General features: G+C 44.8%; 2 protein-coding genes across 2 annotated transcripts in view; one reads left to right on the forward strand and one right to left on the reverse strand.

Moving 5' to 3' along the window:
* Nucleotides 1-5,300: 5,300 nt before the first annotated feature.
* On the reverse strand, nucleotides 5,301-57,654 carry LOC146174621 (arylsulfatase B-like). The gene is made up of 9 exons (XM_084585418.1): nucleotides 57,583-57,654; nucleotides 52,620-52,779; nucleotides 48,709-48,821; nucleotides 45,549-45,659; nucleotides 31,601-31,727; nucleotides 29,516-29,800; nucleotides 21,684-21,870; nucleotides 10,660-10,930; nucleotides 5,301-5,486 (listed from the first exon to the last, which is right to left on the reverse strand). The coding sequence occupies exons 1-9, from the start codon at nucleotides 57,652-57,654 to the stop codon at nucleotides 5,301-5,303; spliced, it is 1,512 nt and encodes a 503-aa protein (XP_084441544.1).
* Nucleotides 57,655-92,067: 34,413 nt separating this feature from the next.
* Nucleotides 92,068-144,179, forward strand: part of LOC146174622 (putative aminopeptidase PLBD2) — a 58,742-nt gene continuing 6,630 nt past the window's right edge. Inside the window, exons 1-10 of the mRNA XM_084585032.1 lie at nucleotides 92,068-92,143; nucleotides 92,724-92,947; nucleotides 94,001-94,247; nucleotides 99,850-99,956; nucleotides 111,481-111,692; nucleotides 113,807-113,898; nucleotides 119,332-119,492; nucleotides 126,819-126,914; nucleotides 129,997-130,068; nucleotides 132,701-132,853. Of these exons, the coding sequence (XP_084441158.1) occupies nucleotides 92,757-92,947; nucleotides 94,001-94,247; nucleotides 99,850-99,956; nucleotides 111,481-111,692; nucleotides 113,807-113,898; nucleotides 119,332-119,492; nucleotides 126,819-126,914; nucleotides 129,997-130,068; nucleotides 132,701-132,853 (1,331 nt within the window). The 5' untranslated portion in view covers nucleotides 92,068-92,143; nucleotides 92,724-92,756. The remainder of the gene's footprint in view (nucleotides 92,144-92,723; nucleotides 92,948-94,000; nucleotides 94,248-99,849; nucleotides 99,957-111,480; nucleotides 111,693-113,806; nucleotides 113,899-119,331; nucleotides 119,493-126,818; nucleotides 126,915-129,996; nucleotides 130,069-132,700; nucleotides 132,854-144,179) is intronic.

The following is a 144,179-nucleotide window of genomic DNA, read 5'->3' on the forward strand; positions in this document are numbered from 1 at the left end:
GTTCGCACTGTAGGCACGAAATATCTAGGAATGTTCCGTAGTGGAATAGGTTTAACATTAGGCAACCTAAATTCGGTGTTCCAGAAATATCTAAGTACAGTGATTTGTTTGAAAACAGTGTCAAAGGATGGCAGACCTGAAGAAAGGAATACACTTTGCAGTTTATGGGGTGTTGAATAGATTACACTCTTAGCCATATTCTTGAGAATACGGTTTATCCTATTTTTCCATGTTTCAGAACAGTTAAAGAAACAGCACATGCCATATCTCAGCAAAGAATATCCCAAGGACTGTGCAATTAAACGTCTTATGGCAAACGGCAGGTAGGCCCTTAGAGCATAGAGCAAGCATGCGACGCCTCTAAGCTTCCTACTGAGGTGCGCCATATGTGTGTTCCAGGATAAATCGCTGTCCATGTAAATGCCAAGATATTTCACGGTCGGAACACATGTAATGGGGCAGCAAGAACATGCAGTGCACCTGGAGCTGTGCAAAACAACCGCTGCGTTTTTAGGGATTGGTTTGTGTGCATTGTGAAAGCACACTAGTTGAGTTTTTTGGGGATTTATTTCAATCAAGTTACACTGAAACCAATCAAATAGCTTGGTGGCATCCTCTTGAAGTTGTCGGAGTGCGCACGAAAAATCTGCATTAGCTGAGATGAGGAGGGTGTCATCAGCATATTGATAAATCTGTGATGAAGTTATAACACTGGGAAGGTCATTAACATAAAGATTAAATAAGAGAGGTGATATGATGGATCCCTGAGGAACACCACTTTGTAAGTCTATAATACTGCTTTGCACAGGTCCAAGTTGCACCATTTGGGATCGCTGAGACAAATAATTTCTTAGTAACATTTGAAAAGGACCACGAAACCCATAGCAATACAACTTCTCACATAGAATGTCGTGGTGTACAGAATTAAACGCCTTCTTAACATCAAGAAAAAGACCAAATGCCACTTCATTTCTATCAAAATTAGAATGAATAGAATCCGACATGTTTTCTAATAATGTTTGGGTACCAGAACCAGCAACAAATCCGTATTGATGCGGGCTGAGCAAATTATGCCTCAGCAAAAATGCTGACATAGTAGATGAGATATGTTTTTCTAAGATTTGTGATAAACATGACACGATAGAAATTGGGCGATAGTTCGAAATATAATTCCTTTTGCCACCCTTGTAAAGTGGAATAACACGTGCTTGTTTGAGAGAGTGTGGTAGGCAGCCACTTTCAATGATACTATTTAGCATAAAGAGAAGGACACACTTTAAGCTTTGAAAGTTTCTGGAAAGGTCGCTGATAAATATCCCATCAATTCCAGCCGATTTGTTGTGCTGTAGGCTGGAAATTATACCGAAAAGCTCTGGCTCTGTTATGGGTGGAAGAAATGCCGAGTCAGCCACAGAAGAAGGAAGTAACGGCGGACGTGATGCGGCAAGCGTAATGCGCTGTTTCTTAGAAAAAAAGTTATTAAAATCATTTGACAAAGATGATGTCAAGTGACCAAAACTAAGCTCTATTGCGTCCTTGACAGGCCTACGCTGACGCCCACGTAGTTCGTTCACGATAGCCCACGTTTTGGCCACGTCATGGTGGCAACTGTGAAACTGGCTAGCGTAGTAGCGTCTTTTAGCGGACCGAAGAAGAGCGGTTACTTTGTTCCTAGCAACCCGAAATTCAATTCTTAAGGTTGTATTTTTCGGTGAAGCGCGGCATTTCGACCAAAGGGCTTCTTTCTCTTTGATGGCTGCGAGAATGTCAGGTGTAAGCCAGTAACATTTATTATTTCGTTTTTTGGTAATTATACTTCTTTTGCAGGATTCCTTTAAATTTTTAAAAACCAAAATGAAGTTATCATACGCCGTATCTTTGTTATTTCCTGATAGAAATGAGTTCCAGTCGACGATTACCGCATAACTGGCGTACTCGTTTGCCGAATGAGTGTTTCAAGATAATCATAGAGCATTTACCAGTACCGTATGTGTGCGATATTTCATCAGTGATTAATGCGCCATGGTCATTTCAGTCGTATTTTTGATTATACACGTATGGAATGGTCTACTCTCGCAAAGCCTAAGACGTAAGGTACGCTAGCTCTACGTATGTCAAATAGGTATATGAAAGAAATAGAGCCTTAAAGTATAGCGGCTGACGCATTGCGTCGTAAATTCCCGCCGGGCGGCGGCCGTGTGCACCTTGAACCACACGTGGAGCGTCAGGGCCAGCGTCTTGGATTGCATCGCGCAGCGTGTAACCCGACAACCCCACCTGCAGAGCGCATCCACTCGGGCAAGTCGGCGCCGCTGTTGCTGGCGCCGTGCCTCCATGTTTTTCTTCCTTTGTTTGTGATGTTTTCAATGCACCTAGCAAGCAGCGAACAGAGCGTTCATATTTCGGCGCGAGTGAGTGCCATCAGTGGACTGGAACAAAAGTGCGCGGTGTGTCGTCAACAAGGGCGGACGCTTGAGAAAAATCAAATGTGCGAACGAGTGCGATGAAGAAAAGTGAAACTGTAACCCATTTATTTGTTTCAGCATGACCTTAATATTATTCATACTGAGATTGTACCTTTAGTGTTTTCTCTCCATTTTTTTTTCTGATACTTCCCTTCTTAGAGCGACCACGAAGCAGGAAGCGTCGATACGATTTGCCATATGTGGGAACGTCCATGCATGTGCGGACCGACGTTTAATTTACCGCTCAATAACCCAGCTTTAATTTAGATCACCATTGTTAAATCGTTTAAGCGAAAGTATGTGCTGCGATGCTTCGTATTCGTATAGCTTAAATGGACTAGTGTATTTTTAAAGTTTATTTCGATGGAAGCGCGCTCGCCATAGTCGATCTGAGTCACGTGCTTATCGCTCATTTTTTGCATCGCACTGCATGCGTGTCCTGCGGTAATCGTCTGTTTGAAGCCACTGTTGTTAAACCTAATACACTCGGGGGCAAAGAAATTTGCTACAACTTTTGGAATTCTCTTCACCCAGAGCAGCAGGAATCGCCACGGGAGCAGCTATGAAAGAACCTAGACCATTTCCGAAGAGAATACAAAAAATAGCAACCATTGCCTACGCACGATATATGACATGTCGTTTTGATTCTTTCTAATCTACCGGTCGGCGTGGAGCTATTTATCGCCGCCGCCGCCCTGACGGACCAGCAAACGGGGGTGAACTTATTGATATTTGACGCCGTTGACCGATTGTCGGTCTCATCCAAATTCGTCACAGTATACATGTGGATCGATTACAGTGCCAGCTTAAGTCAATGAAGATCTAGTGTAAAAGAACATGGTGTAATCCCGAGCAACATCAACAACAGCTAGGTGGGATGAAAGCAAACGCGACTGAAACCAGCACCGCGGAACTTCACAAGACTATTTAGACACAAGATTTCCGAAGTATTTAAAATTGCAAAGGTAACTTGAAAACATCGATTATAACAGCACAGTTAACGACTCCAGGTATTAAACGAGCCTGCCAACCGCAAAAGCACGCTAATGCGGTTTCCCACGGAATATTTCCACCACATGCTAATTTGCATCTAGTAGTGACCAGTAGGTGAAATGCACAAGAAAATGTTGACTGAAGTGTGTGCTAATGCATTTGGCGGGACATGGTAACAGAACTGACAGTATTGTCCAGCATATGCCATATATTAGCCAACGTCAGTGGAGTAATGGCTAACGCTGTTCGATATAGCCATCCTTATGAAAGGGCAATGCCAATACTGTTGATATGTAAGGTATGCCAGTGTATATCTGACATTGGCGGGCCATTGTAACGGAGCTCACATTATTGTCCAGCATATGTCGAATATTGGCCAACATCAGTGGACTGATGGCTAATGCTGTCCGTTATAGCCATCCTTATCTCATGGCAGCTCCAACACCGGTGATACGCCGGATATCCAGGCCCATCATTGCCATCCTCGTATAATGGTACCACCGATATTGTCAGGGCATCGGATATGACGGGCCAATGTTGTTATCAATATAAATAGGTACGAACAATATTGGTTACCAATGGAATCCTCAGGGCCAGTGTTGGACGTGTTATAGAATGGCACAACCAATACCAGCCATAAGATGGCAGCGCTGGGCCTACATAGGGCTGATCTCTGCCAACTCACTGACAATATTGGCCCGGGCTCTTGTGCTGCCTGGGTAGCCACTATTTATCTTTCCATCTATTTCCCTTTCCACCTGTGCTGGAATCAACAGAGGAGACTTTAAGCCCTGGTTGTGTCTAGCAGGTAGTCCTTGGCCCTCGTACCGATTTTGCTGTAAAGAAGCTCTGTATATAACGTATAAAGACGCCTTGTGTTCATCTCATCGGTGCTGACTTGGTTTCATCCCTACCGTCGAGGGAGCAGGCAGCTCTAGTTCACGAAACGGGTGACGTGAGCTACGGGCCATACCCTCTAATACCGCAAGGAGAGGAAGTGATAATTGGTCTATAGAGCGTAAATTAGTTATCATTTGTGAAAATCCTGGAATTTTTTCGATCAGCACGACATGCTTGTACAGTTGTATAGTGGGACAAATTTAGATTATTCACGTCTCAGATTAAAGGGGCTTCCTACGACGGAATACATTGCAGGCGGAGCTCCTTTGGGAGAAATGGGGAGCGCCAGAAAAGAAACCGTGCTGGATTTCACTCTACCAGGAGAGGCATATAGTGAGGGGAAAATTACTTTCACGTGTGCTATTTGCTTCCATCTATTATACCCTCCTAGAGATAGAAGCCCATGATAAAAGTTTTAGTTCATGTTGGAACGACTTCCAGTTTTGTTACTACATTAACATCCTAATGTTTCCGGGAATGAAATTTTTCTATAAATTTTTTTGTAGTGGACTGCCGCCCTGCCGTGGTTAGGGCGCTTGACTGTTGTGCCCGAGGAAGCGGAATCGAATCCCGGCCGTGGCGGGCGTATTTATATGGAGGTGAAAAGCAAGGCTGCCGAGTGCTGTGCGATGTCGATGTACGGTAAATAATTTCAGGTGGTCGAAATTTCCGGAGTCCTACACTACGGCGTCTATCATAGCCTGAGCGCTCTGGGGTGTTAAACTCTGCAAACCAAACCAAAGTGGAAAGGCCATAACGTGGAAAGCGGGTACAGTTATATATTTTTCTCAGCTGAAGCTCATGTGAACAACAGGTTTCTGAGTGGGCTTATTCCATATAATATTTTCTCGTTCTTTTATTCACGAGACACGATACAGTACTCTTCGCGATTAAGCAGTCCGCTCGAATCCCAGATTTAGCGGATCGTCCGGCCGCCGTCCATTAGCGGGTGGGCAGCTGCCCGGAATTACGCTGTCCTTGCATGGCGTGGCCGATCTCTCCTTCCATGAAGGGAACCCACACGTTGCAGTGCAGCGTCGGGTTGGCGGCCGCCGACGGCGGTTTGTTCAGAGGTGGCCTGCCGCTGCCCTGAAGCTCCTGCAGCCTGTAGAAAAGCCGGGCCAGCACCTGCCAAGAGTGCACACGAAGAGCGGGGTGGTCAGGAGGCTGAGGATGTCACTCACAACGGGACTGTGAGGATACTATAACCAAATATTTTGGACAAACTCAGCGAAAGAGTTTTCGAACAAATTGTTTTCACGCATTGTATAACTGCTCCATAAAATCAATATATTCTAATCCTCTCTAGGCGGTCTTTTAGTTTTTCTACTTATTTCTAACAAAACACCCCAACAGTTTTCTACGGATATATTAACTACATATTGCCGCTGATATAAAATTATTGCAAGCAAATTTTTTGCTACGCGTCGTTAGCTCAGACCGTTGCCATCACCATGTGCATAAGAGTGTTTTGCAATATCAGAGGGATTGTCTCCCGATTAAAAGGTATCTTTGTTGTGTACCAAGGACAAGTAAGGTACAGTGACGGACGGAGGACACGTCCACAACGCTGCTAGAGAAGGAATGAGGAAAGGAAAGAAAAAAATCAGGAAGATATATTTTTGTGGAGGTGTTCGAATAAAAGTCGAGGAATATTGCAAATCGCCTACTTTAGTTTTGTGTGATGATATTGGTATGCAAAAAAAGTATGTATTTTCTATCCCCCTGTCTTCACGACAGCCAAATCTAAAGACAAGCTGAGAAAGCCCACAGTGATAAGTCCTGAAATTAAATTTCAAGATGTCGTATTTGGCCGTACCCCACAGCGAAAATTGAGGGTGAGAAACTACATGGAAATCGCAGTCGCAAAGATCCTTGTCACAAGAAGAGGAAATTCGCATGCTGCATATACATTTTGTGTATTATAAATCAGTAAAGTCCTTTCCAATGCTTTGAGACAGCTGATCGCAGAGGCAGCTTTGGGGAATGGGTTGTGTGCAGGTTAGACTGTGACGATTATACGTATGAAAATAGTTATAGGTTGCGGGAATTTCCTTATATCAGTCACAAACTTACTAATATATTTTGTTTCGTTGGTTTATGGGGTTTTACATCCCAAAGAGACACAGGCTATGAGAGACGCCACGTAGTGGAGGCCTCAGGAAATTTCGAACACTTGGGGTTCATAACGTGCACTGACATCGCACAGCGCACGGACGTCTTGCTTTTCGCTTCCATCGAAATTGGGTCGCCGCGGCCGGGATATTCGATCTCGAATCTTTGGGAACAGTAGTTGAGTGCCCTAGCTACTGCACCACCGTGGCGGGGCTAACTTCCTAATAAAATCCGCCCACCTAATTCAGTGATCAATTTCTCTTCAAATGTTTTCGTTACCTTGGAACCCTTCGGTTACGTTACAAGCCGTGTCCACGCAATTTCAGCTTGGTTTTGACCGGTATGTCATTATACGTTTTGTTCTCTTCCTGTATCTTAACGTTACGCATATCGGATGGCTCTTCATAGCTCGCAGGCTTGTTCTAAGTCTGACTCTGGTTTCGTTACTCTCCATGTTTCCGCTCCATAGGTGAATACCGGGAGGGACAGATTTTATGCGCGTTTCTCTTTAGGGATATTTGTAAATAAAATCCTGCTCTTTTAGCAGCACATGACAACACCTGCCGCCTCAACTATGACAATACCGTGCACCCACCTTCAGGCCGTTTGTCATTAAATCTTTCGCTTTTCGTAAAAACGCTCATGTACTGGAATAATAGACTTTTCTGATGCTGCCGTCATCATACGAATAACGACAATTCCAAGCGTTTTGTTCAAGAAATCATCAGCAATTAATTCGGACTCCCCATGCAAGCAACCTTAACAGGGGCGCTTGAGAAATTGAAAAATAAAATAAAGTTAAATAAAATGAAGATCTAACGGCGATGGCTAAATGCACTCTACCACCTCATCCTATAGGTGCTGCTTTTAAAGCCCAGTGTCGCCCCGCTAATACCAATTTACTGAGAGGTTTCCGATTCCCACCGGTCTGGCGCGAGACTCTTCTAATGTGAAACTCTTTGAAACTTTCGCAAATGTTACCCTTGATCGAATCAGAGGCCAACACTTGGGTCGGAAGCACTGGTCACACTTCGCAGCCTCAATCAAGACTGCATGCACATGAATCTTTCTCTCCATTTTTCGAACGAGGTAGCGGCGGCCAGGATCTGGAGTCTGTACCGGCCGTAAGAACACGTATTCCGTCATACCTTCTAGCAAATCGATGCCTTTTTATTTCAGATAAAAGAAACAGAAGTTGTTCTTGTCCCGGGGACCTGAAATCATTTTTTTTTGAACTACGATAAATTTTTGTTAAACCATTCCAAGCAAAGTCACGGATATAACTTCTCTTGTGCGGATGCTGAGGACCCCTGATGCCTTTCAGTGAAAGTGGTGCGTAATGGGACAGCAAAAAGAAGCTCGAATAAAAGGATGTATATCCTATACTTGTTTCATCTGATTAGTTGCCGGACCCGTTCATAACACTTTTATGCACTCGGCACTCTCCGCAAACCGACGGCTGCCGGACGACGACACAATTATGAGAACCGGGTAACTGTGCCGATTTAATAGGCTGTAGAAGTGCAGTATAAATTCACCGACAGGCATTTACCTGCGCCGGAGGGGGGAGGGGGACAACATGATTTGGCGTGCAGACAGCATCGTTGAGGACCAAGTGTGAGGAGTCGCTTTGTTTAGTAAGCATTGGTTTCAATAGCTGCATGCCGGTGATATTTGTGGCATATATATACGTTCTGAAGCTGCACATGGACAGTGAGGGATACCGCAGTGGAAGTTGCAGACTAATTTCGATGAAGTGAGGCTCATTCAACGTCCGCTCACATCGCACAACGCATATGCGCCTTTTGTTTTTTAGTTTAGTCTCCACCGAAACGTGTCCGATGCTGCTGGCATCTGATTGCACGTAATTATTGGACTCAGATGCTGAACATTATTGGTATATAGCCACTGCAGTGATTGTCCTCAATATCAGGTAAGGTAGCATTATAAAACAAAATTGTAGCCAATCACTAGAAGGGCGCTGAAATGACAATGACAACTATGCCCCTACACGTGGTTTTAACAGATACTTTTTGAGAAGGCTTTGATGTATGTATACAGCCGCCACGCATATTCTACCGATGGTACAATGGGTACAAGACGTCCTGAGGCCCGGGCTTATCGATGATGATTTGCGGGGAAATGGGTCTTTAATTCGACTTTGTGGGGACGAAACTTAACTTGTGTCATGGCGCTATTTGATCGAATATGCCTTTGCACCGCGCAGAGCTATCGCCATCATCAACAGCATCTGCTTGTGCTTAGGTTTCTATTAAACGTGCTGATTTTAACGTGATAGCGTTAAAGGCTGAACGTCTGGCGTCGTTTTTGTGAACAAAAAAGCACGAGCATGGAGCTGGCAGGTGGCGTGGGCCGGGCACTAACTGGACGTAGGCTTGCTTGACGTTACGTTTGCCAAGAGCTGTCAACTTGAGTCTCTTCTTTCATATGGGAAGGGGATATCAGAATCAGCCTACCAGAACCGATTGCATTCTCGTTACCCCTGCGACAAGCAGGCACGCCCATAAGGCTTGGTTAAAGCGTGACTTCATATGTGAGCGGGTAGCTTACGTTCTCGCGTCATACCCTTAAAGGATGAGCTTAAGTGTCTCCATAATTTTTATTATGGTGTAAGATATATACAAGTGTAATAGGAGTCCTTGAACAGGGCGCTACGTCGTCAACAGTCAATGGAACGTTCTGCGATCGGTCGTTGCACTTCTGTAAGCGCACGCCCGAGCGTCGGAGAGAGAGCTTCGTTGTCGTTTTCTTTCCTGACCGTCACGCGCGTTGAACATGGTTGCCGTTCTCTTCAGAGCATCAGGCGCTGAACATATCAGAGCCGATTACCTGTTTTACACAAGCATGATTAAAATTGTTAGTGGCGGGTCTGCCGTGCGCGACAGTGGAAGCCGCTTGTGTGAAAGTCGGAGCGCCATAAATTCTCGCTGTCTGCCGCGTTGTCCGCGAATTTACTGGTCGTCCTATTTTAAAGGTCTGAAACTTAGTTTTGAAGCTATGTACGCACCAACCAGAGAATACATTAAACGATGCAATTTTTATGACGCTATTTCCTAGTATGTGAAAAACAACGGATACTGTTAACGTGATAAACTTAATTACCCTCAAAAGGGTGGCTTTTTGGGCTTGTTGGTGCGTGAACATAGCGAGACTGTAGCGCAAAGCAGACAGGACACACGAGAAGAACTCGTGTTGTTCGTTCTTCTCGTGTGTCCTGTCTGCTTTGCGCTACAGTCTCGCTTAAATACCCTCTTCTCCATAAAATGAAGCGTTGGCGTTATGAGACAAATATCAGGGACATAGCTCTAGAAGGTGATAGCAGGTGCATGGCTGACATGGGTAGCCACTAATTGGTCGTAAGAGATTAGCAACTATGCGAGCAGCAAAGTTCGTGTACAGGGTCAGTCACACTTAGCGGGAACACGACTACACATGACCATGCACCTGCGGAGCGTCATTTCTTTTACACCGGTCCCGAATAAATGTACAGTCACGCACAAGAATTACCTCGATGCGATGCGTCATGCCGTATGCCACTCTGCATCAGCGATTTGAGCGCAATGACGGTCCGCATGCGTGCAGCCATGCGGATTCATGTTCCCGCTAAGTGTAATTGACCCTGTACGCGAACAAGGATCCACAGGAGAGTTGGAAAATGGGAGTCATTAATGCTGCTGCGTCATACCCTCAAAAGCGGAGATTAAATGTCAACTTACACTTCCCCCAAGTTTTTTTCAATGCTACTGTTCTTAAACGAAAGGGATATTTTGATAAACTTGACGCATAAGATTTAGTTCTCTGTGGCAATATAGGTGCCTATCAATGGCTTATCAATTCCATTATCACGCATCGCTATTAGGCAACAAAGTGGACACTTCTATATTGCCACTATACATTCACAGCTCAAGAACATCGCCTCTGCACACATCACACATTTTGCTGCGTTGGAAGTAATTATTGAGACGGAGTAAAGGTTGCGCAGGCCTGGTAACAAAGTCGTTTAGTAGGTAGCCGACTTGCTCTCTCAGTCATGTGCGCTTCAGTGGTGGTACGCCGATCGAGGTACCCTAGACCACGCTCCGCCGTGTGATGCAAAGTATTCAGAGACAACCTACAACCTTGCTTTCATGTTGTGGCCCCTGTCCGCAAGTTGCGTCTCTCTCACCTTTTTCTGCAGGATGGCAATGTTCCTGCGCTCACAAGGGTCGGTCTGCAGGTCGAAGAGGCACGGTTTGCGTCGGGGTTGGCAGCTTTCGGCTTGCGGAGGCCGAGAACCGCACTCGACCGTCACTAGGGCGTCATCGGGGCTTCGCGAGGAGCCGCGGCCCATCGACCACAGCGCCTTGAAGACGACGCTGTTCTTGATGGCTTGTGACACCGATTGGTTGCGTTCGGCTGAGCCACCCAGTTTACCAGAGGAATCGCGCGTCTCGTACCTGCATCCGCCCGAGTAGGCAAAGCAGGTTAACAAATTTCGATTAAGTGGTTAGCCGCTGTTCCTTTAGCAGCGTGGGGGAAATTAAATGGAGAGAAGTCACTTGGGTCACAAAGACCGCCACCCTTCTGAAGTAGGCAGGAACCTTATATTTTTTTTTATTTGACATAAGACATCGATGGTAGCCAGCAGCATTGAATAATGTATCTGACAAAGTATTTCGGGGTCGTTAAATTGAGAGGATGTCCCAAAATATTGCAGAAGTTATTACCGGGGGCACGAATGAAATTGCTATCTCACAACAGCTTCTGAGAAGGATGACGGTGCAGGTATAGTACGTAGTGGAGCTGCGTGGTACAAATTCTAGTAGGAGCAGTTTGTTTAGTCAGGAAATACTTAGGAGCACACCCTCAACTACGCTACAAATATGCCCGGTAGAAATGTTTTTGGAAAGTAAATTTATGGAGAGGTGTGTATATGTCCATGTACCTACATGTACAGGGTGATCTTCTGTGTATAACACGGTCACTGCTTTCAAAGCAGCATTGCGTCGGATGCAGGCCCTTATCGAAGCAAAGCGATATATGCACAGTGGGACGAGGAGGTGATGCTTCGCATGACCTACCGCCTAGATTCATGGAATGGCCGGGTCGGACGCAATGATGCCCTGAAAGCAGTGGCCGTGTTATAGCTAGAAGTGGATCAGCCGTACCTCAGAAATGAAACATAGTAGGCGATTGAACAAAGTTTTTTTCTGGTTCGCTCCCCCATCGGATGCGCATGCACAGGGCTTAGGTGCATGTGGGAGATCAGTATGACCAGTGTGACACATTTCATGTTCGCCTCATAAGCAGCCTGGACAAAGGAGCGCAGTTTGTCCACAGGCCTGTGATTCGTTTTACGTTTGCAACACGTATGTGTTTGTAACGATACCAGAATATTCAGCAGGAACATTCAAACAGCTTATGGAAAAGACTATCTCATTGCCGAAACGAATCATATATAGGGAGCTTGCATGAAGCGATGCATGCCGGGTAATCCGCCATGATGTTGTCGCTGGCAGCAGACGGCGGGCAGCGCAGCCAGGGTGAATTGAGCAAGTGTCTTGTATTTTCGAAGGTCCACCGAGCAAATATGCGGCTTTTCGTGCGCTGCTCTTAAGTGCGTGCAATTGTTAGCAGATTCCTGAGGAACGTATGCGTCTACTCTGTGCCAGAAAAATCAGGCGCGCTATGAAGAAAGGCAATTGCAGTGCGACGCGGACCTGTTCAAGCTATACGACAACGACTGACTGCACTCTGCGTGTGTTGGCCCGTGCGAGCCATTCGCGTCGGCGTCGCTAGAGGAATCACTTGCCTTCTCGCCCTCATGCAGACGTATTGTTGAAATCATGAAGAACCCGAAGTCGGCCTGTCCGATCAAGCCAGCATCTTATGGGCGTACTACGCGACTATGTAGACGAGCCTGTGTGGCAGTGCCATGCTGCGTCGTCTGCTGTCAACGACAACATCATGGCGGATTACCCAGCATGCATCTCTTCATGCAAGCTCCCTACAAGATTTAGTTTCCGTTTGCTTATGCTTGTTGCCGTGCAAAATACAAGGAACCGAGTTCTCCATGAACTATTCTGACGGACGGAATTCTCAGCTATATGCCACCGCAAAGCGTCTAGATCAATTGAGTACCTGTATCAAGGTCGACTCAAGCCTATGCTACAGGGAGCGCGTAGATTAACACATGGTTCTGACAACTTTCTTCCTTTCAATTTCGGCTTGCGGAATCGAGAAACCTCATACGCACCAGGTACGTCACATGTAGGACGAGTTTAGTGGGCACTGCTTAGCATGCGCAATCTTCGAAGTAAATGCATCGAAACACAGGCGCGCTTTGCGTACCTTACCGAAACCATAAGCCTTGGATATCGGCCGTTAAACATTAAATATAAACATACATACTAACTGCAGTTAGTAGACTGAGAGTGGCAATTAATCTCTCAATTGGCATCCGTCTATTTACCGGGCCTATGTTCAAAAACAGGTTCATCACGGTTTACGTTTTTTTATTAACGCGAATGCCCCATTTTGAGCACAATGAATTGTTTTAGAAGTGCGAATGAACAAGGATGACGGCTTGTCATGTCAGCTTTATGCACAAGGTGCCCGAATGTCTCTGGCAGTGTACCGTATGTGCGCGCTAGCTGACGCGACCCAGTGCTTTGTAGAGTGGTATAGTCTAGTCGATTTAAAGCGATGACAGTTATAACGAACATTCGTTCATGTTAGCAAGGGTGGTGCTTCCATCAGAATATGCATTACGGGATTGGAACGACTGGCGTATCAGACGCAATGAACTACCGTGGTCGCATAACTCGACCAAAGAAAATGTGAAGGTGCAGTACCTAGCCGCTGCAAAATGATCCCTTAGTAGAGCTATTCTTACTGGCTTAGCGCATGGATAAGAAAAAGCTGGTGTAGCTTTTGGTTGTAGTCACACGGCCTTGCATTATGCCCCAGAAATATGCTCGGGTGCGAACAAATTATTTGAATTGTACTAGCTCATGTATTCAAGGCAGGCGACAATAAATTAATTTAGTGCAACTTAACTTCCACCTAACTGAGCCATTCAATTCCGTTCAATGAACGCATGGCCATCGTAACAGGTGTCAGTGAAATAATTTCAACATATGGTTAAACACAGCTACACACTCCAGAGCTGCATGGCAACGTCAGCTCTATTAAGGCTCTCAACATGAAAATGTGCACTGCCAGCGAGGGTGGAGGGAAATGAACGTATTCTATCCTTCGTGACCCCAATTCAACTAAAGAACGTGGTAACAAACAATAATGAAATTAGTTGTGGTTTAGTTATAGTTAACCCATGTGAATTGCGAAGGCAACAGCGGAATATTTTTTTGCCTGCTACATTATTCCCCTATCACGCCCTATCAGTGTAGGTGCTACATTATTGGGGACACGTAAGCTCATCCTTTAAGGGTATGACGCGAGAGCGTAATCTACCAGCGCACATAAAAAGTCACGCTTCAACCAAGCCGTGTGGACGTACCTGCGTGTCGTAGGGGTAATGAAAATGCAAACGATCCTGGCAGGCTGATACTGATACCACCATCTGATATGAAAGGAGTGACCCGAGTTGGCAGCTCCTGCCCGTGGCATAGGGGTAACGTGAATTACAATGTCATGGCATGCTGAGGAGACCGTAGCTATACCTCCTCACGACATAGCTGCGGGCACCCAAGGTTTTGAAAGCCAAACGCAGTGTAGCTTCGCTACAAAAGCCGTAATTGGAACTGCAGATACCGCCTGGCAAGCCTTTGCAGAAGAAGCGTGGTCTGGGAAAGAGAGGAAACGTTGGAAAAAGCAAACACTACCTACACAGTTGGCGAACAAACAACGGCAACGATTCGAGAAACTTCAATTCTAGCCCGGCGGCATGCCTTTTTGGTCTAACACCAGTTACCTAGTCGTTTCTCCACCATTGGCGATGCTGGTGCGGGCAAGGAAGGAAGATTTCTTTGATAAATCAAGAGGCAGTGCCCTACATTTTGAAGCTAGATCAGGGTGCCTTAGAACACGCAGCTACAAAAAGAAATTTAAAACATGAAGATGACACATGTGCAGTATGTGGTAAAACCACAGAAACAATTAACCATATTATATTCGAATGTAATGGTATCCATCCGGAAGTCGATGCAGGCGCAGTCACTCTTCCTGAAGCTCTGGGGTTTAGAGGTGCCAGTGGCCGGGTGAATGAACCTGCGGTGCAAGCTTGCAAAAAATGATTGGAAGACTGGTGGCTTAAAAGCAGAAAAGTAACATAATGTTAGTAATGTAGAAACAAAAATTCAATAAATAAAATGATGTTACAGTTAACCAATCCAAAACAACCATTAGGATATAGAAAAAAAAAACGAGCATTGATTGAAACTCCCTACCGCCCCGTTTCAAAGGGGACGCTCCTATATTCCATCCATCCAGGAGCATGCGAACAGCGGACTGTAAAGTGCGTTCTGTGCGCACACATGACGCGTTAGCTTCATCATGCGTCGTTACACCTTCGCCGAGAAGTGCAAACAGGGAACAAAGGTATCACTTCTGGGGCGCGAGTGGCACGCACTGGGTGCAGATCCAGATTGCCGGGCTGCTTCGTTGTGTGCCGCTTACTTTAGTGACACTTTTGCGATGCGCATGACCTATACAAGTGATTTTCGTCTATCTCTTACAAAAATGAGCATTGCAAAATGTTGACAGACTGTGGAAAACTTGTGGAGCCAACCGCTTCCACACAGGTTGTTGACTGCGGTAAACAAGTGTAAACGAAAGGGATATTTACCTTTAGTCAACAGCGTATACTTGTTGACTAACATTTGTGTAAAGTTTGTAAACCATGTTTTGCCCTAAGTAAATACATATAGTTGTTGACTAACATGTGTGTAAATTTTGTTCACTGTCGGTTGACTGGCTGAAGCATATTGTCACGTAGTGGTGACAAAGCCGTTGACACTGAAAGAAGACACAGGCTTGATGGTACTGAAATTGACTATTTACTGGGCTGACTTGCGCCCGCAAAAGAATTAAGCAACTCGGCGGCGGCGATAGCAACAACCGTGCTCATCGATCGTCGAACAAAGAATGCCCGTCACACTCGTCAATGCTCAATTTAAAGGCTGCTGAGAACATTCTAGATAATGTCGCAAACTGCTACTAGCACAACCTGGATTGTAGAAACATACGAAAGTGATCGGAATCTTCGATACAGATCTCGGCGCATCGTTCGCGACAAAGAAAATGATAACGCGTCGTATCGCGACAACGAACATGAACAAACACGGGATACAAAACTTATACGCGATCCAGAATCAGAGTGATAAGGCCACATGCCGGCGGCTGTTAAAAAACAACAAATACAGTTTTGAAAGTTTCGCGGCAATATATGGATGATGAAAAAAATTGACCTCCTGAGAAGACAGCTCTATATACTCATGATGATGATGATGTGTCTATCCCTTTGCATCGGGGGGGGGGGGGGGGGGCACACGATGTGCACCCTAGCCGTTTACATGTCATAAATCATAGCATACACACAAACACAGCAACACAGAGACCACTGTGAGTTGAGCCAGAGTAGAGTAGCTGCGTGTTCTAAGGCACCCTGATCTAGCTTCAAAAAGTAGGGCACTGCCTCTTGAGTTATCAAAGAAAGCTTCCTTCCTGATCTGCATTTTCCACTTTCGGTATAATTCCACACTCTGTTTCTTCTCCATCGAATTTATCCAATTTTTACCTTCTGTGTTTTTCATCTATTGCTTAATGCTCTTTATTTCTCCGTCCTTGTGACTAGCATACTTACTAGTTAGTTTCCTAGTTCATTTCCTCTATTGTGAGTCAACGCTTTTTACGTACACGTATTTAAATACTTTAGCTGCCTATCTGTTACTGTCCAATTTCCTCAGGCGTTCCTCATATAATATTTTACTCTGAGCTTCCCGTACTTCGAAAGATGCCCAGCCCATATCTCCCTGTACCGCCTCATTTGTGGTTTTGCCGTGGCCACCTAGTGCTAATCGTCCAACGGCTCTCTGATTTATTTCTAATGTCGACTGTACCTCTGATTTTAGGCACAAAACCGCATTTCCGAAAGTTAGTCCGGGCACCATAATTCCTTTCCAAATACCCCTCAAAACCTCATACCTGTTGTATCCCCTATGGATGGATGGATGGAATATAGGAGCGTCCCCTTTGAAACGGGGTGGTAGCAGTAGCTATCATGCTCATTTTTCTCCCTATATCTTAATTATTGATTTAGAATGGTTAAGTAAACCACCATTTTATTTATTAAATTTTGTTCCGACATTATTAACATTATGTCACTTCTCTGCTTTTAAGCCACCAATCTTCCAGTCGTTTTTTGCTAGTTTACACCGCCGGTTTATTCACCCAGCCACTGTTATCTCTAGTGCCCAGAGCTTCAGGAATAGTGATTGCGCCTGCACCAACTTCCGGATGGATACCATTACATTCGAGTATAATATGGTCAATGGATGGATGGATGGGATGGATGGAATATAGGAGCGTCCCCTTTGAAACGGGGTGGTAGCAGTAGCTATCATGCTCGTTTTTCTCCATATATCTTAATTATTGATTTAGAATGGTTAACTAAACCATCATTCTATTTATTAAATTTTGCTCCTACATTACTAACATTATGTCACTTCTCTGCTTTTAAGCCACCAATCTTCCAGTCGTAATTTGCTAGTTCCACCGCCGGTTTATTCACCCGGCCACTGTTATCTCTAAACCCCAGAGCTTCAGGAACAGTGATTGCGCCTGCATCAACTTCCGGATGGATACCTTTGCATTCGAGTATAATATGGTCAATTGTTTCACTGGAGTTTCCGCATACAGCACATGCGTCATCTCCATTGTTAAACTTCTTTTTGTAGCTGCGTGTTCTAAGGCACCCTGATCTAGCTTCAAAAAGTAGGGCACTGCCTCTTGAGTTATCAAAGAAATCTTCCTTCCTGATCTGCATTTTCCACTTTCGGTATAATTCCACACTCTGTTTTTTTTTTTCCATCGAATTTATCCAATTTTTACCTTCTGTGTTTTTCACCTGTTGCTTAATGCTCTTTATTTATCCGTCCTTGTTACTAGCATACTTACTAGTTAGTTTCCTAGTTCTTTTCCTTCATTGTGAGTCAACGCTTTTTAGGTACAGGTATTTAAATACCTTAGCTGCCCATCTGTTACTGTCCAATTTCCTCGGGCGTTCCTCATATAATATTTTACTCTGAGCTTCCCGTACTTCGAAAGATGCCCAACCCATATCTCCCTGTACCGCCTCATTTGTAGTTTCGCCTTGGGCACCTAGTGCTAATCGTCCAACGGATCTCTGATTTGTTTCTAATGTCGACTTTACCTCTGATTTTAGGCACAAAACCGCATTTCCGAAAGTAAGTCCGGGCACCATAAGTCCTTTCCAAATACCCCTCAATACCTCATATCTATTGTATCCCCACAATGCCTTATGCTTCATTATTCCGGCATTCCTTCGCCCTTTGGCCTTAAGTGATTGCTCATGCTTTCCAATGTATGCCAATCCTTCGTTTACCCATACCCCCAAATATTTATATTCTGCTACTCTAGGTATTTCAAGGCCTTGAATTTTAAGACCCTGATCAGTTGAGCCGTTGAAAATCATCAGACCCGACTTAACTGCGCTGAAACTGAAGCCTAGAGCGTCCCCTTCGTCTCCGCAATACTTAACTAGAGTTTGCAATTCTTCCAGACTCTGAGCTAGCAGCAGAATATCGTCTGCATACATCAAACCGGGGAGGCGCTGCTCTACCGCCTTTCCACCTAATCTGTATGACAGATTAAAACCTAGGTTACTGTCTTGTATCCTCCGTTCCAGGTTTATCATATAAAGCATGAACAGCACCGGTGATAGAGGACAGCTTTGTCTTAATCCTTTGCATACTTTGACATCCTCCGTACTTCTTATCCCTTCCCACGTAATTTCTACTTTGTTATCCCGGTATATTTCCTGTACGAACTCTATTATCTCATAACCGATACCTTCTTCTTTTAATATGTTCCACTGGAGTTCCCTGCTTACGTCGTCGTACACCCCGTTTATGTCCAGGAAGGCCAAATACAAAGGTCTATTTTCCACTCTAGATATTTCGATGCATTGGGTAAGCCCGAACAGGCAATCATCTAAGCGCCAACCATTTCTAAAACCGTTTCCCTTTATAAATCAAATTCATTTTATTCTGCCGCCAGCTGTCCGGAATTTGCTTATTCGCTATGAGTGTTTCCAAAGCATTTAACAACGTTTCCTTACTTTTTGGACCGAGTTCATTAATCAGCTTGATCGGAATTCCATCTATTCCTGTAGATGGGGTTTTAGGAATATTTTTTTCTGCCTTTTTCCAGTTTAGATTGGTCAGTTCTAATGTGCTTTGTATTCTGCTACCTTGTGTTGCTTCCTGATTTGCGGAGATTACCCTATCGTCACTCTTAAATGACTGGACTATAACTGGTGTAATGTAGTTCACTGCGTTATCTCCCTTTAAAAAATTTGCCGCGTTATCTTGAATCCGATCCTGCTTTCTTTGATTCTTCCCTAGCCAGCTTATATGGTGCCAGAATTTTCTTGCTCCGCCTCTAGAGGCATCGTGTATATCAGCCATCCAGCGATCGGTGGACTGTCTTACTTTACTTTGGACGAGGGCCTGCACTTGAAGTTTCTTGAATGAGCCAACTTGCACTGTCACCAAAGCAAAACATTTGTAAGTTTTCAGTGTTGGTCAATACGCAATAATATTTTAATCAAAACTATGATTTATTAGAAACGAAGAGTAAAAAGCAACCGCATGTCGCCAATGAGTCCAGAACCTACGGCCTCCGAGTTTCCCTCCCGACGCTCTGCCATCTGAACTACGGCGATGGCTGTTTTTTTTTTTATACGTTCTGATATATTTATGCTGCGTGTAGCTTATCTGCTGAGAGTTCACAACTGCCATCGTTAACCATAGCGATGGACGTGCAACATCCTGTCCATGTATTAATGTGAGCTGTGCAATAATCTTAGCTTTGCTATTGTATCAAAGCTGCTAGATTCGAGAACTGTTTTGAAGAAATGGAGTCGATCCAAGATATGTCGAATTATTGCTTATATTGAACTGTCACAATATCCCCTTTAATGTCACATGCAGAACTACAGGAGTGGTGTTCGCGTTTATCGAGCTCCCGTTCACCAGGCACATCCGATATATCGAAATGCGTGCCTTACCTCTGCAAGATGTGCTTCTCCCAATGGCGTCGCATGACCATTTGTCGCGTGCGGAGCCGCGTTACCTGTCAAGCTTTGGGTACTTGCTGGCAACACTTACGCTGTAACACAACGTTACGAGGTAAACTCCAAGTTCGCTTGAAAGTGGACTTCTGCCTGGAGTACTTGTTTTTAACGCGACACAACTGTCATGCGAAGAAGCCAGCACTCTGTGCTCTAGCTGTCGCGTAGTGAAGCCAGCCTTGCTGACCAAACGCTTGCGGCGGCTTTCGTGGGGCCTGATACGCTGCTGAAGGCGCGCTGAAGGAGAACAAGAAATAAATTGCACCGGATTGCACTTAAGTTGTTATTGCGTTTATACGGCACCAGTACCAGAATGAACCTCTTATCGTGAGTGGCGGCGTCTCCCAAATCATCGTCCATAGAATCTTTGCTGTGAACCCCAACTCCAACGGCACTTGTGCCACGCGGCGCTTGACGCGAGGTTTAGAGTGCGCGCTCGCGATCACGGAGTGCACGTGATGCAGCGCCCGGTGCGCCACTTCTTATGATGACTGGCGCGAGGTGACGAACGGCATGCGGGTGCGCACACCTGTGCTTTGCTGGTAGCAGCGCCCGCGGCGAGCGGCGGACTATACTAGTATGCCAGGGAGCAGCCCTTTGCCGCAGGAACATTGCTGCTAGAGCAAGTACACCATTTCCAAACTTCTGGGTCACAGAGGAGCTCATCAGCTGGCACTTTTCGTATATGCAATTATCTATATATCGAACTGTTTGGAGATACCCTTTGAATTCGATATATTGTCACGTAGTGGTGACGAGGTCGACGACACAAATGAAGGGGTCGATGACTGCACTAAAGAAACTCTTTATTTGGGCTGACTGGCGCCCGCAAAAGAACTAAGCAACTCGGCTGCGGCGATAGAAACAAACGTGCTCGTCGATCGTCGAACAAAGAATGCTCGTCACACTCGGCAACGCTCAATTTAAAGGCTGCACAGAACAATCTAGATAACGTCGCAAACAGCTACCAGCACGGGCTGGAACATTGTGGAAAGACACCCGAGTGGCCGGAACCTTCGAGACAGATCTCGGTGAGTCTTGCGCTACAACAAAACTGATAAAGGTGTGACTCACGACATCGAGCAGTAACAAACAAAGATTACGGAACTGATACGCGGTCCGGAATCAGAGTGATAAGCCTGTATGCCGGCGGCTGTTAAAAAACAACAAATACTGTTTTGAAGGTTTCGCGGCAATATTCGGAATGGACTCTATGTATAGTAACTCTGAATTGGTAGGGGTATGGTATATATCGTACGGTGCATAGAGTTCAGCGCTTTGAATTTACACTTTCTTACGTGTATTCTTGCATTGCAAAGCACATGGTCACTTTCGCATCGAATCTCAATGTAAAAGCTGCCGCCACAGTCAGGATGCGTTGGATGTGTATAGAATAATAGAGACACAAATAATAGAAGACTGCTGAATACGAGAGTAGCAAAGTGAACGGACGCGAACGAGGACCAGCAAGGCGAGCTGGCCGTCAAAAGAGGAGCCTAAGTGCCTCCCCCTCCCCACCATTTTATTTAAGGTTACACAATTACTACACCAACCTTTGCCTAGCAGAAAAAAAAAAACGCATTACTGTCGATAATATTTGTTTAGCGACCTTCTTACCTCTTTCTTAAATCTCGTCGCGTCAAGACCGCGAAATAAACCACGATCCCCAGTTTTAAGTGAACAAAGCTTTGCTGCTTGGCCTTCTGTTTTAGTAAGTGCTACCAGTCGTTAGAACCATGCGATAGATCATTGGAAGCCATTTCAGCTTTTCCTTGGTGTCATTGTAAGTTCACACATGCCCTAGAATCTGACCTGCGCTCGCGTAAGCTCTACAGGGGCTGCCACCGAGTGGCGTCAGCTGACCCCGGTGCCCTTACCAGCCGTCGCGTTCGTCCCTTAATGATCCACCGAGAACCAGCTTGTGCCATCCGACGCGTATGGCAGCCAGCTTGCGCTGGTAGTTGATGTTGTAGAGGAGCTCGGTGCGCGGTGAAGGCCGGTCGTCGACCAGCACAGTCCACAGGTCCTTGCCATCGATGGCTCCGAGGTCGGTGATGTCCCCGCCTGGCAGAAAACCGCACATCCCTTTCTATCAGTAGTTGAGCAATACTGCTTGCTTGTTTAACGCATTAGCGTTAAAGCGCACTTTTGAGGCAAATTTCGACGTCGTGACAAGTGAAACTTCCTGTTTGGTCAGCGCAGTGATGACGTCACCAGTCGCGATGAAACAAAACCACCATTGCGAAGTACCCTTTAAGAAAGAAAACGCTATTGCCCAAAGGAAAGGGAGATGTAGTGGGAATCCAACCACTGCCATTTCGTTTACCAGCCGGGCACGCTGAGAAGCTATATAGTTCAGTATGATAGTTTAGATGCCCTATACATTTATGACTCATAGCATAGAGGGGACCAAACTACACTACAACCTACTACACTACTACAACCAAACTACACTACAACAATATTTAGTTAGAATTAGGAAATTAATTAGCACTACAAATGCGCACTAAGTAGGTGTAGTGCTTTCATTTACTGCTTCGCATTACTGATTAGCACTAAGCAGTATTAGTTCATCATCATCATCCTCAGCCTGACGATACCCACTGCAGGGCGAAGGCCTCTCCCATATTCCTCCAATTAACCCGGTCCTGTGCTAGCTGCATCCACTTGACCACTGCGAACTTCTTAACCTCATCCGCCCACCTAACTTTCTGCCGCCCCCTGCTACGCTTTCCTTCCCTTGGAATCCAGTTTGTTACCCTAGGCGACCATCGGTTATCCTCTCTTCGCACTACATGTCCTGCCAATGTCCATTTCGTTTTCTTGATTTCCACTAGAATGTCAGTAACTTGAGTTATTTCTCTGACGCACTCTGCACGCTTTCTATCCCTTAATGTTACGCCTACCATTTTTCGTTCCATAGCCCTCTGGGTTGTCTTTAACTTAAGTAGAACTCTTATGGTTAGCCTCCACGTTTCAGCCCCATAGGTGAGTGCAGGTAAGATACAATTAACTGCTGTATACCTTCCTCTTGAGCGATACCGGTAAGCTGCTAGTCATAATCTGCGAGTGCTTGCCAAATTCGCTCCATCCCAATCTTATTCTTCTTGTTATTTCCTTTTCATGGTCCGGGATCTGCAGTTACTACCTGTCCTAAGTAGATATATTCGCCTACTACTTCCAGTACTTCGCTACCTAATGCAAACTGCTGTTCCTTCCCTAGGCTATTGAACACTACCTTAGTCTTCTGCATATTGATTTTCAAGCCTACCTTTCTACTTTTCTTGTCTAGGTCGTCAATCATTTAACAAAACGCATTGCTGGTTTAGTTGGTGAACCATGTTTTCGTAAAATGGTATTCAGCGCTACACAAAGACACGGACACAGCGCCTGCCCTGTGTTATTTTCCAGTGTCAGTGACTTTGTGTAGCGCTGAATATCTTTCTACGAAAACATCGCCAATCATTCTTTGCAATTCATCCCCTGAGATACTTAGCAAGACAATGGTATCAGCAAATCGCAGATTACTCAGGTATTCTCTATCTACTCTTATCCCTAACTGCTCCCTTTCCAAGTCTTTGAATACTTCTTCTAAGCAAGCTGTGAATAAAATTGGGGAGTTCGTGTCTTCTTGCCTAACGCCTTCCTTTATAGGAATTTTGTTAATTTCTTTATGCAGATCCTCCAGCACTTTCACGTACGGCTCGTCTACACCCTGATTTCGCAATGCCTGCATGACAGCCGAGGTTTCTACTGAGTCAAATGCTTTTCCGTATTACTTAACATTAATAATTAGCACTTTTAATTAAGACGATAAGTAAGCAACAGCGCATGATGTACATACGTCGACGCTATCTCATTTGCTTGGAAGTATACTGAAGTGTTCCCTGGTTTTAAAATGTTCTACTGGCATATTCTGATCTCCGGACCGGAGTGCGAGGCTAAGACTTGGAGAGAACCAGCTACCGCGTGGAGAAGGATAACAAACGTATGGCGAAAACACAAATTATAACTTAACGACATTGGGCAGAAGGCATCGCGAAGATTCATGGAGAACTTCGGATAGTATTACCTTAAGTGTAAGGCTAAGAAAATTTTTAATACAGTTGATGAATTTGAAAATGACTCATTTACAAAGGTGGTGAGAAGTCGGGCCCGGGCAGTGGCTATAGCGACAAAGATGAAGTAACCTAGCTAAAGCTGTCTTCAACTAGGAACCGGACAGAGCATCAGACTGAATAGTCTTCCCGAAAAATAAACTAAAAAACGCCGCTTTCATGTAGCGTCCAAATCTCCCCAAATTAGCTAAAAAGGAAGGTGTGCTGACAGTACTTTTCGCGGGGCTAGTGGGTGAAGCATGTATATTTTTTGAAAGTAATGCAGCGCTACTTTTCGAACATGCACGCACAAAGATAGGATGAGCGCTATAACTTCACCTATGTTTACTGAAGGGCACACGCGTTGCATTTATTTAGCCCTAAGATGGTGAGCGCATGCGCACTGCAGACATGGCTAACACAAAAACGTCTTTGTAGACTGAACAGAACAGATTACACTTTACTGGCTATTGCCTGCCTATCTGTGTTCAGGGAGATAGAAGTGTCGCTTCTCTCTGTGATAAAAAAAGATATATGACAATTCGAGAGCGCCCATTTCAACCGACGTATACTTTGTCACGTATACTTCGTGCTCTACGAGATCCAGAAAAGTATATATCTGTCGAACTGGGCGCTGCGCCAAAGGACGTGAGGGTCAACACGTAAGCTTTTAAAGGAACGCGTAGTTAAAGGAACGTATAGGACGTGTTCGATAATCTGCCCGCTCACTGCCGCTTTTGGGTTCAAGAAAACGAAAGAAAGAAAAAAAAAAAGCTCTGTGAGCCACGGCTCGAATAAATGAAAACTGTAAGTAGAAGTAAATACAGATTAGGGAACCGTTAGAAGTGATTTTTATTTTATGAAAGACTGAGGCGACATGTGGGTCAGCACCATTTCAATGTCCCTGCGAACAAATGAATACAGATTGCTAAAAAATAGGAGGTAAATTGTAGCTGTCTTCCTTAGACCACGATAATTTGTTTCTACCATGTCTGGAGAGCACATGCGCTTCCCACCTTCGTGCTAAATAAATACGTAAGGTGTGCCCTTCACTAAACATAGTTAGAGTCAGCACCCGTCCTCGCTGTCTTCCTGTATGAGTGTCTGAAAATAAAGCGCTGTTTTACTTTTGGCTCAAAGTTGAGTGCGTTACGACATTACTGTTTCCATCAGGCCTGTTCTATTGTCAATAAGTGAAAAAAGGGAAGCGTATTTAAATATTGTCATCATTAGCTCATTGTTCAACAAAGAAACATGTTGCCTTCGCGAGAAGATGAAGAATGAAATGGGGGCACCAGAAACGATGGACACAAAATGAATGCGATTCTTCAACCGAACCCTTACATTAAGCGCACTATGCGATGGGAACTCGCTCCGATAAAAGATAGCAGATCGCGTGAAAGGCAAAAAAAAAATATAAGAGATAAACTGCAAAAGGTAAATATAGAAAAAGATAACTACGCCAGTGGACATTTTAATGCTCTCCTCAAGAAAAAGAGCTGCAATGTCTAAAATGATCTATGATCCTGTTCGTAAGTAGACTGCCGATACATTTTCCTTTGTCTTATTCTGATAGTGTTAACGGCAGAATCACATACTACACGCTTGAAAACTTTAGCCACCATAGTGTAAAAGAAACCAGTATGTGATTTCGAAAAGACTCATACTTTAACCTTGACATGTCCAGCCAGTTTGAACTTATTTAGCATTACGCCTGAACAACCGAACTTTCATCAAGCCCTCGATTGGAATGCACAGCTTCCCAGAGCCACAGCGTTGACCGTACGTAGTGTGCGACTGCGCACATGGGCTTTATTTGGTTTGATTTTCAAAAAGAGTGGGATAGAGATATGAACCTCGTACTAGGCGGTAACAGACTGTTGACCTCCCTTAGAGTGAAAAGTGAGAACGGTCCCTCGTTATCGGGGCGTTCGTTTAACCCAGCGCTGCGCGTTTCCATATCACCGCTGCGGCGATCCGTCGCTTATGCTAATATTTCTTATCCGACCATGTACATACGTTCTTCAGAGGAAACCAGCCAGACAGATGAAAAAGAAGGATAGACTAAAAGCGACAAACATAATACGCGAAAGACATATTTCCTTCAGTAAGTCACAGTTGATAGTCCGGTCGTTCTGGTGCCTGTGTGCCTCACTTTCCTTGTCCTTCGTCTTTTTGACTTGGTTGACTCTTGAATATGACCTACGCAACCTTTTTACTTCATTCTCTCTTGCTATGTTTTTCTGTCGTTCATAGTTACTGCGTACTTTGTCTTTTCGTGTTGGTGTCATAGTTAATTGCATCAGAAGCAACCAAGTCATGCAGGTGTCCGTTTTCTATTCACAACTCCGGAAAAACGTTACGTGCCTGGCAACAGTGGACAACATGAACAATGAGGGCCGTCCTATGCAGGTTCGTGACGGCAATTTTACTTGGTACTGTGCTTCGATTTATAGGTTGCGGTGTCGAATTCGCGATGCTTTGTCGAACGAGAGCAGATTACAGCGGCCAGCCACTTTTGCCTGACCGGACTGGATAACCACAATTTCCGAAATCGTCACACTGTAGACCACTGTACTTATATAAAGACTGTCGGATTGCAGAGTGATCCGCACCATATCGCTCTCAATATAAATTGCCTCTTCGGACAATCAAACCGTGTGGGAAGCCAGTGCATACGCATTAATGGCTTTTCTGAAAAATGCGAAATCTCGTGCGCAGAATTTATTCCGTGCTACAGGAAACTGGTTTCGATGTTTCCCTTAAACTGACTGCATACGTTAATTTTCGTCTTTTCAAATCAGCTTGATGGATGAAACTGCATATCTGCATAGCCAGATATACAGTTGATGAGCATGTAATGAAGGCGTTAGAAACAACAAAAAGGCTGCTCTTGATGTAAAATTTGAACATCCGTAAAGATGTTTTGAAGCTTAGAATTCTGAAACCATGTTTTGACGCCTTCTGTGGGGGTCCAGCCGCGTCGTCATCGGATCACACAGCATTGTGTTGCAGTAAGCAGTATCATGAAGATATTTTTTTTGTTATTTTTGGAAAAGCCAGTGTTATGCGTGCTACAAAAGAGTGAAGTAAACGACTATTCATCCAGGGGAACATGCGAAAAGGTCGTTTCGAGTTAGTACTAATTCACACGGGCTAACTTGCGCTTGCAGATTGATTCTGAGTTTTGATTCGATGACAGACAGGTATATATTGTGGAAGCCCGGTCAGCTTCAGGAGAGCAAACTGCATAGGAACACGAAGTGGATAGTTTTGCGATTTCGTTTTATAGGTTCCAAACAAGCAACAATTTAAATGGAAGTAAGCGGTGGAGAGAAGGGGGAGGGAGCACAGGAGGTTGAGCAAATAAGGCCAAGATAAATCCCGAAAGTGTGACCTAGTGATGCGCTATGAAAGTGCTCCCTGTTCAACCAGTTCATCGTCTACTTCGATTGTGGTTGACAGCGCCTAAACACACGGACAGAGCACAGAAAGCGAAAGGACGACGACACACCTGCGTTGCTGTTACCTGCTACCGCCTGTGTCGTTGCTCTTTTCGTCTTCTATGCTCTGCCCGTGTGTTTAAGCGCTGTCAACCACAATGAATCAACTCCAACTAGCCCGATATCTTTCCCTATCTACGTCTTCCACATCACGTCTTACCACGTCGGCCCAGTAGTGCGCGCATGGTGGCAATGACACACTGGCACGCTGAGCGAGAGATTGAGCGCACTGAAATTTTAACCGCATGGGTTAGTTGTCTAGGCCAGCCACCAATTAAAACAACGTAAAATCAGCTGGAGATTCTACTGTAAACTCTAAGACAAATTCAATCCTCAGTGACAGCGCGTAGAAATCGAAAATGCGCGATGATAACATGATGAAGTAACAATAAATTAGTGGTTAAAATGTAAGGTCACTATTTCTGAGAAGGCAGAAGTCGTTTGGAGTGAAATCATTAGCTACAGTGGTCACAGCCAAATTTTTTCGAGTGAACATGTTCATCCATAACGTACTTGCTCCGGGCAGCGTCGTCTGCTAACCCAAATGAAGAGAGAAAATACAGTTCGCGTACATTTGAGCGAAAAGGCACATAAAATAGAAAGCACGAATGACCGAAGATGGCAATAAGAAAAAACAGATACTGAAGCGCTAGCAACGAACGACACATTAGAACACAGCACAGTGTCCCCTCCTATGCCGTTCTTCGTTAGCCGTCAATTATTTTTCACGATGGACGTTTACCAATGAGCTCAATTATCTACTTAGCATTTGCAGCATTTGCTCTGAGTCGCTGTTTCACGAAAGATTACGTTACTGTTAAATTAACACACAACAAATGACAATTTTTCAGCGCGGTAAGGTGCAATTAAGTCAATCCAGCAGCAGAACGAAGTGGTTAGACCTTGAAATACATACACAGCACAGCGCAATAGAAGACGCACTTCAACGGCTCGCCGTATCGCCCTGTCGAGCGATGCCCTACTCCGAAAACCCCAAGCTCCTGCCTACTTTCCAGCACCCCAAGATAAACAATGCGAAAAACCGACACAGTTTACGCCTGTGCCGTAGTACCCGAAATCAGCAGAAGCTGTTCGCCAGCCCGCGGCACACCATTCCGATTGCGTGCAGGCTAACCTTTTGTGCTCTCGATCGCGTTCGACACAGAGCGACTTTGTCCAGTCGACGATTAGTTCAGTCTCCTGTCACGTGGGAACCGAATGACGGCAGCCCTGCGGCAACCACGCCATACTCTAAACATGATAGTCCAGATCGGGCATATAGCCAGCTTTGATGTTAATGATGTTACCCGGGTTAATTGGAAAAATATGGGAGAGGCCTTCGCCACGCAGTGGGTATAGTCAGGCTGAGGATGATGATGATGTCACTGCGTCGAGACACTAGTGCATACAGTTTCCTGCGCCGCAAGCAGAAGCATGGACCTCCACGAAGTATGACATTCAGGAGAGAAATCCGTGCGAAGCTTCAGAGTGTACAGTGAGTGCAACTTTCTGCGGTTAATCAGCAAGGCAACGGGGGTGCGTCTTTCCCTGCAGTGTTACTCCGCCCATTAATTCTCGGATATATGACCTCTTTTATGGTTTCGGTTTCAGTTCTAGCTTTGAGTTGAAATACTAGTTTTCGAGCCCCAAGCTACACAAATGTTTTCCCTTACACCTCAGAAAGCCTACGTGAACATACATTCGCGGCTAATCAGTAGCTTACAAGGCGTACTTTGTCATAACAGGTTCATTGTGAAAGCTCACAGGAATCGGCAGGGAGACAGGGCAGACACAGCCAGCATACGTTTGGCGGGATTGCCGACAGGTACGTAGGCATCCATATGAGCCCTGTGCATTACACCGAAGAAATAGTGCGGTACACTAAAGATGTGCTGGTTAATTTTACAATACGATCTTATGTAATAATAATGTTAATAATTACAGAATAGTACAAGTTTTCACAGCAGGATCCGCGAAAGTTTCGAAGGGACTATATTCTGCAGAGAAGTGGACTGGTGGGCTGCATAGCCGCGGAAAGTTGTCGCCGAGTACAGTGTAAAATGCTACCGCTTTAATCTGCGAAACAAACGCTCGCCCCTCGCGACGCACCGGCGGCCGAGTAGAGGGTAGGAAGCCAATCGGTGATGTGCATAAGTTGTGTGGCGGTGCGCGGCCTGGCCACCTTGGCGCTCCAGACAAGCGCCGTGGTACGCGTGGCCCCTTCCCACAGAGAGAGCTTGGACCCGCGCAGAGGCCAGTTGGAGCCGGCGGCTGGCTCGAAGGCGTCTCCGCCGCCCGTCGCGACGAACGCCAGCACGGTGTCCTCGAGCACGTGGCGATCCCGCAGCGCCCCGAACACCCGGCCCATAGAGTCGTCCAGCGCCGAAACCATCGCTGCGTCGTCAGCCGCAGTCGCGTAGAATTAAAACCAGCGAGTGTATCGAAAGAAAAGGGTAAAAAGACAACCAATGAGGTAAAACCTAACCAGGCTGTGCATTGTGTGCTCTGCACAGGCAAAGGTTCTGCCCCGCGTACAGGCTAGCGCTCTATTTTCGGGATTGCAAAGAATGCGGAAAGTACGCCTCAAGAGAGAATTCCGCAAATTACGACTCTTATATAAGGTTAATGGTATTTAAATTTGCATCATGCAAAAAAACATTTCATAGTGGCTTCTTTAGATTTTCAAGCCCCGCTCACCTTTCCTCTCCAGAGGAACGTTTTCCGTCAGGAAATTTGATGAGCCCAATAAACTTAGTTTTACAATGAAAGCCATCAATGATCATCTACAGGCATGTATGAAATTTCATGCAAAGTTCCAGAGTGGTCGCCAGCTCTGTACCTTAAGAGCTGGAAACGGCTAAAGAGAACCCTCTATGCACTGAGTGGGACACTATCATTTTTTAAGCTACAGACAGCGCTGGAAATTCTGAAAAAAGAAAGTGTTGATGAAAGACGCATTTTATTAAATGCGTCGAAGAATTGGCATCTAAGCTCACTGTTTTTAGATATATTGTTGTCCTTCTAGGAAGCATGAAAGGGAAGCCCAATAACAGCACAGAGAGTGCTAAGTTATAGTATAACACAGACAGAAGCTATAGTAGGTGAACTACTCTCTCCGAACCGACCTCCTCCTCCTCCTCCTCCTTCTCCTTAACTACAACAACAAATAAATTTCCGAATTCAATATGGCCGCTAATGTGTACATGATTAAACGGTTCACAAGGAACGGCGGGGCCATCATTGCTGGACAGTAGCACATCAATGTGACAGCAATAGAAAGATAGTGGAAGAATGAGGGTTAGAAGTCTCTTTCCTGAGGAGATGAAGAAAGGTAATGAGCCTACATAAATATGTGATCTGTACAGTAACGAAAGAAAACGATTGCAGTGCGAATCGATCGAAGTGTTAAACAGGCGATTCCGATCAACGTTTATGCTAACCGCATAAAAATAAAAGATGCACTAACGGCTACTGAATACGACAAGAACAAATATGGGAACAGCGTAGGTCTGAAAGCTTTTTAAGCAGACAAACACGAAAAGAGTGATACAAGAAAGCGGACCGAGGATGTGAAAAGATTTTTCGGTTGGGCGGGTCGATCTATCGGTAATCTAGAAAACGTTGCTAATTTTCCTCCAGTGTCATCCATTCATTGTGGCGTGGAGCCGGCGATATGTGTCGTGCATTCGATTCGCGTTTTGGGCCATGGAACGAAAGTGTTCCGAAACAAAACACAGTATACCACGGATCTTACCGCCATATCTCCTTGAAATTGGAAATTGGGCTTCATACTTACCAACTCCCCACGGTTATTTCATGGTGGTTAGCATAGGTAGGCGCCCGATTGCAGCAGGAAATAGAAGCGGCCACCGACTAACAAGTGCTGAAACATATCTCTTGTTTTGATATTCAATTTACTTGCGGCAATATCGGAGTTTTAAAATTTCTTTACAGCACCCATTTTCCTAATTTTGTGTTGATAACATCTCTCGGTTCAAAAACTTGCACATAGTTTTTATTGCTGCCCAAAGACGCCGTGACAGTCAGGTATGCTCCGAGTTCTGGCCTTAACAGACTGTCGGATTTCAATTTTGATGCACTGGCCCTGAGCGAATTTTCGCCATCGGTATAATAAAATGAAAAGTTGAAGCTTTCCACAGTGTCTTCAGGCCGGTGTAATTACTTGGTCCTTACCGGCGTGCATGCGTCGTCCGAAGTCGTTGATATGCTCCACCTTCTTGACGTTCTCGGTGGGTGCTTCAAGCGGGTGATAGGAGTTGCCCACGTGAACTGCTTGGTGGGACAGGTACAACAGCAGCGGCTGCATAGGAAAGCAACACTCGGGCCATGCAGGAATTCACTGAGGCAGAGGAGCCGAAGCCGGCGCTATATCACTTGCCTCTAAGGACCTCTTCACCCATTTCCCCCAGAGCATTCAAGCCGATTGTCCGTTGTGCATGCTTTTATTTATTTGGTAGAAATAAACGCATTCGTTGTTAAATACAACAGCAACAACAACAAATAACAAAATGTAAATTTCAAATGAACTCTGTCTAATTTCGTCATTCGATTTATTCTTCGGTGTCGACTCCAAAGAAGAGCTAGCAACCGCACTATAAACGTGGATGGGGGTGTAACCGAGCTCAAATGTCTGCGCACAGAACACTGTCCTTTGCGAATAGCGTTTCGTTTTTAAACAGAATTGAATACGAATAGTTTTTCATGATGATGATGATGATGATGATGATGGGTTTTAATGGCGCAAGGGCGTCTCAGGCCAAAGAATGCCAAACACAAGGTGAACGATGTACTCAAGTTGGGGTAATATGCTGGCTGTGACGTTTCGTGAAAAGATAAAAAAAAGTGGTGTATAGGGCCTAAAAATTCATTCGCTCGGTACAATCTCTAAACACAATCTCTAAAAAATGATATATACATGCTTTAAAAGATATAATATGGGGTAATATGCTGGCTGTGAGGTTTCGTGAAAAGATAAAAAAAAGTGGTGTATAGGGCCTAAACATTCATTCGCTCTGTACAATCTCTAAACACAATCTCTAAAAAATGATATATACATGCTTTAAAAGATCTCATCCGTCTTCCCAAGGAGGAACGGGCTGAGACCCACGTCGATGGGAAATTTCCTGCAAAGCCTACTTTCGATAGGAATTTGAGCACACGTTGTAAAGGAAACATTGGGTTGTCACCAAGAAAAATGAATGGGTGGACAGGTATTTAGTTAGTGTACAATGAGGGAAAATGACGCCTCCTTTCTGGTTCGAGTTGTTCACATATAATTAAAACATGAATGAGAGTAAGCCGATCACCACAATTCGAACAGTCTGGTGCCAATAGGTTTGTTAAAATATATGTGTGTGTTGTGTATGAGTGACCAATTCTCAGTCTGCAAAGAGCTACTTTTTTAAATCTGTCTCGTTTTTCTGTGGTGCAACTGCTTATCCTTGGCTTTATTGCATGTAGTTTATTTTCTGTTGCAGCGTCCCATTTTCCTTGCCATTGTTGCCGAATCATGTTTTTTATGCGTGGCTTGAGGTCATGATAACTTATCTTGTCAGTTTCTGTGTTATTTCGAAGAACAGCTGACACAGAAAGCCTATCAGTTAGCTCATTGCGAGGTATACAACGGTGGCCTGGTACCCAACATAGTGTAACTTTCAGTTCTAATTTATGGGCATACATGAGGTTGTAAAAGAGAGAATTTAGAACTGGGGTTCTTATGCCATTTCGAAGAAGATAGAGAGGTTAAAATGCTTAAGGTGTCTGTGTAGATTACCGCTGTACGTATCTTGTTTTCAATAATGTGTCTGACAGCTAGCAGGATTCCATAGCATTCAGCGGTAAATATACTTGTATGTCTGTTCACTGTTCGTGAAAGGGAAAATTGCATGTCAATGTGCTGCACAGGACACTTGAGCAGACTTTGAAGAACCAGTGTAATACTCATCGCAAGTGTACTTCACCTGAAGCGACATGAAGTGCTGCTCTATGGCAGTGGGGTTGCGTGTTTCCCCACTACAAGAAACGACAGTTCACAATTAACAGCGTGCATTTCCTAAGGAGCAATTACGTCTTTTATTAAGGCTGTATGAAGACTGGCGAGCGTAATGTCCAGATGTTCAATATCAGTAGCTAGTCTGATTGGGTAGGGTGGTGTTATTGATGGTTTTCTTGAGAAAATTTCTGTACTAGTTGTGTCGAGCAGGAGCCGTCGACATGGATGATCCACTTGGCATAGTACCATTGTACCATACGTTACACCAGTAAATTGTCTTCTTCGTTACAGTGACCACCGGTTCGCCTCGACATAGAGGCTAGCAATCGGGCTAGTTCTGAAAATACCCCTGGCGAGGCGAAGGCTAAGGTGGTGCACCGGGTCGAGCAATTTTAGAGCAGAGGATGATGCTGACCCATAGACCATCGAGCCGTAGTCAATGCGCGATAGAGTTACGTTATTGAGAACGCTCAGGAGGCAGCCACGGTCTACGCCCCATGACTGGTGAGACAGAATTTTTATTAGAGTCATTGCCTTGAGACATTTCAGTCGCAGCTGTTTTATGTGCGCAATGAAGGGAAGCTTTTTGTCGATAACTATGTCAAGAAATTTATGTTCTTTTTGAACTACAAGGCTCTGACCATTGAGTGCTATGTTGGGGTCAGGTCTGATGCCACGCTGCTCGGTGAAAAGTATGCAAACACTCTTTCCAGTGTTAAATTTAAACCCATTGTCATCAGCCCATTCAGAGTTTTTTAACACGCGGCTGAATCTGACGTTCACAGATGGCCAAGTTGCAAGATTTGAAGCTTATCTGGACGTCATCAACATATACAGAGCAAGAAATGGTTCTTGGCAGCACGCTTTTCAGAGAGTTCATTTTGACTATAAAAAGGCTGCAGCTGAGGACACCACCTTGAGGGACAACATTTTTCTGTATGTACAACTTTCAGTATGTATTGCCAATACAAACTTTGAAGACAAGTAACTTCGTATCATATTCAACATGTTCCCTTTGATGCCGAGAGAGAAGAGGTCGCGGATAATACCATAGCGCCAAGGGGTATCATATGCTTTTTCAAGAATGAAAAAGACCGATAAACAATGTTGTTTGTGTACAAAATCATCCCTTGCATACGACTCAAATGCAATGAGCTGATCCGCTGTTGACCGCCCAGCTCTAAAACCAGCTTGGGTTTCGTCGAAAAGACCATTGTATTAAAGGAAATGAAGAAGGCGACGATTTACCATTTTTTCAAAAAGCTTGCATAGGCAGCTGGTTAGAACAGCTGACAGCAAATGTGGGCTCTTTTTCGGGTTTTATTATTGGAATGATTGCTTCCTTCCATGCTTTAGGAAAGCGTCCTGTGGCCCATATTTTATTATACAGGCAAAGTAGGGTTTGAAGCATGTCCACATGCAGCTGCCTCAGCATTCCGTATGTGATTCTGTCAGGAACTGCTGCTGAGTTCTTACATGTGCCTAGGGCAATCTTCAGCTCCTGCAAGGTGAATGGGCTATTGTACCCTCCAGTGCAGGGTCTTTTATCGTGTATAGGCTTCCTCTCCTCAGTCGCCTTGTGCCGCAAAAAGGGATCTGTATAGTGCTCCAAGCTGAATATGTATTCAAAGTGTTTCCCTAGAGGAATAGTTTTTCAGCTAGTGTTACGTTCCGAGTAGCTGGTGGCTGTGAACGCTAGAAGACTTGAGCATTGTGCTGCGAGCGCGCCAGCAGAACCTCCGCGCCACGGGGTGCCAGCGAGGGCACGGTGCTCTCATTAGGAAGGAGAGCGTCCTGCTCGGACTTGACATGTTTATGAGGGTCGCGAAGAGCGACCGTCACCTTCTCCTCTCCCTGCATTGGAACTCCGGGGTGGGCCCGGCTCGGCCACCCACGGACCATCGCTTCCGGGAACCGCGGCTGGGTCACGTGACCACGTTGTGCGGAGTGCGGCCAGCAGAGGTGAAGAAGAGTCTTCCTCCAGCAGCAGACGAGAACGGCTGCTCGGGGAGCCCGCTACCTTTTTAGGGCCTGGGGCCCTCTTCGTTTCTTTGGGTCGCTTTTATTTAAATAAAGACCCGTTTTAAACCTTCACGGAGTCTGCAGCCCGTACCTCGCAATAATCTGGTTGGCAGCGGTGGGATTAAGACCAAGGCTGTGGGACAACTGCTGACGGGAGAGCGTCTTCGACGATCCGGGATCGACGGAGCTCCGCTACGTGGCTCAGGGAGTCACCTACGTCACAGCGCAACGTGAAGACCAGGCGTGAAAGCAACCGCTCAAGTGGACAACTGCTGACGGGAGAGCGTCTTCGACGATCCGGGATCGACGGAGCTCCGCTACGTGGCTCAGGGAGTCACCTTCGTCACAGCGCAACTTGAGGGCCAGGCGTGAAAGTAACAGCTCAAGAGACAACTGCTGACGGCAGAGCGTCTTCGACGATCCGGGATCGACGGAGCTCCGCTACGTGGCTCAGGGAGTCACCTTCGTCACAGCGCAACTTGAGGGCCAGGCGTGAAAGTAACAGCTCAAGAGACAACTGCTGACGGGAGAGCGTCTTCGACGATCCGGGATCGACGGAGCTCCGCTACGTGGCTCAGGGAGTCACCTTCGTCGCAGCGCAACTTGAGGGCCAGGCGTGGAAGCAACCGCTCAAGGAGCAACCTCGACGATCTGGGATCGCCGGACTTGGCAGCTCGTGACTCCGGGAGGCACAGCGGCCATCGCAGACTCTTGGTTGGGTGAGTGCTGGAGCGACTACGTATTGCCAGACGAGCTAGAACTGGGTTCTGTTCGGGCAAAATTTCATTAATCACCACTGGGTGTGCGATTAGTTGAAGGCTTTGTAGTCGGCTCTCGTCAACCATGGACATTAAGAAGTTAAGTAAGGATGAACTGCTGCTGTTGGCAGCTGAACTTGGTTTAGAGATAAGCCAAAGTAGGAGAAAGCCAGAAATTCGCCTCGCTATTGAGGAGGCGGGCTTTGAAGAAGACGAGCTAACTGACGCTTGGGAAAAGATATGCCGAATCGAAAAAGAGAAAGCTGATGAACGAGAGAAGCAGAAGGAGAAAGAAAAGAGGGAGGCTGAGTTGGAAGCTGAGAGAGAGAGTAAAAGAATGGAACTCGAGATTGAAAAGACAAGGCTCGAGCGGGCAAGGATAGAACGCGGAGAAAGTGCCGTCACACCTCAGGGAGGTAACGTAAAGATGACGAACTTGCTTCAGCCGTTCAAAGTTGGCGATGACATCGCTCTCTATCTCATCAATTTTGAGAGGATGTGCGAGAGACACAACATTAGCCGTGACATGTGGCCGGAAAAGTTAATGGCATTGCTTCCTGGAGAACCTTCGCAGGTCGTAGCACGCTTGAGTGCTAGTGAAGCGGGTGACTATGATTTGGTGAGATCAAGCCTGCTCGCGAAGTACAGGATTTCAACGGAAGAGTTCCGGAGGAGATTTCGCACGTCTCGAAAAAAACAACATGAAAGCTTCTTGGAATTCGCCTGTACATTAAACGACAATTTAACGCAGTGGGTGAAAGGTTCAAAGGCAGAGGAATTCAAAAAGCTGAAAGATTTGATCTGCCTTGAACAATTTTTTGAGACCTTACCTGAAAACATTCGTTTGTGGGTCAGGGACAGGCAAGAGGGACTGTCAGTAGAGAAAGCGGCGCAGCTTGCAGATGAATATGTGGCAAGCCGCAACTTTAAGCCAGGTAAGGCTGGGCAGGATTTCAGGAACGAGAATCAGGGGCAGAAACTCTACCATCGAGAGCAGCAGAAGCCTCGTGTAGAACCCCGCGTCAGAGAACATGGTTCACTGCACCCCGATACTTCACGCAGAGCCGATGAATCAGGTAGTAAGGAGAGTAGTGATCATTCGGAAGAATTTGAAAAAAGGAGGCCCTTGGCATGTTACAACTGTAAAGAGCCAGGGCATTTCGCGCGAAACTGCACGAAAGAAAGGCAGGTGTTCGCTTCAGTGAGAGACCACCCGAGTAACAACGAACTCCTGAAACCGTACACTAAGGAGTGCACTGTAAATGGTCAGTTGTGCAGAGTTCTCCGGGATTCGGCCGCAACCATGGACGTAGTCCACCCTAAATTTGTTGCAAAAGAAGACTATGTGTCGGAGTGTGCGTGGATACGTCAGGCAGTAAGTGAAGATTCCGTTTGTCTGCCAATGGCTAATGTTAAAATTGAGGGGCCATTTGGCACAGTAAACACAGTAGCGGCTGTGTCGAAGGGTCTGCCCGAAGGCTACCCGTACCTTTTTTCAAACAGCTCGGAATCATTGCTAAATGAAAAGGGTTGTGGCTTCGCTGACACCGAAGCCCATGTGATGACTTTAACTCAGGCTAAAGCGCGACAACATCCTCAGAAGTTGATCTACCATGATTGGGAGAGTTCAACTGATGCCAGCAAATTAGTTAATCCGGAGGTAGTAGTGGAACGGGATAAAAGGAGACCTGAAAGGTCGGAACAAAGTGAGGCTGACCAAGCGCACACGTCACTGAGCAGTCAGCGTTTTAATGAGATTGAGAGTGAGTTAAACACTTCTTTTGTCGCTCCTACTGCATGTAGCCTTGATCAGCTACTTGAGGCAAAAAAAGGGCAGCTGAGGTCGGAGCAGAAGGCTGACCCGACTCTAAAGGTATGTAGTGGCGATTTGGCTGAAGGAGTCTCGTCACAGAACATTTCCTTCCGGGAGAAGAACGGGCTTTTGTACAGGCATTATGAAGACAAACGAGGAAAAACCGATTTGGTAACCCATGATATCGAATTGATATCCGAGGTTTCTTTCAAGTTTAAGCTATACCTGTCGTCTGTTAGAACACTAGAAGTTGTGAGGAAAGAGGTCGACAGAATGCTGGAACTCGGGGTGATTAAGAAGGGAAGCGAGAACGAAAATGTAGATGGTTTGAGCAGAGGTTTTAAGCTACGAGGCGTTAAAAAAAAAAAAAGAAAAAAAAAGAAAGAAAGAAAGCCTCTCAGAACTCTCGTTTAGTTTTGTGTTGTATTTTTTCCATGTGTTGCCGAGGGCCGAATACTTGGTCGGGGAGGACCGGCATGGGGCAAAAAATTCTGTAAACGACGTCTGGCAGTCGTTCGTCGCTTGGGCACCACCGACCAGGGGTTTCCGCGAATGTGTGCGTGCAGAGCGAGCGCGAGTGTTGTGCTTTGTGTTGGCCTTCTTCCGACCCTGCATCTGGGGACGCAGCCTCGGCGAAGGACTTCATCCGGGGGAGGAGTCTGTTACGTTCCGAGTAGCTGGTGGCTGTGAACGCTAGAAGACTTGAGCATTGTGCTGCGAGCGCGCCAGCAGAACCTCCGCGCCACGGGGTGCCAGCGAGGGCACGGTGCTCTCATTAGGAAGGAGAGCGTCCTGCTCGGACTTGACATGTTTATGAGGGTCGCGAAGAGCGACCGTCACCTTCTCCTCTCCCTGCATTGGAACTCCGGGGTGGGCCCGGCTCGGCCACCCACGGACCATCGCTTCCGGGAACCGCGGCTGGGTCACGTGACCACGTTGTGCGGAGTGCGGCCAGCAGAGGTGAAGAAGAGTCTTCCTCCAGCAGCAGACGAGAACGGCTGCTCGGGGAGCCCGCTACCTTTTTAGGGCCTGGGGCCCTCTTCGTTTCTTTGGGTCGCTTTTATTTAAATAAAGACCCGTTTTAAACCTTCACGGAGTCTGCAGCCCGTACCTCGCAATACTAGGTTGTCGAATGGAATGCGACCAGTGCAACGTGCCTACCGAATCGTTATGTGAATTAAATAATGATACAACAGAGTCGAATACGAAAAACGTTTTGTACTAATATTCGCTACTTATGCCAATATTAGTGCACCAGTGGTGACGCTGCGTTCAGGTCTGTAAATTACGGGGCTAGAGCTATGTTAAAGACGCCACACTGCTTTAACCTAAAGGCGGAAACATACCTTCAGTGCGTCAAAACCACGAACTTGAAGTTTACGCATAGAAAAATTACCTCTGCTATTAAAGAGAAAGGATATAAACTAGAGACAGACCTCAGGAAATGAGACGGGCGGCAGCTACGTATGAGGACGAGGAGTAAAAAGTATTTATACCATTGCGTCTCAGCCTTAGGGTCCTAAGTTCATGAAGTTGGTTTGGTTGATTGTGGTTTAGGATAACTGAAATTGCCAACAGAACAATGAAGAAGGAAGAGACACGAGCGCTGCTAACTACTGACTTGCTATTGTATGCGGAGTGAAGGTTCGTGTGCTTGGTTAATCCGCTTGGCTTTCTTTTATATTGCTCCACGTGCTACAGAACGTCAGCTGTTAGCAGTGATCATGTCGTGTCTCTTCCTTTTATCCTGTTCTATGAGCGATTTTAAATTATCTATAGTACCATGTTTGAGCAATATGAACTCCTCCACACATGTGGACCGCGTAGTAGAGATGTAGCGCTCATCCCACGCATACTGGCTGCAGCGGGATAGTACATTGCGCCCGTTCGGGTGCTGGTCTTAAGCGAAAGCCTTTTTTGCCTCTTGAGAACAGTGACGAGATTCTATGAACGGAAGCTGGGAAGGAAATGTGTGAGCAGATATGTTGTTATATCTATATTTAAAAACAAAATGTTTCAATCCAGGAACGATCTCCCTAGACCTAAAGAAAATTCTCCCGACTTAGGGACAAGCAAGTAAATCTAGAGCGAGTTTCTCCCCACGTGGATATCACGCCGTGGCTAACAACAAAAGAGAGATGACCTAAGGACATGACGTCACGTTACCTAAAACAAAAGCAGAGCTCTTGCCGCAGATGTCACACAGCGTCGCGATGTCCGAGTCGTCTGGTACAAGGGGAGTTGCGATACGCTCAAACAGTCAAACCAAACAGATGAAAGATAGTCGTTAAACACTGAGAGACGCAAGCGTACAGCATATATGTGTACACTGCATTGCATTGGATGAGCAATAACGTTCCAACAACGGGACCCATATCTCCAAAATGTGGTGAAACCGCAGTTGGGATGGAGCCCCCAAATAGAACCTCCACGCTTTTGCATTACCACTCGTAATGGTACTAAGTGCACACCTTCAATTTTTATGACAATCCTAAAAAAATACAGAGGGCTTTATTCGAACCTTGTGCGAATCATTGGAGGAGTATTAAAAAAGAATTAAAAACATTTCATTCATTTTGAATAATTTCGAAGGATGACTATTTTCTTCGTTCGAAAAAGTGCACAGGAGTATATTCAGCTCAGTATTGAAAGCTTTCAAATGATCGAAGTTTTCTTGGCAGAATGGACGGTGTCGGTGGTAGCTACATGCCATGTCTCGACCTTTTCTAGGCTCCGTAGGCTCCGTCTTTATTTAAAGTACCCCATGTGATTTGAACGCGGTAAACTGTCGAAACTACAAACAGGAACTGGTCCTAAGTATTGCTCACTTAAGGCTTATCATTGAGCAAGTTGATGCACGTAGGCTTAGAAGGAGCGAAAAGCCGAAATTCACTCTAGAAAAGGTTTCAATGGTGGGTTGGATAGAAAACTCTTATTTTTGCCCGCTGAGTTCCCTAGGGACGCATGGGATAATCAGCACCTACCAGATGACACACACACACATTGGGAACTGAAGCCCGTGGAGCCATGATGCCCATGTAGTGATTTAGAGGGCTTAACATTGCTACTAGTTAAAGGACAGCACTGACGAAAGTCTACTTCAACTGCCGCCGTGATGCAGTTGTTAGGGCGCCCAACTGCTGAACCCAAATACGCGGGTTCGAACCCCGGCCACGGCGGCCGCTTTTCGATGAAGGTGAGAAGCAAGGCGCCCGTGTGCTGTGCGATGTCAGTGCATGTTAAGGAACTCCAGGTGGCCGAAACTCCTGGAGCCCTCCACTACGGCGTCTCTCTCAGCCTCAGTCGCTTTGGGACATTGAAACACCGGAACCGGAGGTTTAGGCATAGCTCAAGTGTAAAAGGGATCGCAGAGAAGTAGCAGGACTGTCAAGCATGTGGCTTTATTCGACGTTTTGTAGCATAAGCACCAAAAGCAGATGACAAACTAGATAGTATGTTACCCACCCTTTAAGACATACAGTTCAAGGCCTCCCGCGCTCGTTACCAGCCTTCGCGCTGGCTTGAACTTAGTCATCCTTCTTTCTAAGTGCTACTGGGTAATTGGAGCTGGATTAGAAGCGGATCAAATATACGAGGAGCATAGCTGCTACAGCAAGACTCATTACAACGGATGCTCGGCTCGAGTACCTTTGAGTAGTTATGAGAATGAATCACATCCACGGCTTCATCGGTGAACAAAGTGGTGGAATACTGGCCGGCCTTGTCGCTGACGACGGAAAAATCACGCCGTAGATCCAGCCCCCAGGACGACAGCTTTTTTCCATCGAAGGTGTACTCCTGCAAGAAGACATTGTCTGCGCTCAGAGCTGTTCGGTAATCAAGGCGGGCTGTTTAGTAATAAACTGCCTGTTTTCTTATGCTTATTGGGAACCCGGTCACAAGGAAGCCACACGATGGAGTCACTGTATCCTTTGCACGATATAATTCTCGCTGCAGACGACCGCTCGCGAAAGTGCAGAATGTGTGGAAAAGTTACCGAGGCATCTAAGGGACTAACATGCGGTTGATACGAAAACATTTTGTTGTAAGTGTTCTGTTTTAGATCGCAGCTCATTGGCGCCCGTTCTTGGGTTTCGCGTCGGCGTCGACCTCGTAATCAGCTCCGCCCCCTTTCAGCCCCCCATCTTAGCCCCCCCCCCCCCTCTTCCTGCGTGGAGCCGACCGCGCCTGTTATTTGATTGCTACGTGCGCTCCCCCGTTCGCCTCTGCTTATACACCCCCTCTCCCCCCTTCCCTGCGTGGTGACGAGGGTGCTCTCCGATTGCCGAAACGCCGGCTCGCTATCAGTGGATCACGGTGCGTGCATCCCAAGCCGAAACGCATAGTCACGTTCTCTTCCCTCGCTAGCGGCGTCAGCGGCATCAGTCAGTCGCTGCTATCTGCTCGTCGCGCAACTTTCCTATGGGCCCACGCGCTGCCTCCCGCAACCTCCCGATAACGTAATTGCTCTCTTCATTTCTCCGACCACAAAGCTTCTTTCATGACAGCCAAGAACTGTTAGTGGTGTGGGTCTTGAATGAATACACGGGAAAAATTAAAAAAAAAAAAAGATGTCTGTAATTGTACATAAGCGTCGAAATCTTTGCCTCAATCTACCGAAAAAGTGAAACAGCTGATGAGCTGCGCTCAGATTTCGCATTAGGAAGTAACATAATCGTTGGCAATTTTTTTTGGTGGATTGACGTGTCAGCCTGAATTAATATTGGTGATTAATGTAAATAAGTATTAAATATGTCAGTAAGTGTTGCTTATCATTGTTAATTCTGATGAAAGTCTTTATGCTCAGCCCTAGTCAAAGTTAATTATAGAAATTGTGAATGACCTAATTAATATGATTATGATTTTGCTAAATTCTATCGATAATTATCGTTATTATGTCTTTATAATTAGGCGCTATGGATTATGTATTGATTATTCTTGTCTTAATGGTTTTCTCACGCTGCCATTTTTTTTGGCATAACAGTGCTTCCGCGCCTGCAAGTCATGAAATATTTTTGCACTAATAATGGACACCAGACTATTATGAGTGCCCTCATGGTTCTCTCCTCATGAGCATGCAAAACTGTAACTTTCTTCACGTTACGAACACATGGCATCAGCTGCCCTGCCACTCTGCAGCGCTCGCGTGGTAGTGCTTTAAGCTGCGACCGGAAAGAAAATTGCGAATGCTCTTCACCGAAGAGTACTACCATTGGCCATTAATTGCGCCTGAGGTCAAACGTAAAGAGTAGACTGACTTATCTCCCTGGGTGCTGATATCGCAAGTTAAAGATCGAGGCGCTTAAGCAAGCATGCTCTGGTATTCTAAGTAGCGCAAACATTGGCCTAAACAATACAATAACCATAGAAAAACATGGCAGCAAAAGAAAGAACTGGACATTAGATTGTATTGCCACGATTATTGCTGTTTTTATTTTATTTTTAAATATTTAAGCCGAATTGGGCCTGCCAACAATCACTGCATGCATAATGACCATGAAAAACATACTACCCCTAGACAGATTACCTCTCCGAAATTCAGCATTGATGGCACGATATGTACGCATTGGTGGATATAATGTACAGTACTCACGGATTGAAATAGGACATTCGGAGCGCGTGGCCGTCGCTGAATGCAAGGCAGTGTGGTAAACAGGCCGGCTTATTGGCGACCGGAAGGAGCAGTTCTGCTTCTTAGATGTTCTCCCCCTCGAGCTATACCACAATGCAGCACCTTGGTTCCATGAGCATCCCCGGGCGGCGCTGCATGCAGCGACGGCCACGCGCTCCGAGTGTCCTATTTCAATCCGTGAGTACTGTACCTAAAGATATGCGCACCGAAAGGAAATGTTTGCTAATGCCCAACCCGGCCACTGGAGGACGAGGAGACGTTTATAATTTCGGGTTCTCATTTCAGGCTGCTCTTCACTGCTTGGCTAATGGTGCGTCTGCCGTTAGTACTTTTCCAGCGCGTCTTCGAGGCTTTTCATGTGCCGTAGTAAGCTATTGCACGATTTTTCCCTAAGGAAGCCGACAGCGACAAAATTAAAGTACGTTGTACAAGGGAGGGGGGAGGGTGTACCGATGCGTGTAAAGGGCAATGTGTATACTGGATGACTACTACCCCTGTACTGGCACGGAAATGTCAAACGGCTATTGAAGTTGAGCAATGCGAGCATTGAATAGAGAAGCTAGTTTGTTCAGACGCACGGGTCAATCTAGCTGCCCTAGGATTTTGAAGTCTGTGGAGAAGGGCCCGACGCAGGAACCACTAGCGCAGGTGGCCCGTTTTCAAGTATAGTTAACAGTCCAAAAGATGTGTAGAGTTAAGCTTAACGGCTTAGTGCATCCGTCATTTGCTGCATTCCTGGGCCTTATTACGTGGGCAACTTGCGGTAGCCGCCATAGCAGCCCGGATCAAAGAATACTTTCCAGAAGGCCGCTGCGTCGAGGTTCTATAAATGCGGCACTGGTGCCTGTTTCGGGCCAGCGCTAAGTGACGGCGAGGCTGATGTCGGCTGCAGGGCCACCTATCGTGCCCGGGAAGTGTGCTGCCTCGTGAGAAGGGAGGCCCATTGCCACGTGGGTCTTCAGCCACTACGTTTCAAAGCTACATTCCGTGTAAAAAAATGCAAATAGATCTAGTTGTTCTTTCGCGTGCTGCTGCCTTCTTAGGCCGGCGTTCTTTCCTGCCTTTTAGGCACAGCAATGAGACACCCGTATCCATGTGTCTGGCGTCCACGCCCCCTACCTTCTGGCGCAGTTCTATAGTTTTGTGGAAGTGAAAAAAGCGCATTCCTTCCCGCTAGGTTACAACTCGTGTGCTGACGCACTTACTCTCTCGCTCTAGAGTGGAAAGCGGATAACGCTTGTTGCGCAGCATGGTTGACCAAGCGGCTCATGATGCGGGATCAATCTGATGCACTTTTTGAAGCCCTTCAACCCGCAAGGTAGGTGACGCGACTGAGCAGCCACTGGTAGAGTTACTATATAGGCTAGCTACATAGTAACTCTAGAAACTGTATACCGTGCCCGATGCACAGATGCGCTCATCGAGGCACCTGCCACTGGCACGGTCGTGAAGTCTTCAGGGGATGCGCGGGGGGAGGGAGTGCCCCTGGTGTGAGCACATTAACGGGGTGGATCATCGTACTTTCGCGCCAAATGTATCTCCATGGGTCCCTCGTACTGACGCTCTACCGCTATCGTTCTGGAGTGATTTCGGCGACGCAATGCTTCATGGCATCATTTACTCTCTCCTCAATGGCGTGGCCAGGACAGCCGCTTTAAACATTGAGGAAACGCTCTCTCCTAACAAACCACTGCGCATCAGTGCCTCAGAAGTGACAGATCTGGAAGAAAACTAGCTCTAAGAACGAACCCATACTCGGATGACGTCTAGGGCTTTCTTCAAAATCAATTTCCAATTTTGAAAGCATATTTGCGAAAATCTGCATTCCAGAGATTACCCGCTTTCCCATTGCACTGGTGAAAATGCGCTGTGCGTTATCGCTCAAGATGGCGGGTGAGACGTGCCTCGTGAGAGCAGTGGTCGTAGTAGCCGCTGTGGGAGGTCCAGAATCCGAAGTGGTGGTCGAAGCCTCGCATCAGTGGGGTGTACTCCTTTTTGAAAAACCCAAGGTGCCACTGCGAGGGAAAGAACAAAAATATACAATGAGAGGAAGATATCGACAAGCAGAAAGATGAGAAGATACAGACAGGGATACAGATGCATGATATCATACCTACTGACACAGTGATATAAAGAGCAAGGTCCACCGGAAGAAAGGAGAAAATGGTGCCAGTAAAAAGAGAAGCATGAACTAAAAAAAAAAATGAACCACCATTATGGGAGAAAAAATCACTGATGATGAGTGAGATTCATTCGGCATATACGTCGCAGCGTTGCTTTTGCACAATATACTGCGTCGTTATGACTTCGCCTATGTGAAGAAATGAGAGGCGCATTGATGCGCGTTTCTGAGTCATTTATTTTACGTCAATTATGTTTTCGAGGAATGGACTCCATGGGATGTTCTGTAGTCGCCGACATTTCTTTGAGCGGAAGGTTTAGAGCTCTGAGGGATGATCATAGCTTTGTCGTCAAATAACTATACACACTTCCATGCCACAACCTCCTCGACGCATGCTCGGTATTGTCGATGCTGTGAACCGTTAGACTCGCGCGTAAGGCCCCATGTGTTTGGTTCCTATCTGACCCTTCAATGTAAAACAAACCGGCCGAGTTAACAGCTCCATCATAATCGACCATATGCAATCTGGTCGTGTGACTCCACGCGACAAGAGACCATACAATCACAGGTGCGACGACTTCCATGAATGAAATAGAAATGAGCGCCGGCGTGGCATTTTGCATCGCCAACCTAATAATAATAATAATAATAATAATAATAATAATAATAATAATAATAATAATAATAATAATAATAATAATAATAATAATAATAATAATAATAATAATAATATAAAATAATTGTTCGGCCATGTCATCTTCCCACTACCATGCACCTGTCACAGGCATGTTCTTATCTTTTCGAGGCTGCGTGGCTTCAACTAAAAGAAGCAAGCGTCCAGATGTTTCTCGCCGGCCAAATACTAGGTGACGAAGGCAGGCTTGTAGTTTTTCGAGGCTGTGAATCTTGACAGTTCGAAGCCGACGCAGAATTTTGTCGGCATGACGTGCTATCGCTCTCGCATAAAAAAAGAAAGCCGCAAAATCGCGAAGGAAGGGAAGGCAGGGCGGAAATGATGTCAGGAGGCAATGTGTTCTATTCTCTAATTGTGCGGGGAAAATGCATGCCTAAAGATTTTTTCTGCCACCCCGGCCAGGTGGTCTAAATTACTCCGAAGCCCTCCACTACGGCTCCTATTTCTCTCTATCCACTTTCAGTCCCACCTTCATCCCTTCCCTTACGGAGCGGTTCAGGTGTCCACAGAGCAAGTGTGACAGATACTGCGCCTTTCCCTTCCTATGAACCAACCAACCAACCATTTTTTCTGCTGTTGAAATCCCGCAGTTATTTGAAAGGTCTTTACGGGGTAAGTGTACTAAGCATTCATGCTGTTTAACAGCGCATCACAAACAGGACAGAAGAGAGATGCCTTTCTACTAGCTACACTGCTTGAAATCCAGAAATCCCACTAAGTAAAACTGAAAATTGGGTAAGCTGTTGCATATTCATATAACCTTCAACAGCATATCATTAAGTGGCACCAATTTTGCATTTACACTACGTGGTTGCTTTTAGTATAATCTTCCCATTATTCCATGGCCTTGTAAACATGCCCATATCCTGTTCTTTGTTCTCTATTTTAAACGTTTACTGGCTTACCTGTATTTCAGGGCAAAATAAATATTTTCTTTACGATCGCGGTGAAGTGATAGCGGAAGTGACCAAGCCCGCGTGCTTGTGGAGGCGAAAACAGATCTTGAATTCACGAGGAAGGCGTATTATCGTGCTTTGTCAGAGTATGAACTTCGGCTTAGTAAACAAGCCCTAAACTATTCATTGACCGTTTGGTGAGATCACATGCGCTGCGAGTGATTTCACACCTACAGCTAGGGCGCAGAGACACTATACCGCCAGACAGCAGCTCCCGTACCACCTCGGCTTGCATATCGCCGTGGTTCCCTCGCTCGCAGCCCGCTTCAGATCTTGACCTCTCAGTGACCAACATGAAGGTCATTCCCTTTCCGCAGCTGCCTCACAGCTAATGAGAATTCTCTATGGAAATAGTGCCGCAGCAGCGGCAATGACCAAGATGATGCGCTCGTTGAGCTGAAGAGGGAACTCGAGGCAGGGTCATGTGACGAACCGGAAACAGCCAGCGACAGTCTTTTTGGCTGGTCACGCGGGCTCTTGGCAATGCGCGAAGTTTTCTGTTGCACCAGATGTGAGCGACAATACAAGCAACATGGTAAAACTCCATTCGCACGACGGCGTCGGTCATCGCTTGCCACCGTCGCGTTCAAGTGAGTTTCTGAGTACGTTGAGCTCATACTTAAATATCTTCGGATGCGCTCATGTTCGTCATTGCAGGTCGTGAGGCTATGGTCGTGTGGATGTCCGAGCGAAGCTAGCATATTCAAAGATAGGTCACACTCTGTCGTATATATGACAAGTGTCTGAGTGCCCTTGGTGTGGTCTCAATGTTTCGACGAAGAAAATTGAGGACGCTGCCAGATTCATTACTTGCGTAATCACAGTCATTCTAACAAAGATTATAGCAAAACTTGGTGTCTAAGTTTTTAATATTAGGAATTACCAAAACTATATGTTCCATCAAGTCAGCACAGCCAGAGGTTTGATACATTTTAGCCGCAAATAGGATTATATAACAGCTTAATTGGTTGAGGTGTATGTTGCATACTTGACATCATACAAGGTAAAATTTCATTCGTCCTTAGGGGATACTTCTTGATAAATGCAACAACCATCTGCGTAAACCTGATACTTTTACAAGCTTGTTGATCTAGGTCATGATATTAAATAATAAAAAATCCAGAGGGTCTGTTAGAGATCACTACGAACTCCTGGTGGTTTTCTATCAAGTCGAGAATCTTCGTCATATTTCAGGAGCGCGGCCGACAGCTTCCCAAGTCAGACAGCCTGTGACATTCTGTGAGCACATGCTGTGAAGAGCTCGATTACTGAAAAGATGAGTGCATAGTTACCTTGCCGATAGCGTGCGTTGAATACCCTAGATCTTTAAAGTATTCGGGCAAAATCTTGAACTTCAGCGGCAGACCCCAAGGCTCAGAATTCTTGATGTCGTCGTTCTGCATGCCTGAGAGAATATACAATGATTCTATTAGCACTATCAACAAACTTAATCCCAGCGAAGTGGACTTAAAAACAAGAACAATTCACAAATAGCCCGTACACTTTAACGCACAATTATCGTAAAACAGCGTAACTCTAAGCGGAAAGAAAAAAACATAATCAAACCTTGTATTCTAAACCTTATAAAAGTTGTTTATTTAAAATTCATGAAAAGCGTCTTGTTTCGTTTTTTGATAAGCGGAGCCGAATATCACATTGAATTTGCGTTAAAGTTAACGTTAAAGGGGGAAGTGGGGCTAAAGGGTCAACTTTTGAGCTGTTGCAATAATTTCTATAAAATTTTCAGAGATGACGTATCTTCGTTGTATTGAAATATACTCCAAGTATATTCTAGGGTTATATTCTAAGTTAGTGCTGGAGACGCGGCTGAATGAGTCCAGGGAAAGAAAACATTCACAGAGTCTGGAGTGGTACGCGAACTTTACACCAAGACCGAAAAGCGCTCAACCGCAGCTGAAAACTCTGCCGGAATCTTCATTAAGGCGTTTCCTCGTGGATGTTTTGTCAGTGTAGTAAAGAGAGGCGAAAGTTGTTCTGACAATGTGTACTGCTTGAGGTTACCCATCCAAATACTCCATGCGTCTATCAGCATCTATGATCCACCCTACAGACAGATATACTTGTGATTCGTCAGATTTGAAACGCCTTTCATGCAGTACATATGTGAATATACTTTCGAAAGTGGACTGCATAAGAACATTTTCGCACAAATGCTGCGCTGCTTAGTTGTACACGGACAAAGGAACTGTACAAACGCTGAGGTTAAGCGCAATTTCGCTTAACCTCAGCGTTTGTACAGTTCTTTTTTCTGTGTAAAACTAAGCAGCGCAGCATTTGTGAGAAGATGTTCCAACTAGCTCAATATCAAGCACTGCATAAGAACAAACTGCTTTGATCACCTATCGATTAACTATTGCCAATGAAATATTCAGATCAAGAATTATTTATTTGAAATTGAATTATAACGCAAACTGTGAAAGGAGCGCTGAAGAGAAATAGTCAGTTGAGACTGATAAGTCAGTGTCATGGGATAGCAAATATGTTTTTACCGAGGACAACGCTTTCATAAAGCAGAAAATTGCATACAACGAAAATATCTATGACGTCATCACTGGCGGGTTTTAGAAGCTTCCATGATAGACTGAAATATGGCAGCTCTCAAGCAACGATATTTCACCGTCTTAGTGGGCAATTACCGTAGAGATTGCCAGTAATGCAGGGCGGCGAGCCTAGAAGAGAATGTGACGTCTCATATTTGAAACGGACTACACAGAGAAAGGCTAGACAAAAACACGAGCGCTGGACCCTTCAACATGTGGCTGTTGCAGGCAGCATGTTCAGAAGAGCAAGCTCTCAATGACATTTCCGCTCTGTAATGCTTGCTAGGTAGCCAGTAGAGTTGTTTCGACCTCTCTCCAGCCTTTCAAATTGTTACCTTGTGTAGGCTACGGTATTAGAATGCATCTTGAAACCGCACAAGAAGACAGGGGATGAGGAAGAAACCAACAGGACAAGGCGCGGACGAATATGGTTTCTTCCACATCCCTTGTCTTCTTGCGCGGTTTCAAGATGCATTCTAATACTAGCCACACACTAGCCCGCCTCTCAGTATTATATTTGTAGGCTACGGGCGTGATTAAACTGCAAAGTTCACATTTCTATATTTTTCTTCTTTTGTGTAGTTGGCGCTGATGCAGTCGCGTGCATGCAGCGCGCTTTCTACATGCGAGCGATGCCAACGACGAGCTCTTCTTCCCCACGTTCTTAACCAGCGAAAAAGCCAATATACTTTAAAATAGGTTGCCATTATCAGAGAAGTACCACACGCACGTAGCATCAACTCTTTCTCGTTTCGCGAATTAAAAATTCCAGGCGCTTGTCACCAGCTCGCAGTACGTAGGGCTCCAGCACTCAAGAAAGGATTTTCCTCGAGAAAAGTATTCAGTTACCTGGTGTGTGTTCATCAAGAAAATGCGTGTATTTTCTGCGGACAGCGATAAGCAGAAGATGACAGAGTACAGATGGAGGGAACGTACTTTGATTCCTTTCCCCTCACTAACCTCCAGGAAGCGATTCACAGATGTAGAAATTGTAACGAAGAAAGCAGAGCCAATCGCAAGGGTGGCCTGAGATCCCACTTGTTGCGTGGTTAGTGAACAAACGAGCGATCACAGACAGCACAATGCGCAGTTGCATGAGCAATGCGTGTCCAATGTTCTCCTATAAAATGTGGTGTTAAAAATGACGGAGTTTCTGAGCACGTTTTTAAACAGCACACAACGCACCGAAGGCCACAATATCTCGTCGCTGTCCAAGGATGTCACAATGTCACATGTGACGAATGCGTAAGAGCGATCAGCAATTTATTCCCGAATCTAAAGTGAGCTCGATAACTCCATGTAGTTGTTTCCGCATACAGAGAGCGCATTCCTATAGCGCATGCGTGTTCAAACGAGACGTGCGCACTGCAGCGGAGACAGAAGGGAACACTTGCTTTTCGGTGTAGAGTGAGACATAGCGAGGGGGCGGAGTTTAGGACCTGCAGGTGTGAGAAGCGATTCTATCGTTCATATTGACTGCGTAAACCAGTTTCTGTTTCGACGCATTTTGCAGTTCCTTGAAGTGGTTTCTATGATTGGTCGCATTTAAAAGTAGTCATATAAATGACGTCCCTGCAGTTAATTTTTCGCGGGTATTTATGGAAGGATTCAGGAAAACGCATTTGTGATTTTCTAAGCAATATGGCCACTTTTTCAAGCAACAAAAACGCTGAGAGTGTTCCTAGAGAATAATAGATCCGTCTTTTTAATACGGTATTTTCCTTCAATATCCGTTTAAAGACCTTGTTCTGCATTAAATTCGGCGCTGGCGTTGTCGGCATTGCCGCAGTGAACGAAGAAACCCGAGCATAGCTCAATCAAGGTGGTGATTGGTAGGTGCCACAGCCAGTTAGTGACTGGTCGGCGAATTTGCGACGTCACTAGACGACATTACATAACCAAGTTTTCAGAAGCTGTGAAATCGCTTTGTTCCAGCGAGGTGGAAGGGTGAGAAGGGAATCGAATCCTCAGGAACCCTTGGGTGCCGAATTAAACACGTTGTCCCTTGGCAGCGCTGGTAGGTGGCGCTACTTGACCGCTTCTGAATAAACCGGTGGTGGAAACTAGCAAAAAATGACTGGAAGATTGGTGGCTTAAAAGCAGAGAAGTGACATAATATTAGTAATATAGAAACAAAAAATTAATAAATAGAATGATGGTTTAGTTAACCAATTTAAATCAAGGGAGAAAAATGAGCATGATAGCTACTGCTACCACACCGTTTCAAAGGGGACGCTCCTATATTCCATCCATCCATCCTGAGCCCAAGGCTCACGTGGTGGTGGCGAAAAACTGGAAGGGGAAAATTGCTCGAACTGTCAAGGAAATCAAAATATAGTTGAGAACTTAGAAAAAAAAAAAGGAATCACAGTGGGCCTGAAAATTTAGAGAAACGTCAACTAGATAAGTTATAATTTAAATTCACCAGTCAAGGTAGCACTCGCCAGTACATTTATTCGAAGTGAATGCGGCTAGAATATATCGCAATTATCACTCTTCTATTGCGGCGCCGTGCTTTGAAAGAACGAAGTCTGTGTAAATCGGTGGTGTGCGGGCACCTGGTGCTGGGCTAATGACGAGATGGTGAGCGCTTTACGCTCCTTGTTGAAAGGAGTGAAAGGCACGCGGTGAGGGCAGCGCACCTGTGTGTATGGGGTAGAGGCCGGTGAGCAGTGCGCTGCGCGAGGCTGTGCTGCCGGACTGCGCGTAGTGGTAGGCTAGCGCCAGCCCGTCGGCGGCCAAGGAGTCCAAGTTGGGTGTCGGCACCTGCCTCGATCCATGGTGGCCCACGTCCGCCCAGCCCTGCGTCCGTCACGCACGGCATACGTGACATAGGCCAGAAAGAAAATGTCCGCGGTCACTGCTTACCTCTTTAGTTTTAAGGTTGAGACATTTATAGGGAGGAGTGGGTAAGAAACATCAATAATTGCAAATAAAACTGTCAGTGAAAAAATAATAATAGTAGTAGAGCGCATTAGCTAACATTAGCAATGGTCGCTATGAGGGCAGTATGGTATACAATGGTATATTGATCAGCAAACAAATCCAGAGAAAAGTAGGGGCTTTTTAATGACATACATAAGAAGGCTACCAACAGCCATTGAAGCTAGTTCCGTGGCTCCCCTCTTATGTATGCCATCGCGAAGCTCCTAATTTTCCTCGCCTTTGTTTGCTGAGCAGTAAGGTGAGGATTGCCTTCAGCTGTGATAGTTATGGTGTCCATACATGTGCCATCTAGTTTTTCGACAAGAGAAATACTAGAATGATATTCCTTGAAAAATATGGACGAGAAGAATGCACTAAATACAGAGGAGCATTGGCAGATATTGCGGAACAGTACCGTTTAAGACACTCACTGTCTTTTTGCATATCAGATGGGTTAGACGTACGCTTTGCATTTTGATACAAGTACTTTGTTAATGTGTAGTTTTCGCAGAGATTAATAAACCACGGTTTATTTAGGTCTTTCAAGGTGAAAAGCAGTAGGAGGCACTTAGTAAATCAGAAATTTTATCCTTAAACAGCGACCAGTTGTTTTTAACAAACCAATCGTAAAACGAAGAAAATAACTCATGCGCACAAAAAGGCTCTATATACTTATTCATGCCATCACAGTTAGCTTTATTGTAACGTCTGATTTTTTTTTTTTAGTTTTGATACCTGGAAATTACACTATTTTAATTGTAAGCTGCTGAGTTAATTTTATGCTCGTTAAAGTCATGAAAATATGAAACTGGCCATATTGTATTAGAAGCATCGGTGAGGAACAGGTCAAAAATATTGTAGCCCCGGTTGGGTTGGTTGATGACTTGAGATAAAGTCTAAAGTAAGATTAAAACATTCAGCGGAAGAACGACACGGGGAGGATAACTCGGGCCACTTGCTGAGAGGGCAGTTGAAATCACCGAGGAGATAAATGCTATAGACATTCAAACGCTGAGAGGCCATAGTGATACAAGAGCGAAGGTCTTTCTTAAAGGTAGTCCTATAATTGGGAGGATGGTAAAAGACACCAATAAGAAAGCTGTTCGAGGAGTTGAAACATTCGCCCATAGAATTTCGAGGCTTGAGTTAGAATCAATTAGAGTTAAGGGAGTACTTTTATTTATGACGAGTAAAACACCACCACCTTTTTTAACTGCCCGGCCTTTATGCAAATGTCAAAACCTAGGAGTACCTGATAATATTTCGTTGCTTGTTATATGGGGTCTGCAAAACTATCATGCTGGAAGCAAAATCGTAAATATAGGGTTGCTTGTCCATGTGTAGTTTGCCAAGGGCAAGTTTTAAAGGCTTTCTGTCCTGCGATTGTACGAAAGCTGTCAGCTGTGTTCTTGGTTTTCGTATAGCAGGCGAAAAGTCCTCCACAGTGGTAAAATTCTTTCCCTGCTGATGACAGAATGGCTTGTTTATTCTTGAAAAGGGCGAGCTTCACAATTATAGACCGGCACTTGTCGTCATAAAATTGACCCAGCGTGTGCGCTCTTTCTAGTTGCAATAGGTGCTTGGGATCGTGACACCCAGGTGTTCAGAACATATATATATATATATATATATATATGAAAACAGGTTAGCTGCTCTAAAAAAATCCAGATGAGAGAGATAAGAAGCTGTCCTTGCGTCAAGAAGCACACAAGCAGCAGGCAGCAGTGTCTAGAGAGAGACCTGCCGCGCCCTCGTCTCTACCGGACTGCCCGACGGCCACATCTTAACCAGATGGCAATATATGAAAGCGCGATTTGCAAGGAATGAACATACAAATGGCTCTATGGAGAAATGATGAGAGGAGACCAGACGTGAATCACGACGCAGCGATGCTCGTTGCGGCTCCGGCTGGCAGAATTCAAGATGCAGCTTCGATGTAACAAAATGACGCAAATGGCTGTCCACGCACTGGGATACGTGGAGTGGTACCATATACGGTTTGTCATTCCGACTTGATTGTGTCACCGTGGATCCTAGGAACCAGCCAAATACGCTCTAAGAAAACTTCCCCGCGGCAGACATGTTGGTTTATGTTCCTTCTTTCCATTGTTTCATTCGCGCTGTTTTTCGGTTCCAAACAGCTAAATACGGTAGCTGAATTTACTGCATATAGCGCATTGCACCCCTGGCAGCGTGCTCCATCGGTAACCGGGGGGAATGTTTACATGGTCGCCCCAAAGGACACTACAAATGTCTAAGACGTGTGGAACAGGCAGATTGATGTGTTCGTTACCAGATGCATGAATATGTATTGGCTCGCAATGCCGTACTACGCCTAAATCACGTATAAATATACACAGCATACAAAGAAGGACAACAAACTGCAGCAGTCATGATGACGGCAATGATTCAAATCGTAATTTCGTAGAAAATTCCTTTTTACTCATATCGATTTTAAAAGCCTACCGCTTCAGCGCTCTCATCTGAGCTGCGAGCAACACTGCAGTTGTGGCGCCAAAAACAATATAACCCCGCGTTATAACGGAACAGTGTTAGAATACACGCTCGCCGAGAGCATTGGGTCACAACCGAATTCCTTAACTTGTCAATGCAGGGATGACGCCACAAGTAGTGGCGTTTTGGACTGCCGTTTAGATGTGACTTCTAAGAAATACAAAAAAAAAAATAATCTCGAAAAAGAAAATGAGTCGTGTGGAGAATCGCAGTGCTGTCTATTTAATTGTAAGCCGTGTACGCTGGTTTTATGCCATTAAGAAGCGCGAATACAATGCCGTAGCTAAAAGGCCTTATCCGATCACCTAATAGCTTAGAGCGGACAGCAATCACACGCTGCATTATAGCTCCACAAAGCCGAAATAGCATCCAGTAATGAGCGCTACTAGTACTCACTACAAAGGGGCACTACTGCTTTGCTCAACTGCTTCGCACTACTAACTAGGCCTAATAATTATCGCTCATATTTAAGAGCTTTGCTCGGCAACAACGCATATTCTTTATACGGCAATGCTATCGCCAAAGTGTCGAGGATTTTCAACTACACCTTAAGTTTTTCCGCTGTCACACAGGTAGGTAACCCATTTTAAAGCTTTAATTAGGGTTGTCCAGGCAATTTAGGAAATGAGTCACGATTTGTGGTCAGCATCGTCCCTGAACGAGCTTCCTTTGCTGCTTTAAAATACGTGTACTTGATATTTCAAGTGACTGTTACTTGTGCCGGAGGCGGGCGCTCTGAGAAATGTGACAGGGTAATTAACCCAGAATGATGCAAAACTTCTGGAGAGCCCTTCAGAGAAGGTGCCACATGCGTTAGCAGCACATCTATGGTGCTGAACGCGAGGTGCGTGTTCGTAACAAGTGGGGAGAGTTTTGCTCTTTCAGTGCATGCGTTTTTAGGGCATAATGTAGACATCGCTTGTCGGGGAAATTTGTGAAGTACTATATCAGCCCATAATTATATCAGCAACGCTACTTTTTGGATTTGATCAACGTCAAACAGAACGCAAAATTCAGCTTACGTGAGAGAATGTTATAAAATTATCTGTGAGAACTAATAAAGAAACAAAAGCCATTGTAAGAACTACCTCTTTTTGTTTTCAGCATCCATCCGGAGAAACTGGCGCTCTTCTCGCATGAGCGGAAGTTTGGTTTGGTTTATGATGTTTAACTTCCGAAAGCGACAAATCTTATGAAAGACGCTGTAGTGAAGTGCTCCAGAAATTTTTACTATCTGCGGTTCTTAAACTTGAACTAACGTCGCAAGCACACAGACACCTTCCTTTTCACCTCCATCGAAAAGTGGCCGCCGCGACTGGGATTTAAAGCCGCATCTTCGGGCACAGCATTAGAGTGCCCTAAAAACCGCGGCCACCAAGGCGGTGCGCATGGGCGGAGGCAAGACAAGGCATATACAATAGGCTGTTTGTAGGGAAGTATATGACAGCTTTATCCTGTTGGTGATCACTATTAGGGCAAGGAAACGTATAGTTTAACAAGAAGGATCGAACTTAAATTTAGGACACAAAAGCTTCCCGTGGAAAAGAATGTGAAAGGTGTAAGGTTAAGAGACAGGAAGAGAGAAAAGTGGGTCACGGAACGAAAGTAAGGAGATGACATAGTTGGAATAGAGAAGAAAGTAAGATAAAGGCTGTGCGTGCACTGCATGGAGTGCATTATATAGAAGGCAAGCATACGAGGATGTACTAAAAAAGCAGGTAAATCAGGTTAGCTGGAAGAAGGCTGTGCTGGTCACGAAGGCCCGTGTTAATTTCAGAGACAGGGGAGGAGGCTTGCATTGGAGTGGAAGTGGTTGCGCTGCGACTTATGACGATTGAACGAACCCTTCTCGCCTTCTCGCAGAAATGAAATATCTTATATGGTATGGTGCAGTCAACTTTGCAACGGTATATGCTGTTCAACGTCCCAAAGCAACATCGGTTATAAAGGTCGTCGTAGCGGTGGGTTCGGGTAATTTCAACCAACTGCGGCTCTATAACCTGGATTGACATCACGCTGTGCCCGGGCGCCTTGTGTTTCGACTACTTAGAAATGTGGCCGCCGAGGCAGGGATCGAACACTTGGTTTCGGGCTCAGCATTCGACCCGCCTAACCAGTAAGCCACTGTGATGAGGCCAAATTAGATCACATGTTAAGGACACTCACCAGGTCATCGGCGGTAATGATAATGACGTGTGGTCTCTGCGATGCTCGTGCTGCCACGCCCAGCGCCGCCATTGTGACTACGCCCAAAAGAAACTGCATCTCCACTGAAGACGCAGGATCGAATCTCTGCACCATCCAAACAAACATAGCATCATCGGCGAATTAGCAGCACATTCTGAAAACCCATCTGAAAATACGTATTTGACATTGCATTGCTGAAATTGTTGCGGTGCAAAAGACGTACATCAACGTTAACTAATCATTACGATTCGCCAAAGCAGTCTTTTTTGACAATAGATCGGAAGGGAGTTCGGAAGAAAATGCCCAAAGAGAAGCCCCCCGTATGCCTGAAATCGCCTAAAGTTATATATATATATATATATATATATATATATATATATATAAAGAGAGAGAGAGAGAGAGAGAGAGAGAGAGGGAGAGAGAGAGAGAGAGAGAGAGAGAGAGAGAGAGAGAGAGAGAGAGAGAGAGAATGAATGCCCCTAAACCTATGTGCGTGCTCTGAAGAAAAAAAAAACTTAGTTTTTAATCAATGCTTAGTCTACCCTAATCCAACTTGACACATCTTGATCGAAGTTATTCCACTACAATGCATCCTTAATCCACCGGGCCGTAAAGCAACTTGACTACTTAATATAGCGTGATTTACCCTAATGCAACTTAATACAATGTATTTCACTCTTATTTCACGACAATTCACCTTCACTGCATTTTGCATCAATGCAACCTAAGGCGAAGTAGCGAACTCCTGGCCCATAGCAGTCGAAATTAATCCACTAGTATATAGTAGTAATCCGTACTGCAAATCAATTCAATACAATCCCCTCTTACTGTACCGCAGTCATTCAGGAGATCCACAGCAATTCACCATATTCTTTATTAATCTAGCGACATACACCGTTGCGTAAATCACAAAGACCAGCTGTTATTTCAAAGTAAGCCACCCTCTAAACTGACGTATATGCGAAGTGACGGGGGTAAGAGGCGCTTTCGAATCTGGCACAGGTTGTTAATTCATCGTCATCATCGTCATTCATTGTTCCCTTAAAGGTCCCATCAGGGACATTGCACATAGAACGTTGGGAGGGGGGGGGGGCACGTGCATACAGGTCTTAGGGTTAAGCATAAAAATATAGAAAACATAAACAGAGCAAAATGAATACGATTAAAAAATTCAACAGAAAACGTCAGTTAAAAACAGAGCAAACTATATAAAAAATGCATTAAGATAAAAAAACAATGGTACGAAACGGGATGAACTACAGTAACTATCAGTGGCAAAACGAAAAGGCGAAATACAGAAAACAGGTGATGGCGCTACAATACATACAAATCTGATTGCTGGGAAAGGAGCGCAGGGAAAAGTGGCTAATGCCGGTTTCAATGGATAGTTAGTAGCTTCCTAAATTCGGAAAAATTAGGCTCCGTAGAAGAATATAATATTCCATTCTTACATGGCGATGGGGAAGAAGGATTTGCTGAAGCGGTCGAAGAACTATGCATATGCTGTAGGCTAAGGGAGGTAAATAAGCTGCGCGATTAGCGGAAAAGAGCGCGCAAAGATAGGTTCTCTCGTAGTGCAGGAAAGTTGAGTGTAATTATAGAAAAGGCAAAACACTGAAAGTTCCCATGAAGCGCCAAGGGTTCAAGGCCGAGAGAGGTTTTCATGCAGTAACAGTCTGCCGAATTGTACAATGTGAGGTTATGACGGCTGCTAAATGGTTCTGGATGGCTTCGTGCGAGTGGATCAAGTAGACTTGATGGGGTTTCTACATCGCTGATGCATATTTTATCTTAGGGCAGATGTATATTTCTTAGGCTAGTTGAATGATCGATGGAGGGGACATAGCCAGCAGTCTTCGAATGAAGGTTGATTATTTCGACACCGACGTATCTGTATGAGTTTGTAAGTGACAGTGTAGTAAATTTGAAGGGATGCGGCAAGTTAATAATGGAGCTCTTACGTCTCCGAAGTGAGGACGTCACAATCTTGCTTGACCACTCTAAAGTTTTTGTGGACTACTTGTTATGAACGTTGACGCCAGTGGATTTCGTTGAAAATGGGGCATTCCAGGCGCTCACACTCAATTCCCAAACATCACCACCACTCATGGTTCAGGAAGATAGTTTGTGGTGATTTTGGAAAGATGTAATTTTTTTTACCAGGTGCTACATATGCAAAGTTTTCTTCTGGCCAAGAAATCGGCATGAGGGGTTGATGCCTATTAAAAGTGAGCAGTTTTTCACTTATTGAGAAAGAAATGATCATCAATCGCTGAAAATTCAGAGAAGGTGCGTATTGGTAGTAGCCTCCTTTGTGCCGGCCACTCGTTACTGTGAGCGAAACGGCGGCGATGGCGGTCTCTTCATTTCATTGCGGCATAAAACAATGTCCGCATCAATTGAAAACCCTTGGAAAGAAATATACGAGCGCGTGTCAACAGGTCACTCACCTTTGAGGTTCACGTATAGAAGCCCGGATCTTGTTCCTTCCCTTTGGACCTGAATCTCCTGCAGTGATATTTCGGGTACTGTTTCTTCTTCTTCTTCTTCCTTGGTATTTGGCACATACCCACGAAGTGGGATTGGCTAGGGTTCAGTGCGGGCTGCCAAATGTCCTACACAAACTGAATTTGTGTATTAAAGTAATTGTCAACTAAACAAAAACATAAGATTTAAGATCACAAAAGTTACCGAAAGAAAAAATATGAAGCAAAAATTTGGAGTACTGTTGCTTTGCCACTCGTTCTTCTTCTTCTCCCTCGTTATAATGGCCCATACCCACAGTGGGGATGGGCCAGAATTCGTTGTAGGTGACATAATATAATTGATAATGTCGATTTGACTGTATGATAGATAACCTAATAATTCGAAGTTAGCGTTGCTGAAATAATTTGAAATTTTGAGGCGATACTAATAGAAAGCAATGAAAAGAGGAATAGAATTGTAAAATAGTAAAAAGAATGATAAGAAAAAAAGTACAATTCAGACAGATCAGTGCTAACACACAAATCTTCCAGTAGCAATATTATAACTATGAAGTAAGTCACACACCGGTTTTAGGGCATACCCTTTGACGGTCGCACCAAAGGAGAGGAGGACAGGAACTGTAAATGACAATCCAAGGCGAGTAAGAGGTATTTCTAAATATTTCCTTCTCTGAGTAGCATACCTGCGGCAGGAGACGATGTAATGTTCATTTGTTTCCACGTCATCACATGACGAACAAAGATTCGACGGCGTGAATCCAGAGCGACACAAATAAAGATTGAGGGAAGGAATTCTACAACGCATGAGCGTCATGGAGACATCATATTGCCTCGAGTTGCAACATCGGCCATTCCAATAGAAATTTAAATGGTTAAAATCCGTAGTCGCGAGCAGTGGCTCATGGCTCAAGGAGTTTAACGTTTGAAACCGTTCAAAACAGGATATCTTTAGCAAGATAATATTGGGTACAACATCGGCAACAGGCCCATTGAGAGCCGTATTTACTAAATAATCCGCCATTGTATTAGAAGCGATGCCACAGTGTCCCAGAACCCACTGAAAACGTACTTCCTGTAAATGTATCGGAAGAAAAAACATCAGGGTTTGTTTCAAAAGACGCATTTTCGGGCTTTCTAATGCTGCTAAGACTGACAGGCAGTCAGAGAGTATGCTAGTCCGCGTGACTAAAGATGCAGTGGTAGTGACGATGGAGATGCTTTTTGTATCCAGCCCTAGCCTAGACCAACGGGAATCCATATTCTCCGACGCACGATCTGGTGTAGCGCGCACGCGCAACGGTGCTGTAGACGAATATTAATTTGCAGCTACCGGCTCGTTTGAAAACTTTTGTAAGAGGGAGTTTAGGCTCAAAGCACCTTAGGCACCAACTTAAAAAATTATGGACGCATAAGGTCTGCCTTCGAGGGTATGACGCGATAGCGTAGGCTACCAGCCCACATATAAAGCCCCCTGCGGGGTAAGGTGAATGCAAGGGTTTTGGCAGGCTGATTGTGATATCATCCTCCCATGCGAAATGAGAGACACTATAGTTGGCAGCTCCTGCCAAATATAATGTCAGATAACCCTGCTTCCAGTTAGTGCTCGGCCATCCTGCCAGCGCCATGATTGTGATTGTTGTACACAATGGCGATACCCTGCTTTGCCTAGCAGATGAAGCAATCTCCTCAAAAGGCAACGCACGACCCGATGGGAATGGTAAATGGTTTGCGTCTGGGTAATCGGCGAGTAAATGGAACAAAAAACAAAAAGAGAATGATTGTAAAACTTATTTAATTTGAGTGGTTTAATTAGAGATTGTGGCTCAAAAACATATCTCAGTGCAACCTAAAAAAAGCCCCTTTGCAGGAAACCGAATATTAAATTGCGGGCTGTTAATGCTTCGCGAAAAATACAGATAAAAGGCATATTAGTAAAACCGTTCCGTTTAGACAGTTAGGACTGCGCACACGTGAGTCTGCGATGGTGTCATTTTTTGCGTGGCAGCAATTTGGCTGCTAATGTTTCTATATTTATTAAAGTCTTCTTTTGTAATGTGTTTTCTTGTGTGTCGCACGCAGGACCTCGTGCCTACAAAGCAACCGCTGTTTCCGAGCTTGCACGGCCTAGTAGGAAGACGTAGTGAAAGTGCACTCGAGGTTTTATCTGTTCGTTTTACGCAATGTTTCAGTGCGCTAAGGCCGGTCATCATCAATCAGCGCGTATTCGCGCAGTCATCGTACCCCGGTTGTATTCGACGTATATTATTACTGTAAATTCAGGGCGCATTCCAAACACTTGTAAGTTATGTATACCACGATACGTTCATTAGGTGTTCCTCTCACATGCTTGAACCGACTTCTCTTCATGGCCTAAACGTTGCCTGTGCGCCTGGCATGCGGAGAGCCTCGGTTTGAATCCTAATAACGGTAAATGTATTCTCTCTTCGTCACAACCTGAAAATCCTTAGCCGTCGAAGAAGCCGCTATCGTAATGGGTATGACCCATACTCGAGCCACCACCATTGTGAGTGACTCCAAACACATTAAATATATAAGATGAACTTGTAGCATCGCCAGGAACATATTGCTTAACCATAACCCTGAAATTGGTCTTATATGGTGCCAGCACACGCGAGAAAGCCAGGAAACGAGGCGCCACACATGTCTCGATCGACTATAAACGGCGAGCATTCCGCAATTTTCTCTTTAGATTTCAGTTTAATCAAATTCAACTCTGATGAGAATACCGGCTATGTATTGCATATGAAAAGTTGCTGTTGCTTAATGCTCCAGTGTGACATTCCACAGATCCATTGACCTGCAAGGGACGGCGCTTCATGCATGTGCCTCCATCGCACGCACTTTTGTTATGCGGGAAGTACTGGATGAATGATCATGAATCAAAAGCGAAAGTCTAGAGCCAGCCTTCACATTGCGCCTACTGACATATTGCACGAGGAAATAAAACATTCACATGCATTTTCATTGATGCTAATCCTACATTCTGGAAAGGATGGCTCTGTCAGGAATTACGTTGCCTCGAATCGTCAGAAAAACCTTATCACCCCCCTAAAAAAGACAAATTCGTACAAATTTTGTAAAAGAAAATGTTTTTTCTGAAATAGTTCGCTTTCTAGGATGTTGAAGTATCTATCCTTGAGGTAACTTTAGTGACATTTTTTTCTGAACCGCAGCATATTTGCGTGAAGTAGCTGTGAATGTAGCCAACCTTACAGTGCTGTTTGAATGACAAGTTTCTTGTTGATGTGCTCAAGGCGATTCATACTGTATTTTCTTAGCTTGTACACTATGAAAGCTTCTATGTATATGTGCATCATAAGTAAGCTGTTTAATAATATGCTTAGAGTGATGGTCCTCTATGTTTAGTTTTGCATTGCGCCATGTTTTGAATTCACCCGTGTTCTCTCTACTGCTTATTGTATCCACTCTCTTAAGCTGTTATTTTGGTCACTTGAATGTCTCTTGAAAAGTGTGATAAATTCTTTGTTCCACAGTATTTCATTCTCTTATTTTGTACCGCTTGTATTGCGTGTTTACTGTGTTCCATACCACTTGTATTTTGTGTTTGCTGTGTACCTTATACAACATTCATGCTGGCCTAGTGATTGTATTTATTTCGTTTTATTGAACCATAATTATATGCCTATTTTTCTTTTATATTGTAATATAAGAAATGGGAACTTTAATTATTTTGCTGCATGTTCGATTGGATTTTCTTTGGCTTGCAAACAGTGGTATGACATGAGATCATAATTCGAACTTCGTTGCGCACATTTTTTGTATTTTTGCATTTTTGCGGTGGTACGTGTTCGGAAACATACACTATATGGAATAAACTAGGTTTTATTTGATGTATTCAATACACAAGAATATATTTTTGTTTTGTATTTGTGTCTATAAATATATGATAAATGAAGTTTTGTGCCAACCATTACAGTGTACTAAGGTTACACGTATTGAAGCGAGTAACCTATACCATTTTCAATGATATATACTTCTGCAAAGGTTACACCGCTTCAAATACATGTAACAACCTTTGCTGTTTCTGAATTTTACAAAAGTTAATGAGGCAAACATTACATTTTGTAATCTTTAAATTATAGGTATATATGAATGCGAAAAACGTGCACCTTTACAAAGGTTATCCAAAGGTTACCGCCTTTAGAGCGTAGAAGCCGGTCCCAGATCTGGGCGTTGCCCTGGCCCTGGAGCTCTTCGGAGAGCCTCTCACCTCAAAACTACAATTGCATCACGCACTACAGACTGAAAGGAAGAACATTCCACGGCACAGCTCCTTATCCAAGGCGCTACAGGTGGCGTGGAGAAAACTTCAAACCGATGCTTTCCCTAATTCATACCCAATTTCCAGATTTTTTTTTTTTGTAACTCTGAAAATTGTCCTACCTGTAGCTTCTGCGGCCGAACACCGATATTATGTCAAATAATTGGTGTTTTTCAGGTCCGTATGCCTCCTCAATTGGTACCTACGATAATGTAAAGACCCGCAGAGAACCGATTATCAAAACCCGAGCCGTGGCGTGGGTCTGCGTCGCCCGGAATCTTCGTGATTTTTGATGGATTTGAAGAAGGGTGCCATCGGTTTGTCAAAGTAGGTATCTGCCGCGAACAAGCTCAAGTCATACTAGCAGAATTCAATTACGCTCTAGCTAACGAAAACATCGTCATTTATAAGAAAGGACGTATTAAAACGGTCCAAGGGAGGAATTGAACTCTACTATGATGTTTTTTGTTAGGATACAAGATGAAGAACCGAGTAAGTGCCACATTAAGAGAAGATGGAAACGATACGAGGGGTGACTACCAACTTCACGGTTCGTTGTCTGAATACAACTTCTTTGAAAGTGTGCATCACAAAAGACAACGTCCCAAAATTTGTCTCGTTGTGAGTTTTAGGGAATTATTCGGGAACTGAAAGACTTTCGCGTAAAGCTAGCTGAATAGCACTTTACGTGCGCTGTAAAGTTTGCTGGAGGGGGTTGAAATGGTAAAAAATTAGTTGTAGTTTTGCTCTGCTTAACCTTAGATGAATTGCGAAAGCGACGGCGGAAGCATTTTTTTCCTGCTGCATTATTACCCTGTGTGCCTGCGTGTATAGGGGTAACGAGAATGCAAACGGTTCTGGCAGGCTGATTCTGACATCACCCTCCCATATGAAAGGAGCGACCCGAGTTGGCAGCTCCTGTCCGTGGCATAGAGGTAACGTGAATTCAAACGTCATGGCAGGCTGATTTTTTTATGAGGGACCATAAACACGGACATGGCACACAGCGACGAGGGGTTAGACATGGCATAGTATTGCTTTCGCAATAAAAACGGACATCGCCTTCATGTTCTAGATGGTTTTGCGTAAAGGGCATCCACATTCACAGGCGCAGATAATATGGAGCTGAATAAAGACAGCTTCAGCTACGCAGTTCCAAAACTGTTTTTATTCCCTTTAAACTTTGTCGGGTCTATACGTTAAATAGTGAAGGCTGTGTCAGGCGTTATAAGTGAATGTGAAGAATCATGATTTGATGGTACAAAGATGGCTACTGTTGTAATGGACAGCTGGCCGAAGAACCCTCCGCGCGGTCCACCGAAACCGCCTCCGAAGCCTCTGCCAAAGCCAAGACCACGTCCAAAGCCCAGTCCTCGTCCGAAGCCTCCGAGACCGCGGCCATATCCAAGGCCACGTCCGAAGCCGCCGTAGCCGAGCTGAGCCGTGGCCAAACTGCAAAGGATGGCCAGCGCACTAGCACTGCTGCCAGGAGACACTTGGCGTTGCTGATGCAGTTCATCTCTGAAACGGGCTGCAGCAAGGAGAAAATAAACGGTTTGGTGTTAGTGAGGCACGCATGATATACGACGAAGGGAATGTTGAGAAAATGACAAGAAGACTGGCAAGAATTCATGATGATGATAATGACGCGGAATCAGGGGTATTCTTGGGGGAGGGGATATTGGAAGTGGGTTATGTCGGTCTGAATTGAGGCGTCACTCTTGGCGTCCCTTCCCTATCCTCCCCCAGAATATCCTACATTCAAGGACTTGCAGTGTGACACTCCACACCTCCTCTTTACTCATTTTCTCTCTCAACTCTAATTGGCAACAGTGGTACCCCTCTCGTCTACTCGTCCTCTTCCACCTCCTCCTCCCCTTCTCTCTTCCACTTTCCTCTCCCAGGTAGGTCGAGACATACTGGGCGCGAGAACATACCGTGGCTCCACCTCCCGGAAGCACCCGCGTGACGAAGTTGGATAACCCGCGTTGAACTGCTCCTGTAGGATGCTTTCCTAGGCAGTTCCCAGTCGAAAAAAACTACAGAACTGTGTCAAAAATACGACAAAATATCCTGTAGTTCTGTCGTAACCATCAGATTTTTCTGTAGTTCTGTAGTGCTTTTCTGTAGTTCTGTAGTTTTTCTGTAGTACATTTTCTGTTGTCTGTAGTTCTGTAGCACTTTTCTGTTGTAACTACAGAAATTTGTGATGTTACGACAGAATGTTCTGTTGTCACAACAGGTTTCCCGTCAAAAAACCGCACAGAAAGTCTGTCGTAACATCACAAAATTTTCTGTAGTTTTTTTCCGACTGGGTTCGGTTGCGCGTTAGCATTGCATTGCATTTATTTATTTATTTAATATACATTTTGGTCTGGGCCTGTATAAGCTTAATTTGAGTTAATAAACCCACTCATTGGACAAAAAAGCCCTTCACTGAGTCAGAGCTATCGAAGTTGGTGAGCTTCAGGACTACGACGACGCGCACCGGCTCCAGCATTGCTGTTAAAAAAAAATCAATTCAAGCTGCTACACAACTAGTCAGACGTAAGCAGTCACTGAACAGGTAATAGGACTTCTCTGCAAGAGCAGAGTGCTATCAGGAAGGAATGACAGATGCTGAGCGCATTTGCATAGCGCCGGCAGAAGCTGCACGCACCGTTCGCCTGCTCCCTTGAACCTAGTGGAACAGACAAGTTCGATTGCGGATGACGTTGATACATTTTTATAGCAAGTGTGAAGACGTGCGCTCCCCAAAGCGAATTCTTGCTTAGTCACTACCGGCATTGGCACTCTGTATAGCGGTTTTCCCCGCCCACAGTAGGTTTTTATTTTTTGTTACGAATACCTCGATCAGCACATTACAAGATGCATGCAATGCATTATCTTTCGTTTATTCACAGACTGTCAATTCTCACCATGCATACCGCTGCTCGAGGTGGCAGATTCTTCTCGTTCACTTCAGTGGAATTTCCGTGTCAACGCTTTCATTTAGAATAGTTTGAGACCCTGACTTTCGCACGATTCTTCCTTTCTTTGGAAGCGTACTGTTCCGTGAAGAAGCCAGGATCTTTTCCTTCCAGCAATAGTATCGTTAGCTTCACAATTGATAAGCGCAAATTAAAACGCGCGCGCCGTTTCTTCTCCCGCTCACCGAACTGTTTAGCTTCAACTCCATGGACGAAATCTTGCTTGCTAAAATGTCGGTCAATGATGATCACTCAATTCTTTGCCCATTCAAATCTTGATTAAGGAAGATTCTGTGAGCTTATATATGTTTCGGATAGCAATGGGAGCTGCTCCGGGTTTCCTCGCTTACGTCCGGGTACAGAGCAGTAACAGGTCGTAGCAAAAGCCTAAATAAACTTCAGCAGCCTCAGTAACAATGCAAGATCAAAAAGTTCAAGGCTGGAACTCTCTATCAACCAAAACTATACGATTTAACGCGACTATTAGCTTTTAAAACGCCCAAATTCAATCGAGCGTCTGTTTTAGCAGCAATAAGAGGAGTCACGTAATCCCACTCGCTCACCTAGGTCGACACCAGCGCCGTTCGCTCCAGCGGCGGCGCTCGCGCCCAATATTGCGCCTCTTTCTTTCCTCCAAGTCCAACAATCCAAACACGTTTAACACTGACTCACTCGGTGTCAGCCTCTAAAAGCCACAAGTTCGCGGAATGCAGAGGCACTGTTAGAGGCGCTATAGCGTCTACTTTTAAGGCGAAGCTTAAGAGTACTCTTAATAATTTTAGACAGTGATGAATTGTGGGTACAGCAAGAGTAAACACAATGTGGGTGCACAACTGTCTAGGATCGACTAAAAGTGATTTAGATGGACACGGTGGCAGAGCCGTGACAATGTCCCCCAAAGTACCGCTTTTTGTGCAGATCTTGTGCGCGTGCTACGCTTTCGCATTCGACTGGAAGGCAGCCCTCCAGGACGATGGATTTTTGCGGCTTCCTCGCGGCGCTAGCGCGTCGCTGCGCGTGTAGCGATTGTGACGCATCGTTCCTGAGGGGTTACGCGGCATTGCCACCGACGCTGCACGTGGGGAGCATCTTCTTCGCATCATCGTCGGGCACGATGATAGCGGGAACCGCCCCCTACAGGGATCTGCTGCTGCTTATAAGTTCGAACTCGACGACGTCCCACTTTAGTGGACATGGCCGTGACGATGTCACCCAACGTACCGCTCTTTGTGCAGGTTAGTCAAGATAAATACTGTTTCCACAGTGACGACGACCTTTGTCTTATAGTGCTGTCGTGTCCACATACTGTGTGTTGCTGCTTTTGTGAGTGTATATCATTAGTAGGTTTATTGCTCAAGTTGTCAGGCGACGTAGAGGAAAGTCCTGGACCAGTGACGGAAGAGATGTTTGCAGAATTGCTTAAGAGCCAGAGATACCGTCAAAACTATCCGAGGACCAGACAAATCAGGCTTCGTCTGAAACGAGAATGCTTGAAATGCAAACTCCACTTCTTGCAATTGAACAGAAGCTACATAGCCTACAAGATACTCAGATCAGGCTCACAAACATCGAAGCTCTTGCTGATAAGTGGGATGATGGCATGACGAGCCTCGGTCGACAGGTTAACTATTTGGACAATCGTTCACGAAGAAATAATTTAATAATGAGAGGTGTGACTGAAGCCGCCCAAGAAAGCGAGGCCGTATTGATGCAGAAAGTTACTGAAGAAATTTGTACAGATATGCTGAAAGTAGAAGTAAGCTCTATTGACAGAGTTCACAGGCTTCGAAGGAAAGCATCTGGAAGAAATCGCCCGATCATTTTCAGGCTAGCGGACTTTAGAGAGAAAGTAAAGATTCTGAACAATTGTACCAACCCTGAATATACAGGGATTGGTGAGGATTACTCCAAGCGAGTTGTGGAGGTCAGGAAGAAGCTTTGGGACTCCTGTGCAGAGGAAAAAAAAAAGCAGGCCGCAAAGTCAAACTTGCTTTTGATAAACTGAAAAGTAATAATATTTTGTATGGGTGGGATAAAAACAAAAAGGTGAGGTACCAAAATCCTAGCTTCGTCGAAGGTGCCAACTGACGCTAAAAAAGTAAATCGGATGGTTTCAGGATAGTAAATATAAATTCCCAGAGCATAGTAAACAAAGCTGACGCATTGGAAGTTGTGGTCATGGAACATGAACCTGACGTTATTGTTGTAAGGAGACATGGTTACATAACAATATCACAGATGCCGACTTTGAGGTGGTGTAGCCGTATTAGTTAAAAGTCGAGATTTTGTTGTACAACCCTCCCACAATCGGACTCTTTCGAATCTGTATGGATTGGTGATGGAACAGTTTACATCGGAGGGGTATATAGGCCTCCAAAAGGGAATTTATGGAAATAAATCTTCTAGAGGGAGACAGTATAATTCTCCTTGGCGACATTAATTTACCGGGAATAAATTGGAGCTCATACTCACCCGTGAAGGTGGATGTGGCTAGTAGTGAGCAGCTACTGAACTTGACATTTTGTTATTATTTAGAGCAAATAGTAACCGAATATAGTAGGCTATGTGATACAACCTCATCCATTTTGGATGTTATTTTAGTATCACATGGTTTCCTAAGGTTTTTGAAAGATTGCCATGTTGAAGATGGGATATCAGACTATAGGATGCCAATAGCTGCTTTCAGTATGTCTCCATCCACCTCATCGAGAGGCCAGAAAAGAAAAGTTTTTAACTTTCAGTCAGCAGATGATGTGGGTGTATTAGACTACCTTGAAAGTTCATTTGATGAATTTATGCATTCCTAACAATCAAACCTGACCATTGATGACTTGTGAATTTTTTTAAAAACGTAGTAACGAATTGCATAGATCAATTTGTCCCCCAACAGAATAAGAAGTGCGGGAAGATAAGACCTTGGATGAACAGAAATATTATTCACGCAAAACGAGGAATTAAAAAAAAAAAAACGGAAAGCATGTTCCCGAAATGGCAATGATGATGACGAAAATTCTATTCGCAGTATGAGACGTGATTTGAATCACCTAATTAAGGGGTCGAAAAACAGATTTTGCAATCTCACGCTAAAAAAGTTGCATTTCAAAGCACCGGCTATGTTTTGGCGTTTTGTAAATCCGCCACCAAGTAGCGCTCTTATAATGCTGAAGTTAATACTGCAGAAAGAGCCGATTAATTTGATATTTTCTTTGCGTCAGTTTTTACTAAGTATGATGCTTCACTGCCTAACATTTGCGACTACTCTGCCGTCCTGCCATTTCTGACATTGAGATAACCGAGAAAGGGGTTCTAAACAGTATGCTTAATATTAAAACAAGGAAAAGCCCTGGATCAGATGGTATTCCTAATGAATTCTTTGTAAGGTATGCTTAATGGGTGTCTAAGTTCCTTACGAAAATATATCCCTCTTCAGTAACGAAGGGTTTGTTCCCAGCCGCATGAAAACTATCCAGAATAGTACCAGTTCATAAAACCGGCAGCATTTCAGACATTAGCAACTACCGGCTAATTTCTCTCACAAGTACCAGCTCTAAGCTCCTGGAACATATTATATCCAAATACCTTTCGCATTACCTTGAAACGTATGACTTTTTCTCACCTGTACAACATGGATTCCGTAAAGGTCTGTCTACTATTACAGAGTTAGTTGTAGTCCACGAAACTTCGCAAGCGATAAATTCCCACGGACAGATGAACCTTATTTATTTAAATTTTTCAAAGGCGGTTGATAAAGTTTGCCATCCCAAACTTTAGCTGAAAATGAAAACAACGTATAAGAATCCTACCAATATGTGGTTCATCTCGTACATAAAAAGCCGCCAGCAGTATGTTGAAAGAGACGCGCGTAGATCTAGCTTACAACCTGTGATATCTAGTGTACCTCTGAGCAGTGTTCTGGGCCCCTTTTATTTCATATTTTTATTAATGATCTGCCAAGTCGGGTTTCTGTTCCTATAAAATTATTCGCCGATGACTGCGTTCTCTATAATACCATACAATCTTTGATATATGAAATCAAATTATAATACAGCCTTGAGAACATAATAAAATTGTGTAATGACTGGAAAAGGATAATCAATCCTATAAAATAAGTATGCATGTCTATTACAAGAAAGAAGAAGATCCTGCAATTTCCATATAGTATCCACGGCAGCGAGCTCCGAAGGGCAGAAGAGTACAAATATCTGGGATGAATATTCAGAAGCGACTTGCGATGGAATAAATATACATAGAAAATAAGTAACAAAGCAAATAAGGTGCTTTGGAGTTGAAGGCGTAATGTACCAAAGCACTACACCTGAAATTAAAAACTTAGCCTATACAACACTGGTTAGACCTGTCACTGAGCACACGAAAATAGTCTGGGACCCTTAAAGAGAGAAAAATCGTAAGAAACTGGATATGATTCGAAGATTAGCTGCTGGATTCATATTTAACAAATATAGCCGTCTTCATTCCTCTTCAGAATTATGTCAGCGCGCAAAGTTTCCTAGCTTAGAGTTAAGGTCCAAGTGTGATAGGTTGCAATTTCTGTTTCTTATTATCCACAACGAAATAAAGATCAATAGGATGATATATTCTGAAGTTAATAGCAATGAAACATCTAGACACCGCCGCATCATGTATATTCCCCCTCCAGCAACTCGTATTAATACATTCAAGTATAGTTTCTTCCCAGAACGATAAAAGACTAGAACATGTTCCCCGATTTCATAGTTCGGTCTACTTCTTTTAATGCTTTTCTGAATAATTTAGACAGTGCTATTTATTGTGAGACTGCAGTGTGTTCAATATGTGCGCTATTTATGTTATTTTGTCATTTTTGTTCAAGTGTATTATTTGTATACGTGGCTCTAAGAGAGCTTGACGTTTTGTTTGTAACGCAGTGTATGCTATGCATTGCACAAATTTTCCGGTCCTTGTAATTTGCTGTTATTTATACTACGTATTGCGCACTTGACCTAATCAGTTGTGTTGTCATTGCTTGTTTTCATTTCCTTTGTGTTTCCACTCCTGTAACGGCCCTCACAGGGCTGGCAGTATAAATAAGGAAAGAAAGAAAGAAAGAAAGAAAGAGAGAAAGGAAGAAAGAAAGAAAGAAAGAAAGAAAGAAAGAAAGAAAGAAAGAAAGAAAGAAAGAAAGAAAGAAAGAAAGAAAGAAAGAAAGAAAGAAAGAAAGAAAGAAAGAAGACGCACACGTTGCTTGTCTAGGAATGATAACTTGACCTCGCAATCAGTTTTACAACCGGTGGATCCGAATTTCATCTCCACGTGTCCTGTTCTGATCTATTGGCTTGTAACAGGAATCTCAGCTTCAATTGCAGTTCACAAGTCTTCAAAACATTTGTCTAAAATATTGAATCAAGCAGAATAGAAATACGCGAGCAAATCATGAGACACATGTTTCAAATGTTTCAGCAGACATTACGCACGAAGACAAGCTCTAGCGGCGAAGTACACAGCAATATTACTGAAAGTTTTCAAAAACAGTAGCAGGAAAAAAAGAAAATATGTGTATGTTCAAAATTTATGTACACAGAAAACAAGCATGCGTGCCTGAAGAAAGAATTAGCATAAGTGTTTCAAACATTTTAGTGAATGATAAAATACTGATGTCTTTGTCCAAGCACTTCACTCCAATATCGTAAAGGTGAACTTCACCGTATTGCTTTCATAGTTTTCTCGGCATGCTTTAACTTCTCAAAAATTAAACTAAATGTTTTAACATGAAATGATGTTTTATTATCCTTTAACATCAATTCAACGTGATAGCGGAAAGGCGGATTTTTGGAGCAAACCTCATTTTAGCGCGGCACGAAAATCGGGACCGGTCGAAAGAATCGTGACGTCACAACCAAAAACCTCACAGACCGTAAAATATCCCACATTACAACAATGATGACGTCACTGCGCGATTCATCGTTATATAGCATACAGTTTCATGACATCACACGAACATGAAATCGATTAGATGATTAGACAAACTGCGATTTATGCTAGTGAACTCTTTATAGCCTGTTTAAGAGTTCGTTCTGTGAACCTTTCTTACTTTCTGGTTTGGTTTGGCTGAAGTTATGTTTTCGAAAGGCTAGTAAGGCGTGCAATGTAGCTTTTGCAGAAAACTGAGGCGCCAATAACGATGGATACAGTATTGCATGCCCCCTCCGGGATGATGGTCTACGGGAACGATGCGATACTGACCATAAGAAGTCAGGAAGCATGATCCTTTCGAGATATTATGCAATTATTTGATTCCAAGTGTGAATACGACTAGATTCACTGCCGTCAGAGATAAATCGCTTAGGCTGAATATGCGATTCATGCAAATTCTACCGCGCAGTCGACCATACTGCCCTTTTAAGAATGTCGAGTAATGTAAGTAACGAAATATGCATGGATACATTCGGAAAAACACACTCGGATTCGGAAGGTACTTATACATTATGACCAGCAGTCTACCGCTATCACTAAAGGAGAAAATATATAATAGCTGCATCCTACTGGCACTGACCTATGGGGCTGGAACGTGGAGGTTAACGAAAAAGATTTTACGTAAGTTGAGGACAACGCAGAGGGCTATGGAGCAGAAAATAATTGGTGTAACATTAAGAGATAGGAGGCGTGCAGAGTGGGTGAGATAAAAAACACAAGTTACTCACATTCTAGTCAAAATCAAGAATGAGAAACGAGCATGGGCAGGCCATGTAATGTGAAGAAAGGATAACCGCGATGGCCTCTAAGAGTAATCAATCGAATTACAAGACAAGTTAAACGTAGCAGGAGCGGCAGAAAATTAGGTTGGTGGGATCAGGTTAAGAAGTAAGCATGGTCAAGTGGATACAGCTAACACATTACCGGGTTATTTGGAAGTAATTGGGAGAGGCCTTCGTCCTGCAGGGGGTATAGTCTGGCTGATTATGTTGATGCCATTGCGTCGATTGTTCCGCATGTTCTGCCTTTCGAACGGTGTATGGTCATAGAGCAACATTAGCACATCAGGTAGAAAGACAGCTAAAATTCCGAGAGCACTATGTAATCTAACAGCAGAAATGTGAAAGCGTGAGCGTTGGTGGTGCGCACGATGCATCACGTTTGCTTTCATTGTCATTATCAACTAAATGCAGTGTCATTGTCATCGGTCTATAATCCTCACTGTAGAAAAAGAGAATTATGATGTGTGTTTCACGCTCCCAGGCGTGGCGCTGTTGGTTAAAGCGCTTGGCTGGGGTTCCGAGGGATGGAGGTTTGATTCTCGATGGAGACAGGATTTTTATTTTTCTGATGACGTTAGTTTCGATTTCGGGCGATAACATCATTTAATTGACAGCTATAGTGTGACCGGACGAATGAGTGCCGACAGTATAAGCGGTTTGGCGAGAACACAACCAAGAGAAAAGGAAAATATGGCGAGATTTCAAGCCGTTCATTGATGCGGTGCGAACAGCAACTTTACACCCAATTTCTGTAAGATATCATGTCTTAGTGATGATTTCAGCAGGAAGAACAAAATGCTTTTGAAATGCTACTGCACGGCTGTCATAACTTGGAGTATTGGTTAATTGTTTTAGAGGTAATGTTTTACCCATTCAGCTTCTTTACATTGGTGCGAAACAGTCCAACGTGAACGTAAAAACTAGGCACGAATGGTACACGAAATCAAAACAAAGAAGTTCAGTATGGTTCTGTGGCAAAAACATTTCGAACAAAAAGTCCTATTGGTCTTTAGAAGCGTTTCTCATTGTTTCAGTGCCCGTTTTGCTCTATCACCAGAAAGGTAGCACTTTCTATGCCACCTTTCAACGCCTAGAGTTGGTATACAACAAGACGAATATATCTGGAGAATAAATGCTGATATGCGCACCTTTGATTATGCCTATCTTTAATTATAAGCAGCTTCGATCGTGATATAAAATACATGTCGAAGGAATTTAGTACTCCGTCGTGTATTGGCAATTAAGCAAAGAAGGTACAACGGGCTGTATTTAGGATTGACGAATTCTTGCTGACTCTGATCCTACCAGCAAAAGCTATTTCTGAAAAGTTGCGACTAAGAGGGCGTTTTTAAAGTAACATGTTCTCCAAGACTTGACACGAAAAATTGTCATTACCAGACTTGGCAAATAATTTCGCAAGGAGTACCTGATTCCAATGAGCTGGGTTAAAACTCACCAGTCACTGAGGGATGGATGGTTCAAAGTGTAGAGCAGAGTCCAATGTGGGCGCTTTTATATGGTCGCGATTTAGGCATCGTGATCAGCTGAAGGCGCTGACGTTGGAAAAAGCATCGGAATGCAACCATCGCTTCGCGCAGCGCGAATTAAACATCAACGAGGCAAGCACCACTGCAGTATCCTTTGTTTTTTGCCCTCATTCGTCAACAGTAAGTTCCGTGGTTACGTCAATTGTTACGTGATCGGCAGCGATATAGGCCAGTCGGAGAGCATTCTCATTCAAAGGCGCTGCGCTGGGCAAGGTCGGTATTGATAACGGGCTATCGGCGAGCAACGTCACGAAAAATAATTATTCTTTCTGTTCTTGAGGACAGTTATGCATACGCTTGGCCATTGAGGTCGACAAGGAAATTCTACTGCAGCACAAGAATTTGAAATTAGCACCAGACAATTTCACTACAGACATGCATCTACAACGTATAATCGGCGAGAAATCTTCGCGAAAATCGTTGAAATAAAACGATGCCTGCCGTAGTCAGCACCTGACTTTGTGGCCGAACGTAAAAGAGTGGCGAGTGCAAAACGCGATCAAGTATGTGTACCGTGATTAAGAGCAAATAAAAAAAAAGGGGGCAATCGAGTTGCGACCTCAAGGTTGTAACGCAACGGCGATAGTGACTCCATTTTGAAGGCTCCCTTGCGGGTTCTCGTTCGCATCCATTCACTTTGTTAGTCGGGTAATTAATACAATTTCATTTCTGGCTCAATTATCCCGCAATTAATAATTAGCTTGCAGTTGCAATATGCCACATTATTAGTAAATCAACAGGACATAGGTATAAAGCACCACTCCAACTAAGCGGTTGGAGCCTGCCTGCATGATATTGCGGTCAGCGTGTCTAACTTGGGATCCAAGAGTCTCAAGGCTGCATTCTGATTTAGGCCTGTAGCATCTCAAAAGCAAGATCCTAGACGGCAGAGCCTGCCAGTTGGGAGATCATGATGGGAGTCATGGGAGCTCATATGCCGCGTGACATAACGGTCATCAAGCGTACGCCCTGGTCACCTGCCCATTACCTCCTTCAAGAGCCATTCAAGCGGTTTTTCACACGTAACGCCGACAACTCCGGATTTTCAGAACAATCCTTTGTCTGCATCGCAAATAACGCTGACGCTACAAGGTGAATCCAGTGAACAGTTACCTAGATCTCAAGATAGGCCACGTAGTGCCGGCTACAAATCAGGTTACACGCAGTAATTTTGGACCCCTAAGAAAACAAATAGTGCGCGCAGCAGTGCGCCGAAACGGAGCACGAAAGCACACAGAGAAAGAAGTGCGTTTTTAGCTTGCTATCGTCCTACGCTTATGTGCGTTCCTCCATTAGGCTGCTGCTTGGACTGGCCCACTTTTCAATTTTAGCCAATCGAAATGCAGAGCTTGGATTGAGAGCAGAGAGAGTCAATTCGCGAGATTAAGAAAGCTCCCTCACAAGCTGTAATATGATGGAGCATTTAAGTCCCTGTTGTTCTGAAGAGCGCTAATTCTCAAAAGCAACCCCACACTGAAACCGAAACAAATTGTGTTTTATTCTTCAGATGCTAGCGCGTGTATTTGTAACCAATCCGGGGAAACTATTTTATCCGAGCCATAACGGAAAATAACGCAAAGCTTCCAAGCAGTTTTCTTTGACTGCAGGAAGAAATGCTAACCATAAATGCATGTTATAAAGACATGCATTGTCTGCATGACCAAGCTTCTGTCTTAAATGAAGCATTTCATCACCACGTTCATTCACATCTAGAGGTTCAAAATGTGCCACGGGAATGATCTTATCGCACTCCTTGGAACGTAGCATAACGAGGCATCGTTAAATACCGAACAGGTGTCTTGCCTCTTGTCGTCCGCGGTATACTGAAAGGCATGCATAACTCTCGCGAATAAATTTAAAGCAGGATCTTAAAAATTAGGTCAGAAAATTTGCAGGCTACCGAAAATTCGTGTAGATTTTCGACACTTTGCTGATGCAAAGACTACTGCGCGAAGACGTTGACCGTGCACGTCTGCCTTTCATCATCAAATGGACTGATATTTTCGAATGTGTTTTCACTTCGCACTTATCCTATGCTTGTTAAATGTTACGCTTATAGTTCGTGCAGGTGTATTAGTTGCGATGGATGAGAGTAGTCATGATTTACCAAAAAATAGACATGTTCAGATTGATAACAGGCAAACAGAGGCCAACTATGAAAAACAACAGAACCGTTTGGCAGCGATAGCCAAACGGTTCTGAAAGTCGACGTTGTTATGCGTCCCTTGTTTCGCACCTTCAGCAAGGCCCCATCCAGCTAATAAAACTTAGCACTATCAGATATAATAAAGACGGCTATTGTCAAGGTTTACACATAAGCTGTCCTCGCCTAATATGTACGAGGTTCTCGTATGCAGCTGTTCATAAAAACTGGCCTATATTAGAGCGCCTGCGTGTGGCTGTTTAATAAAGAGAACACAGCATGCCACTTCAAGAACACTTCATTTGGTACACCTGCCGGCTCAAAACTTGCAAGTCCGGCTCGCAAAAAATTGTGGAATTACGCTCTGTAAGCACAGCATTTTCGTCACTCCTAGGTTGGCAGCCAAAGAGAGCTGCAGCTCAAGGCCATCCAGATTTGTTTTTTAACCAGCTCCTTTCAGCTTTTCAGACGTTGCTAACAATAACCTCACATGCACTTTCCTATAGTGAGGGAGGCGATATTGTGAACGACTTTTATGCTGGAACATTCCCATACATAGCCAGACGTTCCACTCGAACATTAATGCAATTCAGTGCTTTTATATATCCGAAGTGAAGAGCATATGTGCATGATGTATCGGAGTTTATAATTCATGCGTGTGGATAAGAGCGAATGATTACAGATTCTGCTTTATATCATGCAGGTCACATCAAAATCAAATGTTAATGTTACATAAAGGATATAGAAAAACTGTGGGAAACATTTGAAAAACGCCTATATAGCAATTATTATATCTTCCTTATCATATGGATGCCATCTCTTGACATCTGGAGAGTGAAAAGAGGTTTTAAAAGTGTCACCGGAATGACCTTGTCGAATGAAACATTTCTGTATGGATCGATCAACTGGCATTTTCACCATCGATCGAAATGCTCGTTCTGCGATCGGTGCACTTGAGCTTGGTGACCCCTGTCACCTTTGCTTATGCTATTATGCTCCCAGAATGTCCACCAGCTGTAGGTTTGCAGGAAGACGATGTGATTTCAAAAGACGGAATTGCCCAGAAGAGTAGGGACACATGAAAGAGAGCTATGGTGAAGCGAACCATGCCAAAGTCATTTAGCAAATATTCAAGACCCACTACCGATGCGAATTAATCATCGCAGCCTGGAAACGTGTAAGGTTTTGTTAAGAAGGCAATTTCAGTTGATTATTCACTCCGAGGGGCGGTAGCAGGTCTGTTCGTGTGAGGAATGAACTACGTTGAAGAGAAAACTTTTAAAATAGGCTGAAAGGTGCATATCACCGTTAAGCCCCGCAGGGGTAGCGCAGTGGTTATGGCGCTCGACTACTGTCCCCAAGGATGCGGGATCGAATCCCGGCCTCGGCGGCCGCTTTTCGATGGAGGCGTAAAGCAAGGCGCCCGTGTGCTGTGCGATGTCAGAGCACGTTAAAGAACCCCAGGTGGTCGAAATTTCCGAAGTCCTCCACTACGGCGTCTCTTATAGCCTGAGTCGCTTTGGGACGTTAAACCCTAAAATCAAACTAAATCAAACCGATGTTCGCGTTAAGTAATTAACTGTAGAAGAGCACAGCACATCTGGACAGCGCTTCACACGTCACCGATTCCAGCAATTTGTATTATGCCAGAAAATGCGCTAGGCTACAGTTGATGCCTCCACACTTTGATGCGCCGCAGGTCCCATTGGCCTTTAGCGACATGTTCAGCCTATTGGGCCGCCTTTTCATCTTTGTTGGTGGCTACAAGAAAGCAACGTTGGGGGCCTAGGCAAGTCAGAAATTTCTTTCTCCTGACTCACGCATCTCCGTTGCACAGCTGGGGTGGCAGCGTTACTGTCAACGGCCTTTTGAAAGTGCGTAAGGAATCGATGAACGGCAGCGAATACGAATATTTCGAACACGCAATGCGTATTGTTCGCTCTGTCCTCCCGCCGTGGATAATTTACTAGGCACAATTTCAACGTCTCACCCGCAGGCAGTGGGACAGCCTTGAGGCTATCAATCGTGATGTTATGCGTGTCATAACATGTCTCCCCCATCTAACACCAATACGCGTGGTTCAGGAGTACGCTCAACTAAATACGCTCAGTGAACTCATTGACCAGCGGATGACAAACAGAGCTCGCAAACAGTCTTTACAACTCCATCGTTTAAAGACACTACCTCCGTGGTCTTATTGCCAGCTCACGAACAATCGTCTCACTGCTTCCCCGTCGGTATCATCCCCCCTACTTTGACTATGGAAAAGATAGTCAAAGTAGCCGAGGAGTTCTATACAGATCTTTACAGTAGCCAAAGTAGTCAGGACCGTAATGAGATTGGCGGTAGGGAAAAACAGTCAGACGTTCCACCAGTGACGAAGGACGAAATCAAGAAAGCACTAGAAATTATGAAAAGGGGGAAATCAGCTGGAGAGGATCAGATAACTACAGATTTGCTGAAGGACGGGGGGGATATCGTGCTAGAAAAACTGGCCACAGTGTATACGCAGTGTCTGGTGTCATCGACGGTACCGAAACCATGGAGCAATGCAAACATTATCCTCATTCACAAAAAAGGGGACTCTAAGGACCTTAAATATTACAGACCAATCAGCTTACTGTCTGTTACGTATAAGGTATTTACTAAGGTAATCGCTAATAGAATCAGGAGAACCTTAGACTGCAATCAAGCAAAGGATCAAGCAGGGTTTCGGAAATGGTACTCTACTATCGAATATATCCATACCATCAATCAGGTGATAGAAAAATGCTCGGAATATAACCTGCCCTTATACATAGCATTAATCGATTACGAAAAAGCATTTGACTCAGTTGAAACCTCGGCGGTGATGCAGGCATTGCGGAAATCAGGGGGTAGACGAACCGTACGTGAAAGTGCTGGAAGATATATATAGTGGATGCACAGCAACCATAGTTCTGCATAAAGAAAGTAAAATTCCCATAAAGAAAGGTGTTAGGCAAGGAGATACAATCTCCCCAGTACTATTCACAGCTTGTTTAGAGGAAGTATTCAGAGACTTGGAATGGGAGCAGTTAGGGATAAGGGTAGATGGAGAATACCTCAGTAATCTGCGATTTGCTGATGACATTGCCTTGCTAAGCAACTCGGGGGATGAACTGCAAATAATGATTGATGACCTAGACAGGAAAAGTAGAAAGGTAGGCTTGAAAATCAATATGCAGAAGACTAAGGTAATGTTCAGCAACCTCGGGAAGGAACAGCAGTTTACATTAGGTAGCGAAATACTGGAAGTAGTAGGCGAATATGTCTACTTAGGACAGTAGTAACCGCAGATCCGGACCATGAGAGGGAAATAACAAGAAGAATAAGATTGGGATGGAGTGCATTTGGCAAGCATTCTCAGATTATGACTAGCAGCTTACCGGTATCGCTCAAGAGGAAAGTATACAACATTTGCATCTTGCCTGTACTCACCTATGGGGCTGAAACGTGAAGATTAACCAAGAGAGTTCTAGGGCATTGCTACTGATGAGTTGTCCATGTTTAGCACACAAGCTGTTGCGCGAAGCTATCGCGGAGAAAAAAAAAAAAAAAAAAAAAAAACGAGACACGTGAATGCAACCATGCGACGATGCTGTCTGACCGTCCCTTCATTAAACTGCAGTCCATGTACGGATCGCAGATGACTGTCCCGACTGTTTTGTGCAAGGAAACAGAAGGAACCGTTTCATGGTTCAATCATGCTTTTTGTCAAAGCCCTATAGAAACTGCATTAGGAGCAAACTGCATGCAGTCACAGTTACGAAAATGGAATGTTTCCTTTGGTCGGCTTGAATTTATCTCTCCTCTCAATAACGTCACATTGAGCCGCGAGTTTTTATACAATGGAAGGTTACATCGTCGCGTCTAAGCTGTTCGTGCATCCGAACACATGCAGAGCTGTGTTGTATTAGGTGCACAACACGAGTTTGACGTGTTTTGTACGTCCGCAACGCACGAAAACGAGGAACAGCTCACGCCTAAAACCCCCTCTGCTGGCTCTGCTGGCTGCCTCCAGCTTCTCACGGTGACGTCACGACGGAAGGAGAAAACAGATTTCTTCCTCCGCTTTCCACCTCTGTAGCAGTCGCGCGGGGCACGGGAAATTTGAATTGCGGTCTTTCAGTCGACGATTGCCAGGTGTTTTATGCATAATCGAAAAAATAATTTTACAGGCATGATCTACAAATAATCTACTTCAAAAGCCTATAGTATTGGTACATTTGAAAACCGCCGCAGTGTCCCTTTAAACAGCTTAAGGCCGTTCGACGCACATTCCAGATAAGTCAGTTCATTCATCTGCTTTGTGAAAAGTACCCATGTCCTGTGCGCATGCAGCGGATTCGCGGCCACGCTCATGATCCACATAACATTCAAGCGGATGCTATGACCCACATTAACATATCAGATGACCCACCACTTTCCCTTCCACATAACATTCAAGCGGATGCTATGACCCACATTAACATATCAGATGACCCACCACCTTCCCTTCTTCCCCCAGATCCATTCCTAGCCCAAGTTTCCGATCCAAATTTCTGTGCCAGCGAACACGCGCTCTCATTCCTTCGCATTCGCACCCTCTCCCCCGCAGTCTAACTCGGCAGGAGGAGGTATCTGTGCACCGGATTCGGACAGGGGCGGCTCTGACCCAATCTATATGTCATCGGTGACGTGAAAAAGACCTGCCAGTGACTGATAGGTGCCCTCACTGTGACGCTGCACCTGAGATCTGTGATGTTCGTCACTTGTGGGCGTGTCCAGCAACGACTCCGGTTAGGAAACGGCTGCTCATGAAGGTGGGCCTGCGGTGGAACCGCGAATGTGATTATGAAGAATGGACAATGGACAACCACTATACTGCCAACCCCTGCGACTACCTCAGTGAAACTAGATTTCATTCCTTCTTTTAACTTTCTATCTCCTGCATTCCATTCCGCCTTTCACAACTTATGCCTCATGGCAAACTTCTCGAATAAAAACAAATCGCTGCCCATTTTTGTGTACTGCATTCGTTTGCTAATCTTCATTTCAGGTGATCAGGCTATATACGTGAATAGAAATGCAGTGCAGCTGCACACGAAACGCCAACAGAGGGAATGCTGAAACACCATTTGAGTTAGAATCGTATTTGTGCCTTGGCTTTGCCTTGATTTCGTTTCCAGCGGCGCTTCACTTGCCATCACTGCGAAATCATTCGGCTAAACACCTAGTTTGTTGTAGTAAAGAGAGTCTGAATGAAAACGAAGTTATTGGCGCCACTAGACACGCGTGCGACACACAACGTCATATTCCCCGGGTCAGGATCGATGTTAAGTTGTCTGCGGAAAAGAAATGCTATACCAATCAACACGAACTGGCAGATTACTTTAGTGACTCACTCTGGCGCGCTGACGAGCCAACCACGGGGGTTTGAACTCCTACCACTGTAAAAATGTTTTGTTGAAAAATACATAAATTTTCTGGCAGCTGTACTGCCAGAAATTTTCTGTTCTGCTTTATTTGCCGTTTTTACATTTTTCTGGGATTTTACAGATTTTTCTGTTTACAAATGATAGAAATTTTTTGTAAGTTGACAAACTTTTTCAGTTATACGACGTTTTTCTTTTTTTTTTTTTTTTTCCAGCGTTTTTTCTGTCGCAGTGAAAATAGATGCAAATATATCTTTTTTTTTCGCTCGTCTTTCATTTCACGTTTTCTTCCTGTAACAACCATAAAATTGTTTAAGCGCCAATTTCTTCAATTAACACTATTTTTAGGCGAAAGCCTTGCCAACTACATCTCACGAATATCTCTCGGCGCTGGTGATACTTGATGGCACCCATAAGGTTGGCCTCGCAACAGCCGTTGTCTAGCCACCGAGAAGAGGTAAGTGGAAAAATGCATAACAGATACCACCGTAGCAGGGAGCCAACGAACAAGGACCTCAATGTGGCGCCACTCGTTATCTTCTTTCGAATCGAAAATGTTACGCAGCTGATCATCGAACAGCGCCTTCGGGGTTGGCATACCATTTCGCTTTCTATTCAGAATTTACCTACTATTCAAGTGAAAATCAGTTTGTGGTAGAAAACAGAACAGATGGCAAAAATGTATCGAATTATTTGCCTTCCAAGCAAGCTTTCAGCGGGAAAACAGAACATTACAGTTTTTTTTCGTGAACGTATTTCGGTCAATGAAGTAGAACATATATTCTCTGTAATGGTACAGAAATGTTTTCTATAAATGCCTGTAATTTCATACATATTTTTTACAGTGCAGCCCTCGTAGATTCTACTCGTGAGCTCTTAAAAATTTCTGCTATATATGTTTCATTAGCAACACATTGTTGTGTGGCTGGGTCGATGGGTCGCAAAAGGACAAGACGAGACGAATTCATAAAATCTATTATTTAATATACCTGCGTTTCCAACCAAGTGCATTTTCACCGATGCACGTAATGTTCAGCCCATGAACCTCATCATGCGCATCCTGGCTCCTAGCATGCCGAGGCCGCCGCCGAAAGGCATCATGCCGGGAAACATGCCAGGAAACATGCCGGGTCGGAATCCCATGCCCATGAAGGGCATTATCTGCGCGCCGACCAGGCACCACAGGGTGGCGAGCACAAGCAGCATCCTCAGGAGTGGCACGGCGATCTTCCCAGCTGCTCCCATGATGCTCTTGCTCTTGTCTGCAAAGAATGTTCAGAATAACGAAACTGATTTCGTTATAACTATCATCACATGATTACCACCTTTACAGAACTCTTAAGCACCCCTTATAAGGGATCGGCTGGGAATAAATGTTAATGTATACCTCAGAAACCTGCGGTTTCATGATGACAGTGCCTAGCCAAGTTATTCAGTGAGTGAATTCTATATGTCCTTCATTTAATGATTACCCCAATTAAACTGACAGTGCTTCAACACGAAGGTTACAGGCACAGGACAAGATCATTGACACAGTACGCTACTGATCGGAAAAGCGATTTTATTCATTAGGCTCGAAGTGAAGAGGAAGTGGCTTACGTACCGGCTTTTGCATGTGTTAAAAAATCTCAAAAACAGTGTTCAGTACGAGCAGCAACGTAATAAGGCATATATACCTAAATATAGTTTGTTTAATATTTTCTCGTTTAATATTTCACAGAGGAGTTTACGATCCGGTTTTCTGCGTCGAGAGGAAATCATTTCCCATTCCAGCTAATCTCACTGGTGAAATTATGAGTTCTAGGAAGCAGCACAGGACAAATTCAAGTGCTCTCGTATGAATGTTCGGCAAGTTCTGTGATGACTGGTCCTTGCCAAGAGTTCCACAAAGAGCAAACGTAATTGACCACTGGTCGAACGTATCGTCAGTAAACTGTTTAGTTATAAGCGAGGAATCGTGTGTGCTTTATTTCACAATAATATGTTTATGACCCTGTCAGTCTAATAACGAGAATGAGAAGGGATGATCGAGAGCCAAGAAAGAACAAGCAGAGCGTTGAGTTTAAAAATAATATGTAGGAATTATATCCAGAAAAACTAGAGTACTGTTTTGGATAATTCGGGACCCGCTTTTCTCAGTTCCAAATTTTGTTCAATACAGAGGGCAATTTATTAACCTTTAAACCATTAACAAGCTTGCATTTCTAAAAGTACGTGATATACATAGGTGCGCTACGTGGAGGTGAGTTCTACACAAAGCCGGACAATATGTATGTGATGGAGCTTGGCGATTTGATAATTAACAAAAATAACTAATCAACCATTTACTTTTTACTTTAGGGGCAATAATATATGGCGCAGTTTGAGGCCGCCAATTTTCTGATCGGTAATGGGGTGCGAAATACCGGACTTCGAAAATTCTAATTTCAGGGCTCGCACAGTTTTCTTCTCCCATCGCCTAATTATAAGCTGACTTCCTCAAAAAGTGATAACCTCGCCAAAATTATGTTAAAGTCTTCCTCGTCACCTAAAACACAAACGGCGTCCGTATTGATGCTTAATAAATCAATAGCCGTCATTTTCTGAATGTACAAAACTAGAAAGCCGACTCGTCTGACTGTAAATAAGTGTTCGTGGAGTTCAATATTTGTAGCTACATTGCCGACGAAGAAAATTAAAAAAACTGGGTTCATGTTTGATTTTTACGACCATCAAGTTCGTAAATTAATATTGCCCCTTAAAATCTGCACAGCAAGTTTATTGGGAAGTGAGCTAATTAACTGCCTGATAACCAATCCCTACCCCGTACATTATGGTCGCCTTGCTGTAAACTCCACAGGTGCTGACCGCACAAACGTATCACTAGTAATTTTTGAAACATAAATTTCTAAACGAATTAGAGATCACTTTGTACGGGATCTAAAGCGAATTTCTAGCTTCAGATTTATACAAGGTAGTGCTTCGATTTTTAAAGGTGTTTGTTATCGAAGAGACCGAAATACTGTATAGTGTAAAGTTTCGCCAATATTTATTTTTTCATGCAATACTATCTTGGCATGTGTTGCTCAGATTTTACCCAGGATACTTTGTTTTGCAGATAAGGTCTAGTAATAACGAATGAAGATATTGAATGCTCATAATAATAAGAAGTGTACCTAAATAGATTTGGTCTAATGTACTGCAAAAACATTTCTTCGGAGTTCTTGAAACAAACAAGAAAGTGAAAATCAATATAATGCGGCCACTTTTTCTATGAGAGCGTAAAAATTCAACGCATTCTCATTTCTCCCAGATTTCTGTTAGTTCTGTCCCAACGCGCCCAGCTCCGCACACTTTCGTTCTTATATAGGTCATCTCAACTCTGATAAAAATATGCACCAGTAAAAATTTTGATCCCATCTTAGTGCTATCCGTCAGCTGATCTCAATGTTTGGAGTTCAATCTCAACCTCCGGGACCTTCTTTCGATGAAGGTGTAGTAAAAAGAAAAAAAAAAAAACATCCTTGCGCTGTGTAATGTCATATAACTTTTGCAAAATTCCAGGTGGCCTATATTAACCGCTGCGCTGACCTAACGCCCCCAGACCGAGACTACGGTGTCTATTAACCACCAGGTGTTACCACACTTTATACTTTGCAAATATTCCCCTTTTCTACGTGCATAGGTGGAAAGAGTCCGCTAGGTCCCGAATATCGTGTGTATCACCTGAAATTTCTGCCCAAAATACCGGCAGGGGATCAATGCTTAGCGCTGCAAGTGACTATACATGCGAGTTTTACGCTACATGATGTTTGCTCCACCGAATTAAAACCTACCTTCGAACTTTTAATTCGCTCAATTTCTCATCTATGCCAATAACTTCCGAAAGATTTTTTCATTCACGATTAACGTTGGGATATGAATTACCTCGGTGCCACGAGAAAACGAGGAGCGATTCAGTAAGTTTAGGACGCCTGCAGAAAGAGTCTACTGCCAGTGTTTCTAAAGAAGTATCGAGTCTGATGAAATCCTACCAGTTCCGGTGTAATACTGCCGCGAAAAGTAATAACCCTTGAAAAGGGCACTTTTAATAAATCAGAATTGAACTGAACTGTGAACAGTCGCGAAAGCAATCTCGTACAAAGGCGTAAAGTAAACATTTGATAACGGTTGCATCCTTTACTGCTGGATCGGAAGAAGGGATAAGTGGTGATACCGTCGTTTCTGAAGATTGGTGGGTAGAGAGCTCAGAGCAGTGCTTTTTTTTTCAAATGCTTCAGATCTGCTAAGAAAGCTAACTAGCAAACAGCTAAAGTGCGTTATACGCCCGCAGGAGCGCTTCCCATGCTGTTACCAGATTTTAGTTAGATGTTAGTTTGATCTATTTGGTTAGCCAACTCACTAAAAGTGCGGTGAAGTACATAAAGATTGCACCTGCAGATATTCTGCAGATTGAGGAATTGAAAATTTCTAAACATGTAAGGCCCATGCATTATACATGGATAATTACGGAATAAGAATTATTGGCCAGTCATTAAATTTCTGCGCACGAATGCCACTCACCCGTTCGATCTCACTGTGTCAGTTGCAGCGCGCGGCCGGACGACCTTGGAGTCGACGACAGTAAGGCAGCGGGGACCAACGCCTGCGGCTAGCAATCAGAGAGGCGGAGAATGAGGTGAATCGACTGCTGGAACTCAGAGAGGAAAGGTAGTGCGTCCACCACCACAGGAAAAGGAAAAGCTACCGGCGTAATCAGGTACCACAGAGAGCTCGCGCCAATGGGGCCCGCGGTGCCAGCCACTGGGGGCGTCTCGTTTTTAAGAGCTTCAGCTCTCGTACGCAGCGCGTCGTAAAAAGCACCGGCGGCACCGTAGCCGGAGCTCGCGCTCGCTTGACGGGGCCCCTTCTGCCGAAATGAATTATTCTGCACGGTCCGGCATTCGTGTGTCCCGTCGGAGCCGGGCTGTCCGGGCTATCCTAATTAGCCAGACGGGGGCGCCCGTAAATTGACGACGCTGCCCGTAAATGCGGCGTATAAAGAAGCGCGTTGCATTCATCCAAGGAAAAAAGTTTTCTCGGCGCGTTCTGCGGAAATCTCGTCGGTTGTCTTTCTCTCGCCTCTAATCGGGTCTTCGCGACTTGTCTGAGGGTCGGGCAGCTGAGCACGTACCCTCACGTATGAGGGTGACTCCTGTTGCCTGTGCAGTTCAACTTTCTTCTAGCTGGCAGTCGGAGTCAGCGCAGGAACAGCGCGCATACATGTCTCGGCTTTTGACACTACAACGAGCAGCGCGCTTTAACGCCGCATTAAAGTTTTCCCCCACAAGGCGGGAGCTTAACAACTGTGCACTTTTGTTTTCTTTTCAGACATCTATAAACCCGAGGTTGCAATTGTTCGTCGGTCTTTATGTAAGCTTTTCAGAGATATCAAAGAGAGCAGGCGTTGTTTCTTTTTTCCCCTGAATAATTAACACATTCCCAAGTTTCCACATTTTCTATGCATATTTTTATGCAAGAGATGGGTATAGAGCCAGGACATTTGGTGTCATCATCTTCAAAAGTGGAAGCTCGAAGGGTTTCTTAGGGCACACATTTCTTAGCGCAGTTTACTGATTTTGTGTTTTGTCATAAAGGATTTCTGCTAGCGTTTTGTTTTACTCAGAGTCAGCTTGATAGTTGAATCGTCCCGGATTCTTCTCCAGGTCGTCATGTATGCGTTCCAGTTCAGCTGATGTCCACGCCCTCTGGTTATCAACCACGAGGAGACCGCGCACTTTGGGAAGAACAGCCACCGCGGCTTGGCAGTAAAACGCAACATCGTGCACTCGAAATTCATCAGATGAAAGCGAATGTGCGCCGATGGCCGCCTTCTGGCCGCGCAACGATTGCTGGATCATTTACTTGGGCTTGTCACTTCCTGAGAATTTGCAGCCATAATTTACCTTTATACAGCAAACTCGATGGTAATTTCTGTGCTGAATTAAGCAACGACTCTTAGGACATGTCGTCAGACACTTTGTGGCATAGGCCCCAAGTACATTGCAGTGCTTTGCAGCGAGACATTTTCGTTGCCTAGGACATGCTAGGTACGAAGTACGCGTCGCCCCATCGGCTTCATTCTGCGTTAAGGTACCAGATGGAGCTCCCGTATTAGCAGTGACCACAAAAACGTTTGTTTCAGTATGGAACAGTTAGGGCGTGGAAGCACAGGAACATCTTGAGCTCCAGAGGTTGGCCTTGTTCGAATTAGGATCCCGTTGGCCCAGCCGCTGCCGCCTTGGACCCCTTCACCAGCATAGACCATGTGCTCAAATCCCAGTCGGTCAGAAGGGCCTCCCACTGCTCCAGACAAGAGCTGTTAATCTTGCTAATTTATTTATTTATTTCCTCAAAGGTCTCGATTGAGACATTACATGAGGGAGACTAGTAAAGGGCTCTTTATAAGTGACGTCGTACGTCGTGGCATAGCGCCCACACTACATGAACTTTTGTTATGTATCTAGTCAACCGCATACACCGCTTTACTTCGATAGCTGTCCTGTTGAGTGCAACAGGATCTGGATGGCATGACCCCGAATGCCTTTTTTTTGGAACCACATTTCCAAGATGCGCGGTTTATACGCCTTTCTTAAACGTGAATTAAATAGACAAAGGAAGCCAGCATACAGGTATATATGCTGTAGGGAGCGTCGAAAAGGACAAAAGAGCCGAAAGAAGAGATAACAACTAGCAATGCATACCAAAAATTCCAGCTGTATGTGCACGCCAAAATTAGTGGAAAGCAGTCATTCAATGCTCGTGGTTGGGGGGAAATTAGAGGCGCCCTAGGAGGTATTCCAAAATCGTATGGGCGGCTTTGGTAAAAAAAGATGGAAGCACGCAATATTTTATGCTCCATGGACGAAGTGATAGCTTAAAGAGTGTAATACTTCACGCTACAGTGTAGTGTTTAATAAAGAAAGAACCCCCTTGACTTGTTAATTGCTGGTAGGATTTCTCTGCCTGCCACCTTATTTTGGCAGTCAGGCTACATACGTTACCTCTTTATTGGTATTTCTCTTGTATGCTGCAGCGCTATTTATGTTATTGCCGAATGGTGTAGCTCAGCTTCCACCAGTGTCTTAGTACGCGTTAACTAAACTGCTTAGTTTCATCCCTCTGTGTATTTTACAACAAGACAGCCTTCGGCACCCCTGGACCCCGAAGCAGACATGGTACTACTAGGCTACGGAGATAATTTCGTACGGCTCGGTTAGAGCGCGACTTTATTACCATGCTACTCCTAGCAATTTGGGCAGCTTATATCACGCTCCTCCATAAGAGCAACTATCCGCCTAACAACAGCAAGCAAAGAAAGAACGAGTTGCCGTGCGTAGCCCACTATCTCGTCACTACCTCCGTAAAAGCATTACAAAGGAAGACGCGCAGCTAACCATGCCTAACCGTGCTTTCGCAGAATGAGACAGTTTTAACCGTAGCATAAGCCACGCCAAACCTTTTTATGCAATCCATATACTTTAGGTCAGTCGGAAGAGGACAGCAACGGTGCAACTCAACGCCTCTATGTAATCCTCGCAACCATCACTGGCGGCAGAGCACCGCCGCAACGCAATAAGCGTGCTGCTTATAGAACAACGGCAGTTTGGTTACTTTTTGCGTCGACAGCGATTTCGCGTAGCGTTTGGCAACCATGTTAATAGATTTAGCATACTGTGATCCGTGATCCACCACCGTGGCCCTCTACCACTCGTGAGCGGCGCGCACAAGGCAATTGGTTCCGATGCCGCAGGTCTATGTGCCGACATCCACTATGTGGCGCCATCTATCGGCATCAAAGTGATCTGGGCATGCGCGGTGGAACGTGCGGTGGCGGGTTACGGTAGCGGATCGCGGATCATATGTGCTAAATCTCTCTAATGGTTATGTCATACCGTGCACCCTGATTGGTGGCTAAGATTTAGGTATTCTGCTGTCTGCTCTGCATCCCAGTAGCTATGCCTGGTTTCCTTCAATTTTGTTTGTCGTTTATCACTACTTCATGTCAATTGTACATATTGTAGCCGTCATCGTTAGTTGGAATTTGGAACCGCGGTCTAAGTCCCTACTTTTGCCACCACGTGGCATATGTCTGGACGTGGTGGACAATTTGTCCACTTGGCTATGACTCGACGGATGTACAGACGTGCGCGCGAGTGGACGGAGTAAAAAACAAATTCGAAAATTTTGCATGAAACAGTGAGGATCCCAGTCACTATTCTATGCTAGGCTACCGAAATAAAATCAATGCAGCTATATATTCTTCGGAAATCGCGTGTTTGCCGCCCTAAAAGCGGTTGAAACTTTCTTCGTTTGCAGAGACGCTCTTTTTTATATACGGAATAGATTTGCAACAAGCGTTAAAACAGGCACCGAGTTCACGCTGCCTTTATCATGTGTGTTAAATTACTTAGAACTCACAGCCGACAGAAAAAGCCAGCCATATTTTCTATAAGATTGGCTATGCCAGCAAACATGACTTTTGCTTTTGAAGCGACATAGGGATAAAGGTGTGGAAACTCAGGCTATGTCGATTTCCCGTCAATACCCATTTTACCGCTTTCACTTTCCTCTGTGTATTGTCATGAGAAAGCCTTGGGGTAAACAACACACTACCAACAAATACATATAGCAGCCTGTTTTAGCTCTCCATTGCCATCAGATGACTCAGTTTCTCTTTTTTTTTGTGTGTGTGTGTCAGAGAAACTTCCGTTGTACACCCAGCCCAAACGTTATCACGTAATATCAGAAATTATATCTCCCACCTTATCCGCTGGTCCAGGGCTCTCGCAATTGGTACGCTGAAACAATAGCGATAGATAGATGGATGCCCGAGAACGTAACGAGATTCTAATGCAGCCGCAAGGCGCCTGCCATAGCCCGTTATTCCTGCCCGAGTGCATTGTTGGTGAGTTCTCCCTTTGGCTTTCTTTGGTTTCAATGTAATTCAACGTATGTACGTTGCCCGCAAATGGCTGAATAAAACTTATACCGCAAAGAGGTAACGAATGCGAAAAATATGGAACCCCGTTCACTTTTCACCTGAGATAAGAAGATAAAAACGGAAAGCATTGAATCTTAAGGTTTATGTCTTGCCACGTTTTGACATTCTGCAGCTTATAGGACACTTACTTTCTCATAAATATTTATTTGATGTACTCCAGCAAACGGTAAATGGAAATTTTGATGAGTGTCATTTGCACAAGGAACCGAACACTTAATGCATCACTCGTCTACAGACCCGGGGTGTTTAGGTGGCGTGATTTGCCTTGAATGTATACATATATGCCCAACCTTGTTCTCCTCAAAGTGCGTGCTTGAGTTTTAAATGCTGATGAGGATATCGAGATCTCAAATGCGTGGCGCTCCTCACTCCAGTGCCCTCAATGACTCGTTTTGTACTATGACCAAGGCGGTTTCTTGCTGGCAAGGGTTTATTTCAAGCTAAGGGTACTTCAACCGATATTCAATCGCTTTGAACTTTGCAGGAACGCAACACGCGCCATTTTTCTGACAGACCGATGAAGACAGGCTTATATGTTCTGCTCGGCTGCACGCTGGTGCTGGCGCATACGGCAGGGACGGCCAGCAAGCAGCACCTGGTTGCAGTGTCGTGGAACGCTCGAGAAAAACGTCTCATAGCTCACAACGACACACGCGTTGGGGACATCATAGCCATATGCGTATTCAGTGATAGCCGCATGGACTATGGGTGAGTTCAGCGACTATTTTTATCATCACCCCGAACATGACTATCATAGAATCTTTTGACGCCTTAATTGTCCTGTTATTCTTAGGAACCTATAATGCCGAATATAGTCGAGCAAGGCCCCACTCTCGTCGCACCCTGTTTGGTAGATCGTCATTTTACAATATGGCATCGCTCGAAGCCTGTATGCAGATGTTTGCTACAGTAGCAGCTAGTTGACAAGTTATATTATTGTTATTACAACAATTATACAACGGCTATTATCCTCCTCTAATGTTTCATTGCGTTCACTCTCTCCGCGAATAGTTTAATGAATGGCGTCGCCTGTGGTTTCTCCACAATAACGGTTACAACAATGTTACAATCGCAACGAGTTTAGAAACTCCTGCTCTTTCGCATCTTGGTTTAACAGTTGCGCAGCTTTGTGCTTTTCTGCTGTGCACAGCGTCTCATCCCATTCACTAGAAAATTGGCTTCGAAGATTTAAAAATGTAAAAGTTTATAGGTTTGTAACACTAATGAGTGCGAACAACTACAAGAGAAACCATGTGTATATATAGTTTTACAAGAAACACGACTACGTCAGTTTTAATGGGCACACCACGTGGTCTTTCAGCAGCTAATTCGCTGTTTTTCTGCGCTCCCATCATTGAGTGACTGCGTGGTCAGGCGGCTAGATTTCAATCTGGCTGGGGCAGCCCCATCTAATCCGGTTAAACACTCCACTACGGAGCATTACAGGACGACGACAACGACACCCAAAAGACAGCGCAAGCACTCTTCTTGGTTATACGTATTCAGTGCAAGTAATATAGCTTAAGTCTGCGTGCTAATTAATGAGTATATGCGATATACTAGCGGTACAAATTAAGTAATAAGCAACAAAGTGCTTGGGTGTGAACACGGAATCGCTTGGGGAGCTGCAGACAACTATTAAAAGCGTCAAGTTGTACGCTTTAAGCTGGCGTTTGTTTATCCCAAATCTTTAAACAACAAATTATGGTTGTGTGTCTTAGCGGACATGTAATGGTTATGCTCCACTCATGACGTCACCAGGTGGTCGTCTTTGTACGTTAAGACGGACGGCCGCTACAGAGACTCGCAGCAAGCGTACGCGGCAGGCTTTGCCGAGGGCAGCGCCACGCGACTCATGACGGACCAGCACTACGCTAACATGTATGCCCGATACTGTGACGCCGACCCAGCATTCTGCGAGCGGCTCTTCGCCTTCTACAAAGCCAACCTGCGCTGGCTGCTACAAATGGGCGTCGCGCATGGCGACGAGGACCCCTTTTGGCACCAGGTGAACACACTGCATCGTATGGCAGTCTTTGAACGATTACTTAAAAAAAAATCTTATCAGATAGATTGGACATTTCTGTCATTCGAAATACTAAAAGTCTTCTCTGAATAACAGCTAAAATGTCCCAACAAAAAAGCCCAAGAGAGCAGCAAAGGAAACAAAAGACAACAAAGAGTCTTAGGTCTTATAATTAGATCATGATAGGTAATGAGCAGATATACGTACCTACTAGAAGCCATATATAAATATTATGGCGACTTTATCGCTAGAAATTTTTCTAGTAATTGTTGCAGTGTTGGCTTGACTATGCGTACTTATAATACTGACGACTGGAAGGTTTTGAGAAGCGAATGCAATTTATTGGTTGGGCAGAACGAAGACATCAACCGTTTGTCCAAGTTGCATTTGCGAATTTTCTGTTGAGTTGTAAAGAGTCCGAGGACGTGAGGAATTGCCCACAGGGATATGTTAAATAATACGATCGCAAGACACGAAACTCACCAGAACGTTTTATACGATATTGGAACATTGGAAATATTTCTTTGTTTGCAAGGCAGCAATCTGTATCAGAAATGCTGCGTATAATGTTTTCCAGTATGTACGTACATCCTCTGAATATTTCTTTGCGGGGCGTTTAGCAAACCTTAGTTGCAATAATTGGTGTACGAGGCAAATAATGCGTGGCGTATTTGTAGTTTAGTTTTCTTTCGGACCTTTTGTTATGTTGGACAATTGATAGCAATAACCCACTTGATAGTGAACACTTGACCTACTTTTTTTCTCCCCCTCCCCCATTCTCCCTCTCTCTTCCTAGCTTTTCTTCTTCAGAAGCAAAAGAGTATTTGTGATGACTGCGCTGCTCAGATGAAAACAAGTTCACTCATCGAAACGTTGGCTCGACTTGCGACTGAGGATCCCCCTTTTACCATTGTTCAGTGCTTCTTTCACAGAAAAAAATCAAGCAATACTTGAAACATATGTAAGAGTTCAGGGAGTAATGACAAACAAGAAACTTCGAAAGCTGGCAGTCGAGCAAATAGTTCTAATAATAACTGAAAACACTCCGATAGATAATATTTGAAAAGAACGTACCTTGAATTCGGACGAACATTTCACGAAGTGACTTTAGGCATGCAATTAAAACAAATATAGCATTACGAAGCAATAAATTACGAAAGAGTTGTATGAATTCAGATTCAAGGACATCATTTAACTACAAATCTTTTCCAAATGGGTTGACAGCCATAAGGTCACAGGATATAATTTATTTATTCACGCAAAAGGGTCAATACACTGAAACGTATAATAATGGAGAACAGTATAGTAGCTCATGAAAAAGAAGCAGGATGTAGCGGTGCTACTCAGTCAAATTAATTCTCGCACTAGCATAATAACTAACAAGAATGAAAGGCCGCAGATATGAACCTGCGGACAGCTAGGTAAGTTGCGAGGCCAAACGACAGAAAGTGAAAAAAAAAAAAAAAACATGGCTATATAAAGGAATTTGAAATGCATGCAGTAAAATTGTTTATAGGTTATAAACCAATGCTGTGCTCGGGATAGTTTATGGGGTAAAATGTTTTCCATGTATTCTGCAAAGGTCAGTGTTGGTAATTTGTGTAAATGCAGAAGAGCAGTGAATAAGCGCTGCTTCAAGTGCAAATCTTCATGTACGCAATTCATGGTAGATAATGAAATGCGTTTAAAAAAAAAAGGAACTCTAAAATAATGTCTTGCATTTGTTTTGTTGCAACGATGATGGAAATTATTTATTGATGTTGATGTTAGGTGGCGAGAAAAAAGTTGGCGGTGTTTTTAGCCCAGGAAGCTGCAGCCATTGCATGTTGTGTTTTCCGAACGTCGGCTGAAGTTTTTCAACGCATTCAGGTTCAATAATTATTTCTTTCAAATTTCAGCAACAATGAGTGTAAAAATTAAACTGAAATTGCTGCAATCTTATTGGGGCACGTGCAGGAATGAATAGTGAATGAATGAATAGTAAACACGAAAATCTGACTATTTTGCTTACACATTGCGTATTTTTGGCCACAGAGCAGGTCAGAGAGAATCAAAGTAGTTTGCAGAGTTACATTTAGTGGACCCATTTAAAATGTTCTGTGAATGCTTAGTAGTTTGCAGAAATGTGCTGTAAGTCCAACTTAACGACACTGAGGATGTCTGAAACCGTACCAGTGGCAGTGGAAGATGGCAAGATGTCAGTATAAAATATTCCTTTGTTCGCGGCGGATCAATAGAAGCAAATGCAATATTTGCACAAACTGAATCTTCTGCTGCCGGTGTAAACGGGCAATGTGAGGTGACTCCATGATATGTAAAAATATTGATTTGTCCAAGTGGAGGCTATTTAAAGTCGCAACTGTTTTCTGTGATCTTAACTAAATGACCTGATTGAAATCATTGCTGGCCTTGGTGTCCGACCTCGGCTTCTTCGCGTACTGAGGTCGAGGCCGGGGAGCAGCCGTTGTCACTTCGCTGGGAAGCAGTGTCAGTTTGGAGTTTGGTCGCGTGGTTGTCGTTGCTGTCACCAAGTTTAGCGGCGGTGCAATTCTTGCAGCGTCGTTATTTGTCGTCGTCGGCGAATGATCTTCGTTGTTCGCCGTGTAGAACCCTCACTTACAAAAGATTCACAGCGGTAACAAAAAGGCATTCACAAAAAGACACACAGGACAGGCGCTGTCCTGTGTGGTGAGTGGCTATTTGTTAGCGCTGTGAATGTTTCCTTTAACGGTAATGACAAACGAGGAGACTGGTGTTTCACGTAAATGAACTCTTTATTAGGCTGACTTGCGCCTTCAAAAGGAGTGCCCGTTGCACTCGTCAGCCCTCATTTCAAGGCTTGCGAAAAAGCATGTAGATAAAGACGAAAAAGATGACCAGAGCCACCTGGCTCGTCTTGTTTCCTGAACTCGTTTCTCGGTTGGGAGCCTGTGTTGAGAAAAAGAGCTGCCCTGGGCTGGAATGCACAGTTATAAAATAACACAACTGTATTAAAAATGGATAATTGATAAAATATATCCCAAGCACCAACTGGAATTCTAGCCATGTTCCTCATACACAACAGCGCGGCAACTGCAACCGCTACTCCATCGGTACTTTATATTTATTTAGTGAACTTAAATATAGCAATTCTGTCAGGCTTCAAGTCAAGTTAAAAAGGTTTAACTCCATGACCACTTCTGGTTACGGTGGGTACATTTCTGGTTATCTAGGGAACTTTGCTGTTCGGTGCTTCGTATATTTTTCTCTGGTGGAGAGACCGATCACCCTTTAAACACGCCGAATTTTTCTCCTGGCTATCGCGAGAGGTCACCGAGGACCCGAAATCATTCGCAACACATCTCGGAGCACCTTGCGCGACAAAAAAAGAAATGATAAATCCGCATCTCGTGACAACGAGCATGAGCAGAGTACAAAATAATTCCTTGCGCTCTAGAGCAGTGATAAGGCCACATGCTGGCGGCTGTTGTAAATCAAAAAATAAAGATTTGAATGTTTCGCGGCAATATAGTTTGTAATATTTTTTAGAGGTATTTGTTTCCGATACAATAGTATGACAGGTTCCATATTTGCAAGTTTCGTATGTTTTAAAGTTCATTAATACAATGAGCAGGGAATATAGTTTGAGTGCAATCAGCGTTCATGAGATGGACGGTTGAGGTTAGTCCTTAAAGCAGGTTTATGTAGAGTAATAGAAATTCTAGGAACAAGAATATATGCTTGTGGTACTTCTGGGAGAGCATACTTATGACTGATGCCGCTTTATTCAGAGAAACAACTTCTCAAAGCAAAGTTAGGATGCAGCTAGATGAAAGTCAGTTAACTATAGCGTGAAATCCAGGACCTCTCAATTTATACAGTACAATGTCGAGTTTTACTGTGAATTTGTCTGTATCGACAGAGATGACACCTATGAGCCTGCTCTTTGGTAGATAGTTATTGAATAGTCATGGTTGCTCCTATAACTCCTTATTAAATATTATACCCACCATACATAGGATATATGTAGAGTCGTTTTAAATGGAAAAAAATGAGGCGGAACGATTCTTTGATATTATCTTGATATTATTGTGATCAGAATCTCAGAAGAGCAGTGACGCCACATGCGGCTGATTGGGTTCGCAGGGAGAGCTCACTATAGACCTTAAAATTGTCACAATGCAGGTAAAGGCAATTTCAACTGCGTGGTACAGCAATAATTTGCATAATGTGGTAGGGTACAGAGAACATTAAGTAACCATGTCCAGACTAACTATTAGCTACACTTTGATATGAGGAAATAACTGAGAGGGATACGTTGGAAGATTTTGAAACAGGTCTTTTCCGTTTATTATCTAATGCGACTGCAATATTTGCCCATATCCCTGTAAAAGTTGCCGATTTTATTTGTAAGAACGTCGCGGGGAGAGCCGAGCTCTTGCGGGTTTTGCGATCAGGTGTTTTCTGACACCTGTGAGGAAGCAGTGCAAAGCAAAGCAGATGTGTGTGTGCACATTCCAGACAGTGTTGAACAGATGCTCGTCAGTCATGAAAAAAAAAGATAATTTTGCAGCAAAAAAAGAAAACAGTGCACCAAGCTGCTCATTTGTTTGATAAGAAAAATCGTGAACTGGCCCTGGGCCGTCGAGTTGTTTTTTTTTTTGTACGTATGATTCATATTTGCGGCCCAAAATGGATCAAGTGGTTTTTTGTTTGGAATTGCGCGTATGCAGATTACGAAGAGTTTAGCAAGGTTTTTAAACGAACGTTTGAATTTACGTACAGGAGGTAGGATGCCCGCAGCGGTGGCGTAGTGGCTTTATCCTTGGGGTTCTGATCGCAATTTATATTGTTTGAGATGGCCATGCCGGACGCATATTTCATAGAGGCGAAAACCAGAGCGAAAGTGTACTGTGGTATGCCAGCGCATGTTTTGAAAACCAAGGTGTTCTAAATTAAGATGAAGTCCCACATATAATAATTTTAACATTAGCTGGTATAATATGAAGTCAATGACAAGTAAGGGTAGTGTGTGTTGAGGCCCAGCCAGGTGAACACTGTTGCTATGCAACTAGGCTCAGCCATAAGATAGCTGACGATAATTGCTGTGCCAACGGCACCCAGATGTAAAGAAAAAAGAATGCAGATCGTAGTGGATTAGAAGCCAACAGTTCCAAGTGGGAAACTAGTACGAAACTTCGTAGTCATCACCGCTTATAAACATTACGGTTATTCTGCAAGTATTGCATATTTCAAATGCAATATATAAAAAAGTCGTATATGTCGACAGCTACGCGTGTTAAACTGCAACCCGCTCTGGTCGACATAAGCTTGCATCTGTGAGCAAAAGTTTTCGCACGTTCTACTTACTGTACCTATTTAAAGCTGTAATTTTTTCTGGTTAAACTATGCGGCCCCTGTAGTTTGCTCCACTGTGGAGGTCATGCTTTTTTCACTGATTCATACATAATTGGGCGAATAAAGTGGTAAGTAAATTAAAACGCACCTAACAAATATATACTGATGAGATGTCGGTGAGAAAAGGCTCAAAAGCTGCCAAAATCCTGCTCACGAAAAACTTGCCTACGCTGTTCTCGTGTCGCAGGTCGAACTAGCCGTGCTGCAAATATCAGGCTTGCAGCGAGGGCTGACCGGCGCAACAGATATTCTGTACGAACCGCACGAGCTGCCGGCAGACTTCGAGAGGCTCGTGTGAGTAGGCCCTTAGAGCACCTCTTTTGCGAATAGTTGGGTAGTTGCCGCGTGAGGTGAAAACAGACCTTACACAAGACAGACCATAAGGATGGCAAAACAGGGCGCCGATTTGGCGCCACGCGTTTTCAAAGGATGTATGGATGGATGAAACATAGGAGCATCCCCTTTGAAACAGGGTCGTAGCAGTTGCTAGAATCCTCGTATTCTTTCCACTATATCCTGAATATTGTTTTAGATTGGTTAACTACACCATCATTTCATTTATTGTATTTTTGCGTCTACATTATTAAGCTATGTTACTCTTCTCCTTTTAAGCCACCAATCTTCCAATCGCTTTTAGCTAGATACCAGCGCAAATTCATTCACCCGACCACTGGTATGTCTGGAGTCCAGTGCCTCAGGAAGAGTGACTGCGTCTGCATTGACACCCGGATGGATACCAATACATTCGATTATAAGATGTTCAATTGTTTCTGTGAATTTACCACATACTGCACATGCGTCATCTTCTTGGTTAAATTTCCTTTTGTAGTTGCGTGTTCTAAGGAACCCTGATCTAGCTACAAAAAGTAGGCAGAGCCTCTTTAGTTATCAGAGAAAGCTTCCTTCCTGATCTGTCGTTTCCACTTTCGGTATAGTTCTACACTCTGTTTCGTTTCCATAGAATTTAGCCAATTTATAACCACTATGTTTTTTAACCTGTTGTTTAACGCTCTTTATTTCTCCATCCTTGTGACAAGCATACTTACTGGTTAGTTTCCTTGTTCTTTTCCTTCATTGTGAGTCAACGCTTTTTTAAGTATAGGTATTGAAATAATTTAGCTGCCCACCCGTTACTGTTAAATTTCCTCAGGCGTTCCGCATATAATATTTTACTCTGAGCTTCCCGTACTTCGAAAGATGCCCAGCCCATATCGTCCTGTACCGCCTAATTTGTGGTTTCGCCGTGGGAATCCAGTGCTAGTCGTCGGACGGCTCTCTGAGTTATTCCTAATGACGACTGTACCTCTGATTTTAGGCACAAAACCGCATTTCCGAAAGTAAGCCCGTACACCATAATTCTTTTCCAAATACCCCTCAACACCTGATACCTGCTGTATCCCCACAATGCCTTATGCTTCATTATCCCGGCATTCCTTCGCCCTTTCGCCTTAAGTGATTGCTCATGCTTTCCAATGTATGCCAATCCTATGGATGGATGGATGGATGGTATATAGGAGCGTCCCCTTTGAAACGGGGTGGTGGCAGTAGCTATCATGCTCATTTTTCTCCCTATATTTTAATTATTGATTTAATTGGTTAACTAAACCATCATTCTATTTCTTAATTTCTTTTTCTACATTACTAACATTATGTCACTTCTCTGCTTTTAAGCCACCAATCTTCCAGTCGTTTTTTGCTAGTTTCCACCGCCGGTTTATTCACCCGGCCACTGGTATCTCTAAACCCCAGAGCTTCATGAACAGTTAATGCGCCTGCATCAACTTCCGGGTGGATACCATTACATTCGAGTATAATATTGTTACGAGGCACGTCGAGATATTAGGAGGCGATGGTACGTCGTAGCCGCAACAGTTCACCGTCGGGGACACACTCACAGGAGAACCAGCCGTAGCTGCAGCGTCGTCTTTTTCTACTCGCCCAGCACTTCGTCATCGTCTCTTTCATTGCGTACCGTAACAATACCCCCCCGCGGAAGAAGCACAGTCCCGGTGCGTAGACTAAACAGGTGAGCGCGAGATATAAGGTTTGAGACGGGCGACATGCACGACTTCTGGATGATGGTTTGCCGGAGAGTGGCGGTTCACAGGGATAATCTCGTACGTCACGTCGGTAAGTTGCCGCAAGACCTGGTAAGGGCCCACGTAGCGGGGCAGAAGTTTCTCGCACATGCCTACACGTCGAGCAGGGAGCCAGAGGAGTACGAGGGAGCCAGGAGGGTAGTAGGCGTCACGGTGCTGGAGATCGTAACGGTGCTTTTGAGAACGCTGGGACGCACGAAGCCGGTCTCGAGCAATATGACGGGCGGCATCAGCGCGGGCGATGGCATCAGAAGCGTAACTGCAGGAGGAATCGTCAAGAGGCAGTAAGGTGTCGAAAGGAAGTAGAGGGTCGCGGCCGAAGAGTAGATAAAAGGGAGAGTATCCGGCGGTATCATGCCGTGAGGAGTTATAAGCGAATGTTATGAAAGGTAAAGAGATGTCCCAGTCACGGTGATGGTCAGAAACATACATTGACATCATATCGGTCAGGGTACGATTAAGGCGCTCAGTAAGACCGTTCGTTTGTGGATGGTAGGCCGTTGTGAAGTTGTGGCGCGTAGCGCATGAGCGCAGAAGGTCATTAACAACTTTAGAAAGGAAGCAGCGACCGCGATCGGTGAGCAGTTGACGAGGAGCACCATGAAGCAAGATGACGTCATGCAAAAGAAAGTCTGCAACGTCGGAGGCACAGCTGGTGGGGATAGCTCTGGTTATGGCATACCGGGTGGCGTAATCGGTCGCTACGGCAATCCATTTGTTCCCTGAAGTCGATGTGGGGAATGGCCCGAGCAGGTCGAGACCAACTCGAGAAAAGGGCTCAGTTGGAGCTGCGAGTGGTTGCAGGGGCCCACTAGGGTGAAGAGACGGGGTCTTCCTGCGCTGGCACAACTCACAGGCGGCGACGTAGCGACGAACAGAGCGGTAGAGGCCAGGCCAGTAGAATCGCCATCGAACATTGTCGTATGTGCGGGACACTCCTAGGTGCCCTGCTGTAGGAGCATCATGAAGGTGCGCAAGAACAGCAGAGCGTAGATGTGTCGGGACAACAAGCAAAAGGTCTACACCATCTGGGCGCATATTGCGTCGGTATAATGTGTTATTAAGCAGCACAAACATACTGATGGGCGGATCGGTGCTGTCGTTGCGCAGGTGATCAATAATGGGGCGCAGGGAAGGATCACGACTCTGTTCGACGCCGATGTGGAGAAAGTTCGAAATGGACAAAACGCAGTCGTCAGCAGTATTGTCAGGAAGTTCAGGAGGGTCGACGGGGTGGCGGGACAAGCAGTCGGCGTCTTGATGTAGGCGGCCTGACTTGTACACAACAGTAAACGTGTATTCTTGTAATCGCAAGGCCCAGCGACCTAAGCGGCCAGTAGGGTCCTTAAGTGATGACAACCAACACAAGGCATGATGGTCCGTCACTACGCTGAAGGGCCGCCCAAACAAATAAGGACGGAATTTGGTCAATGCCCAAACAAGTGCAAGGCATTCGCGCTCCGTAATGGAATAATTGCGCTCGGACTGAGATAGAAGGCGGCTGGCATAGGCAATCACACGAGAGTGGCCGTGCTGGTACTGGGCAAGGATGGCGCCAATACCATGTCCGCTAGCGTCGGTGCGCAGTTCTGTAGGAGCAGACGGGTCGAAGTGCGCCAGTACAGGAGGAGCGGTGAGCGCGGAAATGAGCGTTGTGAAGGCCTGAGCTTGTTGATGGCTCCACGAGAAATTCACGTTTTTCTATAAAAGGGAGGTAAGGGGACGTGCTAGGTCAGCGAAGTTCCGAATGAAGCGACGGAAGTAGGAGCAGAGCCCGAGAAAACTTCGCACATCACTTGTATTACGTGGTGTAGGGAACTCGCGGACTGCACGAACTTTATCAGGGTCGGGCTGCACACCATTTTCGTCAACCAAATGTCCCAGGATTTTGATCTGGCGGCGGCCGAAGCTGCATTTTTTTGCGTTGAGTTGAAGACCGGCGCGGCGAAAGAGTGCCAGTATCGTAGAAAGCCGTTCAAGGTGACTTGTGAACGTGGGAGAGAAAACGACAACGTCATCTAAGTAGCATAAGCACGTTGTCCACTTGAAGCCACGGAGAAGCGAGTCCATCATGCGCTCGAAGGTCGCAGGAGCGTTACAGAGGCCAAATGGAATGACCTTGAATTGGTATAGTCCGTCAGGGGTGACAAATGCGGTTTTCTCTCGATCCCGTTCGTCGACAGCTATTTGCCAGTAGCCGGAACGCATGTCGATCGAGGAAAAATAGCTGGCACCATGCAAGCAGTCGAGGGCGTCGTCAATTCTCGGGAGCGGATAAACGTCTTTTTTAGTGATCTGATTGACGTTGCGGTAATCTACACAGAATCTCCAAGTTTGATCTTTCTTTTTCACTAAAACGACAGGAGACGCCCAGGGACTGCAGGAAGGCTCAATAATATTATTTGTCAACATCTTGTCGACCTCCTTCTATATCACATGTCGCTCAGCAAGAGAGACTCGATACGGCCTTCTGTGAATAGGGCTGGCATCACCAGTATTGATGCGATGGGTAACGACAGATGTCTGAGCCAAAGGATGTCGGCAAAATCAAAAATGTCCTTGTACGATAGCAAAAGGTCGGAGAGAGCACCGGCTTGCTGAGGTGTCAAATCCGGTGCTATCATGTGAGTAAAAAGGGTCGAGCGAGAAGCTGATACGGGGGGTTCAGACAGAGGCACAGGCTTGAGGGCAGAAACTTCGCAGTCAGCCAACGGAAGTAAGTCAGCGAGTGCAATGCCATGGGGCAAAACTTGGACAGAACGGCTAAAGTTAAGGACGGGAAGATAGGTTCTGTTATCCGTGACGGTCAGGACAGTGTGAGGGAGTATGACGTTACGGTGGAGAACAACATCGGTGATTGGACAAGTGACGTATGTACCATCAGGAATAGCAGGAAACGGGGCCAAAGGAACATACATGGCAGCTTCGGGCGGTAGGCGAACAAACTCGACGGAGCAGAGGCGTGGCTTGATATCTGTGCGGTCGGAGCAGAAAGGCAGGTCTAAGCGAAGGAGGCCACTTGAACAATCAATCAGGGCAGAGTGCGCCGTTAAAAAGTCGATGCCGAGGAGCACATCGTGGGGGCAGCGGTCGATTACAGTGAAGAGCACAGGGGTAGTTCGACCACAAATGCTCACGCGCGCAGTGCAAAGTCCCACGACGGTAGCGACGCCTCCGTCGGCGACACGAACGGCTGATGAAGAGGCGGGTGTAACCACTTTTTTGAGTCGGCGGCGAAACGAAGAGCTGAGGACGGAAATTTGGGCACCAGTGTCAATGAGGGCGGTAACAGGCACACCATCTACACAGATATCTAGAAGATTGCGGCGATGAGCGAGGGTCAGCAGAGGATTTTCGGGCCGGGTCGTCAATGCAGCTTCACCTCCGGGAGCTGCATTGATCAGTTTTCCGGGAGCGGGTTAGAGAAGTGAGGATGAGGGGACGAGGAACGGTGAGGTAGGGGCGAGCGGGAACGGCGGGTCTGGGGAGACGGCGATCGGCTGGACATGCGCGGGGATGGCGGGTTAAAGTCACGAGAGGGCATATCACGGAGAGAGGTTGGGTGTGGTCCGTAGGCGGTGCTGCGATCATGATAGTAGCGAGGTCGAGGTGGCGGAACCCAACGGCTGCGGCAATGGCGAGAAATGTGGCCGGCACGTGAGCAGTTGAAACAGATGGGCCGGTTGTCGAAGGTCCGCCATTCTTCTGGGTTGCGGTAGCGTCGGGTAGATTCGGGGTATCGCGTCGGGAAGCGCGCAGTCGGAGCCGCAGCAGCTACCACCGGAACGGTGGGTTGGACAGATGGCTGTGCGGACGGCTGACCAGAGCTGAGGCTTACGCTCGCATTAAGGCCCACGTTCGCGAATTCTTGCCGAACGACAGCTTGGATCAGTGCTACAGTAGCATCCGCCGGCTGAGGTGTGAATGCGACAGGGGCCATTGCCTCCAGCTCTCTGCGAACGATCCTGGTTAAGTTTGGCTCATGGGACGGCTGCTGCAGTGTCGGCAGGTCTTCGCACGAAGACGTAGCAACTGTGTTTGGCAAGCGGTCGAAGCGGGGAGCAATACGACGATGTTTAGCTTGCTCAAACCGCCGGCATACCTCGAGGACGGAGTCGACCGTCGTACAATCCTTGCAAAATAGAAGGTTAAAAGCGTCGTCAGCAATGCCCTTTAAGATGTGGCCCACCTTGTCACACTCGGGCATGGCGCTGTTCACTTTGCGGCATAGAGCTAGTACGTCTTGTATGTACGACAGATATTATTCGGTCGACGACTGTGCTCGCGATGCCAGGTCCTTTTTAGCGCCGAGCTTGCGTCCGATTGGCTTGCCAAAGAGATCCCGAAGCTTCTCTTTGCACATGTCCCAGGATGTTAGATCTTCTTCGCGCGTCTCGAACCAGACGCGCGCCGTACCAGCCAGGTAGAAAATGACATTTGCAAGCATCAACGTTGCGTCCCATCGGTTGTGCTTACTGACTCGCTCGTACATAGCGAGCCAGTCTTCGACGTCGATGTCATCGGTGCCGCAAAAGGTTCCCGGATCACGAGGCTGCGCAACGACGACAGTGGGCGCTGGTTGTGCCGCTGTAGAGGTAGCTGCGTCGGACTGCATAGTGCTAGCACCAAGTTGGCGGCCACTACGGAGATCCAGCTTGCGGTATTGGTGTCTAACCCAGCAGCTCCACCAAGATGTTACGAGGCACGTCGAGATATTAGGAGGCGATGGTACGTCGTAGCCGCAACAGTTCACCGTCGGGGACACACTCACAGGAGAACCAGCCGTAGCTGCAGCGTCGTCTTTTTCTACTCGCCCAGCACTTCGTCATCGTCTCTTTCATTGCGTACCGCAACAATATGGTCAATTGTTTCACTGGAGTTACCACATACAGCACATGCGTCATCTTCATTGATAAATGGGCGTTAATAAGGACGCCATCTATCGTCAGTCGTCCCAACTGTGTACGCAGGTCACTCGCCGCGGATTCCCACTGCCAATTCAAGCACGACCTAAGTATGCGCGTCTTTTTTTCTGCTCGTGCGCGTCCCGTACACCTGATGTTTTTGGTGAACGCATCCGGAAAAGAATCACACTTCTTGGGAACGAGCGTGTAGGCGCCATTAGAGCAAGCCTTAATAAAACATTCATTCACGGTGAGTGTTGCTGGTTCAAACAGCTGGTTCTATTGCCCTCCTTGCGTTTTTACTTTGCACAAATGTCTACAACTGTGTGCTCTAGCAGAAATATTTGTTGTGTGTTTACAATGTTACTACTAGAATTATGTGCTTTTTGTGTGTTGTGACAGTTGCATGGGACTCGAGGCTGATTGACGCAGGTGCAACCTTGTGAAAAGTGAGTTCATGAAGCTGAGGAAAAATTCACTCAGTATTCGCAAGCGATTTCAATGGCCGATATTTGCGATTGATAATTCTGTACCTGTTGCTGAAGAAAGAACTTTGCTTCCACTTGAGTCAAATGATCAGCATAAGTGATTGCCGAAAGATTGTTATAATTAATTTAGCGGACGCGATAGTTTTGTCCCATACAGCTTGCCAACTAGAATTAGCATTACAAAACTGTCAATGATTTTAGAATTTAATGCAACCAGGCTCTAGTTTTCAACAAAGTTTCGGGGACATTTGTTTATGTACGGGACAACACATAAAATATCTCTGTCGTTGGGCAAATTTCGTCGTCCAGAAAGTTTTCGAAGAAGCGTACAAAATGTATTGCCACTATCTGAGCAATTCTTATCAGCAGCTGTGAGAATATTACCCGGTCCACAAGCTTTAGACGCGTTTCGACTGTTCGGCAGCATTTGAATACCAGAGACCCAGACGCAGACAAGTCCATTTATCGAAACGTTGGCTAGACCTGCGAACTGAGGCTTCCCCTTCAACCTTGTTAAGTGCTTTTTCATGTAGAGATGTTAAACATAACATGATCCATCGATAAATATCATAGGAGGCTGCATGTGTGGCTAGCGAGAATGAATTATCAAATATAGACTCAAAATAAATACTAAACAACTCCTCTTAATTTGGTAGTCAGACCTAATGAACAGCCAAGGAAGTCTGGTGTAAATCGGCCTGCTCCGTCCCTTCTCATCGATTACCATAGCGAATAGAGTTCAGCAACAGTTTGATACCAAAACTTGCCTATAAAGAAAAACGACGATCTGAAGCCGGCAGCAGGCTATAGGAGGGAGGCCTATTACATTATCCAATGTTGATCATAATATTTCAGCTTAAGTCATCTCAAATCAGCTGCAGCTTCAGGTAGTGCTTAGGGCCGTCGTTAATCTGAAATACATATCAACTTAACAAGCATATATTTTTAAACGCCTATAAAAGCCTAATGTTTCAGCACTTACCGGCTAAACATCTTGTTCATTATACATTATAATTGATCGATGATATAGCATCTCCACGCGAAGAGAATTATTTAGCACCGTGCCGTGACATTTCCGCCTATACACTTTACCTTGTGTATTTGCTAACGGAATCCCTTTGAAGTGCGTTTGGGATGATGCATACAACGAATACCATCATTTCTGCATGGGAAGAATTTCGATTCGTCTAACAAAATTTTCCACTGGTCTCCTATTCACACCAGATGTTCATTTGTCTATGAACACCGATTATTTTCACGTATGGGAAGCTTTTCATCTGCGCAGAAGTCTAATTCGCACATGGCGTTTCATAGTTCATAAAGCTGATTCAAATGATGGTGAAAGTAGAAATCAAATATTTCACAAATGTTAGTGACACGTAGTCGAGAGTTTTACAATCTCTTACGAATAATATTTATCTCGAAAAATTTAATTTGTCAGTCCGATCTGTCCGGCGAAGATTAAAAAACAAAATAAGCTTCCTATGCATCTGTATCTCTTCCCAGTTCGCAAAGCCGACGACTGCGCTACTCCGAAGAGCTCAGTAAGTTAACGGTGTTACACGATTTATCCTAGAGCTGTGACTCACTGCCATTTTAGAAGTCGCGGTAAGGCTATGTTCAGCTAGCGCTCCACCCAAAAAATGTCACATGGCACTCATCACATTGTCAGCTTGCTTACAACCCCTTCAGGGCGAAGGCATCTCCCATATTTCACGCACTAACTCGGTCTAATGCTGGCTGCATCTATGTAACCCCTGTACACCTCCTAGTCTTACTATTCTAACTTACTGCGCTCTCTGCTACACTTGTCTTCTCTTTGAGTCCACTCTATGCCTTTAGGGACTGTCAGTTAATTGTGATACCGCCAGCGTCACGTAGAACGTGGTCAAGAGCGAGGGCGAAAGCTGTGCTAGAACTCTCTTACGCTACCTATGGCTTCAAGACTGCCAGAGGGTCTCGGTTCTCGCAGTCTTGAAGCCATAGGTAGCGTAAGAGAGTTCCCGCACAGCTTTCGCCCTCGCTCTTGACCACGTTCTACGTGACGCTGGCGGTATCACAGGACGTTCCACGTACACCGCTATGGTTGAGGGCGGCGCTGGTGAACACTCTTAGGGTTCGTATACATACAACGTTAATACCCAAGAAAGTAGCAGGTGGGACAGCGGCCAATGTAGCTCCATTGGAAGAGCACCGGACGCGATATTCGGAGGTCGTGGGTTTGTTCCCTCACCGTCGGTACGTTGTTTTTCCTTCTACTTTGTGTTTATCTTTCCCCTAAACAGATTACATTACTAATTTATGTGATTACCGAAGTAAAAATTAAAAAAAAGACAAAGTAAAATCCTCAATGCTTTCCTTGGCCTCTCCGACTGTTGGCTTCTTCCTTCATGTATTACAACGAGTACCCTCATTTCTCCTTAATTTATCTGCACACACACACACACACACACACACACACACACACACACACACACACACACACACACACACACACACACACACACACACACACACACACACACACACACACACACACACACACACACACACACACACACACACACACACACACACACACACACACACACACACACACACACACACACACACACACACACACACACACACACACACACACACACACGCACACGCACACGCACACGCACACGCACACGCACACGCACACGCACACGCACACGCACACGCACACACACACACACACACATATATATATATAGAGAGAGCCCCACCGGGGTGGCTCAGCGGTTACGGCGCTCGACTGCTGTGCCCAAGGAAGCGGGATTTATTCACGGCCTCGGCGGCTACGAAACGATGTGGCGTCCGTGTGCTGTGTGATGTCAGTGCACGTTAAAGAACCCCAGGTGGTCGGAAAATCCGGAGTCCTCCACTACGGTGTCTCTCATAGCCTGAGTCACTTTGGGCCACAAACCAATCAACATATATAGCAGTTCAGAAGAAAGCCTTATGAACCAGAAATATGCGCTTATAAAATAGACTGATATATGCTTAAAGACACAAACAAGGTTTTACTGACGTTTCGACTGGGGTACAGTCTTCATCAGAGTGGCATATTACAGATCCAGATCAGTATTTATAGCGGTTGGAGGGAGGCAGCTACAGTGCGCCTGAGTCAGACCCCTAAAGAAGAAGAGAGAATAAAAACGAAAGAAGAAAGATACAAAAATACACATGACACGTGATGAGTGACTGTTCACAAAGATGCTCAGTAGTCATATTAAGTTGTACACGGGGCCACAACATAAAACTTCGGAATGCACACATACACACACACAAACACAGAGACCAGCCAGTCAAGCATGAGTTGCACAGGTGTCCGAAATTTTCTGTTAAGAATTTCGGACCCCTGTGCAAAAGACACCCTGCTGACACATTGTTCTCCTGCCCTTGCTATCTCAGCCGCTCTTTTTTTTTTTCTTTTTTCTCTCGTCCGGTCGTTGCAGTGGCGATAAAAAATTACTGCTTTATTGAGAAAAGGGTAGCAAGATGCCGCAAAACCACCTTCCCACCCTTGCCAGGGTACACGACCGCCCTCTTCTCTCTCCTTCTCATGGAATTAGGTTAATTTCTCGTTCTTTATCTGAAGGCAATGAAGGACGAAAAAAACATCCTACGGACCGAATACATCCCGGCACTTCGTCTTGTCATGCAATCATATATGTCCAAAGACCTGTACGCGGATGACACGGGTTCGTTGAAATGTGAGTTAACATTGTGACAAAAGTTATGCTCATTCGCGGGCTAGCCGAGGTTGCATTCCTCAGGTTCAAAATTATGACTAGCTAGCTGTATTGTGCTAAACATTACGCGTTTATAACCGAATAACTACGGTCTCATAGTGTTCCTTGCTAAAAGAAACAAACAAAACAAAAACAACCACGACAGTAAACAGGCGGAGCACGCGCAGATAGGTAAGGGACAAGCACTGAGCGCCATGTGTGGTCACTGCCTTTGGTTGCGAGTCCCATAACGTGAAAAGTACCCCCCAGCAACACCGCGCAAAATACAAAAGGAGATCACACAATGCTATGTATGCGCACTAGTTTGCGTTTCTTCTCAAGTTTTTGCATGTTTCCTACTTTACGCCAGCAACGTTGCGGAATCAAGTATCACATTTCTATGACTCTCCCCTCCAAACAACACACATGAATGTACCAAGCGCGAGACCAGGGCAGGGAAGCTACTAAGGCGCGCGAGCCGCAGGTAAACTCACCCCCCCCCCCCCCTCACCTCTGGGCGTGCTGGCAATGTCGCAGGTGAACAGAACCGATGTGTCCCCATGCAGGCTTTTGAATCTCTACAAGGACGTGGGCGACCTGGAGTGGGCCTTCGCGAAGCGCGGACCGAGGGCGCCCCGAGACCCCGGCGTCGCCTTCTTCAAGACCACGGACGGCAACGGTGATGCTATTGCGTCGCACGCCACTTGGGGTCACTACGGCGCCATGAATAAGGTGCTTAAGAAGTACTTCTTCCGCTACAGCTTGCTTGCAGGATCAGGTAAGCGGCGGCTGCTTTATCGTCCGAAATTGTTTAGAGCAATACAGAGCGAAAGGACTAGCTGGCGTAGCAGGGTGCACGGACTAATACCATTATATTACCAAACCCGAAAAACACGCAGCGTTGTGCCCTCTGCGTTCTTGTGTCCCCAAGCTTATGTGCAGTTTTGGATGTTTAATTTTTGCCCAGCGTGGTTTGAAAAATACCCCTCGGGGTAAAAATTAAAATCAGGGGACCGATTTCTCCTTTATTTATTCTAGCCGCGTAGTTGGAGGTTTCCCGAAAACACATTGTACCATTCTGGCTTTCAGTTGCAGATAATTTTAGCATTGTAGGGCCCTTTTGCCGTTGTAAAGCGGATGGCCCAAATAGGAGAACGTCTCAGCTTGGATACTTGAACCAGGGCGAAATGTTTTCAAGAACGAAGTTCCATTGAAAGCTTTATAGCTCATTTTTAGAGCTGTACTACAAGCTTGTGTATATGTTAAGGGGTAAATACGCTTTTTTTAATAATGTTTCTGAACGCCGTGTCACTACTATTACTAGAAGTATATGGTACAAGTTAAGAATGTCATGAAACTCATTTTGAGAGCCGCAAGAAAGGGCTATTGAAGATATCTTTATTATTATTCGGCACAGATCGGACGGGCGAAACATTTCTCAGATAAATTGGTCAGATGCAGGGCGGTCAAATGCAAGAACACTATAATCATTAGCATTGTTTAGCGACCACTACACAGGCGGCGCTGTCACATCGCTAATAATGGGCGGCCAGAACTGCACATGCGTCGTTCGGTTCGTTTATAGCGTAGACTCCTTCGCGCCGGCACTAGGAAGGCACTTGCTGACGCATGCACTGTTCCAATGGCAGAGCAGCGCGTTGGGACCAGTGGTGACTCATGGGAGTTCCCTTCTTGTTCTCCTCCGTTTTGGCGCCAACATCACCGTTGCTGTGCTGACAGCAGGAGCTAAACACATTTCGTGCAAGAAAGTGCCAGCCGCAACACATTCTTAAAAAGCAAACAAAGGACGCCGAAAAGGCTTTACACTTGGCATGATCGCAGCGTTCCGTGAAACGCATCAACGACTCCTGGCGGACCGAGATGTATGTTCGCGCGCCTTAAGTGCTATCTAATTGCAAATTAATAAGACTAAGTGAGAATTTTTGACAGATGAAGCATATTTAAGGCCGTCTTTCTTCCGACTTAATGGCGGGCGCTTACAAGGCTAATGATTCGGAGACACTGACACTGCCAGCTGTTCTCTTACTTTCTTCGAAGAAGTCGTGAACCAAAGCTTCAGAAGATCCAAAGGGGATTAGCTGCCGTTTTTTAACTTGTTGAGCAGATGCCTGCAAAGACTCAGGCGTGGCGTGGAAACAAAACAGGAATACAACAGGAAAGCATACGGACGAGCCACCAGGCTAACTCGTTATATGGTCAGCCCCTGTTGCAGAGGATAGGCCGACAAAAAGTAAGTGATCAGGGCTTAAGCTCTCGATGACGGCGTCATCGTGGTTGCGGGTTTCACGTCACTGATTAAACGAAGCAGAGGTGCGCTGCCGATTATTCTAGTTGTTTTCGGGGTCAGCATCCCAGCCTTGCCGATGGCACGACGATGGCCTTCGGAAGTTTAAGGAACGAATGTTTCAGTTTTTGGAGACCGGAGCTATATTTTAGGAGGCTAGATGGAGGGCGTTACTACACTAAACCAACGAAAGTATATAGTGCTTGTGTGTGCGAAGCAAGCTTTTAGCTAAAGTCGTTTAAATCTGTAAATGTGAAACGCTTCACCCCTCCCTCCGTCGCACACACACATTGCTTATCCTTCATTGTGGAACGGGAAAAATGGTTCCATGACTCATTGCTTCATGGAGAAAGACCAGTCTGTGCAGAAATAAAGCGGCACACCGTAAGCGTCGCGCGCTGTAAGCTTCCTGTTCGTGGCAATTTAGTAACCTGAATATGCTTAGCGAAAAGAGAATAAAGAAAGATGTGCGCTAAGACTCAGCTGGACATACTACTGCATCTTGTTCTGCTCTTGCCTTCTGCTATGTGCATCAAGTTGCCGTGCGGAATGGTGTCCCGCAACGACTGTGCGCTCTATCTGCTCAGGTCAACCAGTGCCAGCGACCACAGTGACCTTCTCCGGGTATCCGGGCAGCGTGTCATCGGGGGATGACTTTTACCTGACCAACATGAACCTGGCAAGTCCTATTATCAGGGTTGTTCTCACGCATTTGCTTCTTTGTGCGCTGCGATGTTGGTAGAGCAGAAGTACTTCGTTGTTGAGAGAAGCCAACTGAGTTCTTGTACTCGGGAAAGAAAGAAAAAAAGAAGAGTAATGCTTAACAATACGCATTTAGTTAACTGGGCGAGCAAATGAAAGGTAAGAAACGATTGCCCATTGGGACTGAACCCACAACCTGAACATGTCGCGAGCGGTGAAGCAGTAACCTGCTTGCGGACGGCAAAGCTCAAGGGCTACGAGCACTACATCTAAACAATTTTAGGGCTCAGTATTTTCCATTCAATGCAAGCTTCAGCGCCGCACAGCACCGAACAGCGCAGTGCAGTTTAAAGCCTGCTGCTTGCCATAAAGTACGCTCAAAGAAAGATAACCATACCTGGTTCGAATGACGGTCGATTCATAAAGTAGGCTACAAGGTGTGTTTACAAGGTGTTGGAGTAACAGCGCGCCTGATTGAGAGGTGATCTCGAGTTCTTCACTTATGAATGTATTACTTAAAATTAAGACTGGGAAAGAATAGAGAGGTGTTTTTTTTATTTCTTCGCTTATGTAGAGGAATCCCCTCTTTGTTCTTGCGATAAGAAAATGAGCACTATCCTTTATAAACTACCGAAACATCGAACTAATGGAATATATTTTTCGCACTACGAGGATCAGTGATGAGCATTATTATGACAAAACAAGGCAAATGGGAGAGGGGCTCTATCGAATTTGTTGGCCCTCTCAAATTAGTCATTGCTTTAAATGATAAGGTGAGTATTTTTATAACTATTGAGTAAATGAAAAAAAAGACGGGTCAAAGAAACATGTTGGATATTTGCGCGAACGAAGGTTAATATCTTTTGGCTAGAAAACTTCTGTAAGAACAGGGATGGCCATGCATTACAGGAGGATGAATGATGATCTGAACCCAAATTTCTTAATAATCAGTAGAGCTATGCAAACGACAAGGGCTGAAAGAACATCCCTATGCGCAATACTTTTCGTCACGATTGAACGGCCAGATAGGGAGACGACGAGAAGGCATTGTTATCCTTATTATCTTTGTGGCTGTTCTCAGGAATAGAGAGGTGAGACGTAATTGTTTCGCCACGACTTATGTGACTATGTAACATGCGTTGAGCAGGGATCAATACCACGCACGACATAATTAAGTTCGTCAGGCTAGTTAAGTTGCTCAGTTAAATAAAAATTGTCACAGCTGAACTTGCAGGGGCTTAGCGCATCAAAGAATATGAACTGATTGGCTTTTGACGTATAATATGTGGAATGGCTGAAGTTTCCGGATATAGGCCGGGCCATAGACGGCAAGATATGCTCTCTATCCTTGCTCCTACCCTTAAAAAAAAACAACGCAGCGGCGTCAGAATTAGCTATCGCCCTCGGCGCGTCACGGGTGTCTAAGAGGTTGTACCGCGCGTTCAAATTTCGGCTTCCACGTGCAAGTGCCTGCATGGTCTGGCTTTGAGGTTGAGCTGTGCTCGAAAGGAAGTTGACGAAGGCAACGAATGCCCAGAGCGTGACAGTGGCTGCTGGTAACGTGCGATGTTATGCTGCGGTGATAAATCATTCGCTTAAATCAGGGGCCGTGGAAGCTGAGCAGGATCCTTCTCCGTTAGTTCGAATCATATTCTTGACCGCGCAACTGGTTTATGTTACGTTTTATTTTCTTTCGGCCCCTCACGTGTCGCGTTACGTTCCATCTAAATCACTATGCCGTGACTTAAATGCTTCAGAGGCTCATACGAGACATTCTCTGTTCGCAACCTTTCGGGTAAGAGCGCCATGAAACTCGCCATTGTTTGCAACATTTTAGGTTTCAGTCAGTGACAGTTTCGGGCCACGATAACAGACGAGTCTGGAGTCTGGAACCTGAAGCCGGGGCACCTTTATCGTCGCGCATGCGCGGAGAACAATGCCCCGCACCGCTGAAATCTATGGGAGGTGCATTGCTTCATCTCCTCAATGGGTCAGCCCCGCAGGTGAGCTACCTTGGATCTGAGAGAAGCATGCAGCTCACGCCGCAGAAATTGCAAATCATGTGAGTGAATTGAAATTTGACCAGATCCCGTATTGGATCTGATACTAATAACTGGGACTTTGGACGATCTCTCCACTTATTATAGCGCGTATTGCGAGCGCAACACTGCTCATGTGGCACCGGAAGGCAGTAGATCAGAATGCTAGAAGGGGGATGCGAAGTAAATTGATTTTGCGATTGGGTCAAAATTTCACAATAGCTGTTACTGTGGGAAGTCAGAGGGAGCAGTGAACAATCGGTCAGTGCCACGCAGAGCGAGGGAGCGTATACTGAAGAAGAATATAGATATACTGAAGGTGCATGCTGCCGTAGAAGTGACAGATGATCTCCCGGAGCACTGCACCGGATTCTGATGACTCTGACTCAAAGTACTTCATATCTCTAGCTGAGAAAACGCTAGATAACTCCGTCACATGCCATCCATAGCTTTCGGTGGTCGCGTTTCAAAGCATCGTCACGGGAGCTGCTATATCAGTGTCAAAGCATTGTTTTTTCAACACAAACGCTGGCCTGAGTTTGCGGTGCAGTAACTATCAACTGAAATGGAATGTCACAGGGCTTAGTGAGGTTAGGAGGCCGAATGAGGCATATAATGTACTGAAGGATGGGCATGCACTGTGCTATCGAGGTTTACCAGAGAGGCGACAACTAGGAGTAGGTTTCCTTGTCAATAAGTATATAGCGGGTAATATAGATGAATTCTATAGTATTAATGAGAGGGTTGCAGGCATCGTAATTAGGCTTAATAAGTGGTATAAACTGAAGGTTGTACAGGCCTATGCACCTACATGTAGTTATGATGACCAGGCAGTTGAAAGCTTCTATGAAGATGTAGAATCGGCAATGCGAAAAGTAAAGACGCAGTATACTGTACTAATGGCCGACTTCAATGCCAAGGTAGGGAAAAAAAACAGGCAGGAGACAAGGCAGTAGGTGACTATGGCATTGGTTCTAGGAATAGCAGGGGGGAGTTACTAGTTGAGTTTGCAGAGCGCAATAACTTACGAATCATGAATACCTTCTTCAGCAAACCGAAGAACCGAAAATGGACATGGAAAAGTCCTAACGGAGAGACTAAAAATGAAATCGACTTCATAATGTGTTCAACCCCCGCCATTGTGCAGGATGTAGAGGTAATCGGGAAAGTTCGATGTAGTGACCACAGGATGGTGAGGTCCCGAATTAGCCTAAATCTGAAGAAGGAACGCAATAGATTAGTAAGAAAGAAACCCATCAACGAATTAGCGGTGAGGGGGAGGGCAGAAGAGTTCAGGATCTCGCTACAGAATAGGTATTCAGCTCTAAAAGAGGATGGCGACATTACCCTAGAGGCAAGGAACAATAATTTCAGAGCTATCATTACTGAGTGCGCGGTAGAAGTAGGCGGTAGGATAGTTAGAGAGCATACCGGTAAGCTGTCTAAGGAGACGAAAGATTTGATTAAGAAACGCCAGAGTATGAAAGCTTCCAATCCAACAGACCAGATCGAATTGGCCGAGATATCAAAGCTAATCAATAAGCGCAAGGTGGCCGATATAAGGAAGTATAACATGGAGAAAATTGAGCATGCTGTAAAGAACGGGGGAAGCCTTAAAGCGGTAAAGAAGAAATTGGGCATAGGCAAAAACCAGATGTATGCGATAAGGGACAAGGCGGGCAACGTCATCACTGATATGGAAAAGATAGTCAAAGTAGCCGAGGAGTTCTATACAGATCTCTACAGTAGCCAAAGTAGTCAGGACCGTAATGAGATTGGCGGTAGGGAAAAACAGTCAAACGTTCCACCAGTGACGAAGGACGAGGTCAAGAAAGCACTACAAACTATGAAAAGGGGGAAATCAGCTGGAGAGGATCAGATAACTACAGATTTTCTCAAGGACGGGGGGATATTGTGCTAGAAAAACTGGCCACCCTGTATACGCAGTGCCTGGTGTCATCGACGGTACCGGAAGCATGGAAGAATGCAAACATTATCCTCATTCACAAGAAAGGGAACTCTAAGGACCTTAAAATTACAGACCAATCAGCTTACGGTCTGTTACGTATAAGGTATTTACTAAGGTAATCGCTAATAGAATCAGGACAACCTTAGACTGCAATCAAGCAAAGGATCAAGCAGGGTTTCGGAAACGGTACTCTACTATCGATCATATCCATAGCATCAATCAGGTGATAGAAAAATGCTCAGAATATAACCAGCCCTTATACATAGCATTCATTGATTACGAAAAAGCATTTGACTCAGTTGAAACCTCGGCGGTGATGCAGGCATTGAGAAATCAGGGGGTAGACGAGCCGTACGTGAAAGTGCTGGAAGATATATATAGTGGCTGCACAGCAACCATAGTTTTACATAAAGAAAGCAACAAAATTCTCATAAAGAAAGGTGTTAGGCAAGGAGACACAATCTCCCCAGTACTATTCACAGCTTGTTTAGAGGAAGTATTCAGAGGCTTGGAATGGGAGCAGTTAGGGATAAGGGTAGATGGAGAATACCTCAGTAATCTGCGATTTGCTGATGACATTGCCTTGCTAAGCAACTCTGGAGATGAACTGCAAATAATGATTGATGACCTAGACAGGAAAAGTAAAAAGGTAGGCTTGAAAATCAATATGCAGAAAACTAATGTAATGTTCAACAGCCTCAGGAAGGAACAGGAGTTTACATTAGGTAGCGAAATATTGGAAGTAGTAGGCGAATATATCTACTTAGGACAGGTAGTAACCGCAGATCCGGACCATGAAAAAGAAATAACAAGAAGAATAAAATTGGGATGGAGCGCATTTGGCAAGCACTCGCAGATTATGGCTAGCAGCTTACCGGTATCGCTCAAGAGGAAAGTATACAACAGTTGTATCTTGCCTGTACTCACCTATGGGGCTGAAACGTGGAGGCTAACCAAGAGAGTTCTACATAAGTTGAGGACAACCCGGAGAGCTATGGAACGAAAAATGGTAGGGGTAACATTAAGAGATAGAAAGCGTGCAGAGTGGGTCCGAGAAATAACTCAAGTTACCGACATTCTAGTGGAAATTAAGAAGAAGAAATGGACATGGGCAGGATATGTAGTGCGAAGAGAGGATAACCGATGGTCGCTGAGGGTAACAAACAGGATTCCAAGGGAAGGAAAGCGTAGCAGGGGGCGGCAGAAAGTTAGGTGGGCGGATGAGATTAAGAAGTTCGCAGGGGTCAAGTGGATGCAGCTAGCACAGAACCGGGTTAAGTGGAGAAATATGAGAGAGGCCTTCGCCCTGCAGTAGGTATAATCACGCTGATGATGATGATGATGAACTATCAACTTTCTCATTTACTCCTAGAGGAATAACTGAGCGTGTCTTGATACGCAGGCCGTGCTTGGCACAGGGGTACGCAACCAGAACGACGACCTTTGGGTGCGTGTGGCACCCAACAGCAGCGTGCCTTCAGCATTCCGCAGCCTGGCGGCATCGCGACTCGCCCGCAGTGCCAAGGAGTGGGTGCACGTCTACTCCAGGGGTGGAGGAGGAACGTGAGTAATTGCGAGCTCTTCATGCGGAGCACTTTACTTTTGGCCACACTCCAATGGGAACCTATTCGATAGTTTCACCATGCTCTGCATATTTCTTCTCATACCTGGAACTTTTTTCTTATTCTTTCGTGGTATAGGCGAACAGGGAGAGAGCATTCAACGGCGAGCACGTTAATACGTAAGGCTGGAACTCACTACGGGGAGCCAATCGCTAATTTCCTCCTCGGAGAAGTGAATCTCTAATTGCAGACACATGATGTCCTTCTTTGTTTTTAGTCACAGAGAGGCATCTCGTTTCAACGCAGAATCGTCAGTAACCCCATGTCGACAACAATTGCCGGTCAGCTTTGGAGGCATAAATCTTTTGAAGCCTCGTAACCTCTAAATGTTACGAGCAGTAACATTTAGTACGTTGCAGTTGGAAGTGGTCATGGCCGTGCACTGATAGGCCGTTGGTGCAATCGCGCACCGGCGCTGATTGTTCTTTCGCTAATGGAAATGGTCGGACGAGGGGTCGATCGGCGGGTGGTGTGAAGTCATAGCACCTGAAGGCGTGGTCAGTTAGAAGGAGCCGCCAATATGGTAAATGCATAATATAATAGAAGGTTGGTACGTAAGGAAATCAAACACATGGGACCACTGGACCTGCAGTTCGAATCCTCGCCGCTTCGAGAAGATCACGCGCGTTTCTCTGGGAGGTAACCAGGGAGCGTCGACTTCTCTGACTCCAAGAAGCGATGACCCCGTGGAGCTCGAAACTTTCACCCTAAGATATGTCGACGGACACTGATTACCACACGTGGACTATTTCACCAAAAACGAAATCGACGCCGCGCTATAATCGATAAGAAGCGAGCCCTAATGTGTCAGCTGTCATTTCAATCCACATACGATAAAAAGACAACCATGCTTTTATAAGCCCCCCCCCCCCCCAAAAAAAAAAAAAAAAAAAAAAAACGCTCTCGAAGTTTACGCTGCGCAATGTAATTGATAGTTTAAAATTTTCTCCTTCTTTTCACTGTAATAATCTATTTGTACGTACAGAGTTCACCTTAAGCGTTTTTATTTTATGACCAAAATCATATGTTTATGTATACTTTTGCAAAGACATCCTGCCATAGCGCACCATTGCGCTTCCATGCCACGCTGAACTGTACCCAAAAGAATACAACTAACGGATAAACTGTGTTGAGAGATGATGACTCAATCTTGTAAAAGAAAATTGAAATATAACCTACAGATTACATCATGGCCGTACAAGAATGACGTTTGCAAGGCACAAAATAGGAATCCGCCAGAGCTGCTCTAGGTGCTCTTGGCATGGATGAGGCGACTAAGCGGCGTACCTTATTTCCATAGCGAGGGCTTGTTGAATGCTGAGAAGGTAGAAATGATCCGAGCAGCAATCTCGCATTTCTATTGGAACCGGATCAACTGAAACTTTCACACCTTGAAGGACTATCTTTGCATATATGTTCAAACCTTCATGATAGGTTGTTCTCGGTGTTGTACAGTCCCCAGGATTAACAAAACCACCGCCTAAGCCATCTTAGGTCGGCCTCTTCCTACCGACATAAAGTGAGCACGACCTTGAACATTGACTTGAGTGAAACGTTGTGCATGCTAGGAGAAACTTCTATTCTTTATAAGGCGGTATTTGACATCCAGCCCCATGCATATTTGCTGGCAGCGTGTCCGGGCATCAATAACAAACGAGAAAAAAAAAAACTGTGTACTTTGTCCATTGGACCCTTTACTAGCCTCTGGCTATGGGTCCAAGCAGTGTCTGCCTATTTTTCTGTAGCACACCAAAAAACAATAAAAAAATGCACCACAGAATTGATTTATAGCTATGCGACCGCTAGGATGAGAATTTCGGCTGGAATTTATCTTTGTCCATGAATTCAAAGGCTTGGTATGGAACGAAGAATATTTGAAATTACACTATTTCTCCTGAGCTAACGAGAATTGGCGAGATTCTTCTTAAAGCGCATTGAAATGAAACGGCATCGTGCCCGTGCATTGGCAGATGATAGCGCTTTGTAGTGGATATATAGGTCGTGGCTGGGGCTTCAGCTGGGTATTCCTTCGCAGACTGACGCCATAGAGAACAGAGACACGGTGGTGTGGTGCCTGTTGTAAAGCGGCAAAACAAAACTTGTGGTCATTGTTTTAACGCGTTTGGAGAATATCTGGCCAAGTATACTTCCATGCTCTCATCCTTCCATTTCATTGACTAATCCGGAAATTAGCACACACCAGGACAGTTTGTTACCCATGATGCCTTTATTGTCGGGTGAACAGCGAAGCCGTAGAATGGATTCGTGGCATATGATTCCCGTTGAAAATATTCTTTTAGAATTATCACCGAGAAGACCAGGTCATAGAGAAACATACTCACATAAAGAGCGGACACTTCCATAGGGTCCTGCGGCCGAGCAGCGCCAGCGCCCCGAGCGGCTGGTCAGACCGCTAATTATGTCCTCCGAGATTATCGGCGCGTGATTTGCTCTGTTTCAGTTTCGCTTTCGATAGAAATGCTTTCAATTCTGACTTACCTTAAGCTGTTGAAATATTCAACTACATCGTCTAGTGTTGCGCGCAAGTGCTTTAACGATGCCATGCATACGGAGGTATTAAAGTCGCGGATCGCAACCTCTTTACTGGCAATACCGGCAAGGTTCTCGCAGAAAATAAGCGTGGCTGACTTAGTTCATGCAGGTTAGAATAATGCGATCAGAGCTGTTGTTATTGCAATTTTTTGCCGTTATTGAGCCGCTTTTCTCAGTGGCCCACAAGGACGCAGTGGTTCCAAACAAAAAAGTTTATTTTCTTGTTTACATATTGAATGGCAGAGAAAGAATACTAGATCACACACTTTATAAAATACATCATATTACAAAGAGCAACAAGATTTGAAGGTATAGTGAAGCGCGCGAAACAGTGTCACGATAAAGAAATTTCGCATACCGGCTGTGTGTTTTTCCTCTGAAACATCACCCGTGAGAACAACAGAAAAGGAGTTGTGAACTGATAGACACAAGTAAGGAGGAAAAAATGCAGGCACAGCCCACGCGGAAATTCTATAAATCAGCCTTGAACAGTAGGCTGCTCAGACATTTAAACACAACACAATGAATACATAATAGTAACCCAATGCTTTGCTTATACCCATGATCGCGGACAAAATTGCCCTCTGCCCGTATGGCAAAGGTATAACAGAGAATCCACTGTTAGCGACTAATAGCAGTATATGTCGTCAAAATGCAGGCCCCGAACAAGCAGCAGCGCTTTTTAGACCCCAACGAGAATGCTTTAGCCATGACAAAGAATTCGGCATGTAAAAATGATGCTCATGAAGCGGAAAAGCCCATGCATTTTGCAAACACAACGAAGTAAACACCATTCACAAAACGATCATAAAGGCGCAACACGCAGTTCTTGTAGTGCCGAAAAAACGTTTGTGTTAAGATACATCTGAGCCACCGAAAAATTCTTTGTCTTAAAGCTCTCTTAGAAAAATACGCAATCGAAGGAATGCACATGTTCTTCAGAAAAACAGGACACAAAAACATACAGTAACTGTCCACTAAAAGTGTTTCACGGCTCCTATTTTATGTTACACGTGCTAAATACGTTCACGCTGCGCAACAAGCGACTTGCTAAAAGCGTTCTTAGCTCAAAAAAGAGCGAAAATATTTCTGCAGACAAAAGGAAACAAGTTACCGGCCAAACGAGGTGACGCATTGAAAAGCACAATGAAGTGGACGTAACCGGCGGCACATGACCGGCTCAGCATCAACGTTTATGTGGAAAGATCAAGGAAAGCATACGCTTTGGTGCAAGCCAGTGTATGTATGATAAGCTATCTACCTTTGAGGTGGAGTGGAAGCGAACATCGTTACGCCGCCTCGTGGGTGGTCAGACCCTTACTTGCTCGGCCGCGAAAAGGCTCGAGTGTCCGCTCTTTACGTAAGTATGTTTCTCTATGACCAGGTGTTGTATCACATGAGAAGTCACAACATACAAAAATTGCCAAAGTGCTCGCTGAGGTCCTGACATTCCTTTCACTAGATATGAAGAAGCCAATTTAAGCGGGGCAGAGGAAAATTTTAATGTGTTACAATATTCTTAATGTAACGTAGTGTAATCCCGGCGTCTGGGAAATGAGACTCCCATCAATAATCAAGATATTGCTCATCCTTTGCAAGCACACACACACTATGTTGACTCAGTATGCACATACACAGTTTGTGAACGTAGTCATCATGCTGACTATACGCACAGCCGGGAGAAAGGCTTCTTCCATATTCCTCCAATTAACCATGTCCTGTGCTAGTTGCAACCCCCTGACCCCTGCGAACTTCTTAGCCTCATCCACCCACCTACCCGCATGCATAGAAAACGAACACCGCGTCAGACAGATTTTGCACTTTTTTGTAGCACTAACCGCTGGAAGCCAGGGCCGGCTTGAACGATAAAGTCCGAGCTAAGTCCAGACTTAAATGGTGTCTTTAGAAAGATCAAGCTTATTTAAGACGGCTCGTGTTCCGAACGTCGAACGCTTCGGGTTCATGTTCACCAGAGTGTCTTCCCAGAACGGCCTCAGCAACCACTTGGGGCATTTTTCCTCGTAACACAATCTTAAACCGTAAAAAGCAATGGCACGCAAAATTGACGGAATGTGTACATCTTACAGCAGGGACAGTGCCAGCGCATCCCTGTATTTCCCTAATTTCTCTACTTACACAACTGGCGTCCTTGTGTCTTAACCAAGACAGCACTAGAGTCGTAATCATACAAGCGACTTATTCAAGTCAGGATATGAAGCCCAGTCTTGACTCCAGTCTTAAGCGGCCATGCTAGTGGCCTATTCTTTAGACTCCAGTTAAGTCTGCACTTAGCTAAGACAGTCGTAAGATTGTTTTGTGCAAGCGGGCCCAGGTAGTTCTTTTTGTATTATTTGGCCACCTTATGAATTTACTCCTTTTGCAACTTTGCTCAGTTTTATCGCCGCAGCTGTTGCTCTTTACTAAATACTGTGAGACGAATTTTTGTTATGTTGTCCCTTCTGCCGTTCGTTTCTTGCGATGTATTTAAGATTTGAGAATTGTTTAGATTCGCCGCACATTAATACACCTTTCCAGAGCCAAACCCAGAATTTACGGACAACCGCATTTTAATAGTGAGAAAAGTTTTACGAACGCACTTTCTCAGTATCGTAAAACATCAATATAACAATCAGATATATATATATGGAGATATTCCCTCGGGAGACTCCCATATTTTGCTAACAGCGCTCTTTCCAGCGCGGAAAACATTCCTAATCGGTACTATGGCAGTATTTACTGGATGGGCGTGATGGAAAAAACAAATAAATGAATACAGGGGTGCATATCGAAAAACTGAGTAAGCGTTTTCAATATTTCTGTAAAAGTATCTTGCAATGTTATTCACTTGATTCACGATAAAAAAAAAGTTATGTGAGGAGCCTGGTCTTAATTTCAAGTAATTTCAAGTCAGACCGCGAAGACTGTGCTTCCTTGTCCCAATGCGCATTACAAATGGCTAGTCTTTCGTCCTGAAATGAATGCGCCGCTTGGGTTCGAAATAAGGTTTATGCCGTTCTTGCCTCTCTTGTTTGATACTGTATTTACGGTCAGTAAATTTTGTTACGGGAATGTATCTAATGTAACTGACGCTGCGATGGGCGGAACTGGGCGCGAACACTTCAGGAGCCGAGCAGCATCCACTCTGTCAGCGTCGTCTTTCAAAACACTTCGTCATGCACGCATTCCTCGGTAGTCGTCGTTGTCTGTGAGCACAGCACTTCGGTCACGCGTTTCCCAATAACACTATCTTGATGAGGCCTGTGCTGCTCGTTACTATAAGGCGTGTTTAATACGTCGATGTGGGTTTATCGCCAATCGACGTTTTCTTTTTCTTCTTTCGGACAGCCTTTGAGAGCTATAATACATGCGTTTCACTACAAAGCGAGCAATCTAACCGATAGCTTTATATTACGCCATAAAAAAAAAAGCGCCCAGAGAACGCGTTTTTCCCCCACGTATGGTCTGCAGGTGCAAAAGTGTTCACTTTGAAATGATGTGCTCAAGTTTCGAAAATTTCCGCACGGTAAGAGTAATAATGAGTTGTGATAACGCTAGCAGTTTTGTTTGCTGAGCTGCAGGGTGGCGAAAATCACCGCCTGTAGAAAGTCATGTGGTTTTTAACCACTGTCCACCCATTCGCCAAGGCCCACATGACAGTTCTCTGGCTTCCAAAAAAAAAAAAGAGCCAATTTTCTCAGCCTTTGGGTGCATTGCAGTAAGCACGTGTAAGGTCACGTCAGATGAATCATTTAATTTGACTGCATGTTTTTGTCACCTTGTGTCCCACACTCTCCTAAATAATTACCGGCGAACGAAGGAAAAATATAGGCTCTGGAGAGGGCTCCATCACTGTTCCATGCTGCAGTCACTGGCAGTGTGTGAAAACAGCGTCGCAGTGAAAATTCCGCATTCCTTTGTTGTCGCCTCATACAGGCCTGACACTGCTGCTAATAACAGAATCTTTTTCCGTGGCTGTTCTCAACTGGGCCCCTAATGTTGCTTCGACGATCTACGAGATATGAATGATTAAAGGAATGAATCCAGTCCTCAAAATCTTTGCAGCGATCAGCAATCTTTTTGTTAATGAAGACGCCATTTATCACTTAGCTGTGAATTGCGCATTGTGTCAGGCATAACAGATGAAAAAAAAAAATCTGGAAGCAGCAACACGATTTCAGTGTCTGGAAAAGGAGCGCTCGTAGAAAATTGATACGTTGTAATTGCCAGATGCAGACGCTTGTTACATGGTCACCGACAGGAACTCGCTTTTCGTATATTGTGGAATGTGGTGTTTTGAGTGACTTGTTTCCTATAGGGATGAGTTCTTATTAACGAAATACTTTGATGCTCCCCCATGAATTATTGTTTGTACACCGTGATATATTCAGAGGCTAGGGTAAATAAATAATTTATTTTCTTAAGCACGGTCACGTGTAGCAGCGTGCACTTTATATGTTCCAACAAAAGTCTTTTTCACTGGCACTCCTTGCACCATTTGCAGCTAATCTAAAATTGAAAATGTTGCAAACAAATACATCTCGCCTGCACTATCCAACACTTGATTTCAAGTTACTTCTCCTATCAGATACTCTATTAAAATTATATTCGCGGACACATAGCCTTTGTTGTCAACCCGGATTGCTAGCAGAATTCCGATCTCACGGCACATTTTTCTCTTTCAGCTCAACTATGCCCTGTTCGATTTTTCTTTCAGAGGCAACAGCCAGTGGACAGCGATTGACTACAATCTATTCAAGCCCAAAATGAAGAAATTGGCCCCAGACTTTGTGTGGTATCACGAAGAGCTCCCGTGAGTGCACTAATTGTTTTAATGCAATATCGCACTGAAATGCTTCCTTGTGATGACCTGGAAGACCATCATCATCGTAGTCAATCACTTTGAGTCTATTTCGATTCGACGTTCAGTTGAGTTACAGCTGTGGCACCCCTACCCCAAGAAGCTATCTTATCAGTCACCATGATTTCCGGCGGCTGCCTACTGCGCTTTCAATATCTAATGGAGAATTTCCAACTGCCTTTAGGAGCTATTTCGCAGTCAGCAAAGCAGCAAAATATCCAGGTATCCAAGGGACCGTTCTGCGACGGTCTATTCAGAACACAGATTTTGCTCGAAATCCCCCATTGAAACTTCTGCTAGGTTACGGGGAGCAAGACAAGTTGCCCCGGTTCGGAATCTGCTGTTAGAGTCGGCTCTGTGGGCAGTCGGTTGCCGGCTCGAGCGACTTATTTATTTGGATTATTTCGTTGTGGAAGCTGCACTGGGGACAACTGAAGCTGCCTCGTATCACTGGATTGCTGAATTGTAAACAGGAATACCTTTCTTAAAACAGAGTGGTCGCAAGGTAGAAACAAGGCGAAAAAATGATATCCAGGTGTCATCAGCGGTCGATTTCGCAAGTATGCTATGGTGACGCCGAAATATTTGTTTGCGAATCTCCAAGGCCACGTTTGGCTTCCATACAGTGACCTGGGAGTGCATTTCGATAGTTACGCCGCGAGTTCAACTCGAGCAGTGAGAACATTGAATCTCTGCTAAAAATATGTATTTTGGTCAACAAATAACGCAACTTCTGTTGCTGTGCAATCGTAGTCAGAGAACGACATATAATCGAATCTTATTTTAGGAATAAACACTGGAAAAAGTTAAGGTTCCAGTTCGTGATCCGTTTAATTTTGCTTTAGGTATGTCACTGACTCCAGTTTTTTTCTCAGACCCGCGTCGCTTACTATCACTCTTCAAATCATATTCATATAAATTCTCAGTCTATGGCATGATGCACAACTTTCTATCAGTGTTGACGCATTTTCGGTGGCCTGCAAGGTTTGCCGCCGAAAGGCTGCAACTGCTATTGTTCTTATCTTTGAGGATATCATCCAACATTTGGCCATAAAATGAATAACGCATTCTGCAGCGCAAACACCCAGCGAACGACATGAATATCATATACATCGCCGCTGCTTTTGGTGCATCTGTTCTTCGTGCCTGCCTAGCCATATTGTGTCGTATGAAGCTATAATACCAAGTAAGCCATTCCCATCATCATCACTTGAGAGTGCCTGCCAGATGCGTTCGCACCAATTTTATCCTTTCTGAAATTTCGACTCCAATGTCGGGATCAGTAGTCACGCGTCAGCCTGAAGAGTGTGTAGAATCAAGAGTCCTGAAAAACTCAACTGGACGGCGCCAGGGACGGATGCGTCGTTGTTACAAAACACCACGAGCAGGGTGAGGAAGGAATGCTTTCGAAAATGTCGCCTGCTTCAGTGTCCCAATAGTGTTCTGTAAAATGTGTACATTCCCCCTGCTTCCCTGTTGTCTACCGCTGACAGTTTCACCACGCTTGCACGTTCATGTCATCCGCGCCATCGCGGCTAAGTGGCATTGGCGTACTGCTACTGAGCACCAGACCATAGGGTTCGTAGTTCCCTTACCATAGACCATTGTTTCCCTCAGTATTCAAGTTTCAAGTTTATTTCATACATGCATACAAAAAAGTATTGCGATTTGAGTAGAGCCTTCTGTTGCTCATCCTAATTCTGCCTTCATCTGAATATGTGTATTTGCACAGTTAGGGAGAAATTACTAATTAGTATCTACTTGAGGGGAACCGCATGACTATAAGGAAAGCGATTAAAGCTTCCTCAGAACCTTCGCGATGGAAAAAAAAAGAAGGTTATTTGGGATCGAACGCTGGACCACCGCGTGACAGGACAGTCACTTCACCAAATGAGCCAAACGGGAAGCATTGCGGATGGTGAGGCGAGGCCGATGTGAGGTCGAGAGAGGTTCACTGGCCTCCAGGGAGAAGTCCAAAGTGTATTTGATTTCAGTGAAGAAGAATACATTAATTATCATGCTACTGAATTCAGCCAATATGTCGGTGTATGAACAGGGTCTTGAGCAGAGAAAACTTCATTTAAGAAGCGCAAAAATGGAACACAGACGAAGTATAAATTGAGAACGCACGCTGGAGTTTGACTAATATGTTTACTTCAGAGAGTCAGATGACTATAATTTACTATATTGCAAGCACGTTGAACAACGAAACATTCCAATTGTCAAATAATCTTGTAACGAACTGAATATTCCCACTGGAAGAATTCGAAAATAGTGTCATTAAATGAATAAACTCAACCTTGACTACAGCGTTGCTCATAACCCATGTGTGTCGCTTGGGGAAGGTAAAGCCCACAATTTATCATATACAGATTAGTCAACTACTTGGTGCCACACTTTCAATGCCCCGCCGGGGTGGTGCAGTGGTTAGGGCACTTGCTAATGTGCGAAGAATGCAAGATCGAATCCCGGCCGCGGCGGCCGCTTTTCGTTGTAGGCGAAAAGCAAGACGCCCGTGTGCTGTGCGATGTCAGTGCGTGTTAAAGAACCCCAGGTGGTCAGAATTTCTGGAACCCTCCACTACGGCGTCTCTCATAGCGTGAGTCGCTTTGGAATGGTAAACCCCCCCAAACCAAATTAAACCAAACCAAACCAAATGAAACCAAACCAAACTAAACCAAACCAAAGCATACTTTTTAATCACGACAGCCCAGGATGAATCAAAAGTAATCAAAAGAAGGCTCCGCAACTGCGCTCCTCTCGTGTCTTATGCAGTGCCTCGGATGTGTTTTCGTGATATTTTCCAAATTTCTGTGCATTAACCTTTGTGGCGCGATTGTGGCTAGAGCATTTCACAATAATCAGGCTGAATACATTGACATACCGGAATTCTAGCTAAGTCTATAAATATGAATGTGTTCACTTTGCCTGATACTTCGAGCTAGTGCCGCATCTTAATAATGTACAGTATGAAACGGTACCATGCTGTCTACTAGCATAAGCAGATTACAATTCATTTGTTTTCTTCAAACAGGGGATATTCAGTCTCCGCTGACGTCACCACCATATTGGAGAAACAAGGCTACTGGGCTTCGTACAATATTCCGTAAGTGATATTAGTGAGCTCATCACCCACGGCGAAATAACAATACTTGTAAAAATCTATGTACGCTTTGCAACTGAGCAGTTGAGCTCACTACTCTTGATTTCAGCGCCGCTGTTATATCGGCGTAGGCCATTGTCCATACTTACAGGGCGAGCTTAGGAGGGCGGCCACTAAGCGGTAATTGGTTGGAAGAGAGAACATAATAGGAACGGGGGAATGTGATATTCTGCATGTGCTGTACATTTTGCCGAGTGCGCCATCCGAGAAGCATCAGCGGCGGAGATACCACGCATTTGCAGGAGGCTGAAAAATAGGGCTGGCCAAGAGACGACTGTGCGCGGGGAATAAGAGCGTGGTCTACAACTGCACATATGTGCCTGTCTAAGATTCTTCACCTAAATATGTCACGAAATGAAAACACCTCTACACCTAGGTGGGCAGAAACTTTGCGCTACACAGTATCGTAACTTGCGTTTAGATTGAAAGAGGTAGCAACAGTTTGTTTAAACGCGAAATGTTGCAACGGCGTACAGCTGTCGACCGCAGCTGCCAGCAGAATGTCTGGCGGGCTGCTTATCAGTATCCGACGCTTGTCCGATTGGATCCGGGCACTATACCGTTCTGCCACACTAGCGGTACGATGGACCCGATAGTAGACGATAAAAGCTGTAATTCTGAGCACTACGGTGTGGAATCCGCAGTGCTCAGTGGTGGCCGCCCTTTACGCAAAGGCGTAGATGGATGTGGCATTCAAATTTCGGAACTTTACATCATCTCCACCCAAAATATACTCGCGAAATTTACAATTCAAGAGCTGAGGCATATGTTTTGGGCTTCCGAACTCTTTTGTTCAAATTATGGGAACAATTTCACAGCGATATTGTGATGCCTACAGTGTCTACGCGTTCGGGGGAAAATATCCATTGAACAAAACGAAGATGGAGCTTTATGGGGTGCCTAATATAAAAATTAATAGGAAAACATTTTTCGACAATTTCAAAGCTGACGGTTTACTTTTCAAGGTTAGGGATTGATGATCGACGACGAAATGCTACCGGCAAAAAATTTTATGGTATAGATTACGTTTGCAGCTGATGCATACAAAGCAGGGAAACGATTGAACATATTATAAACTGTAGGAAATTTCAACCACCTGTGCACGACGCCGACGCAGAGATTCAAAAAGAGCTGGAGTTTCGGGACAGCCATGGAGTACTAAATGATGAAACATCGGAATCAAGTAAGATTCGACTTGAGGATTCGTATAGGAAAAGCCAAGAGAAATAGTTTTGGAGAGGGAATAATCAGCTAACTTAAATATTTTCAGCATACAACGTAGTACGAGCTATGTGACACTTCTCAACAAGGCACTCAAAATGGGAGCTAATAATGATCTATCTATCTAGGGTGTGGGATGGCGGGATAGAATAGTGATATGGATGACATGGGATGGTTAATTTTGAAGCCAGTTTTGGAGGTTGTGTAATAGGACGCAAATTTTATTTGAGCGTCAGGTACTCGTGGTTGCATGCTCACGTAACTTTGTTTACTAAGCACTCCAGCACCACTGCCCACCGCGATTTCGACACGGGATGCGGCAGTCGCTTTTCGCAGGAGGCGAAAAGTAAGGCGCCCGTGTTCTGTGCGATGTCAGATCAGATTAAAGATCCCGAGGTGTTCGAAATTTTCTGAGACCTCCTCAACGACGTTCCTCACAAATAGAGTGGTTTTGGGACGTTAAGGGTCATAAACCAAGAGGAAACCAGCCTTACTCTGACTCAAATACTAAAGGGTGGCATTAGCTATGATGTGTAAGTGGTTCTACACGTGATGCTTCCAGAAACTTTATCATTGCAGAAAGAACATAAGACAGGCAAAACATTATAGCATGTTCTTCCGCTCAATGGACCCCTTGCAAAAATCGTTAAGTAGGCTTTCCCATGCTGCTTCCTTCCCCAAACATGGCGTCACTGGCCGCCAGAAAAACGGCGATATAGATCTAAAATCGCATGTTGCTTCTACACAGATGCATGTAGTGGTAATAGAGCAATTATGCGAATATGTTCTGATGCATAAATGTTGTGAGTTATGGCCATAATATAATGTTTCAATAATTGCTGTTCCGCCATTAGAGGGGAATGCAGCACAGAGGTGAAGCTGACTTAACATTTATGAAAGGGGTCTATTACCATGCTGAAGGAAACATCGTCATAGGTTTGAGAGTTGCGGCTTTTTTACCACACTTACTCAGCGCAGAGACAAAACTCCGCCTCCGCCAGTGAGAACTTTCTTAGTAGCTACCGCGGCTTTTTTAATAAGGTGATTGCACTTGGTAAAAGACATCTTGTTGCTGCTAACCAGGGCCATGACGTCCCCGCCAGTAATCATACTTTTGATCCCAGTTGGCGGTGCGCATGCTTTTAATGTTTTGATTACAGCTTGCTATGAGTATTTGCAGCGCCTGCGGCCTTTTTACCCTGTGGCGTTTTCGCAATAGTGGCTGGTCTTGACATAGTACATTTAACGCAAAAGTTTTAAAGTCGACAATTGGCACTACTTCATCCTCTCTTCTGTAGTACTTGTTGCGGCCCTATGATTATATTTTGATACTGCGTGACTTTGGTCCTTGCAGGTTCTTTCCAGCAATCTATAACGCCAGTGGCTTACCTGGACTCGTGGAGCACCACGGCGACTGGTTCACCTACGACAAGTGTCCGCGGGCACTCATGTTCAAGAGAGGTTACAAGCAGCCCAAGGACATTGACGGAGTCCTCAACTTCATCAGGCATGTGCATTAACTTCCCATGAAGAACCCGCAGCCTGTAGGCAAGCTCTTTCCTCTCGCAATGAGGGGCGTCCAAGAGCCTTTTGTAAGCGTTTAGCAGTAAATTTCGACAATGCATGATTTTTGCTGGCAGCTGAGGTTGCCAGAAGACCGAAGCTAGAGGTGCATGCCGGGGTCTTCGCATGATTATGGCTGAACACGCGCTCCACGCGAAGATAGAGAAGGCAACGCCTGGTTCTCGTCTCATCTTTGAAAACACCTATGCGTGATCGCTGGCAGAAATTACGCCATAAACAGCTCTTGATATAGCATCGACTGGGATATGTCTCACATCATCACACGTATTTATAGTGATGTTTTAAATGTCAGTTTCTAAATGACTGCACATTTTGTCGCAGCCTTCCTCGGGGTACTCGCAGGCTGATCCTGAACGGCCACCACCTGTAGTAGTCTCTGGTTTCGGTCTCAACTACTGCAGCTCACCGGGTGGCTGTTATTGTTATCGGTGACAGTTGTTATCGAATGATATTTCGAATGATGAATGTGATTGCGAAAGAGAGAACAGTATCCGTACCCGCATGGGCAAGAGGACCAGCACGCCGGCACCAAAAACGCTGTGGCATCATACCTTTAAAGGCGGTGCTTAACTATTCCCCTAATTTCTTTGTGTAATATACCGTTGCTATGAAAGGATACAATACTGCAGTAAGCTTTACGCTGGACGCTGTGCGCTGAATTGGCGAAGAGGTCTTAATTGACTGAGCAGTAGCATATAAGAAATGTTTTATCCTTGACGGTCTCCTCCATAGGTGCTTTGTGAAAAGAGGAATATAATTTGGAAAGTATTTGGCCTGTGTTTCAATGGACTCCGTTTCCTCCCAGTACCCTCTACCAGCGCTAATTCATGCACACACTTGCCGCGATGTTTTGGAAAAACACCGCTTTTGAAATTGCATGTCAAACTACCACACTATAGTTTGATGACGCATTATTTCGCATGGGAAGCGATATCCTCATAGTGTGAAAATACAAAACTGTTTTCGAAACTGGTGTTAAATGTAATCTTATTCGACGTGGCCTTGACTGTTAACTCCAGCCGTGCACAGGCCGCGGCAGGAGCGCCTGTGTACCTTACTTACGTCAGAGTTAGGTTCCGGTCTATGCTTATCAAAAAACGTGATGGCCTAATAAGAAAATTCTTTATTGTTTAATTTGCTGTAAACATCAATTTTATGTATGACAGCACATATCCTGAGCTAGACATCTCTTGCCTTTTACACAGTAAAATGTTCATGCAACTGCGAAGGGGCCATTTTAGACACAGAGCTTCCTTTGAGAACCTCTGCCGTACCTGTTTCTCTCGCACTTTCTCGCAGCTATGGAGCAGAACGTCGTTGTCATTACCGGTACTCATACAGCAGTTGTAGCCGAGACCAGTAATGCTCATAATGCTCTCGAAACTCCCGTCGGTGTTTCAGTCGATGACAAAAGCGACAGCGAGGGGCGGCGCCGCAGCCGATCGAGGGGTTGCGAGCAGTCGGCCGGCCGGCCGCATGCAGTTCATTTGCACCCGAAATTCTTGCCGTCACTCCCGTGCTGAGCTTTACTGGTTTTATTACTTTGCCTGAAATTGAACCCTAGGTCCTCTATCCGCGGCATATCCGTGATCGTGGTCCCAATGACACTTATATGAAGAACTTGCTGTCGACGAGCCACATCTGGCTGCGGTCGTCTGGCTGCTGCGTGAGGATTTGTCATGCTCAACAATTGCCGAAATATGCTGTGTGCTCTTAACCTACAACATGCAAATGACCACTTAGCGGCGCGCGGTAAGACAAAGACAACGTTAGCCCTGTCGAGGTGGTTCAGTGTTTAAGGCGCTCTACTGCAGAGCCCAAGGACGCGGGATCGAATGCCGGCCGCGGCGGGAGATTCTCGATGGCGAAGACGAAAAGCTAGGCTCCCGTGTGCTGTGCGATGTCAGTGCACGTTAAAGTACTGCACGTGGTGTATATTTCCGGAGCCTACCACTACGGTGTCTCTAATAGCCTGTTTTGCTTTGGGACGTTAACCTCATTATCATCATCATCATCATCATGACTATACCCACTGCAGGGAAAAGGCCTCTCCCGTATTTCTCCACTTAACCCGGTTCTGTGCTAGCTGCATCCACTTGACTCGTGCGAACCTCTTAATCTCATCCGCCCACCTAACTTTCTGCCGCCCCCTGCTACGCTTTCCTTCCCTTGGAATCCAGTTTGTGGCCCTAAGCGACCATCGGTTATCCTCTCTTCGCACTACATGTCCTGCCCATGCCCATTTCTTCTTCCTAATTTCCACTAGAATGTCGGTAACTTGAGTTATTTCTCTGACCCACTCTGCACGCTTCCTATCTCTTAATGTTACCCCTACCATTTTTCGTTCCATAGCCCTCTGAGTTGTCCTCAACTCCAAACTGAATAAACCAAACAAAATCGAAGGCAAATTAGCAGACAGCTCTAACTGTATTTGGACAGCGCTTGGGGTGCTTGCTTGGCTAGCTCATGTGGTCGCCTGGGAGACCTGAAAGTTTAGCAGTAACTCGGTTCTTCCTGCAGCACGCTGATGACTAACCTGCAGGGTATTTTACTGGAGGGTATAACGCATATCTAAGCGTTTGAGACTGCAGCAGACGAACGCGCGAAAGCGACGCACTCATGATGAAAGGTCAGCGGTTCCGATCTCGCTCGTGATACTTGCACAGCAGAGAGCATTTTCAGTTGTGCACACTGTCGGGCATAGGTTTACCATATGTGAAAAGGTGACACGGTCTTCCTAACTACTCAGATCCCAATCGAATAACTCGTTTCTGTATATTATTGTGCTTGGTTACACATTAGATACTGTACCACAGTTTTTAGCGTAGCTACGTAAATTATTTTCTCCAACATAGCCGCTGCTTGCATTAGCGGTGCACTTGGGCAAAATAGAACAAGCAAGCGGCTCATTGAAAACGAACAACGTGTTCACATAGAGTTGCGTAATAGTGACGGCAGTTAATAAATGAGGAAATTAAAGAATGAGTTCGAAAAGAAGCCCGTTATCGCGCTTACTTGTGCCCACACACGCAAAAAAAAAAAACATACACATGGTGGCACCAATAGTAACAAAGTGCTTGGCGGTCCTCGAACTCCATGTCTGCTATTCTCGGCCATGGTCAGCTTAAAATTGTCGAGACACCGTCGAAACAAAGTGCCAAAAGTATCTACAACAATGTTGTACAATATGGAAGCAGTGAGGCGTGGCTTCAATCGATCAAGGTAACATTGGAATCGACATTAGAGAGTTTTAGAATAGGGGGCCCCACGCTTTGGGGCCCCCAAGGAGCTTGGGGAGTCGAAATGCACATGCGCAGAACGTAAGGTGCGCTTGGGGTCTTGGGTTAACGCTAGGGGCGGCCCCTATTTTTCGGAAATAGCGTTCGCCCCAAGCCGCCGTTGGCATAGAGTTTCTTACTCTTACCTAGAGGGAAAGCTGTGCTGCCGTCTATGGGCGTTTACATGGAGTTTCCAGACGGCCAGTACAGCCACCATGGGCGCTCAAAGCATCATGGGCCGGTGAGCTACCGAGTGCAGAACTACAACTTTTGACCAAAACTAATGCAAAGATAAACGTTGTTCTACCGTAAATAATGCCCTAAGATTGAATATTGTGACTATAAATTGTAAAGAGAGAGAGAAACAGCATGTCAGTGTGATATTCATCCAATATAAGCGATGGCTCTTTCTCCTATTGGCTTAGTTTTGAGCAGCACAAATACCAATATTTCGCACTTAATAGGCTTAACTTTGAAATAAAAAAACGTTATAAAAATATTTATGGTTGCGCAATCACTTCAGGAAGTTTTTAGTGGCATTTCGGGAAACAGAAACCATTTATTGGCGACGTCTGCTTTTGAGCCTTCGCTACTATGGCTTTCGCGGTCTATGTACGCACCTTCAAATGATGATGATGACGAAAAAGAAACATCGCAGTAACGCCACTCCACGTACTCGAGAAAAACCGACTGTCCCGCAACAAGTAGCACACCGGCCCATGATTCTTAGCGCGCCCATGGTGGCTGAAGTGCAGCGCCCTCAGCTTTCCCTCTAGTTAGTGTAAGGAACTCTATGGCCGTTGGGTCGCTTGGGTTACGGCAACATGGCGGCGACCGGCCAAGCGGCGGCCGCTCGCCTCGGCACACATTCGTCGTCACCGCTCCATGGTGTCACGCGTTCATGGCAAACGAAAGGCCAACGAAGCTTATGCTATGTCTCATGATGCCCGCACCACCAAATGTTAGCAATAAAACGCCCTATATTTTCTGATTGCTTCCGGATTTACCGAGCTGCTAGGCCTAGCGAATTCGCCTCGTTTGGTTGCCATGGGGACCAGACGGCGGAAAGCGCAGAAGGTTCGAATGAGTTTTCCCGGCCTCGGCCTGGATTGACAATTGGCCGATTTCGTCTTGTATGACAAAAACAGTTTATATAACTGGTAGTTTTAATATAGTTTTTTGCAATAGTAGCACTTTTTGATGAATAAAATAGCGTTGTTGGCTCTTATATATTTAAATGCGTTTTCTTGGTTTACCGTCGTGGCGCTTGCAATCGACGAACGCAAGCCCGGCTCCGCTGCGTCGGGAAAACCCCTATTCTAAAACTCGCCGCTCGGCTAGCACGTTGCGCCGCCGCACGCTATTTCCTTGGGGGCCCCAAGCCTTGGGTCCCCCTATTCTAAAACTCCCTATTATGTTCAAACAGTGCTAGAAACATGGACGTAATCTGGTTGTTCACTATCTATCACTCTCTGTGTATATGAAATGAAATGAAATCTTTTATTTGCCATCAAATACAGATGGGAGGATTGTAGAAAAAAAGCTGTCCATGGACAGCTTGACGGGTCCACAATCCCTTCTTTTCTTTCGGCAGCATGGCAGCATCACATATGCACACATACTCTTCATTAAAACAAGTATACAGGTACATATTTAATATTATGTAAACATAGTAATCATTAGTTAATATTTAAATGAAAACTACATAGAAACGCATTGTTACAAAAGCAAACAAATACATCAGCAGGGTTAGACAATCTTACATAGAAATCGAAAACATCTCCCGGAGGTCTTTGCAGGATGCCGTGAAAAGATCAAAACGAATTGAATTATAGTAATTTAAAAGTGATGGTATTATGTACTTAAGACTCTGTTTGCCGTAATTCGAACGTGACGTGGGTACTGACCAGTTTTCAAAATGTCTTGTGACGTAGCTTTGAGTGTTATCCTGTAATTGAGATAGGTTACGTAGATTGTTGACATTCCTATGGGTTTCCTTTTTATACATATGACTTAAGCGATATTTATATAAATTGTAAGCTGGAATTACACCGGAGTTCTTAAAGAAAGTGGATGTTGAAGCAGTATAAGAAGCATTATATGTGTGTCGGCGATACTTTTTCTGTAAGAGGTGGATGTGTTCTATATTAGTGGATGTTGTGTTTCCCCATACTAACTGACAATAGTTCAAGTGTGATTGAAAGAGTGAATTATAAAGCAAAAGTTTGATGCGTGTGGGAAGGATATATTTTAAACGACCTATTACACCAGATATTTGACTTATTTTGCTGAGAACATGCTTGACATGATTATCCCAGGACAGATTAGCGGAAAAGGTGACACCAAGGCATTTGAAATTCTCGACTAAATCGATGCATCGTGAGTTTATTATAATATCTTGATGCGGAGGTATGAGCTTGTTTTTTGGCCTGAATATAATCGCTTTCGTTTTCCTTTCATTTATCTTCATTGCATTTACTCTCGACCAATCCTCTAAGGATTTCAACGCACTGTTACATTGTTCAACAAGGAGATTAATATCATTGCCGGCGAAAAAAAAATACTAGTGTCGTCTGCACAGATGATAAATTTTATGATGATATATAATATAAAGATGTTAACTATAATGACATGCTTCATATAAACATATAAAGACATGCTAAATATAAAGACAATATAAAGATGATAAATATAAAGACATGCGTCCTGAATAAAACATCAGTTGTCATTTCAGCGCATTGTGTGTTTGTCTTCCTATCTATTCGCGTTTCTAGCGCTGTTTTAACATAATGTCCAACCAACTCGCCCAACAATCCACTTTACTGGAATCGAGTCGCATCACGGGTCGCAAAGGGATGAAGCTGAATACCGGCGTATTTAAAGCGTAAACAAACATTGTTATTCCCCGGAGAAATATACCTCAGGGGGCACAAAGGCAAGTCCCAACATATCAGATGTCGATGTTTTGACTCAGCTGGCTAGCTATTTAGTATATGCCCAGTTGCCCTGAGTGAGAAACATGTGAACATTTGAGTAAGAATAAAATCTGGCGTCACTTTGAAAGCGGTCGAAGGCATCGTTTGCTCATCGTACATACCGTGAGATGTCTTTTAATATTTTCGAAAAAGCTCAGGTTTCAGCTTGGGCAGCTTTTCAAACGCAGAACTTTCCAATTCACCAAGAACGTATCGTACCGGACGATATTCATAGTACGGGAATATTGCTCACAAACATGCACGTTTGGGAAGTCAAATTAAGGGTCATAATATACTGCGTATGACACGTCTGCTCGCCAGTCTTATTTCTGAAAAAAAAAAAAAAAAAACAGAAAACGACGATCTTCATTGTTGCTTCCACGGTCGTAGTGCGGCAGCCCGTCACACAAGATGACGGATTCGCTCACAAAACGCAATGGCTTTATGATAACAAGCGCATTCGCACACTTCTACATGATGCCAATTAAAACGGCGCGAATAAATAACCACCTCCCGCAACACGCCTCTTTCCCGATACGACCGCCCGCTCGGCCGCCCGCAAGAGACGCCCCTCGATAGGCTGCCTGAATACGTCCGCCTCATTGTGGCATCACGACTGACGTCAATGTCGCTGTGCGACCGCTCTGGACAGCGCACCGAGATCTCCCATAGAGTGGTGGAGAATTTTCACGGGCATGAAGTGGTATTGCCGGACTCTGCAAGTAAAGTACCTGGAAAGTGCTTGTGTTTTGGCATCTAGCATATAAAACGCACTGTGCTAACTTACCTTCTGACAAAGCTTTTGCACCGAGTACAGGTTCCGTTCTAAAAGTTAGGCAGGTTTAAGCACCGTTAAATCAATGGTAGTTCCGGTTGAACATCGAGCCTAATGCGCTTTCGATTGCGGTCGGTCAGCACCCAGCCTCACAGCCAGTTACGAGTCCGCCGCGGGATCTTGCATTTCGCATCTACGTCCCCGACTCACTGTGTACGCTGGGGCGATGGAAGCACCCTTGAGTTGTGCGTTGCTATGACAAGCGCCGTAATGCACAACAGAGAGTTCGACTTTTACATCGAGTAGAGTGTCGCTCTAAAAATACTGTGTCTTCGAGGTAGCGGGCTTGCTTAGCGAAGCAGGGGACCCATCTTCGTCTTCAGTCCCCACTGTTAGGGCAATTAACAAACTTTCTTTACAGCAGAGCGCTATTTTTTTGTTGTCAATCTTAAATGTACTTTAGACCTGGGTAATGAGAGTTGGGTTGTTACAGATATATTCAGCCAACATGAAACATCGTCGAACCAACGCCAGATTTCTGTTCGAACACAAAGTCTAACGCTCTCGCATTAACACGAATGCAATAATGTGCCGCTTTAGGGCCGACATTTAACCCCAATCTCGTTCTCACTCGCCATTACCTGTTCCTTGAGAGAGGCTTTATGTAGTATAAAGTTTCTGGAAGAGCTCCTTGTTGGAAGAAACGCTGCCAGGGTTCTTCAATCTCAAACGTGCCTCGAATGGAGAAGCGCCTATCTCCTCTCCGCGCAAGAGAGCTATAGCATGCAGTTGACAAACATCGGTGAATTCGGCGGTTATCCTCCCCTTCGGCAAGCCCTACACTATTTACGCCGGCGCTCATCATTGTTCTTGGGAGACATGGGAGCTTTTCTCGCTGTTTTAAGTTATTGGAGGGAGCCTGCACAGACCAAGGACACATGGGCCACTCCTCACACGTTCCTTTCTATAAAAAAAGTGTTGACGTCACATACATGACCTAGTCAAAACTCTTCAACACTACCTATTGCGAAACTTCCCATAGGTTCCATGAATAAAAAACAGTGGCTTTATTTGGCTACAATGCGGTTGTATACGAATAGTGGGGCGCCCGTGGCCGTTAAAGAAAACTTTGTCTAATTCGCAAACTTTCACGTGATTGATAAATACATAACAACCATGGGAAAGAAAATTAGTTGAAAACTTGCAGTAGCAAACTTTCTTGAAAATAACTGCCATATAGTTAATTAAGATGGTAAATAAGAGGGAAAAATGTGATTTCCAAAATGCAATGCTTCAACAACAAAAATCTTTTATTGTCCGCTTCCAGAGGTGCGGCAACTCATAGGAACCGAAAAAATGCATATAAAAAAAGTCTGTTTTTGAAGTTTTACATCTGGTATTACCCAAAAGCTCTGAGACGTAGTGAGTGGCCAAAGTTATTTTTCGAGGGGTGTTATACTCGCCGGTAGAAAAAGACGACAAAAAAAGGTAGAAAGGAAGGGGGATTCAGCAGAATGAAAATTTCGCGGAGTATTCTGACGCCAACCCCCTCCCCCTCGACCTCTGGCCTGACCACATGACGAGGCACAATGACAATCAAGGCCCGCCTTTATTTTAACCGAAGGACTTAATTGCTTTAGCGGTGTTGGAGAAATTTCAAGTTTTATTTAGGTGTAATGTGTCTGACAGAGATAAAATGTTTTGTTGTCGAGTGACGAATAGAATTTTCCAAACCATATTTTTTTATCAATTTCATCTATTCATATAAGATGCGATGTTATAACCCTCTCGATTAAGGGATGCTTACCGTTACGCCGTGTCATCCCAAAATTTCTAACGTGAGGACATTATTACTTCGTTGCGACCTCCAGCTGAATAATCACGAAAGCTGAGACAATCTGCCCCACCATAAAAAGAGTGGCTGTAGCCCTTCGTCTGGGCACTTCATATGTCGGCTAGACGGGGATGGCCGGTTATCCGAGGTTTTCATGAATTATAAAGCATTGTTCTTGGCAATTTCGATGGGGATTGGTTCGAAAGGAATATTTGATTTTTACATTTCTGATTTACTGACATCGGACAACCTCATATTATAAGAGGTTTACAGTAATGGGAATTGTAATGTAGCGCGTTCTATGCCAATCGTCGCACATGCCATTCAACCGCTGCCCGATATGCAGCCTGTGCTATCTTTGGGTGGCCAATGATTGAATGACCCATCGACTTCACGCGGAAGCTCGAAGGCTGCAGCTACGTCAGCTATGAACAGCGATTAATAACAGATGACTACACTGATCTACAATTGAAAGTCGACAATGGCTCTCCCACAGAAGACGCCGCCTGGTTTTTCTCAATGAACCTCTCAGGCCGTCTTGCTCAACGTCTTGATATCAGAACATAATATCCTCAAGAACATAATATCCTCGTTATCGACAGGTCCGGTCGCAAACATGCTGACGCAGATGGTGTATCCCACTCCCCTACTCACCCACAGTCGCTCGTCAACGTTTTGAATACCCTCTCTTCTCGTAGCCTTATATTCTAGAAACAGAGAAAAAATCCTTGTATCGCCTCTATCTTGGCATTTCTGTATCATCTTCAGCCTATATCATCCAGCAAAACATTTTGCCGATCGGGGCCAGATTTTCGACTGTTAAAACTGCCTCCCTGAAGGGCGGAAAGTGAAACTTATGGATCTCCATCCTGACGACGAAACGGGCGCTCCTTTTATAACGCATCTCCTCAATGTACTGATGGTGTATTCGAGAAAACGCCCGAAAGGTTCCGCCTACAGTTCTCCTGGCGCGGCGCATGTACTCTGTTCAGAAACACATGCCCTCTTACATCGACTGCCAGTGCCGCAAGTCTCCTCCACGTCATTCTTCGCCTCCGCTGCAGCCAATCTCTTATTTATCCTCACCCTTCGACCAAGTAGGCATTAGCTAGTATATTCACCGGCACTGTCAGTCGCTGGATGAAAGCGGGTTTGGATCACCTGGTCATTTATATTGAGACCACCATATAGCGAGAGATGGATATTGGACATTTTTCATTCTACAACACTTAATATTATGCCCTGACGAGAAGTTTTGAGCTACAGAGATGGAGCCTTCTTGTTCGTTGCCTCAGTTCATACCGCATTCATTGAGTATATAAATGTTCGCCGATGACGGCTGAAAACAACTCTTTGTATCGTTGCTGTAATTTCTTTCAACATCAGCCCAGCGCCGTTCCAGTTTTCTTGTATTACCCAGTGATGTCCAGAAGCTAGGTCGATACCTATGGGGCGTAACCATCAAACGGCTTGCACTGGAAAAGTTTCATAAAAATGCGTATCAGTGTCGAGAAAACTAGGTTTTTTTCGTTTGTTATCACACATGTCCTTCACATGTAAAGCTGCTTACGTGCTCCGCTAGAGTATGGTTACTTGCCATGGGGCCCTTAATTTAATGAAGACATGAATTAACTACAAATAGTTGAAAGTAAAGCACTTTTTTATATTCTGAAAATATATTGCCGGAATAATTCGATTAGAAATTATCACTCATAGCTGCAAAAAATCTCGATAAGTGAAAGCCGAAGACGTTCCTTATACTACGGTTTATATCTCTCCTCTACTGCTACCAAATTTGTATCCATTCAAGATTATTGATTCATGCGCATGTGTTCAGTCAAACACGACGCATCCTTCTTTGCTGCCTAGAGCCATGCTGTGCATGCAGCAAATTATGAAAATTCTTTTTACCCAAGCATCTGTTTCCCTTCGGATTGTATTTTCAGCAGATCTTTCTCGCCGATGATGTAACTGTTTTAAAAAGCATGTACATGAAGTCTTGTGTTGATTTGTATATTTTATAGTTTATTTTCTCAAAATTTGGAAAGCGCGGAATACTTGAAGACCTATAACGCATTATATAGCGTTTGACATTATACTTTCCGCAATTTTAATATATATGGTTTATTAGTCAAGGCACAATTGTCTTTCCCATAGCCTTGCCAGTTGTAAAGCCCATCGTGACGTGACTGTATCATGCTATACAGCCACGGTGTGCTAAGTAACAGACAGGTAAGCTACTACTAGTTAGTTCTAACCGTTACAGCTATCCTCAATATTTTTGAGGTTCTTGCAGTTCCCCGCATTTATTATTCATATCAGTTTAAGAATTTTGAGAATGTCATTCTGGTCGCTACTTCACTTTGGCGAAATCGAAACCGCGCGGC

This window comes from Amblyomma maculatum, chromosome 11 (assembly GCF_055883805.1).
Source record: "Amblyomma maculatum isolate TAMU_Amacu chromosome 11, ASM5588380v1, whole genome shotgun sequence".
Lineage (NCBI taxonomy): Eukaryota > Metazoa > Arthropoda > Arachnida > Ixodida > Ixodidae > Amblyomma > Amblyomma maculatum.

Excerpts from the sequence above, each read along its gene's own strand:
- LOC146174621 (XM_084585418.1), bottom strand. The coding sequence starts at position 57,654 with ATGGCGGCGCTGGGCGTGGCAGCACGAGCATCGCAGAGACCACACGTC. Across the intron at positions 21,871-29,515 it reads TACCCTCTACTCGGCCGCCG|GCGGGGACATCACCGACCTC; the intron begins GTGCGTCGCGAG and ends GTTTTCTGCCAG. Across the intron at positions 10,931-21,683 it reads AGGGACGAACGCGACGGCTG|GTACGAGACGCGCGATTCCT; the intron begins GTAAGGGCACCG and ends GGGCGGATGCAG.